Source organism: Bos mutus, chromosome 9, assembly GCF_027580195.1.
Source record: "Bos mutus isolate GX-2022 chromosome 9, NWIPB_WYAK_1.1, whole genome shotgun sequence".
In the NCBI taxonomy this organism is placed as follows: domain Eukaryota; kingdom Metazoa; phylum Chordata; class Mammalia; order Artiodactyla; family Bovidae; genus Bos; species Bos mutus.
In genome coordinates, this window is record NC_091625.1 from 84,863,372 (window position 1) to 85,007,550 (window position 144,179).

The 144,179-nt window shown below is 39.0% G+C and overlaps 1 pseudogene; it reads right to left on the reverse strand.

Moving 5' to 3' along the window:
* Positions 1 to 9,033: 9,033 nt before the first annotated feature.
* On the reverse strand, positions 9,034 to 101,037 carry LOC102281803 (anaphase-promoting complex subunit 13 pseudogene; annotated as a pseudogene).
* Between the last annotated feature and the right edge of the window lie 43,142 nt (positions 101,038 to 144,179).

The window sequence follows — 144,179 nt, forward strand, 5'->3', positions numbered from 1 at the left end:
CTGTTCTTCTTTGGGGACGACTGGTAGAGCTCAGGTCACCTCCCTGAATCACATTAGCAGTCTTGTTGAGATAGCACATCAGTTAAATGAAATTGTCATCCCCACAGGGCACCCAGCATAAGACACCACATTTTGTCACCAATAAGTATGGCTATTGGCACTGAGAGAATAAGATGGGGATTGTGAGCAGTGATTTAGGAGAGGAAGATTGGAACACTTGTATATAAAAGATGTTAGGATTCTCCCCACTAGACTAGTAAGGTTAAGGCAAACCCTGTAAGACAGAGTAAGGAAACCCAAGTAGAAACTAGATTCCACTACTACCCGATGAAGTATGTTTTAATGTTCTGAATGTCCTCATTTTTCTTCTTCTGTATAAAATGCATTCCCTTTGAAGGTGAAAAAACATTTTATGTACTCTCCCCATTGAGGATACATAAATATCCATTGTGAATGCATATGGAACTAGCAGAGAAATCTCTAAAATGAACTGTATATGTTATAGTGTCAGATTTTTACCTCTCCAAGAATTACTATCAACTTCTTTCTTTGATATTACAAAAAAAGAATACTTTGCTAGAACTCTCTTGATGCATCTGTCCATTTCCATAGTCATCCTACTTTAGGCCAGCATATTATTTTTAGATTTTTGAGGTGAAGGCTTTTTAAATGCACAAAACCTAATACTTTGCTGTGTTTCTGAAAGATTGAAGAAAATTTTCATTAAGAAATAGTAAGAAAATTCAACTATGTCTTCTCATGTGTTACCAGCATTTTGCATGCCAAATAGAAAATATGCCAAGCTGCATTGTGTATTAATCAATCAAAATGCAAAAGTAACAGCACAATTCACCATAACAACCAAGAATATTCCTCAGGGGAGCTTTCATTGAATTGCCTGGGTTTTGACATAGAGTAACCCAGCTGTCCAGCTATTGATTTGAGCATAATTATCTGCTGCTTAGTAATTATTTACATATGCATTGGAATTGTGTCACTGTGCTTTTCAGTGGAATTAGAAGAAATAGTGACAGTCCATAACTGTTTCAGGGCATCACTATAGCTTCCAAAGATAAGAATCCATTGTTAGGCTTTTCAGTGGGGCTGAATTTTTCACTGGACATAGTCCCACCCAAGGAAACCGGGCTTCTGGACATCTGTTCTAGATTTTTTTTTTTTAGTCCTTAGTTGTATATCATATTCCTTTACACATTTGAGCTTGAAGCCATTTCTTAAGCTTGCTGCTGCTGCTGCTGCTGCTAAGTCGCTTCAGTTGTGTCCCACTCTGTGCGACCCAATGGACGGCAGCCCACCTGTGTGTGTGTAGCCACACTCTCTTGACAGATTTTTTATTATAAGAAATTTTACTATTTGGTAAAGATTGTCGCTTGGACCCAAGATGTTTACTTTTTGACAAAGTTTTATGAAAGAAAGGGGAAGAAACAGTATTCAAATTGATTTTTCCTAAATCTACAGGCTAACATCTGAGTATACAATGTAAATAACTCTTCAGGACGATGCTAAAAAGATGCTTTCCTCTGCTTCTTCATAGTCCTCTGGGCAACTCCATGGGTGAGACTGCTCTTTAGGGGTCAACACTATTTAGCCTTGATATTAAGATGTGTGATCAAGCACATTGTTTTTTTTTTTTTTTTTTTTTGTCCAAATTAATTTCCCACATGAAATGGACTACATTTCACTATTCATAAATTTCATTTAAAGCCTATTTCAGCCAGAAACTTGTGATCAAGTTGGTATCACCTGAAAATGTAAAATGTAAAATGTATAACCTGAAAAGTAAAATGAAGTTTACTCATTTGAGAGATGTTTCCACATATGTATGGAACTCAGTATGATTATTTTCTATTGTTTATATAATAGTAAAGATATTGCAGATTTTTTCTGACTTGCTTTTTAAAAATTATTTGTATATTTATTTTTGGCTGCACTGGATCTTTGTCGCTGTGCAGGCTTTTCTCTAGTTCCGGCGAGGCAAGGGGACAGTACTTTTCCTTGTAGAACACGAGCTTTAGGGTGGTTGGGTTCAGTGGTTGTGACTCCCAAGCTGGAAAGCACAGACTAAATAGTTGTGGGGCATGGGCTTAGGTGCTCTGCAGCATGTGGGATACTCTTAGATCAGGGATCGAACCTGCATCCCCTGCCTTGGCAGACGGATTCTTTACCACTGAGCCACCAGGGAAGCCCCTCTGACATGCTTTTAAGTGACGGAAAAACAGCAAGATGTCTCTTCAGCTACTTTTGATGTTTTACTATACTATCAAACTTTTGTAAGATTCGGTGTTAGATTTCATATTTATGACTTAAATAATTAAAATTTTTTGTGAATGCCATTTTGTTTAGAACCATGTTTATAATATCTGTAATGGTAACACATTGCTGAGGCGCTGAGCAAAATATGTAAAATGTAATGTGCTTCACAAAATAAATTGAGGAAACACTGAACTGTTCTCTTCGGAGGCTTCTGAAACCCTCCCTTAGTTGTGCTCAAATAACAGGAAGAGAAATGCAGATTTCCTTCAGACCAGCCTAATCTAAATATGAAACACCCTTCACTTCCTTTTGGTTCCACTTTATCTCTTTGCTCTTGTTTAGTGGAAATCCTTTCATTATCTAGTTAATAATAGACATTTATTCAGCTTTTACCATTTATCTTTTGAACTTGTTTGCACTGGTGTTGTCCGTCATTAGTTGAAAGATCCGAGATTGCAGGGTCAAGTTCTCTTTCATTCTGTTTCTAAGATGCTTATTACCATCCCATGCTAAGTAGATAATAAATGGAAGCTTTCAAAGTGCCTTTGTTTATACTACCCATTACCCCTGTCAGAAAAATATTTTCCTCTATTGCTCATCAGCTGATGCTCTTTCATACCTATGGTAAGCCTAGAGATGGGGGGGATAGGATAAGATATGGTGTAGGGTCTGAGTTGAAAAGAGTTTGAAAGTGTGAGTCGCTCAGTCATGTCTGACTCTTTGTGACCCCATGGACTGTAGCCTGCCAGGCTCCTCTGTCCATGGAATTCTCTAGCCAAGAATACTGGAGTGGGTTTCCATTTCTTTCTCCAGGGGATTTTCCCGACCCAGTGATTGAACCTGGATCTCCTGCATTGCAGGCAGATTCTTTATTATTTGACCCACCAAGGAAGCCCCACAAGGTATCAAATAAGAGCTTGCTTCTGGAATCAGTAAACCCAGAGGAATAGTCACTTCACATCTTACTCTCTTTCTGACCTTGGAACTTTCAAGGTCAAATTCTTCATCTGTAAAATGGGAATATAGTACTGATGTTCTGGACTGATTTGTGTCCCCCACAAAATTCGTATGTTGAAGTCCTAACCCTAGTACCTCTGAATGTGACTGTATTTGGGACAGGCTGTTTACAGAGATAACTTAAGTTAAATCTAGGCACACACACACAAAAAAAAAAAAAGAGAGAAAAGGGAAATAAAAATCTTTTTTTTTTTTGATGTGGACCATTTTTGAAGTCTTTATTGATTGTGTTACAAGACTGCTCCTGTTTTATGGTGTTTTTTTTTTTTTTTTTTTTTGCTGTGAAAGATGTAGGATCTTAGCTTCCAAACCAGGGATCAAACCCACACACTATGCATTGGAAGGTGAAGTCTTAACCACAGGGCTGCCAGGAAGAGGAAATTTGGACATAGACATGGACAGAGAGAGACATAGGGAGAAGACGCCCATTGACAAGTCAAGAAGAGAAGTCTGGAACAGATAGATCCTTCTCTCACAGCCTGCAGAAAGAACCAACCCTTGATGCCAGATGTCTGGCCTCCACAACTGCAAGGCAGCTAATGCTGTACAACACCAGTATAAAGAGGTTGAAAGATAAATGATAAGACAGTATCTGTTTTTCAAGCCATCTAGTCTGTACTGCTTTTTGTTATTGCAGCCCTAGCAGGCTAATGCAGCATCATTCATGATATTGTTGTAATTAGATAAGATCCTATTTATAAAGTGCTTGCCATAGTGAATGTTGTGTAGTATACGCTCAACAATGGTAGTTTCAGGAAATGATCAGAGATGAGAAAAGAGAACAAAACTGGAAACTTTTTTAGAAATGCATTTGTATCCTCAAGGCCTTTGTGGGCACGGAGGTAGATTTGGAAGAAAATACAGATGAATTTCTTTCTGTTTAAATTAGGTCACATGCAAACATGTGAGGTTTTATGGATCGACAGTATTCAATTGTGTTTTCCTTTGCAGTTGTCCCTTTGGGATGATAAATGAGCCCAAATACTAACAAATGAGCCTCACAGGAGGATTTATGATCTTAAACTATAGGCTTCAGATGATGTCAGCATGTTGAATGCTTGGTAAAAATATGGAAGTACTGGTGTCCCAATCTATCTGGTTTCATTGGATTGGTTTCACACTTCATTGCTTTCTGGCAAAGAAATATTGTGAACCCAAATAATTTAAAAAATGGCCAGTGTTAAAATGATGCTTCCTGCTATTCATTCATGCTCTTCTCTGAAGAACCAGCAGTTCCTGTATTTATGTGGGTCTACGGAACATTTTTAAGCATCCGTTAAACATTTTAAACATCCATTCTACATGCCAAACATCACTTTTGCAAGCCTTTCCCTTGCTAACTTTTTAAAAGTTCTTTTATTTAAAAGTTCTTCGAGATGAATAAGTATGATTCTTTTTTTCTTATTTTGTGCTTCCAAAGTGTAATTCCTTCTAATTTGAAGTTTAGTAAAATTGTAAGTTAGAGTAATTGCTTCTAAAATGCCTTAGTTTCTCATAAGACTTTCAGAGTCGGCACATTCCTTAAGCTATTAGAATTCTTCAACTACTTTGCCCTTCAGCTGCATTCATGTGTCATGTTTTATTAAACACTAATGGGTCTTCCCAAGTTATAGCAGCAGTAGTTAGGGAAGGTCATTTCAGTGGCGAGATTATATTTCATGAAACAGTCTTCCCCTCTATATATACATGTACAAACTTAACTATAGTCAAATAGATTCTCTAGAAAGCTAGTCAGGTTTTTTGTTTTGTTCTGTTTGGTTTGAAGGTAATTTTGTCAAGAAAGGTCTACTGGCACAGAAAGAAGACACTAGTCACCAGTGAGGAAGACGACGAAATCCACAGCGATCATCAAAGCAAGCTGGACTCTAGCTCTAGCTTACATACCATGGCTCACAGAGGACATATGCAAGTGAGAATAGCAAATACTTGTGCTTATAGTTAATACCCAGGTAGGTGGGGAAAATGGTAAAACTATTTGACTAAGTAGAAACTTCACAGAAGTTCCCAGGCTAATCCCAGGAAGAAGGGATAATTAAAAATCCTACCTACTCTGATTCTGCCTGTCCATCTCTTTCCGTGGAGAACGTCAACAACTTTGTAGCTGGCCCCACTGTCTTGACTAATTCCTACATCACCTGCTCTGTCTTTCTAAAGCATAAATTGTATTCTGCCCCTTCTCCACTTAAAACCATGCAGTAGTCCCTAATTGCCCTCTAGATAAAGTTTAAATTTCTCAACAAGGTCTATAAAGTACTTCAAAATCTGCCTTCTGCCTACTTCCAAGTTCATGTCCCACAATTACCCTGCCTCCTGCCAGATAGAACTACCTACAGGTCCAGGCTTTCTCTCACCTCTGGATTTTGCGTGTAATGTTCCTGCTGTGCACCAGCCCTCTGTCATTCATAACCTACTGCTTGCCATAAACTCAACCAGTCAATCCTAAAGGAAATCAACCCCAAATATATATGGAAAGTATTGATGCTGAAGCTGAAGCTCCAATACTTTGCCCACCTGATGCTGAAGAACCAACGTATTGGGAAAAGCCCCTGATGCTGGGAAAGACTGAAGGCATGAGGAGAAGAGGGCGAGAGAGGATGAGATGATAGGATGGCATCACTGACTTGATGGACATGAGTTTGAGCAAACTGTGGGAGATAGTGAAGGACAGGGAACTCTGGCGTGCTGCAGTCCTTGGGGTCGCAGAGTCAGACACAACTGAGTGACTGAACAACAACAAAGCTTTGTTGCTCTGGAACTGGATTACACGTTCCTTTCATGTGCTTGACCCACACACCAGCCATGTACTTATCCTTGTATTAATATTAAAAGTACTTACTACTGGGACTTCCCCGATAGTCCAGACGTTAAGACTCTATGCTTCTAGTGCAGAGGGTGAGGGTTCCACCTGTGGTTGTGGAACGAAGATCCAACATGCTGTGAGGCACAGCTAATAAATAAGAAAATAAAGATCCACAGAAATGGCATCATTGATCCCAGATGACATTTAAGATAAGGTAACTGTACTCATTACTTGTCTACCCTACTAGAAACTGTTTGAGCGCGTAAAGAGTGTCTTGTGCCTGTCATATATATGGTGTTCAGCTGGTCTCTAAAATGCACAAGAACAAGTGTGAAAAAAAGTAACTATAGAAGGAAGAGAGGCAGGAAGGCTGACTGCAGTGGAAAGTCCTAGAAGTGGGAATGGATCATGAGGAGAAAGGGGCTGGCATTAGTACTGAGCTTACTATTTATTGTACCAGTTTCTCTCATTAAATCTTCCTGACAGCATTTTTAAAGTGGGAATTGTTATCTGTCATTTCAGATGAGGAAGGTGGGCCTCATAGGGTTCAGCCCACTGTCAGAGTTCTCGAAGCTCGTGAGTTGTGGGCTGGGGATTTGAATGCACCTCTGCTTGATCCCCACACCTGGGCTTCTCCTCTGACCCTATGCTCCCTTCTGCATTTCCCAGAAGGAGCAAACAGGCTTTGTCACATGATCACTGTGCGTCTTCACCCCAGTCTTGATCAACTCGGGCAGGTCTTATTCTCAGCTGCTGCTCATTACCCAAGACTTCCTGTGTTTTATGCTGAAATAGAAGTAAGCTCAAAACAGACTCACTGGCCTATTTTTGTTCATCAGTATAAACTAACGGTTGTAGCAGAGCTGATTCATTTAATTGAAGGTGCAAGAAATATTGCAGAAAGTAAAAAAAAAAAAAAAAAAGGAATGCTGAATTAAATTTCTTTGGAAACAAGCAGTTCGGGTTCTTGGAAGGGGTCGTGGCCAAATTCATAATCAGACTGTGATGAATTCCAGCCCAATGATTAAGTCTATGTAATCCAACACGAGGAAATATGTTTGTGCTCTGAGTCTCTTGCATCACGGCATGTCATATGCACAAGTACACTTAATTAGCTGCTCTGATGACATCAGTTACAGTGTCATGTGTCATGAATGGCTAATTGCTTGTGAATCAAAAGCCCTATTTAAACAAACACCGGGGCTCACTCTGAGTTCTGTACCAACCGTAGTTTAAGCTGACATGACATATCTCTGGTACGTGGCAGCAAAGAAATAGGCATTTTCATACAGAAATGCAAGAGACATCAGTGGAGCAACGAGGACATTTTTTAGAAAAGTTCTCTTATCTAATCCGAAAGTGCAAATTGTAAGAATTTTTGAATACTGGTTATTAAAGGGCACAATCACATTTCATGGCCATTTTATCGAACTAAAGCACAATTCTATCTTCTCCATCTTGTGTCTTCTAAGTGTACTTTGATTCTGAATGAAAGATTTCCACCTAGCAGCTTAATTATATTTTGAAAACACTTCTGGGGGTTTAAATTTTACAGAGTCAACCACTCACTTGTGCTCTAACACCCAAATAGATTAGCATCAAGTAGATGAAGGAAAATGACTGATCAATTTTATCTGGACATATTACTTGTGTCTTAAGACTTTTTTTTTTTTTTTTAAAGCATACAACCAGAGAGACTTTTATTGACTATTCTTTTCTTTGCTAGATTAAAAAAAAATCATAATAGTTTTGTCTTTCAGAATATCACATGATAGTAACCATTAACAGTTCCTTTTATTACCTTTGTGTCCTTTATCATCTAGTCATTAAGTCCAGTGGTCATGCTTACATATGTTGTTGGCACACTTAAAGTCTGTCCTACTGTCTTGTGGCACAGACCAACAAGTAACTACTAAAAGCTTTTCTCCTCCTACTGTACACATCCCAGCTTTCCAATGAAGAGTTGATGCTTTCAAACTGTGGTGCTGGAGAAGACTCTTGAGAGTCCCTTGGACAGCAAGGAAATCAAACTAGTCAATCCTAAAGGACACCAACCCTGAATATTTATTGGAAGGACTGATGCTAAAGTTGAAGCTTCGATCCTTTGGCCACCTGATTCAAAAAGCTGACTTATTGGAAAAAGACACTGATTCTGGGAAAGATTGAGGGCAAGAGGAGAAGGGGGTGACAGAGGATGAGATGGTTGGATGGCATCACCGACTCAATGGACATGAGTTTGAGTAAACTCCGGGAGATAGTGAAGGACAGGGAAGCCTGGCATGCTGCAGTCCATTGTATCACAAAGAGCAGGACATGACTTAGTCACTGTACAACAGCAACAACAGCCTTCCTTACATTTACAGAAGCGACATTCTAACCAATGGAACGTAAGCAGAAGTGACCTGTGCCCCTCCAAATCTACCATTTACAGAATGACCATGAGTGGTCCTCTCTGTCTTTCTCCCAGTGCCTTGGCAACATTGGAATCTATGTGTGGAAGATTTCAAAGCTACCATCACTGTGGATCCAAAGGAGAGAAAATACGTTATGCTCATTTAATAACCCAGTGTCCTAGGCTTTTAAACACAGGGCATGAACGCGACTCACATCCAACTTTCCTCATTCTACACATGAGAAACTAAGCCCAGAGACTAAAAGTGATTGACCTGAGATCTCCAAGCTCACTGTTATTTCTACTCCACCCTTCCCAGAAGGGTAGAGTTGGAACAGTTTGTTGGTCCCTATAGATAATCATAACTCATTTTTATAAACTGTTTTTCAGACCATCAGGAATACTAAGCACCTTTCTAAAAAATCATAACTTGGTAACAGAAATGAAACCAGTGTTTAGACCTTCTGAATCACAATCCAGAGCTTGTAACACCCAGGATGTTGCCTTTAAGAAAGAAATCTGTTTGTGAACAAAGAGCCAAACATCAGTTTTACTATGGGGGAGCATTCTCATGGAGACTCTGTAAGGCTAAGTTGGTCCACTTCCTTTCTTGTCCTTTAACAAATTCTGTGGTGCCACTGTTCTGTTCAGGTTCAGGAAGCTCATTCAGTGGTATTGCACATTCTCAAAAGGCAGCTTGTCTTCTCACCAAGTATCGTCAGTCAAATCCAGGATCCTTCCATCTCTCTGTACCTCAGTGTCCTTTCTCCTGTAGTTTTAATCTTGCCAAATCAGTACTGGGTCCAGCATGCTGCCCACCTCCTCCAGGATGTTGCATTTTTATGGGTAACATATTTGTGTTCGATGATCTTTTAATTTTTTTCACAACACCTGTTCATTGACTGCATTTTTCAGACTCTGTGTTTGCTGTCCTTGATCTTTTGGAGACGTTGCAAGCTTTCTTAATATGAGAAAGCTTTAATGTTTAAAATTTTTTTCTTATGTGTTCAAAGAAAAATAATCAGTGAAGATTCATGCACAAGCCAACAGAAACAGGAAGAAGTTAACCAGTGGAAGAGATCACAGATTGTTTGTGATCCAAGGTTGTTTGAGTGTTAGGTGACTTGCTCAAGGTTCCATTGAGTGTTGGGTATTGGCTGAACAGAGTTGCCCCCAAAATTCGGGGCTAATTCTGTATCCTTCCTAGCTTAAGAAATAATTATGACAAAGGAATGAACCCTAAGGGTAAGCTAGGTAATAAAGGAGTTGATCTCTTTCTCTTTTTTCCTGTCCTTTCCTCTCCTCCTCACTCCTTCCCTCTTCTGAATTATTTTTTTAATGCCTATTTGCTCATTTAGCTGTGCAGATCTTTGATCTGTAGCTGTGGCATGTGACATCTCTAGTTTCAGCCTGTGGGATCTAGTTCCCTGACCAGGGATTGAACTCAGGGGTGTGGAGTCTTAGCCACTGGAGTGATTTCCACTACACTTCATGATTTCCTCTACACTTAGACTAAAATCCAAATTTATCATTTCAACTGGTAAGGTCCTTTTATGGCACAGCCCTGCTAAATGTCTTTATCTCATTCATCTCTGTAGTCTTATGGCCTAGTACAGTACCTATCACAAAATAAATGCTTGACAAATATTGGTGAATTATAAAATGAATGAATGAGGAATGATATTTCTCTTCCAGAGAACCTGAAGTGTACCCTTGATTGGATTTCCTTTCAAAAGCTACATCTGGTCTTTCCCATTGGTGCTGATGACACCCCAGGGAGCATATTCATTTCCCAGGTTTTATGCCTTCCTAGTTGGACAGTTACAATCTCTTATGGGTCCCTGAAGTCCAGCCAAGTTCTCCTCTGACACTGAGGTCAAGTGGCTGTGCTTATATGAGATGGAGCAGTGATGAGTGGATTCTGGCCAGGACTCAGATGATCTGCCTGTCTATTAGAACTGGCTTGATGGTTTCCCAGTGCTTGTTTGCTCAAGAATCACTGACAGAATGTCCATTCTCCTTCCCCTCCAGGCCATCCTGGTTTATACCTCAATAAACTCATTTTTCTCACAATGAATAGTAACCAGCAAAAGTCTTTTGATAGGCCACCAAGATATCAGCATCATTTCCTTTTCATTAACTACTTGATAATAGGAAATCATAACTGTCATCTTCTAAACAGTATCTGGAGTTAAAAAAAAAAATGTCCCAGGTTTAAGATTCCATTTGTAGCGTAGTCCATGAAAGAAAGCCCCAGCTTTTGAAAAGTGTCGGCTTTAATCATGTAACTGAATTACTCTCAAAAAGTAGATTGCTTACTGTATGAGGTAAATTCATTTTTATAGTGATGGAAGTTAACACATACAACCAGGGTATCATTTAGTATGTTGGAAGAGGTAATTTTTTCTGAAAAGTGGTTTGTTTATTGTCTACTTAGCTGAGCATTGAAAGGAAGACACCAATGACGGGTGCACACCTCCTTCTCCCCCACAGGCTGTGCGTGCTCGGTCGCTCAGTCATGTCCGACTCTCTGCGACCCCATGGTCCATGGCCCGGCAGGCTCCTCTGGCCATAGAATTCTTCAGGCAAGGATACTGGAGTGGGTAGCCATTTCCTTCTCCAGTGATAAAGTACGAAGTGAGAGCATAAAAGTGAAAGTGTTAGTTGCTCATTTGTGCCCGACTTTTTGTGACCCCATGGACTGTAACCCTCCAGGCTCCTCTGTCCAAGTGATTCTCCAGGCAAGAATTCTGGAGTGGGTAGCCATTCTCTTCTCCAGGGGATCTTGCCAAACAAGGGATTGAACCCAGGTTGCCTGCGTGTGCGTGAAAAAGTCTCTTAGTCCTGTCTTACTCTTTCCGACCCCATGGACTATCCTATCTCTGGAATACTCCGGGCCAGATTGCTGGAGTGGGTAGCAGTTCCCTTCTTCAGGGGATCTTCCCAACCCAGGGATTGAACCCAGGTCTCCCTCATTGCCAGCGGATTCTTTACCAGCTGAGCCACCAGGGAAGCCTGAGTATGTGTAGGGAAACCCTAAATCAAGCCTTGCATGTGAAGTCTGCGAATGTCTCTGAAGGCTGCTTTACAGTAAAAGCAATTCTTCCCATGGTTTTATAGCCTGCTGAACTAAGTGCAAGAAGGGTACAAAAAGAAATAGAAAGGCTGCTAATACATGTCCTTCACAGACACCTCTGAATGGTTGTCTTTAGCACCTCGTGAATTTTTGTTTCAAGGGCAAGGCATTCCCACAACATACAGATATTAGAGTTCTGTTAGACTGAACGAAGGCAGAGTGGCCTAGAGATATGGAGAGACTTCAAGGGCTCAGTGGTTGAACCAGGTGTAGAAGCAGCATTGTTGCTAGAAGGTGTGTTGTTTTTTAAGATGTGGACTATTTTTATAGTCTTTATGAAATTTCTTGGGGCTTCCCCAGTGGCTCAGTGGTAAAGAATCTGTCTGCTAATGCAGGAGATGTGGCTTCGATCCCTGGGTCAGGAAGATCCCCTGGAGGGAGGGCATGGCAACCCGCTCCAGTGTTCTTGCTCGGAGAATCCCATGGACTGAGGAGCCTGGCAGTCTCTAGACCATAGGGTTGCAAAGAGTTGCACATGACTGAAGCGATGGAACATATAGGCACATTGAATTTCTTATAGTATTGCTTCTGTTGTTTATGTTTGGGGCTTTTGGCCACGAGGAATCTTAGCTGCCAACCAGGGATTGAACCCACACCCCCTGCATTGGAAGGTGGAGTCTGAACCACTGGACTGCCCAAGAAGTCCCAAAAGGTGTGGCTTTCATGCAGAGTTCATAGAAGTGGCCCTTTCTCTTGTTTTAATTACAAGGAGGGCAGATCGTTAGCTTACCTGTATCGTAGAGAACCCGTCTGAGGTCTCTATATCTAGAGAGGAATCTGGTGGTGAGTGTGATTCCCCCCACCCCCTGCCCCTGCTTCGCACCTCTGTGTCTTCCTTTGTCTTTGGCACTCAAAGCTCAGAGGGCAAGTAGCTGTTACAAAGCAGGGCAACTTCCCTAAGAAGAACAGAAACAGTCATAGTAAAAGGGAGAGAGAGGCAGTTTATAGAGCCAGCAGTTGTTCCTCACACTGTAAATTCTCTTGGGGAAACTGCAAGCTGAAGTCCGGTGAACTGTATCTGGTCAGCAGATGTTCAGATGGCTCGTGTGCTGGGGAGAGCCAGCTCCATGTACTAGTTGTAGAGAGGGGTCGGTGCTGTCGAGGGGATGCTCTCAAAGCTATTCCTGAGAGTCAGAAAGCATATTGCCCGTGGAAAATCTGTATCATAGCCCAGGGAAGGACAGGGATCCGAATATCTGAGCCCCAAGGCCACTTAAATCTCAAGAATACATTTTTCTTGCTGTTGGGGCTGTTTTTATTGAGCTGTGACTTTTCCCCTAGAGTGCCCATCTTATAGCTGGTCGTGCTGAGCCTGGAACATTGAGAAAATGAGAGCTGGATTCATTCTGTTGAAGACCTGTGGCTCTTGGACTCAGGAGACACCATAGGCTCAGCAGAAATTCTAACGTCATGAACTCCTTTTTCGGGCAGTTCATGGTAGCTGTGTTTTTGTTTCATGCATTTTTTAACACTTGGGACCTCTTGAAGAGTTACATCATGACTCTCATTGAGCTGCCTCCTATTAGCTACTATGACCTCCTAGATTCCCATACTTCACATATTATTAATAATTCACCGTAGCAAACATCACCGTAGCAAATGCCAGAGTTTCTTTTTTTGGCTGCATGGCATGGCTTGCTGGGTGTTAGTTCCCCAACCAGGGATCAAACCTATACCGCCTGGAGTAGAAGCACCAGTGGAGTCCTAACCATTGGACCAGCATGGAATTCCCCACAGTTTCTTACAATATCTGCTATCATTTCAGTTCAGTTCAGTTCAGTTACTCAGTCATGTCCGACTCTGTGCGACCCCATGAATCACAGCATGCCAGGCCTCCCTGTCCATCGCCAACTCCCGAGTTCACTCAAACTCATGTCCATAGAGTTGGTGATGCCATCCAGAAATCTCATCCTCTGTCATTCCCTTCTCCTCCTGCCCCCAATCCCTCCCAGCATCAGAGTCTTTTCCAATGAGTCAACTCTTCGCATGAGGTGGCCAAAGTACTGGAGTTTCAGCTTTAGCATCAGTCCTTCCAAGGAACACCCAGGACTGATTGCCTTCAGAATGGACTGGTTGGATCTCCTTGCAGTCCAAGGGACTCTCAAGAGTCTTCTCCAACACCACAGTTCAAAACCATCAATTCTTTGGTGCTCAGCTTTCTGCACAGTCCAACTCTCACATCCATACATGACCACAGGAAAAACCATAGCCTTGACTAGAAGGACCTTTGTTGGCAAAGTAATGTCTCTGCTTTTGAATATGCTGTCTAGGTTGGTCATAACTTTCCTTCCAAGGAGTAAGCACCTTTTAATTTCATGGCTGCAATCATCATCTGCAGTGATTTTGGAGCCCCCCAAAATAAAGTCTGACACTGTTTCCACTGTTTCCCCATCTATTTCCCATGAAGTGATGGGACCAGATGCCATGATCTTCGTTTTCTGAATGTTGAGCTTTAAGCCAACTTTTTCACTCTCCTCTTTCACTTTCATCAAGAGGCTTTGTAGTTCCTCTTCACTTTCTGCCATAAAGGTGGTGTCATCTGCATATCTGAAGTTCTTGATATTTCTCCCAGCAATCTTGATTCCAGCTTGTGCTTTTTCCAGCCCAGTGTTTCTCATGATGTACTCTGCATAGAAGTTAAATAAGCAGGGTGACAATATACAGCCTTGACGGACTCCTTTTCCTATTTGGAACCAGTCTGTTGTTCTGTGTCCAGTTCTAACTGTTGCTTCCTGACCTGCATACAGGTTTCTCAAGAGGCAGATCAGGTGGTCTGGTATTCCCATCTCTTTCAGAATTTTCCACAGTTTATTGTGATCCACACAGTCAGCGGCTTTGGCATAGTCAATAAAGCAGAAATAAATGTTTTTCTGGAACTCTCTTGCTTTTTCCATGATCCAGCGGATGTTGGCAATTTGATCTCTGGTTCCTCTGCCTTTTCTAAAACCAGCTTGAACATCTGGAAGTTCACGGTTCATGTATTACTGAAGCCTGGCTTAGAGAATTTGGGGCATTATTTTACTACGTATGAGATGAGTGCAATTGTGTGGTAGTTTGAGCATTCTTTGGCATTGCCTTTCTTTGGGATTGGAATGAAAACAGACCTTTTCCAGTCCTGTGGCCACTGCTGAGTTTTCCAAATTTGCTGGCATATTGAGTGCAGCACTTTCATGGCATCATCTTCCAGGATTTGAAATAGCTCAACTGGAATTCCATTACCTGCACTAGCTTTGTTCATGGAGAAGGCAATGGCACCCACTCCAGTACCCTTGCCTGGAAAATCCTATGGACGGAGGAGCCTGGTAGACTGCCGTCCATGGGGTCGCTGAGAGTTGGACAGGACTGAGCAACTTCCCTTTCACTTTTCACTCTCATGCATTGGAGGAGGAAATGGCAATCCACTCCAGTGTTCTTGCCTGGAGAATCTCAGGGACAGGGGAGCCTGGTGGGCTGCCGTCAGAGTCAGACACGACTGAAGCGACTTAGCAGCAGCAGCTTTGTTCATAGTGATGCTGTCTAAGGCCCACTTGACTTCACATTCCAGGATGCCTGGCTCTAGGTCAGTGATCAAACCATCATGATTATCTGGGTCATGAAGATCTTTTTTGTACAGTTCTTCTGTGTATTCTTGCCACCTCTTCTTAATATCTTCTGCTTCTGTTAGGTCCATACCATTTCTGTCCTTTATCGAGCCCATCTTTGCATGAAATGTTCCCTTGGTATCTCTAATTTTCTTGAAGAGATCTCTAGTCTTTCCCATTCCACTATAGTACCTATCATAAGAGAAGAGCATGAACAGAAAAGCCTGGTGGATCTGGGGAAGTATCTTGGGGCAAGAATGAAAACAATTTTTTAATTTATTGGTTTTAGTTTAAGTATATTCTAATTCTACTGTGCATTCTAATTCATGACATAGTGGAATTTATTTATGAAAAAAGTAAAGTTTAATACAAAAATATTTGAGGGAAATGAATGTTCCAGGAAGATGCTTCACACCTGTCCTACTGTCTGAACTCTCAGTGCATTTTGCACATCCTGGGAATTCACCTGACTGAGAAGGAAGGGTATGTGGATACTCCTTGTTGCCCTGAGTTGCAATTCCATCTTGTCCTGCCCAGATTTAGATAAAGAAGTACAGGATTGCAATGAATGTTTAAATAAACGAGTGATAAGGGGTCAATACAGAATCTGGAGTGCCTAGTCCCTCCCCATCTAGATGAAAAAGAAGGAGAAAAAGATCAGTGATTCCAAAGGAGATTTAAATGTTCCATCGCACCCTGACCCATGGAGCCCGCACAGTCCATCCATACCTGTGTAGAGGCTGCACCAAGACTGGGAGAATCAATTTCTGCACAGAGAAAATGAGGAAGGAAGTGAAGATTAATGACAAAGCATTTGTGCAGCTTTCCAAACTACTCAGAGGCAGCCTATAAATAAACTGTACTAACTATATACGAGAGCTTAAATTTCATAATGAAATCAATTTAAACTAATTGTATTGAAAGTTCCGTGTAATTGCACCATTTCCTCTGTATACTTTATATTCAAAAGCTCTCATAGTTTATCTTTGTTTGGGTGATTTTCAAAAGGTTATAATTTTTATGTCTCACTAAGACACACATTTGAGTGTTTATGATGTTCAAATGCAGAAACTAATTACCATTAATGAGAAATGTTACAAGTTATACATTTCTCTTAATTCAACTTTTCAATAAGAAAGCGGAAAAATGTTTAGTATTATTTCCTGTGACTAGAGAAATGCAGGAAATTTATTCAAATTTATGGCAATATTCCTTTTTTAAAAAAACTATTCTTTGTGATGCTCAATAGGCACAGTGATTATATATGTTTTTATTTTCATTTGAGTATTTTTAAAATTAAATATCAGCTAGCACCAGTAGCAAGAAAGCCTAACCTTGTCAATAGCAGTTCAAGGTATTCAAGAATCTTTCTTCCAGAAGCCATGGTGTTAAGGAATCACTTCACTCCCAGCATATAGTCAATTTGTTTTTCTATTTTCAGAGAACAGTTAGCATTGTATACTCATGCACATTCATGGACACCATGAAAAAAGCACCAAACAATGAGAGAACTATTTTTCCCCAAGGCTCTATTGGCCTAACTGTGAACTTGCCAATATTTCATGTCCTCTTCATCCATCCATGCCTTTGCACAGCAATTTCCTCTCCTGAAATGCTTTGTTCTATTTCTCCTCATGGCAAACTCTCACTTAATGTCTCGTATTTGATTTCCCTGGCACCTCCCCTAGGCAGAAATAATTACCCATTTCCCTATATATGTAATACTACTAATACACTTTGAAATATTTCTAGTTTTATGTTATAATCCATTTTAGGTATTGGCTAATAGACCTCTCCCTCAAGCAGGAACTAAATAAAGACAAAGTCTTGTTTAGTCATCTCTTCTCTTGCTTTTTTATGTGCCTTGTTATTTTTGATTGAATTTCAGACATTGTGAGTTGAAGAACTGAAGTGCTTAGTCACTCAGTTGTATCTGACTCTCTGCAACTCCATGGACTGTAGCTCACCACTCTCCTCTGTCCAGGGCAATTATTCTCCATGCAGGAGTACTGGAGTGGTTGCCATGCCCTCTTCCAGGGGAACTTCCCAACCTAGGGATCGATCTGAGGTCTCTCGCATTGCAGGTGGATTCTTTACCATCTGGGCCACCAGGTATACCTGAAGAACAGAAGAGACTGAAGTAAATAGTGTTAAGATCCAGAAATGAACACACTTCTTGTTTTCTTCTGTCATTATTTTGAGTGGTTGCGGGCCAGCCTAATCTGAGGTTGGGTTGGATTTGGGCTTTGTGGTTGCTACAGTTATCACTGCAGATGGTGATTGCAGCTATGAAATTAAAAGACGCTTACTTCTTGGAAGGAAAGTTATGACCAACCTAGATAGCATATTCAAAAGCAGAGACATTACTTTGCCAAAGGTCTGTCTAGTCAGGGCTATGATTTTTCCAGTGGTCATGTATGGATGTGAGAGTTGGACTGTGAAGAAGGCTGAGCACCAAAGAATTGCTGCTTTTGAACTCTGGTGTTGGAGAAGACTCTTGAGAGTCCCTTGGACTGCAAGGAGATCAAACTCGTCCATTCTGAAGGAGATCGGTCCTGGGTGTTTGGAAGGAATGATGCTGAAGATGAAACTCCAGTACTTTGGCCACCTCATGTGAAGAGTTGACTCATTGGAAAAGACCCTGATGCTGGGAGGGATTGGGGGCAGGAGGAGAAGGGGACGACAGAGGATGAGATGGCTGGATGGCATCACCGACTCGATGGACATGAGTTTGAGTGAACTCCAGGAGTTGATGATGGACAGGGAAGCCTGGCATGCTGTAATTCATGGGGTCACAGAGTCAGACACGACTGAGAAACTGAACTGAACTGAACTGATAGTTATCCTTGAGTGCACCATGGACTTCAAATTCCATCAATGGTGGTCTACTCTTATCTTGTGCTTAGAATAGATCTTGTGGTGCTGAAGGCTTTTTCTTAATGTCCCTACTCCATCCTCAGATTGCAGCAACCCATGCACATCTAGGCCATTCTTATCCTTCCCCCAGCAATAGACTATGATTGAGTGAAGTAGCTCAGTCGTGTGCGACTCTTTGAGACCCCATGGACTGTAACCTACCAGGCCCCTCTGTCTATAGGATTTTCCAGGCAAGAGTAATGGGGTGGGTTGCCATGTGATTGCTTGTTACTAAATGTTAGGCTTGTGGTGAGGCCAGTAGAGCAGGGGGTGGGGGATGAGAGTTGGATGCATAGTGGGAGGATTCCTTAGTTCTCATGATTCAGCCCCGATTTTAGGGAGGTCTTGTGAGCCTGAGCCTTGGGTATAGAACTTTCTCAGCATTACTGTCCCTCCATCCCCTCCCTTCATCACAGCAACCAACTATGAGTAGGAGAGCTTTCTGCCCCATTTCTAGCAGTTACAGTTGTCTGCTTGGTATCAGTACAGGATTTGAGGCCCAAGTGAGTTCCTTATCTCTCCTGCCCTGGAAGCAGTGAGACTTTTGTTTCCATCTGTCCCATAAAGCATTGGATCTTTGATTCAACCATGGGACAAGAGGAGTTCCTGCTCCCATCCCCCACAGCTTTACCTAAGAGATGGTCTCTGGGGAAGTGGATGGACATTCTTGTTGTCCTGAGTGGCAGCCATTCACTTCCTGACACTTTTAACACTGCTTTCATTCTTCCCTGCCCTCGGTCTTGTTCATGAGCACACTACTGTGACTCATGAGATACTATGGATCCTTCTCATATCTTGGGTCTCCAGTTATTCTAAACCATCATGTTAATACACATGCTATCTTTAAAAATTTGCAAAATTAAAGCTTTCTCTTCTTACCATATAGATCATGCTGAAAATGGCAAGCTACAAGACTGCCCAAGACCAGGCATCAGGGCTTTGCCTGTGCTTCTGGCACCTTGTACTGATGGGGGAGGGAAGCAGCCTGTTTGCAGTGTTGAGAAAAATCAATTTTCATCTTCAAAAAGATGAAACTACCAAGCCAGATATTGACTTAGAAATAAAGTGTTTCTTAAAGACTTCCTATATCCTATAAATGTCAGACCCAAACCTAAGAGTTTGGTGATTTAAAGTTTATTGCTAATTTCAGACAAACATGCATATAGCTTTGCCTCAAGAAAAGAACTAGTTACAGCTAATTTTCTGGCAGAACATTTGGTACATGCATACAACTAATGTCAGAACTCTCAAAATCAATCACTTTTTTATTCATAGGTATCACTGGATCCCAGGTCTTTTTCCATTTATTTTCCATTCTAAGGTTTTATTCTTCTTTGGCCTATAAATTATTTCCACACATTTATGATGAATTATATATAACTTGGTTGGACAGGCCTTTAAATGCAGCTTCTGCAGTGTATAATATCCATAGTTATTTTCTAAAATTTAATAAAGTGAAGTGAAATTCGCTTAGTTGTGTCTGACTCTTTGTGACCCCATGGACTATACTGTCCATGGAATTCTCTAGGCAAAATACTGGAGTGGGTTGCCGTTTCCTTCTCCAAGGGATCATCCCAATCCAGGGATCAAACCCAGGTATCCCGCATTGCAGGCTGATTCTTTACCTGCTGAGCCACAAGGGAAGCCCAACTTTAATAAGGAACATGTTTAATCAGTTGGGGAGATCTTTAGTTCTCTTCTGACTTGAAGGCTAACCAATGTGATGGCTGATAAACCAACATACAAAGTAGACATGGATGAAGAAGATAGGGAAAAAAGAACAGCAGCTGCACAGGACCTGAGCAGACCTACTTTAGAAGGAATACTTTGGAAAGTCTGAAGAGTCTGTTGCCTCATCACCTGCTTCCTGATAGTTTTTGTTGAGTGGGTTTATCCTGATTTGAAGCATACACCTGGATGCTATTTTAGGGAGAGGAAGAAGAGAGGCAGGAGGAAAAAGGAAACCATGTGAAAGGCTGAGATTATTTTTTTTTAAAAAAGACTCAGCATTACCTCAAAGGATTAATTAAACTATTGGATCAGGCTAAGCTTTACACTCAGAGAAGGCAATGGCACCCCACTCCAGTACTCTTGTCTGGAAAATCCTATGGACAGAGGAGCCTGGTAGGCTGCAGTCCATGGGGTCGCAAAGAGTCAGACATGACTGAGCGACTTCACTTTCACTTTTCACTTTCATGCATTGGAGAAGGAAATGGCAACCCACGCCAGTGTTCTTGCCTGGAGAATCCCAGGGACGGGGGAGCCTGGTGGGCTGCTGTCTATGGGGTCGCACAGAGTCGGACACGACTGAAGAGACTTAGCAGCAGCAGCAGCAGCAGCAGCAAGCTTTACACAATAAGAATGTGCTTTCGACTCTTTACCTGTGTAGGGGATGCTTGTAAAGAAAACAGATCAGCTATAGATAAAATAAAGGAATTACTTCATTTCCCCTACACATTAGTATTGTATTATGAATTAAATTTATAATCCCACTACACATTCTTGAGAAACTACTATTTGCTAGAAATTGCCAGAAATAGAAGAAGTAAAATCTGGTTCCTACCTTGAAAATGCTTTTCCCAAATGAAAAATATCCTGAAATTATCAACTTCTGTCTCCTAAATATGGTCCACTCCCATTTCTCCCACCTGTCCACACATTTTTTTTTCTAGCTTAGTGAATATCACCTCTGTGGAGAATATAGAGAATATTATTGAATAGTCACATAATAACACAGTTTTACATGTGTGCTTTCTTTATGCTAGACATTGTGTATCCAGTTGACAGTTATTTGTGTTAATCTGCAAAAATCCAATTTTAAGATTTTTTGAGACTTTATAGTTTAAACCGAGACTCGGTAAGATTAAGTAACACTCTATTTTGGATGGGGTTTCAGAGCAAGCCTTCATATGAGACCTTTCTGCCTTCCAGTTCTAGACCTCTGAATCTTTTTTTTTTAATTACTTATTTTTGGCTGCATGGGGTCTTAGTTGTGGCACAGAAACTTCTCTCTAGTTGTGGCACATGGGCTTAGTTACCCCACAGCATGTGGGATCTTAGTTCCCCAGATCAGATCAGATCAGATCAGTTCAGTTGCTCAGTCGTGTCCGACTCTTTGCGACCCCATGAATCGCAGCACGCCAGGCCTCCCTGTCCATCACCAACTCCCAGAGTTCACTCAGACTCAACGTCCATCGAGTCAGTGATGCCATCCAGCCATCTCATCCTCTGTCGTCCCCTTCTCTTCCTGCCCCAAATCCCTCCCAGCATCAGAGTCTTTTCCAATGAGTCAACTCTTCGAATGAGGTGGCCAAAGTACTGGAGTTTCAGCTTTAGCATCATTCCTTCCAAAGAAATCCCAGGGCTGATCTCCTTCAGAATGGATTGGTTGGATCTCCTTGCAGTCCAAGGGACTCTCAAGAGTCTTCTCCAACACCACAGTTCAAAAGCATCAATTCTTTGGTGCTCAGCCTTCTTCACAGTCCAACTCTCACATCCATACATGACCACAGGAAAAACCATAGCCTTGACTAGATGTGTACCTTTGTTGGCAAAGTAATGTCTCTGCTTTTGAATATGCTATCTAGGTTGGTCATAACTTTCCTTCCAAGGAGTAAGCGTCTTTTAATTTCATGGCTGCAGTCACCATCTGTAGTGATTTTGGAGCCCAGAAAAATAAAGTCTGACACTGTTTCCACTGTTTCCCCATCTATTTCCCATGAAGTGATGGGACCGGATGCCATGATCTTCGTTTTCTGAATGTTGAGCTTTAAGCCAACTTATCAGGGATTAAACCTGTGTCCCCTGCATTGGAAGACAGTTTCTTAACCACAGGACCACCGGGAAAGTCCTATAGAGCTTCTCTTGACTCCATCCATTCAGAACAAGGTAGGCACTCAGTAAGTTATTAGTACATGAATGTGGAAAGTAAGTCTGATTTGCCAGTACATATTTATAATCTTACTTGGGAACACGTTCCTCCCAGGATAATTTTTCAACAGTAGGATAACAGACACATTAGCACTTGGACTTTTTTTTTTTTCCATATCTGTCTACTGAAGACTTATCAGAGCTCCAGTGTGAAATAAACATCCTGCATTTGCAACCTCAACTAAAAAAGGCAGTGCTTTGTATTTGCACCCCAAAGCATCAGACAAAAACAAAGAACTTGAAAAGATACCACCTTTTCATCTCAGCATAATCAATAAGGATATTTTTTCAAACATTAAATGATCACATTCAAAATATGATAGGGGACCATCTCATTATTTTGAAAACTGGTAGAGGGAAAGAATCTAGCATTTTACCTGCCTTTTCTCTGTGAACTGTACAAGTGGGTAATCAACCAATAAAGGAGGGGGATTGCCTTTTTATAAAAGCATTCCCATCAGCAAAGGAACATTCAATTAAAGAATTAGGGTATCACCATTCTGCATCCCTAATGAGTTAGTAGATCTGGGTTTTGAGTATCAAGAGTGCTAATGTCACTAAAAGAGAGACAAGCAGTTGTCATGTGCCTCCCGGTGGAAAATAAATAATAAATAAGGCACAACCTGTGTTCTACCTAAAGGGATTAAACCTGATTCTGATCAAGCCTTGGGATCACACTTCCCCTTTGCAGCAAATACAGAGGCACCTTGACTGGCACCACCCGTGTGCAAGCTGTGCCAAGCCTAGAGGACCAATGACCTAGCTTCTTCAGTAGAAATTGCAATGAAAAGAAGGATAAGGTGGATGGAGTGGGGCAGTGAGGTGAGGGGCTGTGGATTAAAGGAGACATGAACACATGAAGTCTTTAAAAATAGGCACGCCTAAACCAAAGTGTCTAAGAATTCTATTGCTTTGGTGATGAAAATGTAAAGAAACACAAGGAAGTGGTTTCTATGAAAGTCAAGATTGTGGTGGTTTTTTCAGGGGAGGGGATTGAGATATGGACAAGGTTGGGAAGGCTTTTGGAGTGGCTGACAGAGTTCCATTTCTTTCACTGGGTGGTGGTTATAGAATATTTGCTTCATAATAAATTTATTAAGTGATATATTTGTTTTAGGAGGTTTTCTGTATCTGTTTTATTTTACAATAAATATGAAAAAAGTGTTCTTAAATATGATTTTGCAAGGCCTATGTTTCCCTTAACTGTTTTTAATACTATCCACCGCTTCCCTTATAGCTCAGTTGGGAAAGAATCTGCCTGCAATGCAGGAGACCTGGGTTCGATTCCTGGATCGGGAAGATCCCCTAGAAAAGGAAATGGCAACCATTCCACTATTCTTGCCTGGAGAAGCTCATGGACAGAGGAGCCTGGCAGGCTAAAGTCCATGGGATCGCAAGAGTCAGACATGACTTAGCAACTAAATCACCACCACCACACATCTGACCTTGCAAAATGCTAAAAAGTGTGGACTTGGTGACTAAACCACCACCACAATATGTCTGACCTTGCAAAATATTAAAAAGTGCCCAAAGAATTCATTCATCTCACTCACTTATTTACTAATTGCTCACTATGTGCCAGGAACTGTTCTAGATATTGGAGAGTCAATGTTGAACAAAATGGACAAAATTTCTCTCTGTATAGATCTTGAAATCTAGTTAGGAAACAAGGAATAAACATTGGCATGCATTGGAGATACTATAGATTCAGTTCCAGACCATTGCAATGAAGTGAGGCACAGGAATTTTCTGGTTTTCCAGTGCATATAAAAGTTAACATTATGGCCTGGATGCATCACTCAGTCATGTTCTACTCTTTGTGACCCCATGGACTGTAGCCCACCAAGCTTCTCTGTCCATGGAATTCTCCAGGCAAGAATACTGAAGTGTGTATCTTCTCCAATGGATCTTCCCAATCTGAGGATTGAACCTGAGTCTCCTGCATTGCAGGCAGACTCTTTACTGACTGAGCCACCAGGGAAGCCCTGTTAACACTGTACTGTAGGCTATTAAGTGTGCAATAGCATCATGTCTAAAAAAACAAAAAGCAATGTACATGCTGACATTGAAAAAAATACTTTATTTCTAGAATATGTTAACCATCATCTGACAACACAGGGTTGCCACAAACCTTCAATTTGTAAAAAATGCAATATCTGCAAATTATAGTTAGGCAAATTGGCATAAAATGAGGAAGGCCTGTATGATAAAATATATTGTCTTTTGGGTAGTGGTAAGTACTAAGAAATAAAAACTAGGGGAAAAAAAACACTATCAGGAAGGGGTTACAATTTTAGACAGAAGGGCCAGGGGAGGACTTACAAAGAAGGTGAGCTGGAGTCAGGATCTAAAGGGAATGAAATTGTGAACCAAGTGGATGGCGGGGCAACAGCAGGGACAGAGTCTCTGAGAGCTCCTTTGTCTGGTGTGTTCCAGGAAATGCAAGGAAACTGGTGTGGCTGGAGCCAGTGAGTAAGAGGAGAGACATATAGGAAGTCAGCAAGGAGTCTTGTAGGAGATAGAAAGGACTGGGCTTTCACTTTACATGAGATGGTGAGATACTGGAGGAGTTTCAACAGAGGCAGGAAATTGTCAGACTGATTTTTTAAAGGATCTCTCTGGTTGAGGTGTGAAGAATAGACTAAAATGGGGGCAAGAATAGAAGTAGGAAGAACAGTAAGGGGATTCTTGCAATAACCTGAGCAAGAAATGGAGGAGCTGTGGTCCAGTGAAGTGGGGTGGGGGAGGCGGTGCTTGCATTCTGACTGTTTTCTGAAAGAAGAGTCAAATAGAAATAAAAGACACCCTAAGCTGTGGGGCCGGAACAACTGCAAGGGGAGAGGTGCCATTTCCTGAGGAGTATCAAGAGTTCAGTTTGGGACAGACTGCATTCGGGATGTCTGGCTCGTGGTTCAGGGGCGTGACTTGGGAGACATAAGCATATAAAGAATTTAAAGGCAGGAAGGAGATGGAACAGATGACCTAGGCTGAGTATGTATAGAAAGGAGACAAGGTCCGAGAATGAAGCCCTAAGACACTCCACTGTTAGACGGAACACAGCCCCAAAAAGGAGGTGGAGAAAGGAAAGAGCAGAGAAAACCAGGAATGTGGTGCCCTCGAAGCAAGCAGTGGAAGTGAGTTTTAAGGAGAGTGGTGATCATGGGGTCAGGTACATTGGTATGTAAATAAGATGAGCTCTCTGAATTATCCATTGACACCAACACTGTGCAGACCGTGGTGACTCTGATAAGAGCAGTTTAAGTGAAGCTAGTCAGGGAAGCCTGGGCAGAATGGGTTTGAGAGAACATGCAAGGAGCAAAACTGAAGACGATGGAAACACACAATGTTTTCAAGGAATTTCACTGCAAAGGGAAAGGAGAAAAATTGGGGGAGTTGATGTTTATGTAAAGCTGTTTGGGTATCCGTAGGGTTTGGTTCCAGGACCTGCCAAATCATGGTTGCCTTCTATAAAATGTCAGAGTACAGTCAGTTCAGTTCAGTTCAGTCACTCAGTCATGTCCGACTCTGCGACCCCAAGGACGGCTGCATATCAGGCCTCCCTCCCTGTCTATCGCCAACTCCTGGAGTTTACTCAAGCTCATGTCCATCAAGTCGGTGATGCCATCCAACCATCTCATCCTCTGTCATCCCTGTCTCCTCCTGCCTTCAATCTTTCCCAGCATCAGGGTCTTTTCCAATGAGTCAGATCTTCGCATCAGGTGGCCAAAATATTGGAGTTTCAGCTTCAGCGTCAGTCCTTCCAATGAATATTCAGTACAGTCAGTCCTTCTGTAATCTTGGATGTAGAACCTACAGATATGGAGGGTCAATGCTCTGCTGTCTTATGAATTCAGATTTTTTTTTATTAACTGTGTGCTGTCTTTCTAGAATTATAGTAAGAGTGAAAATACTAGGTAAATATTGAGCCCCAACCACGTGGCAGATATGGCACTTCTAAACACTTAGGTAACTCTTTATCCTCATAACTGCCTATATGAGGGCCAGGCTACTTTGTTCCCATGTTGTAGATGACAAATTGAAGCACAGAAAGAAGTAACTTGCCTGATACCACAAGCTGGCAAGTGGAGAAACCAGTTTGGAGCTCAGACATTTCAGTCCAGCACTCAAACTCTATTCAGCTCCCCATTTTAAGTCTTTTCTTAAACTAATGTTTGCACGAGGTCAGTGTTACTGGACAGTATACTATATCTAGAGCTGCCACTGTCAGTCAAGAACACATAGAAGTTCTCAGTAGGTTAACTGTAAAAGTATCACTGTGCTCATTATAAACTATTAACCCAGTGAGGTATGTTCATGTGTGCTGTGATGGGAAAAAAGGACTTCACTTTATTTTTAGTGGTTCTAGGTTCTTCTCTCCTAAGCATCTTTACTATAGATGACTTTGCCACAAACATTTTTGCCACATAACTAATTGACCATAAGGCAATTTTTCTGTAAAAGATGAAATGATTTGAAAAAGAGGGACATTAAAAAGGGGATGATGAGACATAAGAAATGAATGACAAGGCTTTAATGCAAAATACAAAATATTTGAATACATTTAAGATGTGTGTAGATTCATGACAGTACTGTGCGAACAATTGATTTTATTTTATGGGTTGTACATAAGTATTTGTCTTCCAAGTCTTTCATTCAGTGTTATACTCTATCCATCTATCTATTTATTTTTGTTTGTTGATTCCTCTCCTCATTCAGCACTGCACTTTTTTTCTTCTGTCTTAAAAAGTTTATTTTATTGAAGTATAGCTGATTTACAACGTTGTCTTAATTTCTGCTGTATAGCAAAGTGATTCAGTTATGCATATATCCATTCTTTTCCATAATGGTTTGTCCCAGGACACTGAATATCATTCCCTGTGCTATCCAGTAGGTTATTGTTTATCTACTCTTTGTATAATAGCTTGCATCTGCTAATCCCAAGCTCTCACTCCATCCCCGCTCCACTTCGCTTCTTAGCAACCACAAATCTGGTCTCTATGTCCGTGAGTCTGCTCCTGTTTTGTAGATAAGTTCATTAATGTCATATTTCAGATTCCAAACACAAGTGGTACCATCTGATATTTGTCTTCCTGAGTTATTTTACTTAGATTGCGAATCGCTAGGCCCATCTGTGTTGCTGCAAATGACATTATTCAATTCTTTTTTATGGCTAACTAATATTCCACTGCACCTATACACCACATCTTCTTTATGCATTCATCTTTTGATGGAAATTTATCTTGTTTCCATGTCTTGGCTACTGTGTATAGAGTGTTGAACATTTTCTGTTGACTAAAAGTGTTTCTTTCATTTAAGAGGGGTGTCAGTTTCTAAACAGCAGGATCCGTATTTGTAATTGAGCTTTCTACTGCATTATGAACGCCTCTTCGCTGTCGTTTGTGTTCTTGACATATTGTCACACATCCTTGGATAGATGTTCCAAAGTCCTGTGGGAAATGTGGGTTCAGCTCTGTGCCTTCCAAGCCCTCAACCTCTTTCTCCTCCAATGTAGTGTGCTTCAAAATAAGAGATCAAAATTTGGGACAAATTATCATCTGTCAACTCAATGAAGCCATCAGTAAGTTCTCTAACTAGAATAGAATAGTTGAAACCAAACTGTTAAACCAAAAAAAAAAAAAAAATCCTTACAGCCAATTAGTTATGCAGGGAAAGCATTTTTGGCAAAGATGTTTATGGCAAATAAGCTTAGGGCAAAAATATCAGACACAATTTTCAGTGACTTAGCAAAACATTGAAACATTGGCAGTCAAACTTTGAAAATCTGTTTCTTTTATTCTCTATTCTGTACTCTCTCTGCCTCCCTAACCTCTCTCTCCACTGGTTCGTTGCCCAGTGAATAATCCACGTTTAGAATTCCATTTTAGCACTCAACTCTCCCTTTGCTCTCCAGTCACTACAGAAAAGTGTCCTGAATGCACTGCTTTTCCATGAATCATTCATTCTTTCATTTTTTTTTTCTCTTGGCTCCAATAGCAAAGCAACCCATGGAATTTGGAGTGACTAGTTATCATTCATTTCACTTTCTGTATTTGTGGAGCAAAGGGCTGTCAAAGATAAAGAATTATGTCATTAGCATATTAAGAAGCAGGACCCACATGTCTTTACATTTGTTAAGTAAACAAGTGGCAGCAAGGGGAACAGGCTGATCACAGTATTTCTGAAATTTAGAAATTTTGAGGTTTGAAACTGGAAAACAAGACATTTGCTAATATGACGTCTTACCCAAGTCCAGTGCTTTGTGGACTAATGAGATTTTTTTCAATGAAAACGCAAAATCATAAATTGTTACTATTAAATGAAGAACTGATGAGACGCAATTATTGGAAGGCATTGTATTTTAAAAGTGGATTGGATTTCAGAAAAAGGACCATCAGCCAACATCCCTCATCTTGCTTTGTAATTGCAATTTACAGGCCATCTGAACAATTGTGTGTGACCCTTGAGAAAAGAATTAGTGATTGCAATCACAGCCTTCTAATCAGGAGTCTTAAAAGGAGCATTACTTGACAATCTTCCTCATACACAGGGCATGCCAACTGATTCTGCAGTTTCTTTCACATGTTGTTGTGTTTTAAGTTTGCTAATAATTGTCTAATCTAATTAAATCAAATACAGAACTTGAAATAGGGGAGCTCAGTAACGTCATCTATAGAAAAATGGAACCGAAGGCCTAATTGCTGTCACTTTATGAAGGCTGAATTCTTGCAGAAAGTCTATAGTAAACACAAAAATTGTGTTAAGGTAAGAGCTTCATCTCCTGAAACACTTGAAAATGATGAGGCAGGAATGTTGCATGTAACTCACTATGAAAAATGAATATATTACTCGATTGAGCTTCAGATTTACTTTTGGTGGAATGGGTATTGTTTTCCCCAGTGTAATAATCTTTTTTGCCAGGGTATTTGTTTTTGAAATCTTGTTAGAGGGTATCTGGCTCTGATGCCCAATCTTTCCCTTCTCCTCTGCTCTAATCAGTTGTTCTCCAGTAGAATCCAGAGAGTCATTTATATGGATAAGCACCTGTTGTAAGAAGCAGTTTTACATCAGATATAGAGAAAGAATTTAAGGGACAAATGAATTATTCACTCTAAAAGAAACACAGAGCTGGTTGTAATTTGTAATTTAGCAGGGTATTTTTCTTGAAACCTGCTAGGGATATGAACTCCTTCTTTAAGAAAGGCCTTAAGCATTCCTGGAAGCTTCTGTGTATTTCTTTAGTGGTCAGCTGATTCCATCTCAGTCATAGTCAGGTATATCATGCTGCCTACATTTTGATGTTTCTAGGTTTTATTTCTTTTATCATGGAAGCAAGTTCCATGGAAACTGCAAATATTTTTCACTCAAATAGTTGAGTGGATTTACCATTTTCCTGCATTAACATTTAGCAGCTCATATCAAAAGGACTAATGACACAATATAGAATTTGAAAGGATGTCAGTGATTAAATAGCCAAAGGCTTTTTTTAATGTATGTGTTTTATAACAAGATTTTGCTTGGGTTGTATATTTGTGTGAGTCATAGTTCATTAAAATTGGTTTGTGTCTTATACCCTTTTCTCTTTTCCTAGAAGTGTTGAGTTTTGTGTATATCTTTGCAGAGAATGCTCGTTTGCTCTGGTTTTGTGATTTGGAAATACAGCCCTGAAACAACTGGGCTGAGACCACAATTCTCATTTCACTTTGGGCCTTTCTCACATCAGTGGGCAAAATGATTTTTTAGTCACTCCAGTCGACTTGAATCCCAACTACAGTCTCAGGGGTGAAAAGTCAAAGGGTTATCCATTTAGCCATTGAATTCTCCAGGTAGACCTTTGATAACCATTACAATTATTTTATTCTCTCCTCCCTTCTCCAAGCGCTGCTATAGTTAATGTTATGTCAGAATTTCCATTATGATTCATGTTTTTCTGGGATTTAAAATGGAAATTCTTCAGGCAGAAAATGGGCACATATGGTTATTGCAGAAAAGCTGTTGTAAAGCCAATTTGAAGGTGAGCTGCTGAGATTTTGCAGAGTTAAAAACACTTGGCCTGTTCCCACAACTGGAAAAGGGCCATTCCTTTCCTTGGACAGTGTTAATTATCAGCTGCTTGAGTTAATTTCTAGTTCCTTGAAATTTGAGTTTATCCTTGTTCTCTTTCCTCCTTCCAAAATGGACAGGACCAAGAATTAGGTATTAATAAAAATAGGCGTTTCATCTTAACTCATGTTTACAACCAAAATTTTGTTTTTTCCCTATGATATAAATTTCTCCTCTGACATAAAAGTATTTGTATTGCAGAAACTGAGCAACGTTGACAGGCGTGGTGATAGCTTATTTGTGTCAGAGAGGGTTTGACTGTATATCCATGCTTTCCATGGTGCACTTCCTTGCAAAATTATTAGTCTTAGAAGAAAAGATGACTGAAGAAGGGGTAATAGGTAAAGGAATATGTTTCAAGACAGTGTTCCAGTGGAATCTGTTTTTTTCCTTTAGATTGTTAACTAACCTTCCATTGACTAAAGACTCTGAAGACAAAGCCAATAGTGGGTTTTGCCTCTTTTTGTGCAGCTGACTGCTTTTTGTGTCTTTGTGTTAAATATTAAGACTTAGAACATGAAAGTATATACCTGAATAATTAAATCCACATCTAGAGACCGCATGGTTGGCACTCAGTAAATGTTTTTTAAATAGTTGAAAAATAAACTTAACTAGCAGTCTTTTGAGGTACAAGCACCTAAGAACACTGACTGTATGACTTCTGCCTGGTATTGACTCCCTTAATTCCATCATGACTTGATATTGGCTGCCAACATGATATATGTGCCTAATATGTTCTCACTAAATCACATAATTTTTGTTTTAAAAAACCAGCACCATTGAGAGAGAGACAATTATATGAAAAGCACTTATTGATGAAGAGGGTAACATACAATAGAAGAGCTGGCTAAGCATTTCTGTGATGAAAGCCTATTGTTTACTGAAAGATCCTACTCTTCTTTTACTGGTTTCAATTATTTCCAAGTTGACAAATTGTGATCAATACTCTGTTATTGGTCTGATAATTAACAGATGATGGCCTGTCTCTATGAATAGTAAATGCTGGGTGCTAATTAACATTTGTTTTGATTGCTTGGTATTTAGTTGTCAAAGGCAGCTATTATAATGGCATAGAATGTTAGGAGAGGGTTGTTGGTTTTTTTTTTTTTTTAGCTTTTGATTGTTATCAGAAATAATTATTTTGTTTATGTGTGTGAAGGGATGGCTGATCTCTGTTACTGCTCACTGTAATGTAACTACAGTAGTCTAAGAACTCGTCTAAAAGCCAAAGTATTTCTAATTAATTTTATCTCAAGGGAGAAAGGATCTGTAATCAAAGTGGAGACCACGAGATTTCTGAACAAGAACTAAAAGAGCTAAATATGATTGGTTGGACTATCACTTATTTAATTAAAAATTAAGATAATATGGACTCTTAAAAGTTTGAGGGGTTATATGATCTTTTTTATAATTAAAAAATAAGTCTTCATATACTTTTCCATTTAACGGGGGTTTCACTGCAGTTTCAAGGTATGCAGTTATCTATGGAAATGTCTAATGGGTCACTGTCGTATAATAGAATTGGAGAATTTCCTAGAAAAACCAAGGAGTTGATGTTTTCTTTTGCCTGAAACCTTCTCATCGGTATTCTGATGTTCAGAGAGGTATCACAGTTATCTGAAAAGTGTATGGAGTCTGGGTTTAGACTTGGATTCAAATCCTGGCTGTGAAACCTGTTCCCTAGCAATATAACTTTGGACATCATTTTGGAATATCTATAAAAATGTGACTAATATTTCTCTAGCTGGGTAGATGTAAGGATAACCTATAAAAATGTGACTTATCTGTAAAAATGTGACTAATACTGAGTCAGTGATACTGTCCAACCATCTCATCCTCTATCTCCCTCTTCTCTACCTGCTCTGAATCTTTCCCAGCATTGGGATCTTTTCCAATGAGTCAGCTCTTCACATCAGGTGGCCAAAGTATTAGAGCTTCAACTTCGGCATCAGTCTTTCCAATAAATATTCAGGGTTGATTTCCTTTCAGATTGACTGGTTTGATCTTGCAGTCCAAGGGACTCTCAAGAGTCTTCTCCACAGTTCAGAAGCATCAATTCTCTGGCACACAGCCTTCTTTATGGTCCAACACTCACATCAGTACATGACTATTGGAAAAAGCATAGCTTTGACTAGATGGACCTTTGTTGGCAAAGTGATGTCTCTGCTTTTTAATATGCTGTCTAGATTTGTCATAGTGTTTCCTCCAAGGAGCAAGAGTCTTTTAATTTCATGGCTGCAGTCACCATCTGCAGTGATCTTGGAGCCCAAGAAAATAATATCTGCCACTGTTTCCACTTTTTCCCCATCTATTTGCCATGAAGTGATGGGACCGGATGCCATGATCTTAGTTTTTTGAATGCTGAGTTTCAAGCCAGCTTTTTCACCCTCATCATGAGGCTGTTTAGTTCCTCTTTGCTTTCTGCCATTAGAGTAGCATCATCTGCATATCTGAGGTTGTTGATATTTCTCCTGGCAATCTTGATTCCAGCTTGTGATTCTTCCAGCCCGGTATCTCACATGATGTTCGTTGCATAGAAGTTGAATAAATAGGGTGGACAATATGCAGCCTTGATGTACTCTCTGCAAAAAAAAAAAAGAATTCAGTTTTAATCAGTGTGGGGTTCTCTTCAGACCTTCAGCAGGTTGGATGAGGTCCCCCCATATTGGGGAAATCAATCTGCTTTACCATTACCAATTCAAATGTTAATCTCATCCAGAAAAACCCTCCCAAACTTGCCCAGAATGATGTTTAACCAAATATCTGGGTATCCTGTGATCCAGTCAAGTTGATACATGAAATTAACCATCACAAGATTTTATTATAACACCTGGCACGTAATTAAGAGAAGAGGCTATGGGGGCACGCTGTGTCCCTTCAAATCCTGATTTTGCCACCCTTTAGCAAGGTGACACCAGGCAAGTTATGTCACATCAAAGGTCTCAGTTTCCTCATCAGTAAAATGAGGATGGTATTATTACCAGCCTCATTCAGGGTTGTTGTACAGGCCAAAGTTAATACATGTTAGGTATGTAGAACAATGTTTTCACTTAGTCAGTGGTATGTGAGGTTTCCTGTTACTAGTATCATAAGTATAATAAGTGATGAATAAATCAGTCATTTTACATACTTTAATTTACTCATTCAAGATACTGACTGAAATTTTACCACAAAATTATCTCCTTGATCTGAAATGTTGAAAATGTCATAAGTGAGAAAGTCTTATTTTCTAGAATAACAGCTAATTTATACAATTTATATTCATTGAACAGCAATTATGCCCGGTGTAACTTAGGAGGGTTAACACACAGATGTACATAATCACAGGAAGGCAAAGGATTAGCATGGTTGTATCAATTGTTGGCATATCCTTTTTTGAAAGCACGTATTTGATGGGTTTGAGCATTGAGGATAACTCACAAGGCCGTTTCAGACAAAGACTACATTTTTCACATATCAACCAAGAGAAACTTAAAAATAATATATTTAAAAACTAATCTTTAAGCATGTGTCTTAGTATTTAGTCCAAAAATTGGGTTTCTCTCTTGTGTCTCATTTTTCTTTCTTAACACATCATATCCTGATTGAAGGTACAAATTTTAGTCTGTTGGTTGTTCTCAAACTCATTGATTTTTTAAATATCTCAAGACATTTATTTATTCATATTAACTAAAAAAGACACACCAGTCCTATTTGGGTTTTGAATTCCTCCCTATGAAATAGTAGTATTATGAAAACTAAAAAGATGAGTCAATATTTTAGTAAATATTAAAAAAAGAGAAGGTCGATCTCTGGTTAGATTAATTTTAAAATACATATGTATTTTATATAACATATAATGCAATATTATTTATTATCTAGTGTTATAGTATATATTATGTGTAGTAAATACACTTTTTTTTCGGTCAGGTTTTTCATATTTGACAGCTTGTCCTTCGCGTCCTTAGGCAGGCTGGACTTTCTGTTTTCCATCTTTGTTTTGCTTTTCCAGTAGGATTTCACTGGCCAACACTTGATTAAAGCTCATTTCCTCTTTTTACGCTCCAGGTATTATTGTGCCACTCCCTTCAAGAACTCATTTGCACGCTGTTTATTTGAGCTGTGAATGTAATCATCTCGATCCTACACTATTGCAGGATGACTGTAATAAGATGTATTGACTTTTCTCTGGAACATATTTTTGCCTCCATGGTGTGTTGTTTTGCTAGAATGCTAAAGGCAGTGTTTGTCTAATGGCACATCTTAGTAAAAGCAGTCCCTCCTTTTAAGATAGTGATGAATTTGCATTACTTGTGTCGGTAATGTCTGAAGTTTTAAAATAAAAGCAGTCCTCGAAAGGAGGCTTAAAGTATACATGATATATAGGTTTGGAAAAGAAAGAGAGTTGGGCTGGTGCTGGAGTTGGGCTTTCCTGCTCCTCAGTTGAAATAGAATGGGAGCGACTTCCCTGGAGGTCCAGCGGTTCAGACTCTGCACTTGCACTGCAGGGGGTGCGAGTTCAATTCCTGATAGGGAACTCAGATCCCACATGCTAAACGGCACACTCAAAATAAACAGGTGAATACAAATTTTAAAATTTTAGAAAAGAAATAGAGTGGGATGAATAAACAACCAGAATTCTCCCAACCAACCTTTCCCCATTATGTGTACACACGTACATATCTGAAATTTCACCTGTGTTATGTGAGTACATGTGAACATATGTGTTTATATTTATGCAAAAGCCAGGACACTGGCTGTTTTGTAGTCTCATTTCCAGAAGAGATTTTAAAAAATATAGAAAGTAATGATATAAGCTGAGGAGGATGGAGAAAGAGAGAATATGGTATATGATAATGATGTCAGCTGACACCTTTTGAGAGCTTGTTATGTGGTTATTATTCTCAAATGTTGTACATATATTAAGAGGGATATATTAAGAATTATGAACATTTCCGTAGCAGAGGGTGGAATAATGTCCATAATGGCCTGAAAAAAATGCATCTAAACATTCATCTGCAGATTTTACAAAGTCAGCATCTACAAAGGTTAAACAAGATTTTGCAGATGAGTGAAGCAATCCTGAGATTTAAAAAACCCACACTGAGCACAAGGGTCTGTCTGGCCACCCCTGATTGTAGCTTTGCCCAGAGGTGGTATAACCTTCAATTAAAAATTTTTTTAATTAAAAAAAGTTAATTGAAGTATAGTTGATATGGAGTCGTATAATTCATATGATTCCATACAGTGGAGGACAGAGGAGCTTGGCATGCTTCAGTGCATGGAATCGCAAAGAGTCGGACACAGCTTAGTGACTGAACAACAATACGGAATAATGTTAGTTTCAAGTGTACAGCACAGTGATTTGATATTTTCATCGATTATACCCCTTATAAAGTTATTATAAAATAGTGACTACATTTCCTGTGCTGTATGTTGTGTCTTATTTTTTTATACCTTGCGGTTTGTACCTCTTAATCCCCCTCACCCCTCTTGCTCCTCCCTCCAGCCTTCTCCCCACTGGCGGTGATCACTAGTTTGTTCTCCATATCTGTGAGTCTTTTTCTGTTTTGTTATATTTTTAAAGAGAAGCCATGAATTAGAATATTTATACATGGAATCTTGTGATTTGAAATTTCTGGAAATAATTTTTTTTTAAGTCTTGTGTTTCACATCCTGTGAAGGGTGGACCACGCAGCCACCTGTGGTCAGGACTCAGCCTGTGGGTCATCTGCTGCTTGAGCCTTCAGAGAATTACCAGGGCAGCATCAGGCTTATGAGAAAATACTGAATGACAAGCTAAGATCTTCAGTGATTTCTTTGGCTGATCATTTGACTGTTTTAAAAATCTGCCTGTCCACGATAAGTTGGGGGAAAAGCATCATGGAAATTATGCTTTGTACACAGCAGCACAGTTTCTACTTCCTTATGCCTAGTCAAACATGTGTAAATCCAAACCCTCAATGATACTGCTCTACCCAAACCTTAAGTCCTACTTCTAAGATGTGGCCAAAAATATTCAAACAATGGACTTAAAATATTATAAATAGTATATCAGTTCTTTAGGTCAATGGGCAGAAACTTTTAGAACTGTCATCCTCTTTCCTCGAAGTAGGAAGAAACAGGTGATTTACTAAGCAAATAGATAAGTCATTTTGAATCAACATTTATACTAGTTATTTACACTTTCTAGGTCCATTATTTTGAGTTATTTATCTTATTTTGAATGACTCGTATTATTCATCACTTTTATTAGGTAAAATTACTTGCATTTATTACATTATTGTTTGCTTTATTTTATGGTATGTATTCCTTTATCTTGTGCCTTGTTACCTCTTTAAAACAAGTAGGTTCCAGACCAGAGGTTTCTATCTAAGGTTGTACATCAAAAACACCTGGGTGATTTCCCTGCCCCCTGTAAATATCTAGAAGTGAGACCTCCACATGGGTATTTTGGGAAAAGATCTCAATTTGATATTAAAGTGTTTTTCTGAAACTAACACTAGACCAAATGAGATTTAGATTGTATTTGATTGATTTCCCACTACATTTCATTATTTTTCTTGGATCTGAATTCCGCTAGAACTTACCAACCCGTGGGATTCAAATGTAAGGAGATATTTCAATTCAAGTAAAGGAGATAATCTCCTTTTAATTAAAGTATACGCCTCCACTGCCCAGTTGTGGACGAATCGGCTTACATTTTGGATTCCAGCGCTTCAGATTCGCACAAGCCTAACCTTGACACACTGCAGCTTTCCCCCTCTAAAATGTAGACTTGTTTCTGAATGCTTTATCAGATGTACTGATAGAAGCAGGAAGAACTAGGTGATTTTTAATATGCTCATTTCTTTCTAAGCACTTAGCTGATCTTTTTAACAAAAGAAGCAGAGATTTATACATAACTAAAAAAGATCAAATGAATTGCCTAATGTGGCTGTGACCTGTCTTCTCACAGAAATTTTAGCCGTGATGGCTTTGTTTTTCAAAAAACACATTCAAGGCTTTCTCAACATTAAGCTAACCTTCTGTCTTAATGTTTCTCAATTACCTGTCAGAGCAGTTGGGATCACTCTGAGAAGCCTGCCATTACCTTAGATAAGGGCATGACCTGGGCTTTAAAATTGACTGTGTTAAGTGTGTTGTTTGGTTTGAAAAATAGGAGATTTGTTTTTTCAAGATACATTCAAGCATTCACCCTAAAGTGACAGCTCTGGTATTCTTTCTTGGCTTCTTCTTGAAGAAAGCAAGATAATCTTGATTTGGGTCAAAGTCCTGGTTTTATAGTAAGACAAATGGATATTAAGCCTCCAATAGGCAAAGAGGCTTCCCTGGTGGCTCAGTCAGTAAAGAATCAGCCTGTAATGCAGAAGACCTGGGTTCGATCCCTGGATCGGGAAGACCCCTGGAGAAGGAAATGGCAACCCACTCCAGTATTCTTGCCTGGGAAATCTCATGGTCAGGCGAGTGTGGTGGGCTACAGTCCATGGGGACTCAGGAATTGGACATGACTTAGTGACTGACCCACCACCACGAGGCAAAGAGAGGGAACCCTACTTTTTGAACCAGGGTTTTGATAAACCTAAGCACCGACACCTAGGGGAGACACCCCAGTGCTTGGGGGCTGCATGATGCTCAGACCCCCTGCGCTGACATGCCTATCTCCTTCCTGAAGCCAGTTACAGCAGCTCCTTTGGATCAGCCCCTTCCTCCCATGAGGTGTGAATTCTCTGTTGTGCTTCTTTTTTGTGTGTTCATGAAGCTCTCTGATTTTATTTTGCCGAATTATTGAGTGTTGGTATTTTAGATCATGATGCATTTTGAAATACTGTCTCCATTAGTCCTACATCACTTAATATTATTTATATCATCACTTTGTATCACCCTGGCCTGGAGTAGCAATATAGAGAAAGAAAGATACTGATCTGGATCACAGAGTCTTGCCAGGATTTGTTGATTCCATGATGGCTGCAATCAACATTGGCATAAAGCTACAGATAAATCCAGCCAAGTTCAAATGATATATCTCTGACCAAAATTTATTTTAGCTAAATACACACATTTCAACTTTTTTTAATTAAAATAGTTACATGCTTGTAAAAGAATCTTTATACCTTACTATTAGTTTTTAATAAACAAAGGACTATGTTAAATTCTTACATTTTCCATATATCATCTGTATTAAATTATTTCATACTTGAAAATATAGATATTAAATGTTTGCTTTAGCATATTGTTGTATCAGAAAATCTTCCATCAGGTTTAATAGAAGTAAATATGTTCTTAGAAAATTTATTATAGGTTCTTTCAAGATGAGTTCTGCCTCAAAAAGACTTGAAGTTTGCCTGATACGTATAGAGTAATCTTTCATGATAGCTGCTAATATAAGAATAAGACTATAAATAAGTTCAGCTCAGTTCAAGGAAACTTTATAATGTAGCTTCCAAGATTTCTTTCTTTACATCATTGAAGATTTCAGAGCAATAATTTTATACCATAGCAAGAACTTGAATAGCTCTATAGAAATATAATATTTAAGCTAATAAGATGTACAAGCATAAATAAACATAACAAATAAGACATATTATTCAGCGTAAGCGTAGGTTTAGTCTCCAGATTAATCTGTTGTCACAAACAGCAGGATTCCATTTTTAAGGCTGAATAATATTCCATTGCATGTGTATACCACATTTTCTTTATACATTCGTTGGTCAGTGGACATTTAGTTTGTTTCCAAATCTTCACTCGTGTGAATACTCTTCAAGATTCTGACATCAATTATTTTGGATATATACCCCAAAGTGGGATTGCTGGATCATATGGTAATTCTATTTTTAAAAAATTTTGAGGCAGTGCCATACTGTTTTCCATAGTGGGTGTGTCAGTTTACATACATACACTCTTACAAACAATTGTTGTGCTTCTTTGATAAAGAAGCTTCACAAGCCTTTGACTAGATAATTGTTCAGCATTTTCTTGAGTTTCACATTGGTTTGTAGTGGTCTAATAGTTTGACTGAATCCAACAATGACTTCAATGTGTAGCATATTGATTTTATTAGGACTAGTATATTCTGAATTGTTGAAATATATCTGCTTTCAAGATATGGTGGATAAGTGTTAACCTAGAAAGGCAAATAGAAATGGGTGGTTTGGAGGGTGGTTTTAAATGACTTGTGTTTTTGCTGTTAGTGATAAAGCTTACATGTATTATTGGCATGTTGCCATCCCAGGGATCTGGGCAGCATGCAGTGTTTGATTATAACTGCACAGAAGGGGAAATGGTTGAGTAAGAACCTTGAATACATGCAGAAACATGTATTTTGTATGTTCCTAACTTGAGGGCAATTAGTGCTTTACCGTAAAACACAACTCTTCGGTTGTGGATATGTGTGTGTCTTTGCTTCCTTCTTTCTTTTTCTTTGACATTTTCAAAGCTTCTCGTGTTGGCCTTTTTTTGAAAAGGTCTGAAAGTTTTTGTATTAGGTTCCTCAAAACTCGATCCTACACACGTCTATTTGAGGTGTGTGTATGTGTATTTGTTTATATAAAAAACAAAGGACTTCCCAGTCCTGGTTTACAAATATAAATTCTGACAACAATGTTTGAAATACATAAAATTTGAGTCCGGTTGGAGTGAGTGAGAGAAAGTGAGTGCAAGTTGCTCAGTCGTGTCTGATTCTTTGTGACCCCATGGACTATACAGTATATGGAATTCTCCAGGCCAGAATACTGGAGTGGGTAACCTTTTCCTTCTCCAGGGGATCTTCCCAACCCAGGGATCAAACCCAAGTCTCCTGCATTGCAGGCAGATTCTTTACCAGCTGAGCCACAAGGGAAGCCCAAGAATGCTAGAGTGGGTTGCCTATCCCTCCTCCAGTGGATCTTCCCCACCCAGGAATCAAACTGGCATCTCCTGCATTGCAGGCAGATTCTTTACCAACTGAGCTGTGAGGGAAGCCCTGAGTCTGTTTGGACTCTTTGTCTAATAGATGTCTTTTTAAAAAATAAGGGTGATTTTTATCTAGGCAAAAAAGACAAAAACAACAAAACTGTAGTAGTATTCTGAAGCAGCTGCAAGTTGGTTTCTTGTGGTCTGAGTTGAATTCTTCCTTGTTCACTCCTGAGCATATTCACTCTTGTGTGTATGTGTCTCTGTGTGTGTATTTTCTTTCATCTAAGTGCAGTAGTCTGCCATAGGGCCCTAAGCCCAAGGTGTTTATTTGTAATTGTTTAGTTGAAATGGTTCATAGTCATGAAAAGCCAACGGTAATTTTCACATGAGCTGCATGTGTTAAGGAAACTGTCTTGGGGTGTTTGCTGTCTGCTATACAAACCATGTAATTTCTATGATATAGAAACTTACTATCTGTTGAAAACAAACACAAATCATACCAGGAAAACATTTCATTCCTGATGTTAGAGCTGGAATGGGCTTTGATTTTTCTCCATACTAATTTATCTGAGAAAGCATTTAGATTGACTCTAAGAAAAGCTTTTGGCCACTCCTGTTTAAGAAGGGGGAAGGAAGAATGCTCTTTCCAGTGGGAGTTAATGAAGTTGGACATTTGGTCACTGGAATGTAACAAAGGCTTCCAAAAGATCAAGAAAATGAGGTTTCATTCTGAAGGCCTTTGCAGGTTTATTTTTAAAGAACAGATGAACAGCCAAGAACTATGTTGCCTCTTCAATGGAAGAGTTAAGTTCTAGTTTATCATTTTCCTTTTAAAAAGTAAAAAAAAACAACAAAAAAACATTGAGCTTGACTAATTTGACTTGTTTTAGGTAGAGGATATCACTTTGTGCTCTATCTGTGAAAGTGCATTTGAAATAAATTTTAAAATGTGGAGAGACAAGAAAACCATTACTCTCTAAATTGCTGTATTACTGTAAAAGTAAATTTAAAGGGAATTTTAAAGAGCATCAGATATCCCATTATTGTGACAGTCCATCAATTTACGAAAGTAATCTGAGCACACACTTCAATTTATAAACAATAATTGTTCTGGGAATGCTAACACCCAAGCTCGATAAGAACAATAATAAGTTGATGCTTGAATTTGGGCTTATGGTTTAAGTTTAATCCAGGCTCTTTAATTTACTCCTCAGTTATTCACATCCTATTGTTGTTTAGTTGCTAAGTCATGTCTGACATTTTTGCGACCTCGTGGACTGTAGCCCCCAGGCCCCTCTGTCCATGGGGTTTCACAGGCAAGAACACTTGAGTGGGTTGCCATTTCCTTCTCCAGGTGATCTTCCCAACCCAAGGATTGAATCCACATCTGCATTGCAGTCAGACTCTTCACTACTGAGCCACCAGGGAGGCCCATTCACATCCTATAGATTGTTCTTATTATATATATAAAATATAACATTTCATCTTCTAAAGTTCAATAATTTTATTTGCAGCAAATTCATAGAGTTATACATGATATTGATTGCTTTTTCATCTTTTGACTAGACATGATATTTTATGTATTTTTATCAGATGACAACTACAGTCTCTTTAATTAATTCATCCTGCAATTAGTTCATACTGAGCATTTTAGTTGTGACTCAGAGCCCCAACATGGTAAATATTTGTTCATTCATAAATGATATGAATGCCTAATTACTGGAGAAAAACTGCCCAAAGATTTGGGAATTTAAAGAGACTGTGTACTGCATTTCTCACGGGTATGGTTTATCATAAGGTGAAATTTTATAAAAGAGATTTTACAGTTAACTTTTAAAATGGATGTCTGGATAGGATTCACGTTTGTTTATTAAACGCTCTTTGTATATCAAGACATCACAGACGGGGCTTCCTTGGAGGCTCAGTGGTAAAGAATCTGCCTGCCCATGCAGGAGACACAGGTTTGCTCTCTGATCTTCAGTTTGGTCTCTGATCTTCATGCTCCGCAGCATGAAGATCCCACATGCTGCAGAGTAACTAAGCCTGTGAGCCACAACTATTGAGCCTGTGCTCTAGAGCCCACGGGCGGCAACTACGGAAGCCCACATGGCCTACAGCCGTGCTCCGCAACAAGGAAAGCCGCCGCAACCGGAAGCCTGCGCAGCGCATCTAAAGAGTAGCCCCACTCGCCTCGACTAGAGAAAGCCCATGCACAGCAAGAAAGACCCAGCACAGCCTAAAATGAATAAATAATTTTTTTAAAATTCACAGAGGGCAAGGACCTTGCTCAGAGGCACATAACTAATATGTAGAATAGAGTCAAAATCCATATCTAACACCTTTTCAGCTGTGTAACACTGATGATGAAAAATGGTTTGTTCAAGAGTTGATAAATAATTAAAACTGGCAGGTAGGCAAGATACATGAAAGTTTGTTATACTATCCTTTCTAATTTTGTACATGTTTGAAATTTATAATAAAAAATATCTTAAAACAGAAAAAGAAAGGAAAAAGTCTTTACTGGAAAAACTATTCTCAAGAGTTGTTACAGTGAATAATATTAATAGTATCTGACATTTGCAGAGTGCTATAGATGAATTATCTCATTTAATCTTTAAGACAGCTCTGTAAGGTAAGTCTGATTTTTGTAATCATTTAGAAGATAATAATGTGGACTCAGTCTTAACATCCTGAGGAGAGAGATGTCTAAATGAAACAGAAGCCTTCCAAGAACTGTTGTCCAGAGTGGCTGAGTCAGGTATATACTAGCCTCATCAATGGTATTCTAACACAGTGCTTGCTGTCTACCGGGACTTCATATTACTTACGTCCACTTTGAGTGTTACTAGTGCCTTAGAAGATTAGGTCAGGTTAATGGGAATACAAACCTGCATAGCTGCTATGAAGAACAGTATGGAGGTGCCTCAAGAAATTAAAAATAGAGCTGCCATGTTGTTGTTTAGTTGCCAAGTTGTGTCAGACTCTTTAGGGACCCCATGGACTGTGGCCTACCAGGCTCTTCTGTTTATGGGATTTTCCCAGACAAGAATACTGGAGTGAGTTGTCATTTCCTTTTCCAGGCAATCTCCCCGACCCAGGGACTGAACCAATGTCTCCTGCATTGGCAGACATATTCTTTACCACTGAGCCATCTAGGAAGCCCCAGAACTACCATATGATCCAGCAATGTCATTTCTGGGTATTTATCTGAAAAACACAAAAACACTAAATCAAAAAGATACATGCGCCCCTGTAAATTACAGCTTTTTATATGATATATAAGGAAATATCTAAAGTGTCCATTGATGGATGAATGGATAAAGAAATTTTGGTATATATATGATGGAATACTGGTAAGCCATAAAAAAAGAAATTCTGCTACTCTTGACACTGTGGATGAACCTTGAAGGAATTATGCTAAGTAAAATAAGTCAGATGGATAGACAAATACAGTTAGGATAAATTCTTAAAATACCTGCCTTTCTCACTTCTGCCTCCCTCCCTCCTTTTTCAAACTTGGTTAAAAATTAGAAGTGGTCTCCTGGGCCATCTGAACTCTCTCAGATCTCAGCTTTCTCAATTTAGAGGATGGCTGTGATGAAGTTAAACAGTGGAGGTAAAGTCACCTGGCTCTGTTGTGTGCTGATTCCACATACACATGCTGGATTATCTCTAAGGCCTGCAGTGGTTCAAGTGGTGGGGTTTTGTGTTCGCTTTCCATTTTGCTTTAGTGTATTTTGCCAAGTAGAGTAATCTGTAGTCTGCAAATACAGAAATGATCATGGTTGAAGGGGAAATCTGAGATGAGAATGCAGTAGGAAAGAAGGCACAAACTTAGCTGAATGAGGTAGAAAGATACAGAAGGAGCCAGTCAGATGTCTTTAGGAATGAACGATGGAAGATCTCAGAAGGTTTGACTCAAAAGTGGGGAAAGGTGGATTTTAGAAACGAGGGGTAGATACTTGATATTCACTGTCGTAACTGGGAATCAAGGTCTGGTACATTTTACCAAACATCCTGAACACAAAGCACAAATCACTAGGAGCTGGCGTGGACTCACCAAGAAAAAGGCATCCAAAATAAAGTGAATTTCCTCTATATTGGAATTATAAGACTAGGTCCTGGGGCTGCAGCAACCCTGACTATCAGAATTTCGGTGTTCATGTAACATACCCTCTCAATTGATCCACTAAGACAACATTTAATAATGTCCACAGCCTCTTGAGCACCATAATAAAAGAAAGATCTGCTCTGCTCTGGGTACCAATGTTTTAGAGAGACGCTGACCGTGAAGATGACGTAAAGTCTGGAAATCTTAACTCATCAAGTAGTTGAATGGGTCTGAGGTGTTTAACTTGAAGACACAATTCCCAGTAGGATACTTGAACACTATCCTACAATGTTGGGACATGGGGAGAAGAAGAAGAGAAGGTTTGGGAGAAATGCTACAACACGGATTCATGACCACAGTGAAGGGCAGGACAGGGAGTTCCATTTCACAGTGGTCCAGGTCAGAAGTGGCAAAGACCTGCCTTCAGGGGCTGACTTGCACGTGGTGTGGAGGACGCTGTGTAGGGGATAAAGGCAGTGGGCTTGCTGACCAGCAGTCATGAAAGCTGGGACTGAGGGGACGTTCTTTTGGACTTTACCCAATTGGATGTGGCCTTTCCTTCTAAATCTTGATTTATGCCACTCAAGGAGTAATTTTGGCTTGTATTTTGATGCTTTTTTAACCCATCTTACCATCTCTATTTATAAGCCATAGATAGGAGCTCTGCTTTATTCATCTTGTATTCCTAAGCTACTGGGTTGATTGTCAGTATCAATTTAGTTGAATCATTTGTAAAACAGCATTAATATAGGTTAATGCATTACATAAAAATGTCAACTCTGGTCACAGATTGTGTATCTTGTTTTTGTCTTAAACATTGTTACCTTCTTATATTTTCCTTCTAAGACCATTTTCAGCTGTTTTCAAACAGCCATTGAATTTTCAAAACTATATTTTGTTTGTGTTTTCATTTTTCTTCTGAAAAGACAAAGATCAAAGGGGAAATGGTTGGATTTTGAAAATATTTCTCTCCGTGGGCACAATTCTGGCCTCTTTTGACTTAATCACAACAGACAAGTTGCTCTTCATAACTAGAGGACGAAAATTCTTTATCGTTTTAATGCCCCAATCATCATGTTGCAGTTTCTCCCCAACTCAGTTAGGAGTAATATGTTCTCATTTTCCTGACAGTAAAGAATCCCCCTGAAATATAGGAGACCAGAGTTCAATCCCTGAATCAGGAAGATCCTCTGGAGAAGGGAATGACTCAGTTCAGTTCAGTCACTCAGTCGTGTCTAACTCTTTGTGATCCCATGGACTGAAGTGTGCCAGGCTTCCCTGTCCATCACCAACTCCCGGAGCTTACTCAAACTCATGTCCATTGAGTCGGTGATGCCATCCAACCATCTCGTCCTCTGTCTGCTTCTCCTCCCACCTTCAATCTTTCCCAAGCTCAGGGTCTTTTCCAATGAGTCAATTCTTAGCATCAGGTGGCCAAAGTATTGGAGTTTCAGCTTCAGCATCAGTCCTTCCAATGAATATTCAAGACTGATTTGCTTCAGGATTGACTGGTTGGATATCCTTGCAGTCCTAGGGACTCTCAAGAGTCTTCTCCAACATCACAGTTCAAAAGGTTCAGTTCTTCGGTGCTCAGCTTTCTTTATATTCCTACTCCCATATCCATAAATGACTACTGGAAAAACCATAGATTTGACTAGACAGACCTTTGTTGGCAAAGTAATGTCTCTGCTTTTGAATATGCTGTCTAGGCTGGTCATAACTTTTCTTCCAAAGCACAAGCGTCTTTTAATTTCATGGCTGCAGTCACCATCTGCAGTGATTCTGGAGCCCCCCTAAATAAAGTCTCTCACTGTTTCCACTGTTTCCCCATCTACTTGCCATGAAGTGATGGGACTGGATGCCATGATCTTAGTTTTCTGAATGTTGAGTTTTAAGTCAACTTTTTCACTCTCCTCTTTCACTTTCATCAAGAGGTGCTTTAGTTCTTCTTCACTTTCTTCCTTAAGGGTGGTGTCATCTGCATATCTGAAGTTATTGATGTTTCTCCTGGCAGTGTTGATTCCAGCTTGTACTTTATCCAGCCTGGCATTTCACATGATGTACTCTGCATATAAGTTAAATAAGCAGGGTGACAATATACAGCCTTGATGTACTCCTTTTCCTATTTGGAACCATGTCCAGAACAGTTCCATGTCCAGTTCTAACTGTTACTTCTTGACTTGCACACAGATTTCTCAAAAGGCAGGTCAGGTGGTCTGGTATTCCCGTCTCTTTAGAATTTTCCAGTTTGTTGTGTTCCACACAATCAAAGGCTTTGGCGTAGTCAATAAAGCAGAAGTAGATGTTTTTCTGGAACTCTCTTGCTTTTTCGATGATCTAACAGATGTTGGCAATTTGATCTCTGGTTATTCTGCCTTTTCTAAATCCAGCTTGAACATCTGGAAGTTCACAGTTCATGTACTGTTGAAGCTTGGCTTGGAGAGTTTTGAGCATTACTTTGCCAGCATGTGAGATGAGTGCAATTGTGCAATAGTTTGAGCATTCTTTGGCATTGCCTTTCTTTGGGATTGGAATGAAAACTGACCTTTTCTAGTCCTGTGGCCACTGCTGAGTTTTCCAGATTTGCTGGCATATATTGAGGGAATGACTACCCCCTCTAGTATTCTTTCCTGAAGAATTCCATGGAAAGAGGAGCCTGGTGGGCTGCAGTCCACTAGAGTCCCAAAGAGTTGGACATGACTGATCGACTAACACTTTCACTTCACCTTCAATGTATTCTCACCACAGTAGGTATTCACAGAAAAGCAGATTTATCCCAATCATCAAATCTGATTATGAGGAGTCTTTGAGCTGGAGTCTATCACATGATAGGGAGCAATGTGTTCGTGGCTCAAGATCAGCCTCCTTATGCATGTGTAGTTGTAGAGGTGAGATTATTCAAGAGCACAGTTTGGATTACAGCCAGATTCTATCACCCACCAACCTTGTGACTTTGGGCAACTTACTTAAACTCTTGGAGTCTCAGTTTCTTCACGTGGACAAGAGAAATAGTAATAGTACCTACCCCATATGGTTGTGATGATTTTTGAATGACTTATATATGAAATACATCAGTGCCTGGTAGTAAGTGCTACATTCAGTGTTTATTTTATCATTATTATCCTCAAAATGAGTGAAAGGACAGACGAAAAAGGGAAAGAAGCAATGAAAGAAAGGAGGGGAAATAGATAACTGACAATATTATTCAACTTTTCATCTCTACCAGGAGATGAAGTCCAGGGAGCATTGACAGATGATAATTCCCTGGAAAAATAAATCCCAGCATTTGTACAAACAGCCATTGATTCATTATTTAAATTTTACATCTGCTGCATTCAGCCAGGGACAGAACCAACTGGATGTCCCAGACAATCAGTGGTTTGCTCTGGCAGTACAATTAAGTCAGTGGATGGCTACTAAGCTACTCTCCATGTATTGACTGTTGTTGATTTAAAGTCTGAGGCCCTTCTATCTGTCTCCACTGCATTTTAGTTAATGTCATTTAATTATATCTTTATGCTAATAACCTCAACTTGCTGACATCTTGAGATGTATCTCTTTGGCTTCTATATCATAATTTTCTTTGATAACCAAGTTTTGGATAGCACATTGTGTGTGCTACTGAATAATTTGTATTAATAGAAACAAAATTATAACTGTGCAAAGGAATCTTGTTAGGGGTAAAAAACCTATATTGCATATTATAAGTTTGATAGAGATTGAATGAATATGAGTTTATTTTAGGCAGTTTATACCAAAGTGCCTAATTTAACAAGACAAATAAATGATGTATTATAGCCACGAATGACAAAGAAGCCAGAGACACCTTGAATTATATCCAAAGGAATATATTGACTGAAAATAAAAGGAAAAGATATGCAGATGACACAACCCTTATGGCAGAAAGTGAAGAGGAATTAAAGCACCTCTTGATGAAAGTGAAAGAGGAGAGTGAAAAAGCTGGCTTAAAGCTCAACATTCACAATGGAATATTACTCAGCCATTAAAAAGAATAATTTGAATCACTTTCTAATGAGGTGGATGAAACTGGAGCCTATTACACAGAGTGAAGTAAGCCAGATAGAAAAACACAAATACAGTATACTAATGCATATATATGGAATTTAGAAAGATAGTAATGACAACCCTATGTGCAAGACAGCAAAAGAGACACAGATGTATAGAATAGTCTTTTGGACTCTGTGGGAGAAGGTGAGGGTGGGATGATTTGAGAGAATAGCATTGAAACATGTATATTATCATATGTGAAACAGATCGCCAGTCCACGTTTGATGCATGAGACAGGGTGCTCAGGGCTGGTGCACTGGGATGATCCAGAGGGATGGGATGGGGAGGGAGGTGGGAGAGGGGTTAAGGATGGGGAACACATGTACACCCATGGCTGATTCATGTCGATGTATAGCAAAACCACTACAATATTGTAAAGTAATTAGCCTCCAACTGAAATAAATAAATTAAAAGAAAAACAGTCAAAAAACTAAGATCATGGCATCTGGTCCCATCACTTCATGGCAAACAGATGGGAAAACAATGGAAACAGTGAGAACTTTATTTTCTTGGGCTCCAAAATCACTGCAGATGGTAACTGCAACCATAAAATTAAAAGACGCTTGCTCCTTGGAAGAAAAGCTATGACCAACCTAGACTGCATATTAAAAAGCAGAGACATTACTTTACCAACAAAGGTCCATGTAGTCAAAGCTATAGTTTTTCCAGTAGTCATTTATGGATATGAGATTTGGACTATAAAGAAAGCTGAGCAGCGAAGAATTGAAGCTTTTGAACTGTGGTGTTGGAGAAGACTCTTGAGAGTCCCTAGGACTGCAAGGAGATCAAACCAGTCAATCCTAAAGGAAATCAGTCTTGAATATTCATTGGAAGGACTGATGCTGAAGCTGAAACTCCAATACTTTGGCCACCTAATGTGAAGAACTGATGCTTTGGTAAAGAACCTGATGCTGTGAAAGATTAAATGTGGGAAGAGAAGGGGGTGACAGAGGATGAGATGATTGGATGGCATCACCAACTTGATGGACATGAGTTTGAGCAAGCTCCGGGAGCTGGTGATGGACAGGGAAGACTAGCGTACTGCAGTCCATTGAGTTGTCAAAAGTCGGACACTACTGAATGACTGAACTGAAAAGGAAGAGTTACAAGAGCATCTTGGCGTGATGCTCATAACCATTTGCTATGATTAATGCAAGGAATATTGTAATCCCCAAAATAGAAAAGTGATTTTTCTTTTCTGTTCCTAAATATAACTGTCTGTTTCTGTGCATTTGTGTGTTTCTTGGTATATATATACAAAAAGCAATTACATCTGAATTTTCTCACATAAACCTCTTTGTTGTCTCATTGTACTAATTGTTGTCATTCAGGCTCTTGATAAATTTATTCTTTTCTTTCATCTTCTTATTCTTGATCTGCTGCTTGTGTTTCACATTTCTCACTAGACAGGAACTGTTTTGTTATGATATAAAATAAAATACATCAAGATGTTTGGTGCATATAGGTGCTTTCCTGTTGGAGGAGACATAGAATTTTGTATTTGTCTTGTTAATTTGATCTGCTAAAACAAAATATTATAGACTGGCTGGTTTATAAATAACAGACATTAATTTATCAGAGTTCTGGAGGCTAGGAATTCCAAGATCAAGACACTAGCAGATTCGGTGTCTGGTGAGGACCCACTTCTTAGTTCATAGATGGCATCTTTTCTCTGTGTCCTCACCAGTGGGTGGGGACAAGGGATCTTTCTGGAGTCTCTTTTATAAGAGCATATGTCTTATTCATGTAGGCTTTACCCTCATGACTTGATCACCTCCCAAAGATCCTCTCTTCTTTCCTTTTAGGGGTTAGGATTTCAACGTATGAGCTTGGGGCTAGGAGCACAAACATTCAGTCCATAGCAGTATTCAATAGAATTAACAGAAAACAGTCTCTACCTGCTTAGAAGTAGAGACCCATTGAATGTGTTGAGGAGTGGGTTTTTTCTTAAGCAAAATGATTGCTTGTTAGGATTCAAAATATAAATATGAGGTCATGGTAGATCTTCCATGCATAAGCATAGATTGTATATATATTCTTCTTTAAATAACAGAGCAATGCAGAATGAGCTTTTTTGTTAAATAAATGCAAATAAAAGATTACATTTCTTGAGAACAATATATACCATTTATTAGCTCCATATTCTAAGTATGGATCGTTATATTATTAATTTATCTTACCCACTTGTTTTCTTCCCCCCTCTTCTCCTCTTCCCTTTTATTCCTCCATCTCCCTCCCTCCCCACTTCTCTTCCAGTGATCTATGTCTCCTGGCTTCCTTTCTCCCTCAGAGTAGAATTGCAGTGATCCATAACTTCTCTGACTGAATCTGCTATTACCTTTCCTCTGCTCACTTTGCTTCAGGCTGTGTTCTTACACTTTGGTGTAATCCCAGTAACTGGGAAGGGGAGGGGAGTTGTCAATACACAGATGGCCATTTTACCCCAGCCTCAGTTTATGACCAAAAAGGTCTGAGAATTTGCATTTCTGTCGAAGTTTCATGCCTTGCTGCTGTTGGGCAGGGAGAGATATATCTCTGCTCCCACTCACTGACTTCCTTTCTCTCCCTCGAGCATAGCAGGCTTGTTCCCACCTTACGGCTTTTGCACTTGTGAATCCCTCTGCTTGGCAGGGCTTCCCTGGTGGCTCAGAGGGTCAAGAATCTGCAGGCAATGCGGGAGACCTGGGTTCGATTTCTGGATTGGGAAGATCCCCTGGAGGAGGGCATGGCAACCCATTCCAGTACTCTTGCCTGGAGAATCCCCATGGACAGAGTCTGGCGGGCTATAGTCCTTGGGGTCACAAAGAGTCAGATACAACTGAGTGACTAAACACACTGCTTGGAAAGCTCTTTCTCTGATATCCTTCAGGTGTGTTCTTAAATGTTCTTTTCTCATGAGAGTTTTTTAGGCCACTGGGCTTTAAGTTGCAACTCCCTCTCCCTACAATACGCCCTGACTTCCATTTATCCTTCACCCATTTAGCATGCTATATACTTTATAGTGGTTTTTCCTCCATCGTCTCCCTTCCTAGAACATAAGCACCCAAAATGTAGGGATTGTTTATGTTAGGTTGGTATGTTTCCTGTTGTATTCTTGGCACCAGGAATAGTTCCGGGTACTCATAACCTCAACAAAAACTTGCTGAAGGAACGAATGATCAAGATTAAGATTCTGTAACAGGGTTCCAAGAGAATTGTTGAAACCTCAAAAAAAAAGGCACGGTCAGTGATGACTATAATTAACGCATGCTGAAGGCTCAGCCCTCAAAGAATGTAGAGAAAATCTTTGATTTTCAGGAGCATATGTCCTGAGAGAGGTGAGATTATTAAACCCCATAAAGAAATTGATCAAACCAGATGACTGAAACCCAGCCCTATAATGGATGCAAAAGAATTAGGGTTTCTGCTAGACAGAGAAGCTCACTCTCCCCTTGCCAAGAACTTTCTTTTTTCTTTGTCCTTGGATTCGTGGGCAACATTTTATGAATGTTCATTTTTTCCATAAAATATCTGAGATTATTTACAATAAATAATTTAAAATTCATATAATAAATAAAAGAGGGTACATGAATAATTTTACAAAGTCTGGAAATATAATACAGAGATGATAATAAATGTCAATAGAAACTATCATTATATTATTAGATATCAATTGATTAGATTTTATTGTAGTCCTATGTCATAACTTTGAAACAAGCTACATCCATGGCTCTCTACTTTAATTTTTTGATATAATAGAAATAATAGTATAAGAACTTACCTTTGTGTCATTCCTTATATTTCTGTGGTAAAACTGAGGGTAAAAGCACCTAGTTCTTAAATCTAGATTTTAAATCTTCTCTATAGTGCCTTTCTAATAAGTGCGAAATTCAACTCATATCACCTTTGATTTAAAAATAAACTGGTGCCTTAATAAAAAACACAAGGAAGAGTGAGATACTAAGTCTCAACTAGTGCAATCATGTTTCATTGTGATATTAATTCTCAATCTTTTTTTAGTTACTTTTTTAACTCCTGAAATTTAACCCTAGTAATATGATTTTTTTGGTCTGTGATTTATATACTTATGAAAATTTCAATATATTGCTGTGATGGCAATTTTTGGAAAGCCAAAAGAAATATTCATTATTCCATCATCATTTGCAGTAATCTGTCTCAAATCCTTTTCTGGAATTGATAGAGATATTTTTCAAGGCTTGCAAGTAATAATTATAGTATTGAAAAAAAATGACAGCTTGTGTGTGCTAACTGTGAGCTGTGTACTTTTATTGGAAACATGCAAATCAGGACTCATAGAGGACTGCATAATAATAGCCTTTAATTATGTCATATTTCCCTGAAATTGATTTGTATTTACATATACTCACACTGAGGATGACACTATAGAGGGTCCTCTGGTAACTCACTGGTTGGATCTGACTTTCTGACAGGCTCAGTTAACATGGGAATGAATAGAGGCAGCTATGCTAGCTGGAAGAGACCTCAACACTTAGGCATTTCTCCAAAGAAATATGTTAAGAGGCAATTTGAAGCATGTTGGAATTTGTTTGGAATCCAGATTCTGCTTTTAGAGCTACTTACTATGTACTTAAGGAGTTCTCAGACAATTGGAAGCAATTTGTGGGTTACTGCATTTATTTTTGCCTTTCTGCCCTATAGCAGTAAACTGTCAGAATATAACAGGATTGGAATGTGATGCTTGTTTCATTTGATTTTACAGAGAATATGACCGATTTAACTTTGAAAAAGAAACGTAACAGTCATCGCATTTGCTTCAACGTTAACCCTGTTATCAGTGTTGATTCTGACATTCAGAAAGTCAGGGCCTCTTTCCTTTACTGCATACCTCTTAAAGATGCAAGCATACATTCACAGGGAAATGCAGTGTGCATGGGAGGCAGGTCCTGGGAGGTCAGAGAGGAATTTATCTGGACCTAGTTCAGTCCATGGGGTCACAAAGAGTCGGACAGGACTGAGCAACTTTCACACTCACAGTGCTTACCAGGCCATGTGCATACTGTGAACAAGTTATCAACACACACACACGCCTATCTATAGTTATAGCTGCTTTGCTCTCATTAGTACAATAGAGTCATCACTCAGTACACACGAGGAATTAGTTCCAGGACCCCCACCCCACCCTTGGCCCATGCTATAAAATGTGTGTGAGTGCTCAGTCATGTCCTACTCCTTGCAACTCCCTGGACTAGAGCCCTCCTCTGTCCATGGAATTTTCCAGGCGAAAATACTGAAGTGGGTTGCCATTCCCTTCTCCAGGGGATCTTCCCAACCCAGGGTATCAAACCCTAGTCTCCTACATTGGCAGGCAGATTCTTTAACACAGAGCCACCTGGGAAGCCCCTTAAACCACCTCTAGGTAAAATATACAGAATACAATGTAAATGCTATGTAAACAGTTGTCGACAAGAAGCAAGTTTTGCTTTTTGGCTCTTCAGGGAATATTTTTTGGGAATATTTTTAATCTGCTTTTGGTTGAATCCATGGGTGTGGAACCTGCTGATATGCAAGATGAACTGTACTCTCAGTGTTCAAGAGTGTGGTTGAGGAGTGCAAAAGTAATCTTCAGCATAAAATATAATATATGGTAACTACAGTCACTGGTACTCTAACTTTTGATGTCTTTTTTTTTTCCTAGAAAGTGGGAAAATGCAGAAAATTGCTCTCCAGGATGGAATGAGTTTTCTGTTAAAGATATAAAAGGCAAACTCTATCTTCTAACTGTGCAGTTCCATACCATCACCTCCTGTATCACGCCGGAGGCCTGCCTGAGTCAGTGGTGTTTATGCATACGCTTTCCCACTCCTAATATCAATCACATGAAATCCCAGACTTTGGGCATAAAACTTAACCTGGAGGAGTTAAAGATCATTGTGTCAGTAATCCTTCCTGAAAGCAGGCTGTGTATAGAACACTTCATTCTTATGGGGACCGTAGGGAATGCTAAAAGGAAACCCAGTGTTTCCGAATTCATAATTAAACTGTAGAAATGGGGCTAGTGTAAACAAAGATATTTAACCATAAAATATAAGTGCAATTACTGACTTAGTTCTAAAACTAGCATTCTTTTTCTTCTATATTGAATGCTTCCCATGTGAAACTAGTCTCCTTGAGCAAATAATAGAAATTTGTCTAATAATGGGATTATTTCTCAAAACAGTTTTGGAACATATATCACATTTTTGAGCATTTGGTTAGACTGAAAACCATGTTTTGAGCCAAAGAACTATTGTAATAAAATAATCTCTGGTCTTAACCAATGTGCTTGTGTCATATAGAATTCCTTAAGGGTTGAGATAGCTTTTAACATTTTGACATCTTAACACTGATTTGGGTTGTGTGGTATTGCATGCAGCATGTGCGGAAGGCAGGATTTTCTCCTTCAACAACCAGATACCAAGAAACAAAACTTGCTGTTCAGTTATTTTTTTTAAATTGGAAGTTGTTTTTGTTTTATTTCCTTATTTTTATGGGGCTATAGTTGCCTTACAATGTTATGTTAATTCCTGCTGTACAATGAAGTGATCAGCTGTATGTCACACATAAATCCCCCTCCCTCTTGGAGCTCCTTCCCACCCACTCCACCTTAAGGTTCCATTATATTAATAATTTTCATACATGTGTTTTTGGATCCTGAGGATATGGGAATTTTCCAGTAAAGGCTTTGAATATTTTATATCTAGATATACTTTTTAGATATTTAAAATTTTAAAAAGTGGATTTTAACCTACTCCTTTTTGAAAATGAAAGAAAATGATCTATTGTAATTTTTTTGTTATTCAAAAATCCGAGCATAATGTTTTCCAAAGTTTTTCTCATGACATAGTTCCTTTCAAAACAAGTAAAATTAGTTTTAACTCTACCATGTAGGAGTCATTTGATTTTCATCTTAGTTTTCTCATGTGTAAAAAGAGGAGGCCGGACTGAATGAACATGAATATCCTAAAATTGATCATTTTCAGCCCTAATATTTATCATTATTTCTTCTTTGCTTAAATTTAGTCCCTTCAGTTCAGCTCAGTTCAGTTCAGTTCAGTCACTCAGTTGTGTCCGACTCTTTGCGACCCCATGGATCACAGCACACCAGGCCTCCCTGTCCATCACCAACACCCGGAGTTCACCCAAACTCATGTCCATCGAGTCGGTGATGCCATCCAGCCATCTCAGCCTCCGTCATCCGCTTCTGCTCCTGCCCCCAATCCCTCCCAGCATCAGAGTCTTTTCCAATGAGTCAACTCTTCGCATGAGGTGGCCAAAGTACTGGAGTTTCAGCTTTAGCATCAGTCCTTCCAAAGAACACCCAGGACTGGTCTCCTTTAGAATGGACTGGTTGGATCTCCTTGCAGTCCAAGGGACTCTCAAGAGTCTTCTCCAACACCACAGTTCAAAAGCATCAATTCTTCAATGCTCAGCTTTCTTCACAGTCCAACTCTCACATACATACATGACCACTGGAAAAACCATGGCCTTGACTAGACGGACCTTTGTTGGCAAAGTAATGTCTCTGCTTTTCAGTATGCTATCTAGATTGGTCATAACTTTCCTTCCAAGGAGTAAGTGTCTTTTAATTTATGGCTGCAATCACTATCTGCAGTGATCCTGGAGCCCCCAAAAATAAAGTCTGACACTGTTTCCACTGTTTCCCCATCTATTTGCCATGAAGTGATGGGACCAGATGCCATGATCTTCGTTTTCTGAATGTTGAGCCAACCTTTTCACTCTCCTCTTTCACCTTCATCAAGAGGCTTTGTAGTTCCTCTTCACTTTCTGCCATAAGGGTGGTGTCATCTGCATATCTGAGATTCTTGATATTTCTCCCGGCAATCTTGATTCCAGCTTGTGCTTCTTCCAGCCCAGCATTTCTCATGATGTACTCTGCATAGAAGTTAAATAAGTAGGGTGGCAATATACAGCCTTGACATACTCCTTTTCCTATTTGGAACCGGTCTGTTGTTCCATGTCCAGTTTAGGCCCTTAGCCACCGTATGTGTCTTAATTAAATTAATGGGATCTTTGACATTTTTCACATTTTTATGAATAAATCTCAAAGGCTGACCAGATAATCATTTTGTGTAGCAACATGAACAGGTTCCATAACTTAAAAAAAAAAATTTCTTGGCACCAAAATTGTGACTCTCAACCTTCTTTCATTCCTAGAAGTTTATTTTATCATGTCAAGGGGATATGCTAAAGATTTATCGCACAGAACTCAGCATTAATTTTTCCCTTTTAGTGATCACCCGTTTTTGTTCTGACATGAAGCGCTATTCACCGCAGCTGTTAGTGTATGACAGTTGACTGGCTGAACTTGGAAATACTACTTGCTGCTCGTTGAAACATGTTGCCATATATTCTTGCTGCAATGTGATTGCTCTTCTGCTTTCACAAGCTATTCAGGAAGAAAATTAGTCTCATTTCTTTATCGAGACACTTTGCATAAACATTCAGTCATCATTTATCTACAAATCATATAAAGTTAAATGTAATCAATTACAGTTGTATGTCAGTATTCAGGGTGCTGCTATAGAGGTGTCCTTGCTGCCAATGGCTGAGATTTGATAGCATTGTATCAGGGACCCTCATTCATTTGCAGCTGGGATTCCTTGATGTAAGAATGTACTGACATGTTTTTATGGGTATAAATACTCACAGATGTCCCCATTCTCTCTGAGTGGTTTGGATGCCATTTTGAGACTAGTTAGAACCACCCCCTCCCCCGTCCCGACACACACACACTATTTGGTGTATGGACAGAATTATGTTACATATAAGCCAACACCACTGTAATCCAGAATTCACTTATACATTTGGCATCAATTCTGGTGGTTCAGTTTTCTACTGTTGTTTGTATCACAGCAAGAGATTCTATTTAAGAGTCACTGATGTTTGTAGATGTATCCGTCAAGGAAGTGGTGTGTGAATGGGTTGAGAAGAATTTCTTCTAGTTATGACGAGTTAGTGACCAGGGCTGACACTTTTTTAGCCCTCAGAAATCTTGACAAATTCTATTTCCCTATTTACTGATAAGGAAAGTTGAGAAACACTTTTTTTTTTTTTTTTGGTTGGTAAAATAAAATAAAAAATAGTCTCTCACTTTCCATCCCCAATATTTTTTCTATCTAGAGTGACTCCTGGAGAAGGCAACGGCAACCGACTCCAGTACTCTTGCCTAGAAAATCCCATGGACAGAGGAGCCTGGTAGGCTGCAGTCCATGGGGTCACACAGAATCGGACAACACTGAGTGACTTCACTTTCACTTTTCACTTTCATGCATTGGAGAAGGAAAAGCAACCCACTCCAGTGTGCTTGCCTGGAGAATCCCAGGGATGGCGGAGCCTGGTGGGCTGCCGTCTGTGGGGTCGCACAGAGTCGGGCATGACTGAAGTGACTTAGCAGCAGCAGCAGAAGAGTGACTTCTTGGTAAACACTAACCTTAAAAAAAAATTACCAAAACAAGCAGTACTGTCAGTAAGACCAGTGACTTTTTCATTTGATTGAATGAAATCCTAACAAAATTATTGGTTTAGACAGTGTTTGGCTCTATGATTTGTTGTTTAGTTGAGGAGAAGTTGTATGCACCACTGCACACCGACAGTCTGGATATACACACTTTCAGAAGCTTTGCTCGGTGACAGAATGGGGTAACATAGTCATAATTTATAGTCACTAATATGAAGATGTTATATCAATTACCTAAGAAAAATACCCTACTGGATTTATATCCTTTAGTTATTAAAAAGTGGCAGCTATCTTAAATTAGTTATAGAAAATAAAGAATTTAGCAACAGAAATTAATCACTGTCATGATCCATACACAGACTCTGAGTTATAGCGCTCTGCAAAACATTTGTTTGGAAAAAGGAAAATTGCTATTATGGTCACCTTAATAGAAACAGACAATCAAACAAATCTTAATTTAAAAAATTTCATGCAGTCATAAATCATAATGGCACCGAGATTTAAGGCTGAAAAACCAACTTCATAAAGAAATGAGGCATGCCAAGGAGAACCAGTCACCCAGCCTGGTGCCCTCCTGTCCCCACATCCTATTAGTTATGTTGCAAATGTTATGACACATTAGCCCCAAGCAAAACTGTTCATTTTGCGGTAAAATGCAACCATCTCCTTAATGTATTTTCCTACTGTTGGCTTCCCCAGTCTCCTCCCATCCATTCTCCATCCAGCCAATAGAAGGAAGGCCTTAAAATGTAAGTAAAGTCACGATATCCCCCCATTCAAAATGCAGTAGTGCCTTCCATTTGCAGTTAGGATTCTGTCCAACCCATCAAATAACTTGATCTCACCTCCTGCAACCTACCTCCTACATGTTGGCTGCCTTTTACTTCCTTGAATATTCCTTCCCTCCTCCTGGGGTACTCAGAGAGAGAAGCCAGAATGATATTTGATCTGTTGTTGTTCAGTCGCTAAGTCGTGTCCCAATCTTTGCAACCCCATGAACTGCAGCTCACTGGGTTTCCCTGTCCTTCACTGTCTCCTGGAGCTGGCTGAAACTCATGTCCATTGAGCAGGTGATGCCATCTAACTATCTCAGCCTCTGTCACCCCCTTCTCCTCCTGCCCTCAATCTTTCCCAGCATCAGGGTCTTTTCCAATGAGTCAGCTCTTCGCATCAGGTGGCCAAAGAATTAGAGCTTCAGCTTTAGCATCAGTCCTTCGAATGAATATTCAGGGTTGATTTCCTTTAGGATTGACTGGTTTGATCTCATTGCTGTCCAAGGGACTCTCAAGAGTCTTCTCCAGCACAATTCAAAATCATCAATTCTTCAATGCTCAGCTTTTTGATCCAACTGTCATATCCATACATGACTACTGGAAAAACCATAGTTTAACCATAGGGACCTTTGTCCACAAAGCAATATCTCTGCTTTTTAATACGCTGTCTAGGTTTGTCAGGGCTTCCCTTGTGGCTCAGCTGGTAAAGAATCTGCCTGCAATGCAGGAGACTTGGGTTTGATCCCTGGGTTGGGAAGATCCCCTGGAGAAGGGAAAGGCTACCCACTCCAGTATTCTGACCTGGAGAATTCCATGAACTGTATGGTCCATGGGATTGCAAAGAGTCAGACTCAAATGAATGACTCAGCTCACTCACTCGGGTTTGTCATAGCTTTCCTTCCACGCAGCAAGAGTCTTTTAATTTCCTGGCTGCAGTCACTGTCCGCAGTGATTTTGGAACCTAAGAAAATAAAATCTGTCACTGTTTCCACTTTTTTCCTATCTATTTGCCATGAAGTGGTGGAACTAGATGCCATGATCTTCATTTTTGAGTGTTTGATCTGCATTTGGCTTAATCCATTACTTCTGTCAATAGTAGTATCTTTAGGTCCACTGAAGCTAGGACACATAGCAAAAATAAAACAAAAGAAACAGCAAGAACAAAAACCTCTTCATGAGAAAAAAGAGATTGGGGCTAAATCAATGAAATTCTGATCAGTTACTTAATAACTGCTGTATGTAATTTGTATTCTAATTGTCATAGTTCCTGAATGTTGTGTTCTTTTTGTGTTTGATGAGATTTATGACCAGCTTAACTGATATTTTGAGCTTGAGCACAAATGTTTGCATGCTTGTGAGTGATAGATGTCCCATTATGGAGTGTTGTTTGGGACTTACAACATCCTCTTGGAAAGCAAAATAGGCATCGACATAAGCTAGGTTTTCTTCATTGTTGTATTGCTTTACCATCTGTCTGCCTAGGCTTCTCAGGCTTCTTTAAATAGGCTTCAGACTGGCCAGGGTCACCAAGCATCCAATTCTTACAGATGGGGCCTAGCATGGCCATCTGAATTGCAGCTGTGTCTCAGTGCAGGCCAGGACACATTCTTTTTGGAAACTAACTCTTGTTTGTTTTTGACAGTGGTCTGATAGCATTAATATATCAGAAGAAGAAACTCCTCTTTGTTGGCAAGGGTGTGTGTGTGTGTGTGTATTTGGTTTTTAATTTTTTTTAACCCAAGTTGCAAGTGCCAGCTCTCAGAATTAATAGTTCTTTCCAAAATCTAGGTTTCTAAGGTAGGAATAATGGGGAAATTGTCTAAGGCAAGTCAGCATTTGGCAGTATATTTTGAAAATGGAATAATCAGTGTATTCTATGTAGTCTGTTCCCAAGACCTCAGTATGATCTTTCTTTAGGATCAAAGCACAAACGGAGTTTGCCAAAAACCCTCAAATGCAATTTTATTTTTTTCCAAATACCATACTGAATATGTGGATTCTCAGGCATCATTCTTCTTTAGTGGAGTACAATCTCATGGAAAAATTCCATTTCTGTTCTTTCCCTGTGAATGCATTAGGTGAAATATAGCTCAAAATTAGAGAAAAATAAACAGGATTACATATAATCTTTCTAAATGGCTAAAGTGCAAATGACAGTTCAGTTTTTCAGGTAAACATACAGCATTAGAAAAAGGAATGAGATGTGTAGCTCCATAGATTAATAGATCATTTTTCACATCTGAGGCCAGAAAGTAATGACTCAGATGTAGCTTAGCTTTGCTTGGTAACCAATGAGCATATTGATTAAAATGGTGACTCATTTAAATGACAGGTCTCCTTTCCACAGCCATCTGTCTAGTAGCAGTAGACAGTTAAGGTGTAAATTTGGATGTCTCTTAATAATAGCTTTATATGACAGCACACCATAGCTAAAACTACCACAATAATTTAAAAGCTTATGGGATTTATTTGCTTTTTACTGTCTTTGATAAAGACATCATATTTGGTAATGTAGTAACTTTTAAAAAGATTGAAAGAAATTAACAAATTCAGTAACTCTACATGAGGTACAGACACTGCTTTTGGCTCTGTCAAGCATGGAACTAACTAGTTGCCATTTGCCATTTCAGTAGTTTGCAAGTTACTTAGTACAGCTTCTGGCTTTTAAGCGCTTTGTATTGCATTGTATAATAGGAAGGAACACACGCAAACATGGGGATTTGTTTTTTACAGTATTGGAAGCATTGATGTTGAATTTTAGTAAGTATTTCTCACCATTCGCAAAGTCACGTGAATGTAGATAAATGGCACAGTGTGACTGTGACAAGATCTAGAAGGATTAGAGAATGTTTGGCTTTAGCTAAACTGTATTTGTTTTGCCTAAATTTCATCATTCATCTATATCCTTCCTGATTTCTAGAGCCTTCTGTTGGCCTCTATTTAATCAGAATTAGTAGGAAAATTTTAATAAGCAGATACATTTATGTTTCTGTGTGGGGGAGGAAAGGAGATGATTTGCTAAGTTATTTTGAATTGAAATAAATTACAAAAATAATATTTATTGTACCCACAGAAAAAAATGTGGACTACATTGCAAATCCCTTTAGCAGTTTACATTAAACAATCCTAATTACAGATAAGTTCTTAACAATTCTCTAAATAAAATCCTTTAGAACTTTTATACTTTTGTGGGGAAGTTCATTTATTTAAAACATAATCTTTGACTCAAACTATTTATTAATTTCAACCTTAGTATCTCCTATTTCCACAAATTACTCAAGTCATAATATATACCCAAGGGTTTAAGGCATAGTATTATATGTTATGTTATGTTAAATACTGTATTTTATTAATTTCTTTAAATATAATAACTTGCTTTTTAGAAATGAATGATAAGAGATAGATTATCATTTATTTTGTGATATTGTGAAATCCAGAAATGAGGATTTTATGGCCCAAATATGACATTATTAGAAAAAATTAAGTAAGAGATCTGGGTATCTAAAACAAGATATGATTATGATTTTTGAACAGATAAGCACAATTATTGTAACATTTTATAATGCAATATAGAATTATCTTTCTAGTATATAATAGTACATAGAATCCTTTACATATTATAGAAATTCAATATTGAATATAGAAGATCACTTATATTTAACTATAATTATGGAATGATGGTTATATTATAAGGCTTATATGGTAGCTTTAGAATTTTAAATACTGTTTTCTAGAAAATAATTTCTACAAATATATTAGATTCTATAAGACTATATCAGGTCAATCCCAGGGTTAAAAGTAGACTTTTGTGGAATACTTAGTAATAAAATGAGTAATTTTTTGCATTTTTTAAATAGGAAATCCCATGTACAGTAAATATTTGGGATGCCAGGGATGTATCTGTTAATTTTAGCTATTAGAATTGGTGTTCTGATCTCTCAAGATGTCCAGTTTGTAGCCACAATACCACATTCAGCTTTTTGTCCACTTAAGAACTCATGGATTCTGTGATAATCTACACCCTTTAATTCTATTTTTGATGATATCAAATGATTAACAAGTGAGAAAGCCAATTCTTTTGTGTTGTAATATTTTGTTTAATATGACTTTCTTAATTGTTCATAAGTGGAAAAAATAAACTAAAAATAACAAATCTATAAACTTTTAGAGTCGTGGCTCTTCAGAGATAGTCCACCTCGATCAACTGAATAGGCCAGATCCTTGAGTCCCAATGAGATAAAGTGCTTTGCTGTAAACAGTGGCAGAACCAAACTAGAACCCAGGGCTCTTTACTTCTGGTTTATCCCCCACCCTCTCCAGTTCCATCAGTCCAAATATTCATTTAGTAGTTCAAGTAAAATATTGAAGGTTTAGGTAATATGATGGGTAGAATTAAATATATTTCCTTTGTTCAGGAAGTTTGGCCTGTACCTAAGGAGTTTACAGACTATTTAGATGAATGATATTACTCATTGGTACAATTTATTAACTTTTATGTTGTGCAGATGTTAATCATCTGACTATCTTTTTTTATTTTTGAACACACAACAAAACAAAAAAGCATTGATAAATAAATACACAAGTACACACCTGTACCATACTGAGGTACGCTGGAGTTTGATACAAAAATGAAATTCAGTGATATAGTTGTCTTTATTTAAAATTTTGACATTTCATTCACTGCATATTTTTTTATTAACCAAAGTCCATACTTTATTCACACTTATTTGATTTTTACCTAATGTCCTTCCAGGAGCCCATCTGGAACTCATTACCTTTAGTTGTACCATGTAGAGATTTCTGCCTTAATATTGATTTTTTAAATGTTATATAATAAGATTATTTATTAGAATTACTGAGATTTGGGGGCATCCATTTAGATTTTTACCTGTAATGAGTATTTCACTTGCCCTACCCTGGTCCTTGGTACATATACAACTTGGATACACATATTGACACAAACGCACACTTATGGATTTTATTTTTGAGAAATGTTTATTTGACCATCTTTAAGCTTCCCTGGTGGCTCAGATGGTAAAGAATCTGCCTGCAATATCAGAGACCTAGGTTCGATCTTTGGTTTGAGAAGATCCCCTGCAAGAGGGCATGGCAACCCACTCATATTCTTACCTAGAAAATCCCATGGACAGAGGTGGGCTACACTCCATGGGGTCTCAAAGAGTCAGACACGACTGAGTGACTAAGTACAGCACAGCACATCCAAAAGAAGGCCCTGAGTGGGCAGACAGCTTCATTGTGAGAAAATGTGTTATTGTGTACAATGCAAACTGGGAGCATATGTCATAAATAACTCAGGTATGTTAACTGGTATTTATGGATAAAGCTGCAAATTTCTGACTGTAAATATCCCAAGTTCCATAGTATACAGATTATCTGAGTTCTCAGATCAGGCTTCATACCAGTGTAATAACATGAAGACATAAACCTGACAAGTCAGAAGCCAGCCATGGGTCTGTCCTTAATCATAGCACATGGATTAGCATTCCACTTTTAAGATTATTCTTGAATTCCTATAATAAACAAATATGAAGTTTGTACTTAATCTTCTTCAAAATATGTCATCATTTTGCAACTTAAATGCAGGGTAATTATTTTCACCAGATGTTATTTACTGAAATAATTTCTGGACCAGACGATAACATTTAACATTCAGTGTAATGTTTGGATGTTCTCTCATGCCCCAATGCATTTGGACATATTACCAAATCATTACTACAAGACTGGAAGTTTCAATAATTTATAGAAGTCATTACGCCTGGCAGAGCAGTAACTCTACCAGAAATGACTAAAATGTCCCTCACACATCCCATATTCTCTAGTCCCTTCACCTGAATTTCTCTCTCACTCATTTTTCTCATCTACAAAATCACAGAAAAACTATTTTGAGCAGAATTTTAAAAGAAAGGCTACTTTATCACATGGCCTAATTTCTTCTTTTCTGTTTACACATCCTGTACATGATACAGTTTAATCATGTAACCATATCCGTTCAGTTATTTGCTGATTACCTTTGATGTTGAGATTGGATTTTTGCCTTCTCTTTGGATGTGTAATGGTTTGATATCATCATTCTGATTGCTGCCACTGTCTGCACAGAATGATATCATTCTTGGTTTAGAATCTCTGTCTCTGGAGAGGTTTGCATGATGGAAACAGTATATGTCAAGATTCCTTGTGTAAGCTTGACTGCTCTGTGCAGAATGAACAATGTGTATTTTTGCCTGCATATTCCACTATACATATGGCTTTGTAAAAAAAAAAAAAAAAAAGGTCTTTAAGAATACTTTTTAAAGGAAAATTGTATTGAGCTTTATAGTATAGCTATCACTCTTCCTTTGAACACCTGGGTTCCCCCCCACCACCTTTTTTTGTTGCTAAAGAGAAAACTCTTTAATGTTGGCTTTGCACCTTGAGGGAACTATTTTCTCAAAGTTTATGAAAGAAGACTTTCATCAAGAGGATAAATTCTTGTCTTAAAAACTACTCTTCATCATAGGACATGTGAAATCATAAATGCGTATTTGGAAATAAAACACAGGGCTTCTACTTAAAAATGACAGTATGCCCACACGTGCATTTTCTCCTCCCCACACTAGCTAAAATGCACCAAGAGAATGGGAAAAAGTGTTCATTTACAAGGGCAAAGAGAACCAGAGAGAAAGCAATGGTGGAAAAATATTTTAATAATCATTACTGAAGCAAGAAGACAGACAGTAATTGGCTTATCAGAGCAGAGGAAATTCCCTCTAACCTTAAGAGGAGAATATCACCGAGAAATTAATCACTGTGCTCTTTGGAAACCCATGTAGCAATTCCAGTCACTTCCAAAGGCTGAGGTGAGGTGTGGGGCTGAAAGAGCAGTCCTGGAGGAAAGGCTGTCATACATTAGGTATACATCAGCTCTTCTCCTCAGTTCATCCTCCTTGTAGGATACTGGGGTTCATTTCCCTGGAGAAACTCCTCAGGGACCCCAGTTGAAGGCTCAGGGGAGGCCCATGAACAAATAATGATAGGTTTCAATTGTAAACATTTTAAAAGTCGAGAATCGCCCCCAAATTATAGGGAAACCTCAAATGAGAGAACGTAGAAACCTGGAGGAAACAGAATTTTGTAAGAAATGGAAGAAGACTTCAGAACTTCCACCAATATTTGAGAACTATGCCCATAAAATGAGAACAGAAAGCTCTCTAAAAGAAATAGGGATCAAGAAGGTGTTTGAAAACTAAAAATACTGTAGCCAAAAGGAAATATAGCATAAAAGTGTGGGAACATAATGTAATGAATAAACTCTTCCAGAAAGTGGCAAAAAAGAGTGGTGAGAACTAGGAAATAAAATTATAAGGTTGATCTAAGAAGTCCATTAGTCCCCATTGAAAATAATTCCTGAGACTTGGGAGGAAACAATAAGGAGAAAATTATCAAATAAATAATAAAGGATTTTCTAGAACAAAGGGACAGAACAACCCAGATTGAACAAGTGCACAAAGCACCCAGCCCAAAGAAACCAAGAAGGCTAACCCAAAACATATTATCACAACATTTCAGAACACTGGGGAGAAAAAATATTTTCTTTAGCTTTGAGAGAAAATTATTCATACCCAATGGAGAGAGCATTGGAATGGCTTTTGATTTTTCAGTGTTAACCAAAATAGGGTAAAACTTCGAAATTCAAAGAAAAGGTGATTTTCAATCAAGAATTGTATGCCCAGACAAACTATCAATCACATGTGAGTGAAGAATAACAGATAGGTGCATGCATGCTAAGTTGCTTCAGTCATGTCCAGTTCTGTGCAGCCCCATGGACTGTAGTCTGCTAGGCTCCTCTGTTTATGAAATATTCCAGGAAAGAATACTGGAGTGGGTTGCCATGCTCTCCTCCAGGGGATCTTTGTGATCCAGGAATCTGATCCACATCTCTCATGTCTCTTGCATTGGCAGGCAGGTTCTTTACCATGATTGCTACCTGGGAAGCACCAATAGATGTGCATGTATTTCCACAATATACGTCTCACTCATGCTTTCTTAGAGAAAGCTACTGGAGAATAGACTCCAGCAAAACAAAAGAATAAATCAAGGCAGATAAATATGTGGATTTGTGAAATAGAAGTTCAGGCACAGAAAAACATTAAAAGGAATTTTAAGGATGACATCTATACCAGGAAATAAATACAAATTGGAGTAGGAAGGTACAGGGCTGCAGGAGAGAAGTATTTGAGAACCAAATAAAGCTGCTAGAGTATTGAATATGTATGAAGTTTGTGAAATTCCAGGTTGGATGAAGCACTCACTGGAATCAAGATTGCCAGGAGAATATCAATACCTCAGTTAGGCAGATGACACCACCCTTATGGAAGAAAGTGAAGAGGAACTAAAGAGCCTCTTGATGAAAGTGAAAGAGGTGAGTGAAAAAGCTGGCTTAAAACTCAACATTCAAAAAACTAAGATGATGGCATTCGATCCCATCACTTCTTGGCAAATAGATGGGAAACAACGGAAACAGTGAAAGACTTTATTTTCTTGGGCTCCAAAATCACTGCAGATTGTCATTGCAGACATGAAATTAAAAGACACTTGCTCCTTGGAAGAAAAGCTATGACCAACCTAGACAGCATATTAAAAAGCAGAGACACTACTTTACTGACAAAGGTCCATCTAGTCAAGGCTATGGTTTTTCCAGTAGTCATGTATGGATGTGAAAGTTCAACTATAAAGAAAGCTGAGCGCCGAAGAATTGATGCTTTTGAACTGTGGTGTTGGAGAAGGCTCTTGAGAGTCCCTTGGACTGCAAGGAGATCCAACCAGTCAATACTAAAGGAAATCAGTCCTGAATATTCAGTGGAAGGACTGATGCTGAAGCTGAAACTCCAGTACTTTGGCCACCTGATGCTAAGAACAGACACATTGGAAAAGACCCTGATTCTGGGAAAGGTTGAGGGCAGGAAGAGAAGGGGATAACAGAGGATGAGATGATTTGATGGTATCACCGACTCAATGGACATGGGGTTGAGCAAGCTCCAGGAGTTGGTGATGGATAGGGAAGCCTGGCGTGCTGCAGTCCATGCGATTGCAAAGAGTTGGACACAACTGAGCGACTGAACTGAACAAATGATTTGCAAAATGTATGGAGAAGTATTTGACAGATCCATTGACACTGGGAGAAAGTAAGTTCATAGAATCTCAGCAGAGGCACAAGCAATAGCTTTGCCAATTCCAAGACGGGCATATGAGAAAGGAATGGTAATCATGGGGTGCTGTCTGGCTCAGCAGTGAAGAGTATTTCATTGTTCTCGTGATATGAACAGTGGCTATTGATTTAACCAAAAGTCATGATATAACTGAGCTTCCATAGTGGCTCAGTGGTAAAGAATCCATCTGCCAGTTTAGAAGATGACAGTTGGATCCCTGAGTTGGGAATATATACCCTGAAGAAGCAAATAGCAACCCACTCCAGTATTCTTGTCTGGAGAATGCTATGGACAGAGGAACCTGGTGGGCTCTCCATAGGGTCGGACACAAAGAGTCAGATATGACTTAACAGCTAAACAACAACAGCATGATTTAACTATATAGAGAGGATTAGAGGAAAGGAAGTGTGTGCATGTGTTAGATCCACTACTATGACAGAGTCTACAGTGTTTTAGTCAGGTTCCCTGGGAAACGCATTCTGTGCTGGAAATTTACTGAGGCGTGTCCTTGGGATCAACTCTTGAGGAAAATGGAGGAAATAGGATTGGCCAGAGGGAGGAGTTGAGGAACTATAAACTTTCCCCCCCTTATTTTCCTCCATGGTACTCTGCTCATGTGTTAGAGATTAACAGTAGTAAAAAGAAAAAAATTCCTGTGTCACACATTTATAGAAATACTCCATTTTGAACCAAATGTATCAGCTGAGAAATGAGCATCGCTGGAAGTGGATGAGATGCTTTGGAGCCAGACTGGCTTCTAATCCTGGTTTCATAATTTCATAGCCGGGTCATTTGGGACAAGTCATTTAAATGTGCTGTGCTTCTGAGTTCACCTTTGTGAATGTGGTACAATAGTCCTAGCTGCTCACTGAATCCTTGGGAAAATGACACGCATTCAGACCCATTATGCACAAAGACTGTGTTTGGCTCACGAAGCATTAGCCATTATGTGTATTATATACAATGGCACCCCACTCCAGTACTGTTGCCCAGAAAATCCCATGGATGGAGAAGCCTGGTAGGCTGCAGTCCATGGGGTCGCTAAGAGTCAGACACAACTGAGTGACTTCACTTTCACTTTCCACTTTCATGCATTGGAGAAAGAAATGGCAACCCACTCCAGTGTTCTTCCTTGGAGAATCCCATGGACGGAGAAGCCTGGTAGGCTGCAGTCCATGGGGTCGCACAGAGTCGAACACGACTGAAGCGACTTAGCAGCAGCAGCAGCATATTATATGTATTAGCCTAAAAAAATTAGGGTCTCAATGGATCAAGTGCTCTCAGGACACCTCTAGAGTGAAACACCATCATTTTATTTAAATAACATTAGTTTCCTACATTTCAATTCCTCCTCATCATCTTTTTTTAATCTTCCTATTCCTTCTTCAATATAGACATGTTATATAAACCTGAAACTTTTATAAAGCATTTCATTCTTTTTGTTTGTTTGTTTTCCGTGTGTTTGGTTTCTCCCACTCTTCTTCTTTCCCGAATACAGATGAGAGCACTTTGTTATTCAATGATGGTAGAATTAGGAATAATATCACTGTGCTCTGCTGCCTTGGGATTCCCATGTAGTGCAGTGGTAAAGAATCTGCCTCACGTTGCAAGAGATGCAGGAGATGCAGGCTTGATCCATGGGTTAAGATCCCCAGGAGGAGGAAATGGCAACCCACTCCAGTGTTCTTGCCTAAAGAATCCCACGGACAGAGGAGCCTGGTGGGCTATAGTCCACGAGGTCACAAAGTTGGACATTATTGGGTGACTGAGTATGCTCACTGCTGCCTTACTTTCAAAAGGGGAAACAAGTTTAATACATTATAATAATTGGTACGTATTTCTTTTCCATTGGCAGAAGAAAGCCTCATTGTAACATTTTAAAGTTTATGCAAGTAATAAGTTCCCAAAGTCTAAAGGATAATATTTACACAGTTGGGTATATCGATAGGTTTTCACTTCCATTGCAGAATTTCTATTTGCCCATACATAGGAGGTTATGGAGTTAGAAGGGATTTGTCACGTTTGGCCAGAAACTAGGCTGCAGCTCTGCCATTAGCCCATAATGTGTCTGTTTTCTTGGTCTGTCTCACTATTTGGAAATGGAAATTGTACTTTCTTTGCCTTTAGTCTGCTTAAATGTCACAGAAGAATAAATTGTACTGAGAGTTTGAAACGGCATAGTGTGATGAATCTCGTGGCCCCCAGTGCTCAGAAATTCTTACAGTAACTAGTGCTTGGTGTCATTGATCAGCGCCCTTCATTTCAGCTGTAGAGTGATATGCTCCCTGGGAATAGGCTGAATGCTGACCGGCTTTATGTTAGTTTCTTAGTTGGAATCAAGGGATGATTTTAAGATTAAAAAAGAAATGCTGGGATATGTAGCTGGGGATTATGATCAGATCAGCTTCCAGTTTATCCATTTTAAATCTCCATTTAGTCAGAGCTTTTAAACACATTTTGGATTAACTGCTTTTTGAGGTTATCTTGGTCCCTGCTGCCTTCCATTAGTATTGACTGTACTTTAATTTTTTTTTTATAAGATCTAGTCTCGGTGTAGATGGAGCTCTGTGCAGTAACGGAGGATCATCTTTCTCACATAGAGAAAGAGATTAAGGATCTGAGTCACAGAGGTACTCAAAGGGACAATTTCTACTCTAAGTCCACATGAATTTATGAATATCAGCATGATTCAAGTGATGAGAGTGCTGACTCAGGAAACCTGAGTCTTTTCCCATGAATTGACTAATTGGGTTAGCCACAAAACTGAGATGATTTTATGCACCATTCTTCAGGCAATGTTAATCTTCAATCTGATATGAAATGGGGCTGCCATGAAGATTTTTAAAAAATTCAATTTATTGAGTACTTTGAGGGTTTTTTTCATTGTTTTTACTAATGAAGTAGACTCAAATGGACTAGATTGTAAGAGAAGTTGAGACTCAATGTCAATTCTAAGATGATTTGCTTAAAAAAAACATTATTGTATTCCTTTGGATATTTGTTTTGCAGTTCATCTTGAGAAATAGCATCTTTTAAAACATAAATTTCAGACCTCAGACAACTGAATGGGCTGGGAGGAGGTGTTCAAGGGTTAGGAGCTGAGAGAGCTTCCCAGGTGGCAAAATGGTAAAGAATCTGCCTGCAAGGCAGGAGATGCAGGAGATGCAGGTTCAACCCCGGCTCGGGAATATGCCTGGATAAGAATTTCCCCGGAAATTCTTGGGAATTTCCCCAGAGAAGAAACCCACTACTACACTACTGTAGCTCACTACAGTATTGTTTCCTGGAAAATTCCATGGACAACAGTGCCTGGTGGGCTACAGTCCATGGGGTCACAAAGAGTCAGACAGACTGAGCAACTGAGCACACATGCTTGCAAACGCAGCCTCTAAAAGGAAACATTGGAGACAGTCATTAGTGACCGCCTCTGAAGTCGTTTGTCCCCCAGAGATTATACAAACATCGGATTATACAGGCATCCAAGAGTCATCATAGACTCGCAGAACGGGGAGAATGGCCCTCCTAAAATTTCAAAATTATTTAAAAGGAACAGATTTTTCTTGGGCAGAAATGTTACTAAAAGGGGTGAAAAATGGTCAGTTGAGGGTGAAAGCCTGCTGTTTATGGCAACTCGGTGAAAAACTTTTCCCTAAAAGGTCATTGTTGACTCTCAAGGATGCTCCTGATGGTCCAGATGCTCTCTTTGCAATTTTCTGCCTTCAGGATAAGCAGTAGTATGCCCAGGGGGACCCAGAATACTACCTGATAAGCCCTATGACGTGACCGTGGTTCTTCTCTGTCCTTTCCCTCACAAACTTCCCTTTCCCCAGAGCGGCTGTACTCTTACCTGGCTGTAAAAAGTGATGAAGGTCCTGGTAATCATTGCTTGCAAAGTACCTTACTGTCTTCCTCTGTCTCATCCTTTTTCCTATTCTAATTTGAATGGATTTTGTCCCTATTAAATGAGTGGATTCATGTAGAGACAGAATTGTCCAAATTCTAAGTGTGTGTGTATATATATATTACTCATCAGTGTTACTCATCACTGTCTCTCCAGAGTAACATGAGGCCAGGCCTCAGTGGAGCATTCTTATTTGGTTTGTTTTAGTAGGGTTGAGTCAAAATGGAAAGCTATTCATCGCCAAACACTAAGTGGAAAAATTGAGTCTGATGTGAACCCCGTTTTGCACCACTTGGCAAACATTGGTCCCAAAGACAATGGCACCCCATCTCTGTGTTACTGGTATCCTCCTCCTCATCCTATGTTCATCAGCAAAGAAAGGTAGAGTTTTTACTGCAAATGTTACTTGATATTTAAAATAAAAAATGAAATATTTTATTTCTAATTGAAACATCTCCAATGCAAACTTGCCTGATCCAAATGCCTCCAATAACACAGCGTCTACATTAAATAATCATGTATTTGTTCCCAGCACAGATTGCATGCTTGATAAATGTTTTGAAAAGGAACTAATTTAGATAAATGCTTCAAAGTTTTTTTCTGAAAAGGTGAATTTACATACACTGTTCTCATTGTTTTAGTCGTGTCCGACTCTATGCAACCCCATGGACAGCAGCCCACCAGACTCCTCCGTCCACAGGACTCTCCAGGCAAGAACACTACAGTGGGTTGCCATTTCCTGCTCTGATATATATATATTTGGAGAGAGTTAATTTCAGTCTTATTTCATAGTGAATCTCAGATATCATTGGTCTCCTTCTCTTCTCCTTCTCAACAGTAATTGAGTTCCAGGATATGAGATCTACTACTAAATATTCACTTTCAATTTGCATTGAAATATCAAATACATTATTTGGGAATACTCCAGATAACTTAGAAAGGTATTTAATTTAAAAATCTTCCTGAGGGGAAAAGTGAGTCTGTATTAAATGAAACAGGAGGCACCCCTAGCAGTTTTAGAAATCAGATGGACAAATGGGATGTTCAGAATTTCATGAAAGGATGGGAAAGAATCTTCATCCTAGATAGTGACATATCACTTTAAGCGCTGGTCTGGCACTATCTGGGAGTCTTCAAACCCTGAAAATGCTTCGATTAAAATGTTCACTTAAAAACTAGGACTATCGTAACATTTGAAGTGCATTTTAACTCACTCTCTTTAAAAAAAAAAATCTATAGTTTGCTGTGGACAGTAGTATAAGCTCAGAAGGTCTTCAGGAGGTGGTCTTTGTAGTCCCTCCCCCTATTGTTATCTTAAAGACACCATTGCTTTCAAAAGTGTAGAACTGTTAGTATAGTTCAATAACCTTACACTAAGGGAATATTTAAAATATTGTTTTCAAATGTGGTGACAAGGAATGGAGAACAAATGATTCTTCAGAGGGATTTTCCTGGAAAAAAACAAACTGACTGAGGTTAATGTCCAGAGGTAATGGACTCTCCCAGTGGGTCATTAATTCCCGGGAATTGGCCTGTGCTTCAATTGCTATTGCTTAAGTAAACAATAAATAACATCACACAGATATGTAATGAACTATAAAACGGCCACTTCTCTACCTGCATTGTAGATACGCCTGCAGCACATACCAGACCGCTTTCTATTAATCACCTCCCAACTTGATTGATTAGTTTCAATCAGCACCCTGTCCCCTATTTTCTTTTAAAGTAGATTAATTTCATACTTTGGAAGTCAGGGAATAAAAGCATTAAAATTAGACCCAGTAGAAATGGGGCTGTGCTGGAATATTTTTGACTGCTTTTTCCTCCTCTTATATCTCTCTTGCACTTTCTGTTGCTGTGTAGCAGTTAGTTATAACTCTTACCATGCTTCAATAATGCCAAGATTTGTGCTAACACTGGCTAGTGGAAATTGAATGAAACTTCCAAGGACAAGGACTTTTTAAATTAGCTTAATAAGCTTTCATGAGCTGTCCACCCACTTCCACCATAGTTCCTCCGTCATTCTGCTTAGCTCCCCAGTAGCCTATTAACCCTTAGGATTATTTCCTTCTTTAAGCACTTTCTTTGCTTCTCTACTTTCTCTTCTCTTCCTATCTCAATAGCTATTCCTTCTCAGTCTCTTCTGTTGGCTGTATCTTTCTTTTTGGTTTTTCTATTGTGGTAAAATCTGTATAACATGGAGTTTACCATGTTAACAGTGTTTTAAGTGTACATTGGCATTAAGTACATTCGCAATGTTGTGTAACTATCACCGCTATTGACTGCCATACTATTTCATAACCCAAAATAGAAACTCTGTGACCATTAAGCCGTAATCCTCCATGCATCCTCCTCTAGCCCTTGGTAAACTCTATTCTGTTTTCCATCTCAATAAATTTGCTTATTCTAGATACTTCATATAATAATACAATATTTGTCCTTCTAATTGTGGGCTATTCACTTAGCATAATGTTTTCATTGTTCATCCACGTGGTAGCATTTGTCAGGATTTAATTCCTCTTTATACCTGAGTAATATTCGTCTCTATGTATGTAGCACATTTTGTTTATTTAATAGTGCTGCTGTAAATATGAGTGTACAAATATCTGTTTGATTTGCTGTTATCAAATATTATTTTGGTTACATACACCAAAGTCGAGTTGATGGATCATATAGTATTCTCCATCAACTTTTTGAGGAAACACCAAACTGTTTTCCACAGCATCTGCTGTACCATTTTTACACTTCTAGCACAGGGTTCTAATTTCTTCATATCCTAAGTCACATGTGTTATTTTACTTTAAAAAAAATAGCCAACCTAATGAATGTGAAGTGGTATCTCGTTGTTGGTTCTAGAGTCTTCTAAACTTGCCATCGTTGGAGCATTTGAGGACTTGATCTCTGTGTCTTGTCTTCCCACTTATGTCCACTCTTTTAGTGGACTCTCCTAAGTTCCATGGACATGCTGATGTATATTGCTAGCCCCAGCCTCTAGGCTTAAGTAAACCACTGCATGGTGGGTATTTTTACTTGGATGTTCAACAGGCATCCCAACAATAGAATGGCCAAAATGGAACTCATGTCCCAAGTTCCCCATCCCCTACCAACCATGAACTTACGCTTCCCACAAACTTCCGGTGTCTGTTAATGGCATCTCCAATCTACCAGTTTCTCAGGCTCCAAACTTTGGATTCATCCTCACTTTTCTCTTCTTTGCCCCATATATCCACCAGCATATTCTGTTGGCTCTGCTTTCAAAATACACCCAGAACTTTGGTCTGGTCTCTGTTCAAATACTATCTGCACAGGGAGGACTTCATGTAAAAGAGCCCCTGTCCTAACATTTACAATCCCCTTCTCCTGCTCTGTTCTTTGTAGCAGCTGATATCATATATATTTGTGTCCCCTGAACCCTGGAGTGAGTGCCAGAATTTGTCTGGTTGGTTTACTACTGACCCTACAGCGCCTGGAATAGTACTCATTCAATAAATACTTATTGAATGGATGGTTGGAGAATAAGTGGAAAACAGTGTATCTGCTCTTGGGGAAGCAACAAAATCAAGATTCTAGGTATCAAACAACTAAAAATGATAAGCTTCCATGGATTTTTTTTTTTTTCAGTAAAACAGAATTTTCCAGAAAAATCCTACCCTATCCTATGACCAGAATATGTGTTGGTGAGCTAAAATGTCTTTATCATGTTAGACATTTTCCTTGTAAAATTTGTTGTTTAGTGGTGTCTTATTCTTTGCGACCCCATGGACTGCAGCACGCTAGGCTTCCCTATCCTTCACCAACTCCTGGAGCTTGCTCAAACTCATGTCCATCGAGTCGGTGATGCCATCCAATTGTCTCATCCTCTGTCACCCCCCTTCTCCTTCTGCCTCAATGTTTCACAGCATCAGGGTCTTTTCCAGAGTTGGCTCTTCGCCTCAGGTGGCCACAGTATTGGAGCTTCAGCTTTAGGATTGACTAATTTCATCTCCTTGCTGTCCGAAGGACTCTAAAGAGTCTTTCCAGCACCACAGTTTGAAAGCACCCTTTCTTCGGCGATCAGCCTTCTTTATGGTCCAACTCTCACATCCGTACATGACTAGTGGGAAAACCATAGCTTTGACTATATGGACCTTTGTCAGCAAAGTGATGTCTCTGCTTTTTAATACAATGTCTAGGTTTTTCATAGCTCTTCTTCTAAGGGGCAAGAGTCTTTTAATTTCCTGGCTGAAGTCACTGTCCATAATGATTTTGGAGCCCAAGAAAATAAAATCTGCCACTGTTTCCATTTTTCCCTATCCATTTGCCATGAAGTGATGGGACTGGACACAATGATTTTAGTTTTTTAATCATCCTCTGTCTTTTCTAAAAGAGAGGATACTGAGTAACTGGATCAGTTATGTTGCTGTAACAAACAGGCATTGTTTGACTGTAGCTACTTCTAGTTTTGTAAAATCCTGCTTTGTTGAAGTTCTCCTCATACTCACTCATTTTTCTTCCACATCTGTTAGCTTGTTAAGAATTTTAAGTCAGAGAGAAAATGTTGCAATTATAATTAAAATGCACTAGAAAATTTAGAAAACTGATGGAATATGAATAATAAATTAATTATTATTATAACTTGGGTTATATTAGATTTTCAGCTTCTTGAAGGCAGAACAATGTCTTGGGCTCTGCATTCTTTTCAAGGCCTGAAGTCACTTTTTTTACTTAATAGATGTCTACTAAAGAGTTGCTGTATGACGGTACTGAGTATTTTCTGCAAAGGAGAATTGTAGTTTTTCTTGGTTCTTTGTGGAGGGAAAGCGTGAGGTAGTAGAAGGGATACTTGTAGGCCCAGGTTCTGATGTTTTCCTGCTCTGTGACTTTGGGAAAATCATTTTGAGGCATTAAATGGTACCTTCCTGTTAGTAACAAAAGGAATGTGAGAACCTCAAGTCTTCCTGTCTTCATGGAGGATTCTTATAACCATATGTGAGTAATGTGTAAATTGTAATATGGACATTGCTTAGGATGCTTATGACTTTTATTTCTACTGTGTTTATTGTCATAGGATAAAAGAATTAAAGAAAAGATAAAAACATACTTTAAGCCTTATTCAGGTCAAATGAACTAAGCTTTGGAGCCCTGCCGTTCCAGCCACAGGGCTGGACATCCAGTCAGGCATTTTTGCAGGCTTTGTCTCATTCAATTTTATTTTTGTTGGATCACTCATATCCTCTTGTATAGATTATCTCAGAATTCCCATTAACTTATAACTTAATTCTTAATTATTTTTTAAAGTTTAAAGCCCCTTAAAGAAATATCGTTAGTCAAACACAGATTAGTTTCTCAAAAACAAAGTATTTTGAATTAGTAAGTTTTGAAGGCTTATTGATTCTGTAAATTTTTTTAAATGGAATATCTCATGATATTGTAAATACATTATACTTCAATAAAAATTTTAATACAATTTTTAATTAAAAATGAGTCAATCAAAAATAGACAAATTTTTATACAGGTAAAGTTTATTTTTTTAATTAAATATTTTCTATTAAAAATTATTTCCTTCTTCATATAATAATAAGCTCCTTTAAAGGAGTAGAAAGTTATTCAAGGAAAAATATGACAATTTATTTTTGAAAGTTTAAAAGCTTATTGACCCATTTTAATGAGACGAGACCTTGCAGAGCCTGAGATGCTAATTCTTCATATGATATTTTTAGATTTTATTAAAAGTAACAAAGTAATTTAGCAATTCAATAATTTGAATAATTATTCAAATTCAATGAAATGAAAAAATATATAATTTAAGTGTTTCTGGGCAGCCAAAAGAAAAAAGACACTCAATATAGAGACTCAATGTGTTCACTGATTTTGTAATTGTCTTAATTTTAGACAATGAAAAGTAATTTTGTCATATGCCTTAAATTTGATGTGGCCTCTGAGACTGTGAAAGCAAGCCTCCTTATTTTATTTAAATTTGTGCACATCATGACAATTCGAATCCATCTGAATGCTTCTGGTATTTAGATTAATATAAATAGCCTTAAATAAACAGGATTAGTAATAGAAGCCCTGTCACAGAATTGTTGTTAGGATTTAATATGTGTGTATAATATTAACATATCTATATATTATTATAGTTTGTATATTATATATATATATGATTGTATATATACATATATATGCCCAAATTATATTTATCATCTATCATCCAGTTAGGGTTAGAGTTACATTTATAAAACTTTGATATGTGTGTGTTAGTCTCTCAGTCGTGTCCAACACTGTGACCCCATGGACTGTAGCCTGCCAGGCTCCTCTGTCTGTGGAATTCTCCAGGCAAGGATGCTGGATTGGGTTGCTATTCCCTTCTCCAGGGGATCTTCCCAACCCAGGGACTGAACACAGGTCTCCCACATTGCAGGCAAAGTCTTTACCATCTGAGCCATCAGGGAATATGTATGTGTGTATGTGTGTGTGTATATATATACACCTACATACGGCTTGGAACCAGTGCCTGCCCATTAATATATAAACTATAAGGATTAACTGTGACATTGATGGTGGTGATAATGATGATTGTGATGATGTTCAGTTTCCCAGGATATCAAAAAGGAACAAAAAAGACTGCTTTGTCATTGTTTTTATCTTACATGATGGATAAAGGGACAATATGAAATGGACGACAATAATGCCATGCAAGTAGCTTTTAATTTTATTGCTAAAGCATCTGTATATCTTTTTTTTAAAATGACTCTAAGAGCCGTTGATGAAGTGCATTCAAGTTTAATAATTCTGTTTTCTAAAATCCCACTCAGCTCTTAGAGATAAGAAAAAGAATCAACTAAAAGGAATAAATGGCCAGAAGTCACACATTGGGGGAGGTCAAAGAAAATAAATATGTTCAGCACTAGGCCTAAAGGTTGAAAGAGATTAATTTAAATGGCTCCACTTAGAGAATGTGACAAAGTTCCAACACTTTATGGCAGATACAGTATTTCATGCTTAAGAGTTGTGTCCGGCTACATTCTCTCTTCCCTCTCCTATAAATGGACGACAGCCAGCTGCACACGGCTACAGCTTGAGAGAAGAATATGAATACATGAACATGCCATCCAAGTTAATGATGCCATGGATTATAATGCAATAAAATAATAATCCATTTCTGCTCCTAGCACAGCACTTTTTAATTCAGCCATGACATCCTATATGGAGATGTTTATCCTGCACTTCTCCCTGGCCATGGAAATGATTCTCCCACAACCAGCAGGGGACTATCTGATGTTACACCACTAGGGTATATCAGCCCTGGCGATTAAAAGGATTACTTATTTGCTTACTCAGAGAGGATTAATGGCAGAGAGCAAAGGCTTTGTTTAAAAATCATGTGCCACGACTTCCTGGAGCTTAGGAAAGAGACCAAAAGGTATTTGACCATTTTTGAAGAAGCATTTTATTCAAAAATTAAAATCTTGATCCAGCAAATGGTCTCTTGCTGATGAATTCTGAACTAACATCAAATAAACAGTCATTTTCTGGTAATAGAATGCCATTGTGCTCTCTGGCGTTGCTTTAACCCAGTGTGCGCTAGAACTGTTTTACTCTAGCTCATTATTACGGGAGAAGATTTTTGGGTGTATAATTGAAGTCTAAAGTATGGAGTCCTTTATACTCAGTTGTTTACTAAAGCAACATGATTAAAGAGGATTTATTTAATAATTCTTGCAATATCTGGGGACTTTCCTTTTTACAGTGTACCTATGATATTCCAGTTTATGTATAATACAAATCTTCATACTATTTTTTATTTTTTTGGGGGGTCAATAAAGGTAATAATAATTATAAATGTTTTCTTTTACTCAAACATTGCTTGATAACAGTTATTAAGTTTTATATCTAGACATGTCATTCCAAAAGTAGAAAATTTTTAGGATATGCCTGGGATATCTTCTGTCATTATTAAAAATATCAACTTTAATAATGTACTAGAACATTAACAGAAAAATAGCTGCATTGAACATTGAAATACACTAAACATTATGTAATCTATTTCTTTCCGAAATTTTCAATTTTGAAAATAATCATAATTTTCCATTATTTCACTTTCCAGTTAGTTTATAATGAGATTTAGTTATGGTGAATTGACTTTTTAATAAGATATATTTTTACTGAGGCTTTTCCAAAAAAAAGTTAGAAATTAAGAATTGCCAAATTTCTTGTTGTTCTTGTTCGGTCACCAAGTCATGTCCAACATTTTGAAATCCCATGGACTGCAGCAAGCCTGGCTTCCATGTCCATCACCACCTCTTGGAATTTGCCCAGGTTCATGGCCTTTGAATCAGTGATGCCATCCAACTACTTCATCCTCAGTTCAGTTCAGTCACTCAGTCTTGTCCAACTCTTTGCCTCGTAGACTGCAGCACACCAGGCTTCCCTGTCCATCACCAACTCCTGGAGCTTGCTCAAATACATATCCATTGAGTTCTCCTCCTGCCTTCAATCTTTCCCAGCATCACAGTCTTTTCCAAGGAGTCAGTTCTTCCCATCAGGTGGCCAAAGTATTGGAGTTTCACCTTCAGCATCAATCCTTCCAATGAATATTCAGGACTGATTTCATTTAGGATGGACTGGTTGGATCTCCTTGCAGCCCAAGGGACTATCAAGACTCTTCTCCAACACCACAGTTCAAACGCATCAATTCTTCAGCACTCAGCTTTCTTTATAGTCCAACTCTCACATCCATACATGACTACTGGAAAAACCATAGCTTTGACTAGACAGACCTTTGTTGGTAAAGTAATGTCTCTGCTTTTTAATATGCTGTCTAGGTTGGTCATAGCTTTTCTTCCAAGGAGCAAGCATCTTTTAATTTCATGGCTGCAATCACCATCTGCAGTGATTTTGGAGCCCCACAAAATAAAGTCTCTCACTGTTTCCATTGTTTCCCCGTCTATTTGCCATGAAGTGATGGGACCAGATGCTATGATCTTTGTTTTCTGAATGTTGAGTTTTAAGCCAACTTTTTCACTCTCCACTTTCACCTTCATCAAGAGGCTTTTTAGTTCCTCTTCACTTTCTGCCATAAGGGTGGTGTCATCTGCATATCTGAGGTTATTGATATTTCTCCCGGCAGCCTTGATTCCAGCTTCTGCTTCATCCAGGCCGTCATTTCTCATGACGTATTCTGCATATAAGTTAAATAAGCACTGTGACAATATGCAACCTTGATGTACTCCTTTCCTAATTTGGAACCAGTCTGTTGTTCCGTGTCCCGTTCTAACTGATGCTTCTTGACCTGCATACAGATTTCTCAGGAGGCAGGTAAGGTGGTCCGGTATTCCCATCTGTTGAAGAATGTTCCACAGTTTTTTGTGATCCACACAGTCAAAGGCTTTGGTATAGTCAATAAAGCAGAAATAGATGTTTTTCTGGAACTCTCTTGCTTTTTCGATGATCCAGCGGATGTTGGCGATTTGATCTCTGTTTACTCTATCTTTTCTAAAACCAGCTTGAACATCTGGAAGTTCACAGTTTGTGTACAGTTGAAGCCTGGCTTGGAGAATTTTGAGCATGACGTTGCTAGCATGTGAGATGAGTGCAATTGTATCATAGTTTGAATATTCTTTGGCATTGCCTTTCTTTGGGATTGGAATGAAAATTGACCTTTTCCAGTCCTGTGGCTACCTACACCTGAGTTTTCCAAGTTTGCTGGCATATTGAGTGCAGCACTTGCACAGCATCATCTTTTAGGATTTGAAATAGCTCAACTGGAATTCTATCACCTCCACTACCTTTGTTCGTAGTGATGCTTCCTAAGGCCCACTTGCCTTTGCATTCCAGGATGTCTGGTTTCAGGTGAGTGATCACACCATCGTGATTATCTGGGTCGTGAAGATCTTTTTTGTATAGTTCTTCTGTGTATTTTTCTCACCTCTTCTTAATATCTTCTGCTTCTGTTAGGTCCATGCCATTTCTGTCCTTTTTTGAGCCCATTTTTGCATGAAATATTTCCTTGGTATCTCTAATTTTCTTGAAGAGATCTCTAGTCTTTCCCATTCGATTGTTTTCCTCTATTTGCATTGATCACCAAGGAAGACTTTCTTATCTCTCCTTGCTATTCTTTGGAAATTTGCATTGAACTGGGTATATCTTTCCTTTTCACCTTTGCCTTTTGCTTCTTTTCTTTTCTCAGCTATTTTTAAGGCCTCCTCAGACAACGATTTGCCTTTTTGCATTTTGTCTTCTTAGGGATAGTCTTGCTCAGTGCCTCCTATAAGATGTCACAAACCTCCATCCATAGTTCTTCGGGCACTGTCTATCAGGTCTAATCCCTTGAATCTATTTGTCACTTCCACTGTATAATTGTAAGGGATTTGATTTAGGTCATACCTGAATGGTCTAGTGGTTTTCCCTATTTTCTCCAATTTAAGTCTGAATTTGGCAATAAGGAGTTCATGATTTGATCTACAGTCAGCACCCAATCTTTTTTTTTTTTTGCTGACTCTGTAGAGCTTCTGCATCTTTGGCTGCAAAGAATGTAATCAATCTGATTTCGGTGTTGACCATCTGGTGATGTCCATGTGTAGAGTCCTTTCTTGTGTTGTTGGAAGAGGGTGTTTGCTATGACCAGTGTGTTCTCTTGGCAAAACTCTCTTAGCCTTTGCCCTGCTTCATTTTGTACTCCAAGGCCAAATTTGCCTGTTACTCCAGGTGTTTCTTGACTTCCTACTTTTGTATTCCAATCCCCTATAATGAAAAGGACATCTTTTTTGGTTGTTAGTTCTAGAAGGTCTTATAGGTCTTCACAGAACCATTCAACTTCATCTTCTTCAGCATTTCTAGTTGGGGCATAGACTTGGATTACTGTGATATTTGAATGGTTTGCCTTGGAAATGAACAGAAATCATTCTGTCCTTTTTGAGACTGCACCCAAGAACTGCATTTCGGACTCTTTTGTTGACTATGAGAGCTACTCCATTTCTTCTAAGGGATTCTTGCCCACAGTGGTACATGTAATAGTCATCTGAGTTAAATCTACCAGTTCCAGTCCATTTAGTTCACTGATTCCTAAAATGTTGATGTTCACTCTTGCCATCTCCTGTTTGACCACTTCCAATTTACATTGATTCATGGACCTAAAACATTTCAGGTTCCTATGCAATATTGTTCTTGCAGCATCAGGCTTTACCTCCATCATTGGTCACGTCCACAACTGGGCATTGCTTTTGCTTTGGTTCCATCTCTTCATTCTTTCTGGAGTTATTTCTCCACTCTTCTCCAGTAGCATATTGGGTACCTACCAACTTGGGGAGTTCATCTTTCACTGTCATATCTTTTTGCCTTACTGTTCATTCTTTTCATACTGTTCTCATATTCGGTGAGCCACAAATAAATGCTGCTGACAGCGTATTAATAGATTAAGAGAGAGAATCTGAAATAAAATTCTGATTTGTACCTGCCTTGCCTGGGCCTAACTGGAGTGAACAGAGCAAGAAAATAGCCTCATGGAGGTCCACAGATCTCAGAGAAAAAATGGCATGGGCCCAGTGGCATAGATGTGAACAGGATTCATTTCTATTCTCCTGCTCCCATTTTTCTCGCATTGATCTTCTCTGAATACTTTCAGAGCCTTTACCCACTCTTGTAAATAGTGATACTAGAAAATTTATTTTAAAGGTATTAACATCTTAGGTAGAATTATCTTCCTTACCTTGTAGGGAGATTCTGTTTTGAAACTAAAGGTGTTTAATCTTTTTTTCTTCCTCATAGAAGGCACAGATGGCTAGTATCTTCTTATATAATAATTAACTGTTACTAGCAAAATGATATGAGGACAGTTTAGCATTTCTATAAATATTCTCTCTGTTTTTACAATCATTTTATACAATACATATGAAAAGTTCTTCTGACCCACTTGTAGCTTTGCTAGGTTATCTGCCCAAACAGCACAATCCTGTCGTCTGTTTTGTGTCCCATATTAACTGAAAATTTTCTTATTAACCCTAGTGACATCTAAATATATGTTTGTTTACTGCCAGACTGTACTAACTTTATTGATATATTTTGCATTAAGCTGCCTGGCAAATTTGCAAATGCAGCAATTATTGCAGTGAATTGAATTCCAGAGGTAATGCCCCAGATTTTTCCTTCAAGACAATACAAATGATGCTGTCTAATGCCAGTGATAACTAGCCACAAGCCAAGTTCTTTCCAATAAATACAAAGTTTATAATGAGATAGAGCAAAGGAAATTGGTAATGAAAATCAAGACCTGCCCCCCTCCAGCCCTGAATTTTATTAAATCAAACAAATGACAGTTTGATGTTTAAAATCAATAGCTCTGACTAAAACAAACTGTGTTGTATGTGATTATGTACCTCTTCTAAAATTAAGATAATAAAGATAGTGAGTTTCCTTTTTTAACTAGTTCATTGCTGTTGTTTAATTGCTAAGTCATGTCTGACTCTTTTGCAACCCCATGGACTGTGGCCCACCAGGCTCCTCTGTCTGTGGGATTTTCCAGGCAAGAATACTGGAATGGGTTGCCATTTCTTCTCCAGGGGATCTTTCCAACCCAGGGATCAAACCTGCATTTCCTGCATTAGTGAGTGGGTTCTTTACCACTGAGCCACCAAAGAAGCCCCTTTGAACTAGTTAAGTTCATTCAAATAACTCAAAGTTTTGAGTCAGTATTATGCTCTTTGCTGTTTTCAGGGAATTGCTAAAGTGATTACAGTTGTTGCCCCAGTTCTTTGCAAATTAAGCATTTCTTGTTGCATCCATATTAGGTTATTTCGGCCTAGTTTTTAAGAAGGAGCATGAGCATGTTGACTGTCATTCTTCTCACTAAGGTATCTAAAAATATTAATGCTCCCACCATGCTTGTCATTCTTCAGTTCTGGAAACATGCTGGCTTCCAGTTAGAGAACTGGAACTACCTGTCAAGCTACACTGTGCCAAAGTACCTGCCTTCTTTACTTGCTTCAGTTCCTTTGAGAACTGTAATCCTGTCCTAAACCTTCTTACTGTCACAGGCTCCATGTCCCAGCTCTTGGTGTCTCAGACACCGTGATTTACCCACCCTTGTTACTTCTCCAGCAGACCCCCTGGCATAGATCAGCTTTGGTTGGGCCCACCTCTCCTAGGTTATTCACAGGAACCTAATTTCCATCCTAGACCTTTAGAATTCTATCTAATCTTTATTAGGTCCTGGCCATCCTACATTGATTTTGACATTCCTCAGGCATGAACCTCTTGGTCAACACCCAATACTAGACTTCTTCTGATACTGAGAATTTAATTTTAGAAGTGTGCACATATGTCTTATATCAATATACATACTCTTACATAAAATTGAATATGTAAATAATGTGATGACATCTGCTGTTGTTGTTTAGTCGCTAGGTCGTGTCTGACTCTCTTGTAACCCCAGGGACTGTAGCCCACCAGGCTCCTCTGTCCATTGGATTTCCCAGAATATGGGAAGAATATTGGAGTGGGTTGCCATTTCCTTCTCTGGGGGATCTTCCTGACCCAGGGATCAAACCCATGTCTCCCACTTGGCAGGCAGATTCTTTACCACTGAGCCACCTGGGAAGCCCAATGACATCTGCTGCTGCTGCTGCTAAGTCTCTTCAGTCGTGTCCGACTCTGTGCGACCCCAGAGATGGCAGCCCACTAGGCTCCCCCATCCCTGGGATTCTCCAGGCAAGAACGCTGGAGTGGGTTGCCATTTCCTTCTGCAGTGCATGAAAGTGAAAAATGAAAGTGAGGTCGCTCAGTCGTGTCCGACTCTTTGTGACCCCATGGACTGCAGCCTACCAGGCTCCTCCATCCATGGGATTTTCCAGGCAAGAGTACTGGAGTGGGGTGCCATCGCCTTCTCCAAGTGACATCTGAGGGAATGCTTAATGAGTACACTGAATAAAAGGTATAAATGCTAGTGTTTAAAATACTTCTTAGGATACTAAAGCAAAATGATGAGGGAAAAAAAGGCACTGGTTATTAACAGTGTTATTACAGGATGGTCTCAAGAGATTGTTAACTGTTAGTCCTGTCAGATAATGACTTTTGATAAATTCCTAGTTTTTAAGTTGAGAATTTAAACATAAAAATTGCTTCTTGAATTAGCCACATAATTGCCTATACTACACAGACTTCTGGTGTTTCTTGAAGTGTTGGTGATGTGAACATGTGTTTTCTGGCTGATTTTCAACCCTGGTTTGTCCCTCTCAAGCTAACTAAATGGCCTGTGTAATTTCAGCAGAAAAGCATGCTCACTTTTTCACGTTTTCTGTTTACTTTGGTTTTAGCTTTAGGAATCTATGATATTTGAGTTCTGCAAAATGTCTCCGAAACCAACTGGTCTCTAACTCCCCTTATTTTAACACTTTCCCCAGTGTCTGCCTATTGTTTTAGCAGATTTTGGTAGCCTTATAACATTTATATCAGCTAAAGTTTGAAATACCTGGTTTTCATTTACTATTATTGCCTATGCCTTTGTTTATTTAATTGTAAACATGCCATCATAGTCTATCGTCCTTGAAAAACACTAAACACTTTTTAGAACTGGAAGCCTGTATTATGGTTATTTCCATATGGATGAATATTGTGATCTGCTGTCTAATTTATTCATCTGGAAAGTCAAAACTTCATTTTGCGAGGCAAGTATAAGCTCATGGACTCCCCTGTGATAAATCTAGATGAATATTCTCATTGCTTCAGAATATATCATGCATTCCTAGTTAAGAGACCTTGCAGCTAAATTGTCATTTCTGAATTTCATCAGGCAAAGTGTATGGATTTGCCTTGGCTTTAAACTTGCTGAAGGAGAGAAGCTGAGGTGGAAAATTTTCTCAGGTGCAGACTAGCAGACTATTAACATATGGATGACATGGTTTCATTTGCTTGTCCTAAATTACATGAATTGGATTCATTTGGATGCTACGCATTTTGCTGCCAATGTTTTTCTAATTTATTTTGAAGTCATTCAGTCTTTTTCAAGCTTCTTTCAAGCAGGAGGTGGGGGCGAAGGAATCTTGCCTTTAACATCACATAGGCTGAAATATTCCGCTGTGTTTGACTTGATGGTTTAAATACAACAAAAGGCAAACTATGCTCTGTAGTAATATTGGTTTCTTAAACTTTTAAGTTTCCAACATGTAAAATATTTGCAAGGATTTTTGCCTTTAGTCTTGGTCAAATACCTTGCATGTAGAATTAAGTGATTTCATTAAAGTGCATTGGAGGAGAAAAATAATATATGACAGGAAGTCTGCAAGTATAAGGAATTCAGCCAGAAGTTGTGATGTCATGTTAAGCAAATAACCTTCAAAAATTATCCTGATAGATTTATTTATACACCCATAGGAATACCTAAAATTTGTGATGAGGGCTCCAATCATAAAGAGTTTTGTTACAGAAAAGCCTCGATGAAGTGGCTAATTTATTCTTGCCAATTGCCCATGGAAACAGAATTAAGCCTCGTTAACTTGAAATGGAATAGATGTCCTCCATGATGGAGGAGGACAGTGCCTCTGAAATAGGCAGATGCAGAGTCCTCCAAGTATATTTCCCTCACCTGGTGTAGTCAAAAGGATTTCTAAAAATTACTTTAAATATCTGACTTTTTGATGATTTCTGAAATTGAATTCAGTTGAGCTGAAGCCTTTATTGCACTGAATTTTCATACAAGTCAAGGACCACTGGACATGAATAAGAATTAAAGAGATCCACAAATAGAGCCCTAAAAATTCCACTTACACTGCATCTGGATACTACCGTTGGACTGAGTCCTGAATTGTCATTGACGGGTTTCAAAGTCTTGTCAGTAATGATGGCATCCTAGGGTGCCAGCAAACAGAGAGCAATTTTCTGCAGGAGCTGTTGTGACCCGTTTGTGTTAAGATGAAATATTGTCATGAGACAAATATATGAAAGCCTTGTATTTGCTGCTGTCCAAGGCAGGACCTTTTTTTTTTTTTTTCTCTTGGCTTGGTCAAACACAGAGTATCGTCTCCAAAAAAGAGATTTGGAAAGAATACATTGGCATTTTGATTGCACAATATTCACTGTGTCCTTTTCTGAACACAGCCTTTTTATTGGAAAGGTGGAGTGAGTGAAGTGTATGTACAATCACTTGTTACGTAGTGTTAGGACTCATTTGACCATTTACAGGTTACCAAAAAGCAGATTTGGTTTACATTGAGGGTTACAAAAGGACTGGATGAATGGCTAATAAGGGTTTTCTTGTGATTTGGGACCATAATTTGAAAAAAGTCTGCTTGGATGTCAACCCAAACAGCTGAGCTTGCTATTTGATTAAGGAATCTGAGTTGCATGGGTGGGTTTATTGGAAATGGCAGACACCGCACTGACAGATGTCTGCCCTAAAGGTCTACAATTCTTAATCTTTTGTTTCCAAAATGTTTAGGGTGAAATGTGTACACAGAACCCTGTGTATCTTTAAGTCTTTTGTGCTCATAATTAAGGCTACCTAAAGGATTTTGAAAGCTGGGACAACTGCAGTTAGCTTAGAGCACCAATAAAATGTAAACAGAAATGCTATTAGAGGGTGTTACTGAAGGCTTTGGCATATTACTTTTGCAAATGAAACATCATATACATGCAGCTCAAATAGTAGGTTGAGAGACAAATGAAAGTTGGCTATATAATTAATCATGAAGTGTTTGGAACTTTTTTCCCTTGAGGACTGTAGATTTTTTAAAAAATGCGACTACAACGCAAAGACTATTAAAAATATATAGAAACATGTTGGGGGAAAGAAAAGGAGAGAAAAAGAAAAGAAACAAAAATACCAGTGCTTATACCTGCAGGAGTGTAGCCTTGGTGGGATGATCGACGGGATAAACAGTTGTGTAGATACTTGCATAGTCATATTTTCCCATTCAGTGAAGTCACTTTCAGGAGATGATGTAGCGTGGCTAAGAATGTGTATGAAGTTTTTCAGACAGTTGTAACAGCTATTAAGTACTACATAAATATTAGTCCTTGACTAATGGAGGTGTGATAATGCTGCTGTTGAATTGCAAGTGTAATTTCTTTGATAAATTTGAATTCAGGATCAATTGAAAAACAGAGGAGAGGTATACCTTTATACTCATTCTTCCTATTCCTGCTTTCCTTTCAGATATTGTATTTTTTTATTTTTGAGAGTCAATTTTTAGGAAGATTATTTTTCAAATAAACTTTTATTTTAGAATATTTTAGAATTGTTTCAGATTTACTCAAGAGAGCACCATTCCATAAGCCCTATACTCAGCTTTCCCTATTATTAACATCTTACATGTTTTGGAACAATTATAATTAATGAATAAATACTAATACTTCTGTACTTGATTTGCATTTCCTGGATTTTGACCTCGTGTCCTATTTCTACTTCAGGATTCCATTCCAGATACCACATTACACTTAGTCATCATGTCTCCTGAGGCTCCTCTGGGCTGTGATGGTTCTCAGACTTGCCTTGTTTTTTTTTTTTTTTTTTTCTCTTTCTTCTGCCATTTTTATTGAAGTGTTGTGGATTTATGACATTATATTTGTTTCAGGTGTACAACATAGTATTCACTATTTTTATAGATTATGTTCCCTTTAAAGTTATTACAAAGTAATGGTTATATTTCCTCATCCTATACAACCTTTCCTTGTTGCTCATTTACTTTATGTATAGTATTAATAGTTCATATCTCTAATCCTGTGCTGCTAGCTTGCCCCTCTCCTCTCTTCTCTCCCCACTGGGAAGCACTAGATTGTTCTCTATACCTGTGAGTCTGTTTCTGTTTTGTTATTTGCATTTATTTATTTTGTTGTTTAGGCTCCATATGTAAGCAATAACAGAGTTTTTGTCTTTGACTTATTTCATTAAGCATAATACTTTCTAGGCCCATCCATGTAGTTGCAAAGTGCAGACTTTCGTTCTTTTTCATGGTTGAGTAGTATTCCATTGCACATATATACGTGTGTGTATGTGTATAAACAGTGGGATGTGGACTTGCTTTGTTTTTGATGACCTTAGCAATTTTGAGGCATACAGGTCAAGAATTCCATAAAATGTCTTTCATTTGGGATTTGTCTTGTGTCTTTCTCCTGCATCAAGGAGTTATGGGGTTTGGGGAATAAGACCACAGACGTGAGAGTTCATTTTCATCAAATTCTGTCAAAAACACATGCTATCAACATGATTTACATTGTTGATGTTGACCTTAATCACCTGGTTGAGCTAGTGTTCATCAGATTTCTCCACTGTCAAGTTACTCTTTTCCCCCTTCTCATCTTGCACTCTTTGATTGGAATGCATAGCCCACACTTAAGGAGTGGGGAGCTGTGCTTCATTTCTTTGCGGATACATTATCTATATAAGTTATTGGAAGCTTTTGGCATGGGATATTTATCCATTCTTCCCCCATTTATTTATTCAATCATTTATTTTTTATCAGTATGAGTTAATAGATATTATTTTGAACTTTGAGTTATAATCCAATATTCATTCTTTTGTATTTTTTTTCCTTTTTAAAAAAAAAAAGATGAAGTATAGTTGGTTCACAGTGTTGTGTTAGTTTCAGGTGTACAGCAAAGGGATTCATGTATATTGTTTAGTTGCTAAGTCCTGTCTGACTCTTCTGCAACTCCATGGACTGTAGCCTGCCAGGCTTCTCTGTCCATAGGATTTCCCAGGCAAGAATTCTGAAATGGATTGCCATTTCCTTCTCCAGGGGATTGTCCCAACTCAGGGATTGAACCCACATCTCCTGCGTTGGCAGGCAAGTTCTTTACCACTGAGCCACCAGAGAAGCCCAACATACATATACATACATATATATATATACACACACACTTTGTATAAGTGTACTTATAAGTGTATATACTCATATACACTTATACTTATAAGTGTATATACACATAAGTGTATATATATATACACAATTTGTACACTTATGAGTATATATACATATGAGTATATATATATGAATATATATTTACTTTCACATTCTTTCTCTTATAGATTATTGTAAGGTATTGAGTATTGTTCCCTGTGTAATATACATTAGGTCCCTTTTGCTTATATATTTTATATATAGTAATGTGTATCTGTTAATCCCAAACTCCTAATTTATCCCTCCCCCACCGCCTTCCCCCTTTGGTAACCATGATTTTTTCTTTTATGTCTGTGGGTTTGTATGTGTTTTGTAAATAAGTTCATTTGTATCATTTTTTAGATCCACACATAAGCTATATCATATGATAGATAATTGTCTTTGTCTGGCTTCCTACTTTCTTTTCTCACTCACATTATTTCAGCTTTGGCCATGGGGAATGCTTTTAGTTGGTTTCTGTGTCCCTTTGATGTGACCCCATGGTTGTCCTTGTTTTCTAGCACTTCCTTACTTCCTGGCACTATAAGATGCTCTAGGCTCATCTTGTATATTTCCTATCCCAGACCTAGAATCTTCCGTTTCTCCAAGGAACTCTGGTTCTTGGTTCCAGAGATCTGGGCCAAGGTAAACTTGTTGGTATTGGGGTGTTGTTATTTCTAGGCTCTTTCAGTTTGATAAGAATCCATATATATACACATAGATATGTATGGGACCTATAAATACAATCTGTATCAACTCTACATGTACACATATGTATCACTATTTCTGTATATATTCATGTGTATCTATATGAGGCTAAGCATGGGTTCATAAGAGATGTCTGCAACTCTAACCTGTTACCATATATGTAGATCATTCTAGCCTTTTCTCCTTCCTTCTGATCCATTGTATTTACCCTGGGATCCTAGAACAGATAAAGGACGTTAGACTAAAAACAAGGAAATATAAATGAAATATGGACTTTAGTTAATTAAAATAAGTGTACATACAAATGATGTATATACATGTAAGACAATGTCCATATCAGTATTCATAGATCTCTTTTTTTTTCAGTAGCTGATTATTATTACATTTTGTAAATGAAAAATAGAAAATATGAGGCTACACATATTTAGGGGTGACTGAATTGTTTCTATTTTAATTTTTGCTCTTTTTAATGGTTTTTGAATACTTACATTTTATAACAAAAAAAATCCCACCAAGAACATTGAATATATTTCTTGTGGTCTATTTCTGGATGCTCCATTCTGTTGCATTATCTTTTATTTCACCAATATTGCACAGTCTTGGTTACTGTACCTTTATGGTAAATTGTGAAATTGGATATTGTGAATCCTCCTACCTTGTTCTTCTTTAGTGTTGTGTTGGTTGTTTTAGCTCCTTTTTCCTCCCATGTAAATTTTAGAGTCTGTCCATATTTACAAAATAGGCTACTGGTCATGATCCTCATGGGCTTCCCTAGTGACTCAGTGGTAAAGAATCTGCTTGCAATGCGGGAGATGCAGGAGATGGGAGTTTGATCCCTGGGTAGGGAAGATCCCTGGAGAAGGGCATGGCAACCCACACCAGTATTCTTGCCTGGAGAATCCCATGGACAGAGGAGCCTGGCGGGCTATAGTCCATGGGGTCAGAAACAGTCAAACACGACTGAGTGACTAAGACACACATATAGTATTGGAGTAGGAAATGGCAACCCACTTCAGTGTTCTTGTCTGGAGAATCCCATGGACAGAGGAGCCTGGCAGGCTACAGTCCATGGGATCACAAAGAGTTGGATACGACTGAACAAGATGATCCCTTTCCTTAATTATTCTTGGCTCTCAGTAATTTTTTACCATCTCACAAATTCAAATCTATTATTAAAAATTTGCCTGTACTGTGAAAATACTGACCCTCAAAATATTTTAACAATTGTAACACCTTTGGAAAAAATGTATTTGTCCTCTTCAGGTATTTTATTTAATGGATAACACTTAATAGAATGCATAAATTTGAATATTTAAATATTTTAATCCCCTATTTTTCTTTGATAAACCTCTCACTAGACAGTGATTATAATCTACCACCAGGATTGTTTGGAGAGTTAAATTAGAGGACTAGCAAGAATTAAATATGCTTAGAGATTTAAAAGTATTCAATAAATGTTACTTATTCTTGTACTAAACCCATTTTCTCATTTAAGGAAAAAAATCTATGCAAAGTTTAACCTCATGTAATAGTCTGGTACAAGATTTATCATTTAAGTATTTTTTAACACCATATATTTTTAAAGTACAATACTGCATTATACAAAAAGCCCTGCTGCCATATAAATGCATTTAACTTTACTCAAGGATACATTAAACATTTGTAATGTTAAAGTTAATGGTTTTTGAGTAAGTATCAAGTTTTTATTAAAAGCACAACTTTGCAACTATATAAATGCATAGTTTTAAATATGGTAAATTTATAAAATGAATATTGAGAATTTTTATAGACTTCTCAGATTGAATGTTTGACAATTTGAGTTTGTATGGTATGTTCATGCAGGGTAAAGTATGAGAAACATAAAAATTGAATGTCCATGAGCCACAGAATAACCTATAAAGAACAGATTTGTAAAATTTCTTTCAATGTCCTTGGGTGTTAGATCCTGCAATGATCCATCGTTTCAACAGATCATTCTTCAGCTCACTTGGCATTTGAATTTTTTTTTTTTTTTGTAATTGACTAGAGTCACAATGTTGTGTTAGTTTCAGATGTACAGCAAAGTGATTCAGTTATATATATATAATATATGTATTCAGTTTTATATATATATACATTATGTAGTATATACAGTTATATATATTTTCTTTTCTATTATAGGTTATTTTAAGATATTGAATATAATTCCTGTGCTCTACAGTAGGTCCTTGTTGTTTATCTATTTTATCTAACTTAGTATTTGGCTTTCATGCTGACGCTAACACCAAGAGCAGCCAGATGAGTGAAGCTGGAAAGATGAACTGTTGAGTTCTGTTCTAAAAAGTTAAGACCCTACTCAGGGTGATTCAGTTCAGTTCAGATCAGTCGCTCAGTCGTGTCCGACTCTTTGCGACCCCATGAATCGCAGCACGCCAGGCCTCCCTGTCCATCACCAATTCCCAGAGTTCACTCAGACTCACGTCCATCGAGTCGGTGATGCCATCTAGCCATCTCATCCTCTGTTATCCCCTTCTCCTCCTGCCCCCAATCCCTCCCAGCATCAGAGTCTTTTCCAATGAGTCAACTCTTCGCATGAGGTGGCCAAAGTACTGGAGTTTCAGCTTGAGCATCATTCCTTCCAAAGAAATCCCAGGGCTGATCTCCTTCAGAATGGGCTGGTTGGATCTCCTTGCAGTCCAAGGGACTCTCAAGAGTCTTCTCCAACACCACAGTTCAAAAGCATCAATTCTTCGGCACTCAGCCTTCTTCACAGCCCAACTCTCACATCCATACATGACCACTGGACCTGGGTAATTAATATAGTCTATGTAATAAAAAAATATATATATATGCCAGAAACCTGTTGTAACATGACTCATTATAAAGCAAATCAATACATACTATATCACATTCTTTCAGTTTTAAAAAACTAATGTTATTTATATTTGAGTAATTATTTGAAATAATATTATTAATGGTTTAATGTTCAACTTTAAAAGCCTAATAAGCTGTTAGCATGTTAATAATAGCATTAATAATGACAGTCCTCACAATGTATCAAATGCATAAATAATGTTTGCAACCTATTAATGAGGGATTGTAATTTATAAGTAAAATATATGCACTTTTATAATAATTACCATAATTATTAGAAAGAGGCTTGTTTTCCCAGTTATGATACTTCTTTAGATAATGTAGAAAACTGAAGCTTGATATAGTACAAGTGTTTATATCCCACCATCATGAAAAATTTTGACAAACTAAACAGTGCAAGTCAAAGAAATATCTTTATTTTATGAAATTCTAATTTTATTACTATTAAATCATTTCAGTGACTTTAGTCATTCACTTAACAGCTGTATTTTGAATTCCTTCTACCTGAGCCCAGGAGTCAGCAAAGTACTGAGCACATAAGGATAAATATTTCTCGGAGTTCATGTTTGGTGTTGGAGACAAAAGTAAAAGCAGAAGTTGTTGAAACATTTACATTAGGATCAGTGACAGAGGTGAGAACGGGAATTAACTAAGAACCATTGAACAGAAGCTCCAACCCTGATGGGGTCTGTTTTGGGCAGTGCTGGTATGGACAGAGGGAAAGTAAAGGAAAGCTTTCCAGAGTGGTGAGCCTGATCTTTGGGAGGAGTCTTGACCTGGTGTGGTCAGTGCTGGGCATTCCATATGAAGCAACTCTTTTCAGATGTTGGACAACAGGCAGCACAGGGCTGTAAACCTTGAGGAAAGGAAAACTCCACATTCACCCTCACTTTCTACTTGAACTTTCCAAACTGCATCACAGGAAGATGAGGCCAAAGGGAGAAGAACCCATGGCAATGACTTTAGAATAGATCTGAGGGTTGATAGAATAGACTAGAGAAACCAGAATTAGTGCTATATACATGTATGTGGTCAATTAATTTCCAGAAAGGGAACAAGTAAATTCAGTGAAGAAAGGAAAGTCTGTCTATTTTTATTTATTTAATTTATTAACTTTTTTTGGTTGTGCTGGGTCTTAGTTGCTGGGCATGGACTTTCTATAGTTGCAGAGAGTGGGGACTCCTCTCTAGTTGTCGTTCGTGAGCTGCTCTTTGTCCTGGCTTCTCTTATTATGGAGTGCAGGCTCTAGGCACAAGGGCTTCAGTAGTTCCAGCTCTCAGCCTCTAGAGTTCAGACTCAGTAGTTGTGGCATTTGGGCTTAGTTGCTCCAAGGCATGTGGAATCTTCCCAGACCAGGAGTCTAATCTGGGTTGCCTGCATCGGCAAGCAAATTCCTATCCATTGTACCACCAGGGAAGTCCAGGGAAGTCGTCTTAATCAGTGGTGCTGCCATAACTAGATATCCATATGGAAAAAATAAACCTTGACCCTTGTCTCATATTATACATGAAAATTGCTTGGAGATGAATCAAAAGCCTAAACATAATATCTTTAATTATAAAGCTTCTAGAAGGAGACAAAGGAGAATACATTCATGACCTGAGGAAATGTAGATTTCCTAGGACATAGAATTATTAATCATCACAGAAAAAATTAAGTTGGAGTTTATCAAATCAAACACTTCTGTTCGTTAGGAGACATAACTAAGAAATGAACAAGCAGGCTACAGAGAGAAAGTGTTTCCAGTGCATATAATTGCCAAAGACTTGTACCTAGAATATTGAAATAATTTATATAATCTAATTGTAAAAAGGCAAAATATATGATTTTTTACTTAAAAATTTAAAAGATAAAATGGGCAAAATACTTGAATGGAAACTTAATAAAAGGAAAATAGACAAATGGCCTGTAATCACACAGAAAAGTACTCAACATAATCATCAAAGAAATGCAAATAAATCTAAAAGGAATATCATTGTTAAATACCAGAATGGCTAAAAATCTAAAAGACTAATAGCACCAAATGTTGGCAAGCATATAGAGCAACTGAAACTTATAAATTACTCATGGAGTGTAAAATGCTACAGCCAATTTGGAAAACACTTTGGCAGTTGCCTGTAAAATTAAACATGCGTTTATCTATTCTATGACTCACCAATTCAACCATGAAGAGAAGAAAAGAAGGAGAACATTCGCCCACAAAAGATTTGTACAAGAGTCTTCATGGCAACATCATTCATAGTAGTCTAAAACTCGAAATAATTCAGATGTCCATCAAATAGAGAGTGGATAAACAAATTTTGATATGTTCATACAGTGAAATACTTTTAACCAGTATTTCCTTTAACTATTTATTCTTTTAACTAACGAAGAATTCAGTACTAACACACAAAATTTAGAAAAAAATCTAAGAAACCTGCTAAGTACAAGAAACCAGACACAAAAATGTACAGACTGCAGAATACCATTTATAAAATTTCTAGAACAGGCAAAAGACTCAATTTTTATAGATACCACAGCAATGATTGCCCTTTTGTTCAGAGGCATCATTCAACCAGGAAAGGACCTGAAGGAGTTTTCTGGGAGTGTCCATATCTTGACTGATGTAAACATTTGCTAAAACTCATCAAACTATACAAAATACAATATTTGTGCATTCACAATACATCAGTTATGTTTCAGTAGATACATTAGTAAATATTGACAAATGAATATACTCTAAATACTTCTTTCCTGTATACAATCTGAGACTTTTTATCCTCTTTTCTTTGTGTGTGCACGTATCTCATATATATGTTAGCTACTGTATAAATTGTGTAGGTTGTAGATATTTCTTAATTGATGTTTACACCTATCTTTGACTTTTTTCTATGAAAAAATTATCATTTAGAAGGGTGTGATCATTCCACTTGCAGAACATATCTCCAATTCACTCCTTCACATCTGTACTTAACTATGTACTGCCCTCATCATTTTTTAACCTGGATATAACACTAGTCTCCTACCCAATATCCCTATCTCTGGTCAGTTATTTCATCTATCTTTCTTCGTAGTAAAACCATAACTTTCTAATGTTCCAATCCATTTATATGGCTTACTTGATACAAGTCAAGTATAGTCATGTAAGTATGACTATATTTATATAGGTTCATCAGCTATACTGGCCACATGCCCATGTCTCAAGGCATAACATTTAAAATGAAACTAACCTTTAAATGTGCTAGACTGAATATTTTATGTTTATAATCCCTTGCAGTTGTCACAACCCCAAGAAGTGAGTGCAGTTATACTCACCCTCACTACACAGATGAAGCAGTTAGCAGATATGTTGAGCAGCTTGCCCCAAAACACATACATGGCCGGCAAGTAATGAAGTCTAGACTTAAACCTATGCTTTCTGACTCCAGAGCTCAAATGCATGTCCACTATCCACACTTCCTCTCTTTATAGTCTGCTTCTAGACTTTGCTGCCCAAACTAGTCTTCTACTTCAGCCCTGGGCTCCCAACTTCCATTCACACCTGGCTTCCTTGTATCCTTTTACACGTAGATCTTTTTGTTCCCGTGTCTGCTTCTGAAGGTCCAATTCCTTCTGACTTAAAGGCTGTTCATTGAAGTTTCCACCCAAGAGTCACTCCCATAGTAAAGCTGTTCCTGAGGTCCTCCAGGTGGAGTCTTACTCATAGCTCTGTTCTGCCATAGACGTGACGGTCATGGGACCTTTGTCCTATACATCATTGTTTATTTTGAGGACATGTTTCTATATTTGTGTCCCCTCATTGGAGCTCCCCCAGAACAGAGTGGCTTCCCCATCATTTTCTCATTCCTTAGCACACAGAGAAGCAGGTCCTTAATAATTATTTGTTGAATAAACAGACCTTTTGCTGCCAGACAACCTAGCATCACAGTTGCATTTGACTAATTTTGATGTCTCACTGTAAATTATTTGTTAGTAATAAAATGGTTTAAAGCTCATCTGAAAGATATAAAATTAAAAAGGAGAGAAAAAATGGAGATGAGGTATCCTGTGCCTGGGCTGAGCAGCATTATGAGGTTATTTTTTAAGAGCATGGTAGAATGTAGGATTTTTTAGAGCTTAAAATGATTGGCTGAGATATTAAGCTGCTTTGCCAGCTGTTCAAAAATGGATTGCTCCCAGCATATAAATAACTACTGTTATGTCTCTATAAAATTCTAGACCTTGAATGGCATATTTGATTAGAGTGAAATGAAAAAGAAAGAGTTGTTATAAACAAGAAGCTGAGATTAAAAGGATGTATTCAGTAACTGCCTGTAGTGATTTTCAAATAGCCTTTCCAAGTATGCTGCTGCTGCTAAGTCACTTCAGTCGTGTCCGACTCTGTGCGACTCCATAGATGGCAGCCCACCAGACTTCCCCGTCCCTGGGATTCTCCAGGCAAGAACACTGGAGTGGGTTGTCATTTCCTTCTCCAGTGCAGAAAAGTGAAAGTGAAGTCGCTCAGTTGTGTCCAACTCCTAGCGACCCCATGGACTGCGGCCTACCAGGCTCCTCTGTCCATGGGATTTTCCAGGTAAGAGTACTGGAGTGGGGTGCCATTGCCTTCTCCGCTTTCCAAGTATAGATATAGACAATTAAATAAAATACTCGCAATCTTAAAGAAACTAAAACATAGACCTTACTGGAGTTTAGTCATACTCTTAGCAGTCTCTTCATTTTATTCCTTTGGTGGGATTTATTGCAAAGGAGAGCCAGTAGTATGTCATTTTAGCAAGTTCTACCCCAATTATATCAATGTAGCATATAATATTTATTTGCATGATATTTATTAAGAGGGATTTTCTTTTATACTTGTGCTTCTGGGTGATATGAATTACTGGTTCAATGTGTTAAATATGAATGGTTGTTGTTGTTGTTTAGTCGCTAAGTTGTGTCCGACTCTTTTGTGAACCTGTGGCTGGTACCCAGCCAGGCTCCTCTGTCCATCAGATTTTTCATGCAAGAATATTGGAGTGGGTTGCCATTTCCTTTTCCAGGTGATCTTCCCAACCCAGGGATCCAACCTGTATCTCCTGCATTGCCGGCAGACTCTCAGACACTGAGCCACCAGAAAGGTAGCAGCTTGTAAATACCCAGGTGCAGGCATGGGAGTATGAGTATTTCCAGAATGAGTATTTCAGTGTCACTCATTGCCCTACTTGATTTTAGCTATGTTTACATACAATTGATGTTGCTAAGCTCCATTCATTATATGTTATAGGACTGGAAATACAACTGTCTTTATGGAGATGCTAACAATTAAGTGATTTGAATAGTCCTAATATAAGGAAAGCTGGCTGATAAAAATGTAAATGATAGGGAAAAAGTTTGAAATCAAACTATTTTTTCAAGCCAACAAGTGTTTATTGAACACTGAATCCGTATGCCCAGCTCTGTATTGGATCCTGAGAACACTCACAGATACTCAGCTGGAAATGCAAGAGCCTCCTTTCAATCCCTCAGCAAGACAGAGTAAAAGATACAACACAGTGGAAACTTGAGTATGGCCTGAGCTCTATAAACTTTTAGTAATTTCTTACCAGGTGAGTCTTCCCAGGTGGTGCTAGTGGTAAAGAATCCTCCTGCCAATGCAGGTGAGACATAAAAGACACATGTTTGATCCCTGGGTTGGGAAGACCCCCTGGGGTAGGAAATGGCACCCCACTCCAGCATTCTTGCCTGGAAAACATCATGGACAGAGGAGCCACAAAGAATCAGGCAGTCTATGGAGCCACAAAGAATCAGATACAACTGAGCACGTACATGTACATACTGCAAATAGATCAAAATAAAGAGAACTGCTGAAGGAGTACTCACCATCTACTGACCTAAGATGGAAAAGCATGATCATCGGAAGGAGGTAGATGATTTAGAGCAACAGATCCATCTAAAGTTCTGGAATTTGTGAGAATAGGAATAGGCTTGCTGTACTATTGGTGGCATACCACTTAGCCCTTGGACTGTAGCCCAGCAGACTCTTCTGTCCATGGACTTCTCCAGGCAAGAATACTGGAGTAGGTTGCCATTTCCTTCTCCAGGGGATCTTCCCAACCCAGGGATCAAACCCGGGTCTCCTGCATTGCAGGTGGATTCTTTGCACTTAGCCTCAGATTCATCCTTATGATCGGCTGCCTCAGAGTTCATGTAGGGACCACAGCAGAGAGCCATCTTTGGTAGGGGTATGATAGAAGCCAAGGGGGGGAACTAGGAAGAGCCAAAGGCAGTGCCTGGTGTGCACAAGGAAGGCAGTTGCATGAATGGGACCAAGACTTTGGTCCTTCGCAGACGCCTTAGTCTTCTGGTGGATGAATCTTGGGGCATGTTTATACCAATAGGACATCCTTGGGCAAGATTATAAATGCAATTAGCCTGTCGATTAAGGACACCAAGAGAAAGCCATTCTAATGTGAGGTAGACAGCAGAGATGGGTAGACTTCTTATTCATGAATGTGAAAACACTAAAATGAGCCCTCTACACATAGACATTCATGGTGATTCCTTTGTTACCACTCATAGTTCACCTCCGTCAACCCCCACCATTGGTACCTCTTAGGCCACAAACACATAGAGATAGGAGTTGGCCAAGTGCAGCCTCTTAACTGGTGGTGCCGTGTGTCTGTTTGACTTGTTGCCCTGGCTTTGGGAGTCCTCTTGCTGGGGTTCAGCCACTGCACTATGCTCTGACTTCTAGCACGTGCATGTTTCATCATTTCTAAATGTTTGTCTGACTTACACCTCTTAATTAGATCCTTCTAGTTGATAGCTGGCTTCTGACCCAAATTTTCTTTCTCTGTTTCTTTGTGTTCAGTAGTTTTTATGCTGCTGACCTGGCCCACTTTTTGAGATCCTTTCGTGCCAAGCACTGTGCATTCTACTTGGCAACTTTCATTGAGTCCCCTCCTCCAAACTCCTGTGTTGAAGCCTGACTCCTCATGTGATGGTGTTTCGTTTTCAATGAGGTCATAAGGGTGGAGTTCTCTGCCTCAGAAAGGACACAGAAGGTAACCTTCTGCAATCCAGGAAGAGCTTGCTCACCAAGAATGTCATCAGCTGACATCTTGACCTAGGGCTTTCCAGCCCCTGGGACTGTGAGAAACAAATTTCCATTGTTTAAGCCACTCAGTCCAGGATAATCTTTTAGAGCAACCAAAGCTGACTAATATTGACAGGGATATACAGATGGGGAAAACAAGACTCAGAGAGCAAAGCAGTTTGTTTCAAAAGTTAGCTAATTAATTCTATTCAAGTAAAAAAAATTTTTTTTATTCTTTTTAGCACACTGTACTGCATTAAAAATTGGATAATTCGTCCCACCCCCATAGTAAACACGCTGTTACTGAAATGGAGATAAGGTTTAACTTATCCATCTTGCTTGTGGGCAAGGTGTTGAGGATAACAACCTTAGATTTCCTTTAGATGCCTTTTTTTGTATTTTACTTGCATCTCTATCTAGGACTTATCTTTCCTTTCCATTGTACATGTATTTACATAAAAGCACTTGTATCCATGGAAAAGGAAATGGCAACTCACTCCAGTATTCTCGCCTGGAAAATCCCATGGACATAGGAGCCTGGTGGGCTATAAGTCCATAGGGTCACAGACAGTCAGACACAACTGAAGCGACTAAGCATGCACACACGTGTATCCAAGTGACTTCTAAATTATTAGGCTGTAGGACTTAGTCTGTTGGCTTTCTGTAACATAGCACTTAGCTGAACACCAAGAGGGCTTCTTTTAGATAATTCTTCATTGTGAGAATGTTTGGTCATATTTTGGTGAAATGGGAATATGTATCAGGAAAATAGAAATAAAAATTTGAGTCTGTTTTCCCTCAGCCTCTTTGAATGTATTTTGAAGTAAGAGGCATTTCTCTTAAGAAGCCAGAATGAGAGACCAGCCAAGAGGTTAGTATCATCCTTTAGAGAACCACGGGGGAGACTGGGGGGAGACCTCCCCCCCTCGAAAGCCTGAAGATCTCCATGTACTGGAGGCCAGCCATGCAGCAACTGTGGGCATGAGTATGGTCCTGTATTTTCTACGCCTTCTTGGTGAGTGAATCTTGGCTTGTCCTGTATTTTCTACGCCTTCTTGGTGAGTGAATCTTGGCTTGTCCTGTCACTAAAAGTACAAGGGTAAAAATAATTCCAAGGCATTATCAGAATTAATTTTACAACTCTAAGGTTAGGACCATTGGGGAAATGACTTGTTTAAAACTTAGTTTTAAACAAAACTATTTTATTTTCCCAGTTCAAAAAGAAAATGAAATGAATGTATAATATATTGAATCCTAGTAGTTCTTTAATGTTATTGCATCATCTGTATATAAAATCCAATTCATCTCTTGGTTTGGAGCAGCTCTGCTTAGGTCAGCAGTTTGAAGCCAGAGCCATGGATTTACAAGCAGGGGTGACAAAATGATCGGGTTCCTATGCATGTGGCTTAAAGCAAACCCCCACTGACTCATATTAAGCAGGACTTTTGAAAGAAGATGAGAATTCCATCCAATAATGTTTTCATATATTTATAAATGACAGAAGCAAAGTTTATGATGTTGGGATTTAATTTAATGGATCTTGTATTGCGTGTATAGTGAGTTATGGCCAAAAAAATAGAATTTAACGTTGTAGTAAAACAGGCATTTATTACCAGAGTCACTGATCTGTTCTGGAGACTTGTGCTTACCTGTTTTTTTTTTTTTTTTTTGCCATTTGTCCAAATGGATTTCTCTTTTTATTTCTTCTATTTATGTTATTTTCTTGTTTTTTAGTTCTCTATAGTAGATGCTGTGTGCAGAATCTAAAACTCTCAGTGCTTTCGCTTGCATGGGAAGTTAGATCTCATCCAGAAAGTCCAGTCTGGGAACAGATTACAGACCTTCAGCGGCTGTAGTCTGGGCGTGGTGACCCATCCCCTGTCCAGCTGACATGAGGAGACCTCATCGGAGGAGCCGCTTTGTGGAAAGCATGTCATACGGGTCTGCCCTTGAGTCATGGGAATCAGGAAACAGGGTTTCTGAAGCTGATGTCTCTTGCAGCAGGGTCTTAGGGAAAACAAAGTTTCTGGTCATCTTCTTTTTAAAAAACAAATGCAATTAATAAAGTATGAAGGCAATAGAGAATTTATCAACTGGGAGAAATAACAGAAAATTCACTGTGAAACAGTATCCTTCATTGCTATTGCATATGGCTGTGTAGATGTTAATTTCACTTCCAGTCTCAGATTCAGGTTATCAGGAGTAAAATTTTAGCACCCTGAGTCTGTCTCAGGATTTCTTAACCTTAACACCATTGACTTCTGGAGCCAGGTCGTTCTTTGCTGTGGAATTGTATAATGTTGAGCAGCATCTCGGCGGGTGTGTGCACACTAAGTTGCTTCAGTTGTATCTGACTCTTTGTGACCCCATGGACTATAGCTGCCAATCTCCACTGTCCATGGGATTTTCCAGGCAAGCATATTGGAGCGGGTTGCCATTTCCTTCTCCAGGGCATCTTTCTGACCCAGGGATCATACCCGTGTCTCTTATGTCTCCTGCATTGGCAGGTGGGTTCTTTACCACTAGCACCATATGGTGGAGAAAGCAATGGCACCCCACTCCAGTACTCTTGCCTGGAAAAATCCCATGGACGGAGGAGCCTGGTAGGCTGCAGTCCATGGGGTTGCTACAAGTCAGACATGACTGAAGGACTTCAATTTCACTTTTCACTTTCACGCATTGGAGAAGGAAATGGCAACCCGCTCCAGTGTTCTTGCCTGGAGAATCCCATGGATGGAGGAGCCTGGTAGGCTGCAGTCCATGGGGTCGTACAGAGTCAGACACGACTGAAGTGACTTAGCAGCAGCAGCAGCAGCAGCACCATATGGGAAGCTTCTAGCAGCATCTCTGGCCTTTACTAAATAGATTCCAGTAGCACTGACCACCCCACTCCATCAGTGTAGGACAGCTACAGATATCTCCAGACACTGTTGAATGTCCCCTGGAGGCATCTTTCCCCATTGACAACCACTGCATGTATTTCTCGAGCACAAAAACTTAATTACTCATCTTTGCATCCCTGGTCCCTAGCAGTGTCTAGCTCTAGCATTTACCCAGCAAATGTCAATTGAATGACTAAATGGAAAGTTGAAATTAGTGTCTTTATGTATGTAACCATTTTTTGTGTGTGTGCCTAGATAAATTAATACATATAAGTTTTCTTAAGAGAGGGATTTGATGTATTTTTAAGAAAGCTTTTATTATTACTAGGATAACAGTTTTCATGTAATTATTCATTCCTGTTCCTTCACTAGTTATAATTACTTCATAAATTTGTATTATATTGCTATAGTCCTATGAATCTCATAGACATTAACATCAATGTATTTATCGTTCTTTCTGAAGTTTGGTCTTATTGAAGGGATATCTTCCAGAAAGGCTGCTGAAAAGTTAACTGACCCTTTTGATCTTACCTGGCCCTCAGAAGTCAATGACTCAGGAGTACCCGGCATGTGGTGCTGACTTAGTCCTGCTCCGCTGGGCAGCATGACAGAGTGATGGTTCTGAGTACTTCCTGGAAAATGTGATGATTCTGAGTTACCTGCCAAAGAAACTGAGGCAATAAATAGAGATGAGAGAAAAGCTGAACCAGCCCAGCATAATGCTGAAGTCTTTCTTCTCTTAGGATTAGCGCTTTCATCTTGGTCGTTTACAGGGCACATATTGGCAGCAATCAGCATGGCGGCTCCTGGTATAACTAACATTCAGGTGGCCTACGCTCTGTGCCGCGCAGTGTTCTAAGCACTTGACTCGATTTACTCATTTAATCCTAACAGCAAGGGCACAAGGAAGGTACTTTTATTATCTCCATTCATAGGAAAGAAAACTGTGTCACAGAGATGTTAACATAACCTGTCAGTTCAATACATATCATTGAAGTGCATCCCATGCGCTAAGTGCTGTGGATATGGTACAGTGTATTTATATATGCCATTCTCCTTTACACCAAGAAGCTTATCCTGTCTGGTAGAGGTGATAATTCAAATATACAAAGTCCTAAGTCAAACATGTTAAATACCACAAAAGGGGATATAATCACGTGCTCTGTTGCTCGCCGTGCAACCTTGGGCAAGTTGTGTAACTTCTCCAAACCTGTTTTCTCATCTTTAAAACGGGTTCAATCACAATACCTTATGAGGTTGTTGTAAGTGTAATGTCTTTACTTTTATAAATTACTTAATAAATGTTATGTCGTAGGAGAGTAACAATAGAATGATGTTTCCACTTGGCGTACCAGAGGTTTCACAGAGGGACTGTAGCCCGCCAGGCTCCTCTGTCCATGGATTCTTCAGGCAAGAATACTGGAGTGGGTTGCCATGCCATCCTCCAGGGACTCTTCCCAACCCAGGAATTGAACCCACATCTCTTACATCTCCTGCACTGACAGGTGGATTCTTTACCACTTGTGCCTCCTGGGAAGCCTAATGATCTGGTAACAGAGGGGAAAAATCTGTTCTTAATGGAGAAAATAATACAAATAGAAGTATGGTGAAGGAAAGCTCAGAACATAGGGACAGCCTAGAGTTTAGTTTCTTTGTGGCATGAAAGAATATATGGGAAAAAAAGGTAAGAGAGTAGGTTGAGGTCATATCATTACGTTAGCCTGAGGTTAAGGAATTCAGAACTTTTCGTTAGGCAACGTGTAAATGTGGATAGCTTTTGAAGAGATGAATAACAGTGCTTTAGGGAGATTTGTCTGTTGTTGACATGTAGAATGGATTTGAGTGGAGGAAGTAGCATCCAGGGGCGTAATCAGAAGCCCATTACACTGAGGACCACAGAAGGGGCTGGTGTGGCCTCATCTCTGCTTGTGGCTTTGAGAGTGGCTGTGGGGGGAGACAGAAGGGTCCTTTGGATGACAGATCTGACTGGGTCTGGCAGAGGTGAAGGAGGGAGTTGTCACAAGTTTGAAAGGTCAGAGAGTAGACACCAGGAACAAGTAACTGGAAGGACTGTGCAATGATCATGAAGATCCAACATACGCTGCGGGGTTGCTCACGATCCTACTGTCTGACATGTTGAGTTTGAGATGCCATCTGTTTGGGGATGTACAGGAAATACATCTCCTTTCCAGGACTGAAACCTGAGCTGGAGATGGAAACGCAGAAGTTGTCTAGGTTGCTGTAGTCATAAGAACTGGCAAAGGATGAAAGCTATTGTTTTCACAGAGAGGGTGATGCAGAGCACTTCCTCAGGAACAGTGCCTGAGGAAAAGGAGGAAGACATGGAGAGATAGGCTGAGGTCCAAAGGAGAGACCCCAAGAAGCCCAGACGGAGGGAAATCCGGAAAGCAGGGTTGGTTAATGGCTTCAGATATTTCAGAGTCTGAGGAGGAAGAAGAAAGAAGGATCAAAAGGGCTGGTGATGGGATTTGATAATTAGGACTACATTTACTTTGAGATCAGTCTTCCCTGTTGGCTCAGACAGTAAAGAATTTGCCTGCAATGCAGGAGACCTCAGTTTGATCCCTGGGTTGGGAAGATCCCCTGGAGAAGGGAATGGCTACCCACTCCAGTATTCTTGCCTGGAGAATCCCATGGACAGAGGAGCCTAGTGGGCTACAGTCCATGGGGTCACAGAGAGTCTGACACAACTGAGTGACTTCACTTTACTTTGAGATCAAATTCTCTTTTCTGTAATGGAGGCAGAAATGCTGTGGCAAGGAAGGAAGGAATGTCTAGGGGGAAGGCTGAAGTGGCTACATGGAACAGGGTGGAATTCACACACCCACCATGGAACCTTCCAGTGTCAGGGGGTTGGTCAGTCTTTGAGAAGAGCATGTGCATGCGAGTGTGTGTGTGATTAGGGAAGCAAATGGGGAGTGGAAGCGCCCACGCCCCACTTCAGCCCCAGTTGATTATTTCCATATGGCTGTGTGAGCCCTGTGTTGCCAGTGGTTTTGATTTTTCAAAAGACACAGACAATCTAGGGGTTTCTTGATGTAAATTTGCAGATTTGCAAATGTTGGCTCAAAGTTTTAAAAACTCTGTCCAAACTAAACAGGGCAAACCTGCCCTTGAGGCTGCAGTTTGCTGCTCTGGTACAGACCAAGGCTGCCTGATGGTTCTTCCTGGATAGGAAAAGCGAGAGAGCCTGGCTTATCACAAGCACTGGACAAATATTTGTTGAATGAGAAACAAGGTGCGGGAAGATTATTTTTAGATAGGAGGAAATGGAGAGCTCTAATTTAATGTAGCTGTGACGGAGTGACTGTCATGGACATGTACAGCAGCTTAGAGAATGTTGGCAAATTAAACAGTGAGACGTCTCTATTCAAAAAATGTTTTATTCCCCTGTCAATATTGGCCTCTCGGTACCTATTAATATAATTGTCTTCACACCAGTGGTAATTGACAGTGGCAGTAGAACAAAGATAAATTGGCAATATTATCATCACTATATTAGCACCATTGATGATTAGTAATTATCAGAGCAAGAGTAAATTATTGGGTGAGCATGCCTTATCCATCCTTTGTCATATATGTAAAAGTAGTCAAATTTTTCTGCTGGAGGTAAACTCAGAGCCTGGACTTTTCTTGAAAAACAGATATACAGGGAGGGAAAAATGTGTCAGAGCAGATACATAGAAAGTGTTTCCATTCAGGGTCCTATTTTAAACCTTCTGCAAGCTGTTCGCTTATCAGTCTCAGTCTTCTCCGAAGTACATTTTTCCTGCTCAAACTCAAATTGAATTGAAATCACAAACAGTGTGCAATGCAGACATACAGACTGGTCAATTACTACAAGTAGTTGGTGACTGTCAATTTGGGAAATTGTAGAAATGCCTATGTATGGATTTACCTGTGGGTGTTTCCCCCTTTAGATGCAAGAACCCTATCAGGATATCTCACTTCAACATAAGTATTGTCCCCTTTTGACAGGTGAGAAAACTGAGTCTCAGAAAGGTCAGGTAACCTGCTTAAGGTCACACACTTAGTAAGTTATATAGCTGGGATTGAAAACAGGCTGACTCCAGTGCCTCTGTCTTGCAGGCAGCTTTAGCCAAATTAAGTTCTGAGTGACTTGTTCCATTGAGTTCCATGAATAGAACTCACATTTCTCTGTTTTTCTAGAAACAATAGTCCTTTTTTACTCTGGTCTTTGGGGACAGCTACATTTTTTCCATTTTTCTAAAAGAAATTGCAGAAGTAACACTCAGAACTCAAGACCAGTGATTTCCAAGGGGAAGCTTATGGTTGCAGAACCCTGCCTACATTTTAGTTGTGAAGGCTATGAGACTTTTAATTTCTTACCTCTCTTTCATTCTGAAAGCATTTCATGAAATTACCATTTCCTTGTTGGGCCTGGCCATGTGTGATATCCTTAAAGGAGAAGTCAAGCGTCTTTGCCCCATTCTTTTTTCCTTTATAGTCAAAGTTCTTACCCAGGTCATATTTTTCAGGATATAAGCAACTAGGGAGGGGATTTGTAAGACTATAAATAATTAACCTTTCCTTTTATGAAGCCTTCAAAAAGATGCCTATGGTTGTGACAGGCAAGAGGCCCAATGGAAAGCATTAGTATGCTTGACTCTTTTCTCCAAGCGCTCAAATGTATCTGTGCTCTTTGTCATACTTGAAAAGAAGCATCTAGGGTTTTGTCTTTTAACTAAATGTATGCATGTATTTGAATGCAAAGATATAAATATTTAAATATATAATCTATAAGGATATCCACATATATCCAAATGTAAACCTGTGTACGTAACTTCAGACAGATGTTAATGAGATAATAAATATTAATACACTTTACAGTTATACAACTTTGTATGACTCTATTTTTTGAGGCAAAAATATGCTTCTCTGTATCCGCACCACACAGACTAAACATCTGTTTTAAAGTGTGTTAAAATCAAGCAACTCAATGTCAACTGGATCTGGCTTTACGGTATTGCTTGCTTGATTATGGCTCTCACTGGGGGAGGAGAGCTTTCTGATATCCTCCAAACCTCCAGAGTACCATTCAAAACAGCTGGTATTCTATATATTACATAATTATGAAGCACACAGTGTAGTTTAGAATACTTAAGAGGCACTAGGGGCCCACTTCTCAAAATATTTACAGCCTTTTATTCTTCTAAAAACAATAATTTGCATGCCTAAAATGATATGTGTACCTTTGCCATGCAAATTTCCTTTGGCTTCTCTTCTGGTGAAACTTGCTCTGAAAATATCAGTGTTTATCAGTGAAAAGACCAGAGGGAGGCGTAGTGGGCAGGAAACGGGATCTTAAACTTTCTTTTTCCAGATTTTGAATATTCAGGGGGAAGTGGAGAAGCTCTGAGCGAAGGATCCCCTGCTGAGAGTCAGGCTGAGCATCTGAGGAGAGGCTGGAAGAATGCTGTCAGCCTTTGCATTGAAAGAGATGATCAGGGCTAAGTGCCTCCCCAATAGGCCAGCTCTGGAGACTCTAACTTCGAAGAACGTTGAGAAAGTGGTTTCTTTTGTGCAGATCCCAAAGTCAGGTACTAAGGCAAGGCTTCTGCCAAGGATTGGCCAAGTGCCCCTTGTCAGAGCTCAGTGAATCTGATCATGTAGCAGGCTCCCTGTGTCCACCTTTGTCTTTCCAACTATCCTCCACCCTAGGACCTCAGGCAGGCAGCCATTCACTCGGCAAACGTGAGCTACACTTCTGCATGACCAGAGCTCTTTGGGCAATGGGAATATAAAAGTGAACGTGGTGATATTGTCCCTCTGAGACTCATGTGTTGAAGAGTTGGGGGAAAGACATAGAATCAAATCTGTGTGTCCAGGTGTCGTGGCATGGTAGTAAAAGCAAAGATGGGAATAGTGACAGGGCCTAGGAGAGTAGGTTCAGCTCTAACTTAGGTGAGAGTGCACGTGTGTGCTCAGTCGTGTCCGACTCTTTGCAACCCTACGGGATGTAGCCCTCCAGGCTTCTCTGGGATTTTCAGGCTTCCATGGGATTTTCATGGGATTTCCATAGGATTTTCATGGGATTTCCATGGGATTTTCCAGGCAAGAATACTAGAGTGGGTTGTCATTTCCTCCTCCAGGGCATCTTCCTAAAGTGGGGACTGAACCTTGTCTCTCCTGTGTTGCAGGCAGATTCTTTACCACTGAGCCACTGAGGAAGCCCTAGATGACAAATGCCATCAGGAAGGGCTTTGCAGTGGAGACGATGCTTCAGGCAGACAGTGCAGGGAAGCAATTCTCTAAACAGGCTAGAAGCAGGAAAGGTATGGGAGGGTTTTGAGAGGTGGAGGGGCAAGGTCGGGCTTTAACATTGTGTTTGTTTGTTTAATAACTCTTTTTAACAAAGCACATTGGAGCATTCCTAAGCAACCATTTTTTTATCTGAGTGGTCTGTGTCTATAAGGGACCCAGGGCTTGGTCTTTGCTGTTTATTGAAAATGTTCTAGATGATGGTCTTGCCATCTTGGTTGAAGGTAACTCCTCCCAGGGGTTAAGTGAAGGCTTGAATATATTGGGTGAGTGTCATATGATTTATACCCAAAATAGAACTGATAGCAGAGTATTTAACGTGGCTTCAATTCCATTCTGAAAGAGATGATAAAAAAAGTTAAATATACTTTGATAGCAGACTAAGAGTGAGCAAGCTTCTTTTAGAGCTTAAGCTTAGTATGTCCCTTTTGTTTGTGGGAGTGTACTAATAAAAATATATTAGAAAGATGAATAAATCAACCAGATCAAAGCATTCATTAATTATACATATATATATTGAAATGGTACTAAAAATTAAATGTGTTAGGACATATATTGAATATATAATATTAAATATATGCAGAGTACTTAATATTACCACATAAAAGAGACAAGAAAATGGGTCATAATCTGAGTGAACAGAGTACAGAAGACAATTTTTAATGTTTTTTGGTGTGTATGCAAAACGATATATGATGAAGCTACATTTATTTTACAAACAGAAAAAATATTTTTTTCCTATTGGGAATACACTATGGAAGTAACAAATTAAACAAAGTTCTCCCTCAGAAAAGGACAGTAGGACACTTCTAAACCATTCCTGGAAATTTGCTACTGTCTGGCTAGCCTGCAAGTCATGTGCTAAAGATGATGCCATTTCTAATGTGTTCTGTTCATTCAGCAACACAAGAGCACTTACCATACGCTATCAGATCAGATCACTCGCTCAGTCGTGTCCGACTCTTTGCGACCCCATGAATCGCAGCACGCCAGGCCTCCCTGTCCATCACCAACTCCCGGAGTTCACTCTGACTCACGTCCATTGAGTCAGTGATGCCATCCAGCCATCTCATCCTCTGTCGTCCCCTTCTCCTCCTGCCCCCAATCCCTCCCAGCATCAGAGTCTTTTCCAGTGAGTCAACTCTTCGCATGAGGTGGCCAAAGTACTGGAGTTTCAGCTTTGGCATCATTCCTTCCAAAGAAATCCCAGGGCTGATCTACTTCAGAATGGACTGATTGGATCTCCTTGCAGACCAAGGGACTCTCAAGAGTCTTCTCCAACACCACAGTTCAAAAGCATCAATTCTTCGGCGCTCAGCCTTCTTCACAGTCCAACTGTCACATCCGTACATGACCACAGGAAAAACCATAGCCTTGACTAGACGGACCTTTGTTGGCAAGGTAATGTCTCTGCTTTTGAATATGCTATCTAGGTTGGTCATAACTTTCCTTCTAAGGAGTAAGCATCTTTTAATTTCATGGCTGCAGTCACCATCTGCAGTGATTTTGGAGCCCAGAAAAATAAAGTCTGACACTGTTTCCACTGTTTCCCCATCTATTTCCCATGAAGTGATGGGACCGGATGCCATGATCTTTGTTTTCTGAACGTTGAGCTTTAAGCCAACTTTTTCACTCTCCACCTTCACTTTCATCAAGAGGCTTTTGAGTTCCTCTTCACTTTCTGCCATAAAGGTGGTGTCATCTGCATATCTGAGGTGATTGATATTTCTCCCGGCAATCTTGACTCCAGCTTGTGCTCATTCCAGTCCAGTGTTTCTCATGATGTACTCTGCATATAAGTTAAATAAACAGGGTGACAATACACAGCCTTGACGAACTCTTTTTCCTATTTGGAACCAGTCTGTTGTTCCATGTCCAGTTCTAACTGTTGTTTCCTGACCTGCATACAAATTTCTCAAGAGGCAGATCAGGTGGTCTGGTATTCCCATCTCTTTCAGAATTTTCCGCAGTTTATTGTGATCCACACAGTCAAAGGCTTTGGCAAAGTCAATAAAGCAGAAATAGATGCTTTTCTGGAACTCTCTTGCTTTTTCCATGATCCAGTGGATGTTGGCAATTTGATCTCTGGTTCCTCTGCCTTTTCTAAAACCAGCTTGAACATCAGGAAGTTCACGGCTCACATATTGCTGAAGCTTGGCTTGGAGAATTTTGAGCATTACTTTACTAGCGTGTGAGATGAGTGCAATTGTGCGGTAGTTTGAGCATTCTTTGGCATTGCCTTTCTTTGGGATTGGAATGAAAACTGACCTTTTCCAATCCTGTGGCCACTGCTGAGTTTTCCAAATTTGCTGGCATATTGAGTGCAGCACTTTCACAGCATCATCTTTCAGGATTTGAAATAGCTCAACTGGAATTCCATCACCTCCACTAGCTTTGTTCGTAGTGATGCTTCCTAAGGCCCACTTGACTTCACATTCCAGGATGTCTGGCTCTAGGTCAGTGATCACACCATTGTGATTATCCGGGTCGTGAAGATCTTTTTTGTACAGTTCTTCTGTATTCTTGCCATCTCTTCTTAATATCTTCTGCTTCTCTTAGGTCCATACCATTTCTGTCCTTTATCGAGCCCATCTTTGCATGAAATGTTCCTTTGGTATCTCTGATTTTCTTGAAGAGATCCCTAGTCTTTCCCATTCTGTTGTTTTCCTCTATTTCTTTGCATTGATCACTGAAGAAGGCTTTCTTATCTCTTCTTGCTATTCTTTGGAACTCTGCATTCAGATGCTTATATCTTTCCTTTTCTCCTTTGCTTTTCACTTCTCTTCTTTTCACAACTATATGCTATACAAAGCTACAAAAGATAAGTTTGTTCATGGCCTCATATGGACTCTAGTCTAGTTCAGGAAAGCAACATGTAGGCAACAAAAGCAAAGACATAATGAAAGTCTGATCAAGTTAGAGAATGATTAATTAAATGGAAATCTTTCCTCGATCATCCTTAACTTCCTTAGATCTGAAAGCCTTTATTTACTTCAGACGTCCTGCCAGATTGCTCCTCTTCCATCACCTCCATAGTTAAATGTTCTCTTGAGAGCCGTGTGCATTTCCATGATGTAAAGTCCCTGAGAGCCATATTATGTCATATTCATATTTATATGCCCTCTAATGCCTCGAACATAGTAGAAATTGAATACATATTTATGCACCCAGTGACTGGTCCAATATTGTGTGCGGCTACACATACAGTAGTAATAGAAAGTGTTTCATTTTAGGCTCAAGCAAACTGTTTATTTCATAAATCTGACAACTGCAGTAGTGAAGGAAAGTGGCTCCATCTGATCTCGGCAAATATTGATTGATTGATGGATGCTCCTTCCAGTGGCCATGTGGCAAGGGAAGAGGTTTCTTCATAAAGCGAGTGGCCTTTGACATGCACTACAGTGTCTTTTTTCTTAATAAATGGTCTTCTCTATCAGCTAAGGTCATGCTCCCTGGTAAGTAGGAAAAAAATCTCTTAGAAACATGAAAAGACAGAAACTTCTCTTTACTAAACCATAGTTTTGTGGAAAGATGCTACCCAGAAAACAATGATTTGTGAAGGGATTGGTTGAATCATTTCAACCTCCGTGTTGTTGTTGCTCAGTCGCCAAGTTGTGTCTGACTTTTTTGTGACCCCACTTACTGTGGCACACCAGGCTTCCCTGTCCTTCACTATCTCCCTGATTTGCTCAAACTCATGTCCATTGAGTTGATAATGCCATCCAACTATCTCATCCTCTATCATCCCCTTCTCTTCTTGCCCTCAATCTTTCCCAGCATTGGGGTCTTTTCCAAAGAGTTGGCTCTTCGCATCAGCTGGCCAAAGGATTGGAGCTTCAGCTTCAGCATCAGTCCTTCCAGTGAATATTCAGAGTTGATGACTTTTAGAATTGACTGGCTTGATCTCCTTCTCTGGGAGCCTGGTTTTTGTGTGATGTCCAGGAACTGCCTGGGTAGTGGCATCCACACCACCAGTTCACAGAGCCTGACACCCCTGCCATGTGTCATCATTCAATTTTCACACAGCAAGAGTGACAAGAGCTAATTGTTTGGCCCCTGCTTGTGTCCTTCCGGGTCCATGGAGCCGACTGGTTTGCATAATAATCTGAATGACTAATTGAAGCTCGAATAATTGTGTTCCTAAATCTGTAACTAAGATGTGCCAGAAAGGTTGGTCCCATATGGTGAAAAGAAAAAACATTTCAGTGAGAAAAAAATCTTTCCAAAATTTTGCTTTAGTTAAAAAAAGGTAACTTAACAGAAATTTCTCCAAAGAAGACATACAGATGGCTAACAAACATATGAAAAGATGCTCAACATCACTTATTATCAGAGAAATGCACATCAAAACCACAATGAGGTACCATCTCATGCCAGTCAGAATGGCTGCTATCTAAAAGTCTACAAACAATAAATTTTGGAGAGGGTGTGGAGAAAAGGGAACACTTTTACACTGTTGGTGGGAATGCAAACTAGTACAGCCACTGTGGAGAATCTCCACAGTGTGGAGATTCCTTAAAAAACTGGAAATAGAACTGCCATATGGCCCAGCAATCCCACTGCTGGGCATACATACCAAGGAAACCAGAATTGAAAGAGACACATGTACCCCAATGTTCATTGCAGCACTGTTTACATAGCTAGGACATGGAAGCAACTTAAATGCTCATCAGCAGACAAATGCATAAGAAAGCTGTGGTACATATACACATGGAATATTACTCAGCCATTAAAAAGAATGCATTTGAATCAGTTCTAATGAGGTGGATGAAACTGGAGCCTATTATACAGAGTGAAGTAAGTCAGAAAGAAAAACACCAATACAGTATATTAATGCATATATATGGAATTTAGAAAGATGGTAACAATAACCCTATATGTGAGACAGCAAAAGAGACACAGATGTAAAGAACAGACTTTTGGACTCTGTGGGAGTATGGGATGATTTGAGAGAATAGCATTGAAACATGTATATTACCATATGTGAAATAGATCGCCAGTCTAGGTTCGATGCATGAGACAGGGCACTCAGAGCTGGTGCACTGGGATGACCCAGAGGGATGGGATGGGGAGGGAGGTAGGAGGGGTTCAGGATGGGGAACACATGTATACCCATGGCTGATACATGTCAATGTATGGCAAAAACCACCACAATAATGTAAAGTAATTAGCCTCCAATTAAAATAAATTAATTTTTTTTAAAAGGTAACTTATTTTTTGGGGAAAACCACTACTTCTAATTCAAAATTACATCAAAATTACATTATACTGTAAGGGTGTATGCATAGCTATGTGAACACCCACACACATGCACATGCCTGAACACACATCTCTTAATGGATAAGCCAAACCATTTTGAACCTTGGCCAGTCAGAAACATGAACTCTAGATACTTCAGTGGACGATAATGTCCTATAAAATTAAACTGATGCTGTGGTCCATTTTGGAGAATAAAGCTGATGGTTTCTTCCATGGAAATAATGCTCAAAATTTTAGCGTGCTGGGCAGAGGGATGTGAAGAAATGTTAGGGGTTGATGCATATGCTCACTATCTTGAATGGGGTGATGGTTTCATGGGTGCACACATATGTCAAAACTTAGCAAATTGTGGACTTTAAATAGGTGCAGTTATTGAACGTCAGTTGTACTTCTATAATTAAAAGTCAGTTTCAGTGTGCTGGATTGGAAAGCCCCCATTAAATGTCTCATGAAGAGTCATGAAAGACAGCTAAGAAAAATGCCAGTATGCTTCATCTTCCAGTATGCTTCCATGTATCATTCCTCCAACCACCCATCGCTCCTTCCAGGATCTAGGAAAATAAAAAATAGCGAGTGAGTTTTGTGATAAACATGTGGTACCCCATCAGCACCCAGGACCAATCACCACTTGCCTGGACCTGTCTCTGGCTTGGAGAGAGGAAGCAGGATGTCCAGTCACTGATGGACTTGGTTCTAAGCTTGGTTAAAATCCAGTATCTAGATTTAGGACAGTGACACCATCAAGTTACAATTACCCCTTGTGACCCTTCCATCCTAAGTGGTCAATCTGATGTCTTAATACATCGAAACGTCAGATTCACCTCATTTTTTCCCTGACTCCTCCATACATTCTTTCCTTTCTATTCACTGTAAGCAATGCAGACAAAACTGTAGGAATAGGGCAAAAAAGAAAGAGCTTACACATTCCAAGTGACTTTTATAAAAGGGCAACCACCTTTGTGTGAAGAAGCTTCTAACAGTGAAAGATAACCTTATGTTTATGAACCTCAGCCCCACTCTTCCAGCACAAGAAGCTGGATACATGTCCAACTTCTGTCTGGAGCTTGGAGGGAGAGGGGCTTCCCAGGTCCATGCCTGTGGGACCCAAAAGCTGAGGCTGGGATTAGAGTTTAAGAAGACTGGAATATAAGTGGCTGGAAAGATCCTGAGAAAGAGGCAGCTAAGACGAGGTAGGATGTCAACTGGGGGTCCTCCCCGCTAATCCTGAGAGTGATGGTGGAGACTTACTACCACGGATCCAGAGGCAGGTATACTCTCGTACATGGGTAAAGAGAGGGGAAACAAAAAAGTTGAGGACACTAGGAGCATGGGGCATGTATGGGAGAACAAAAGGGATGTGGAGGCAGTAGCATACACAGATCCTTGGGAGGTGGGGTGTAGGGGATTAGGGAGACCTCTGGACCCACTGAGAGTGGGTAAGAATTTCAGTGTTTTCAGGTGGAGAGATTAAGTCCACGATGCTTCTCAAGTGGCATAAGTGGTAAAGAACCCGCCTCCCCATGCAGGAGATGCAAGAGAAATGATTTCGATCCCTGAGTCAGAAAGATCCCCTGGAGGAGGGCATGGCAACCCACTTTACTATTCTTGCCTGGAGAATTCCATGGACAGAGGAACCTGGCAGGCTATGGTCCATAGTGTTGCAAGGAGTCGGACATGACTAAAGCGACTTAGCACAGCACATGGTTTTGCTATATCTCTTTCTTTCCCTCCATTATTTTTTATTCTCTTTCCTGAAAACTATTTGTTTCATTTAAAATTAGAATCAATGTTTCAAGTTCAGACTTCTTTTCCAGAAATGAACTTTTGACAAACTAGTATCCCAATGTCCAGATATTAAAATGAACTTTAAAATTAAACCAGGATCCCATCTACATTTCTGAATATCTGAAAACAAAGCACAATTGTTCTTGATAGGTTGAACTATCCTGTTATAATTAACGTTAATCCATACTAATGGGCTTTAAGAAAACAGGCTTTCCTTTCCTCGGTTCAATTTCATTTCTCCGCGTTAATGATTTGCAGTAGCTCCTGCTCATTTTTGTTAGCCATGCACAAATGTAAATGGTAATGAGGCTTTTGTGTATGTGTGTGAAATTCAAAATCCATCCCTAGTCTATTAACTCTGTAAAGAAAGTTACACTGTAGGAGGCTGTAGTCGTCTGAACAAAAAGGCTTCTATTGTACAAAACCAATTTCCATGTAATCAGGTTGGGCGATAGTGTTTTCTCTTGAATGATATTTGTGCAGCGGTAGAGGTGTCTGACCTACCCACTGGACAGAGGAGTTCTATCACTTAGTGGGTGTAAAGGTCAAATGAAAGAAATGTGTCCTGAATGACTTGGCTGAAATGATGGTGCTTTGAAATAGCGTTGTTTTCCTAGCCACCTTGATTACTACTTTTGTCAGAGTAAAACCTATTAAAGCTTGTGCGTGGTTTAATTTACTTAGGAAACAGCAAGTGATTTCTGTAAATAAAAAGTACCTCATTTTGGTTTTAGTATTTTCCTTTTTTAAAAAAAAATGTACTAATAGTAATGATCAGCTAATGCCATGTCATGTGGTGAACTACAGTGCCTGACACATAGTGGGAACTCAGGGAATATGTCTTGAATGAATGAATGAACCAAATTTCTTTTAAGCAACAGATGCCAAGGAGTAAGACTTAATCATAACATCCTACTCTGGAAAGCTTTTTTCCTTTTAGTCTAAAATGTTTGTTTCCTATCATTTGCTGCTAATGCAAACATTAATTCATGACCTTGTAGAATTATTTTTCATTTCAGTATATACCTTTGTAAGATTAGGAATAAAATTTTATAACATAGGCAGTTGTTCGGAGTTTTTTATATCCCTGACAGCATTTTAGCTCAGGATCCCACAAGTACCACCTCTTCACCACCACTCCTAAAATGGTTCTGTAGAAACCTCTGAAGGGTCCAAACAGCAACCGGATTGTAATAAAAGTGATGCTCAAAAGCTCACATAGGATTGTCCCAGGACCCCGCACAAGAGCCTGAGTGCTGCATTTATGAACTGGCACCACACTGATACGCCGCAGGGCCTTGCCTTATAAATCAATGCTGATACAATTCGACAAGTCTGTAATCAGTTTGAGATCATGCTCCAGTATGTTCTACAGCAGACAGATTGCAATTTTCACTTTAGTTTTCTAGTAAAACAGACGATGATTGGGCAAGTTACCCTGCAGTATTCTTGTTAATAGCTTGGGGGTGGTGGGGAGGTAATATATTTTGTTCGTTTAGTTGCTTCAAAATAGAAAACAGTAGATTTTCAGTCTCTCCCTTTTCTAGAGTCCGACTTTTTTTTCACACCACATCATATTTTATATGGATGTGTTTATATGTGTTTTCCCCTCCAATCGTAGATGACACGGGCCTCCAGAGAAGGGTCTCTCCAGATGTTTTGCATCTTTGTATCCCCGGAGCCTGATGCAGCATCTAGTATTAGTTCAGAATAAAGTAATAGAAGGGTGCTTTTAAAATTTTTTTTAAAAAGATGAGTCTATGTTGATTCAAAATCACGTGTTCTAATATCCTCTTTTTGTTCGCAGATCTACATCTGCAAATTTGAAATGAACTTGAACTCCTTTATACAATACTCTTGTACAGAAGAGCAAGTGAAATGTATATGGTATGTGTGTGCTCAGTTGTGTCCAACTCTTTGGGAACTCTTGGACTGTAGGCTGCCAGGCTCCTCTGTCCATGAGATTTTCCAGGCAAGAATACTGGAGTGGGTTGCTATTTCCTTCTTCAGGGGAATCTTCCCCACCCAGGGATTGAGCCTGTGTCTCTTGCATCTCCTGCATTGGCAGGCAGATTCTTCTACTGCTTCACCACCTATATATGGTAAATGCTGCCAGTGTATGTAATCAATCCAACTGGTCCTAACAACTTTAACATGACAAGTGATGTTGTTTTTCTAAAACGGGTTTCATGCTTCAGCATTTTTTTAAAAACCCTGTTTGAGCTTTTTTTGTTTTAGTTGCCAATTTGAGTTTTACAGTTTCAAGTATGATGGACCATTGTGTGAATTGTTATTGTTGTCTTGGTTCTTTTTCCTTTTAATGGTGAACATGAATTTAAATCACCATTTGTTTTGAAAAGTTGATTAATGCCATAGAGCACCTTAAAGGTCAACATTCATTTGTTTCTAAGTACTATGTGTGGAAATTCTTCAGTGCATATTTACTTCCATAGCCACTGTGGATGTCATGTTTGAAGTCGATGTATCCTGTCACTATGAATATGGTTCTTACAGGCACAGTCAGGTTTCTACACTCCTCATGGTTATACCTGTTTTGTGAGGTTTAATTCTCCCACTAGTTTTCTCTGGGAAAACTTTGAATAATTTTTTTATGTGTTGACTCCTGTTTATAAGGAGTCATCCAGATGAATCAGATTTTTAATATTTTCACAGGACTTGAAAAACCAGAAATCTTACTTTCCATCCTCCCTGTGCCAAGATTTAAGAAGCACTGCAGTAAATGTACTTTTTGTGGGTGAATGAATGAAAAACCAACAGTGTGGCCTAATTTAGAGGATTCCTTAAATAGCCGTTTACATATTTCCTTATATGTTTGATTTGCCTATGTTTTAGCTGTTTTGCCTCTAGTGTGGTAAAACTAACAAAGTTATTGGATTAAAAAAAAATCTCATGTTTCTGTGTCAAATTTCTGAAAAATAGTAAAATATTCACCTGTATTCAATTCTGGGAGACTTCTAAGCCTCCGTTTTCTCCAAGAGTATCATGCTGTCCCCAGTCCAAACTTTCCGAGGCATCAGGTATTACTGGAGTTTAACTCCATGACTTTAAAAAACAAAACAAAACTCCTTAAAATAAAATCCTAACACTTTAGGGTTTAAGTTCCTGTGATAGAACACACAGTCTCATTCCAGGATACCAACCTATTAGAAAATAATTAGGCACTAGCAAAATTGAGCTTGATGCTATAGAGAAATGCACGGATGCTGTTAAATGCTATTTAAAAAAAAAAAAAAAGCATGCACTCTGCGATTATTTCTTCAGTTTAGTTCAGTTCAGTCACTCAGTCGTGTCCGACTCTTTGTGACCCCATGGACTGCAGCACACCAGGTTTCCCTGTCCATCACCAACTCCCAGAGCTTACTCAAACTCATGTCCATTGAGTCAGTGATGCCATCCAGCCATCTCATCCTCTTTCATCCCCTTCTCCTCCTGCCTTCAATCTTTCCCAGCATCAGGGTCTTTTCCAGTGAGTCAGTTCTTCGCATCAGGTGGCCAAAGTATTAGAGTTTCAGCTTCAGCATCAGTCCTTCCAATGAATATTCAGGACTGATTTCCTTTAGGATGGACTGGTTGGATCTCCTTGCTGTTTATTCCTTAGTTTATTCAATATTTAGGGACTCAGAATAAAATAATAATAATGGCAACAAAACTTACATTTATATATGTAGAGGTAAGAAATAGAACTTCTTGGTGTGCTTTAACACACATCATCTCATTCAATGCTCACAAAACCCTCTGCCTTGAGAGTTACTTCTGTTTTAAATTATAAGGGAGTTTAGGCTGAGGACTGTGACTTCCCCAAGGGCTGTCAGCTGAGCAGGGACACTTGACTGGAGCTGCAGCTCATCCTCAAACCTGGATGGATTCCACAGGGCTCAGAGCCTGCCTGGCCTTCCACACTCTGGTACCTTGAGGTCCTCGGCACTTCGGAGATAGCTTCTAGCTTTTAGATTATCTTTAAACTGTTGCTGACATATTGCTTTGAAAAATTATGTACACTCATCTCTTTTAAGAATATAAGTCTAACACATGAAATTTTGGAAATGAATTTGATAATTGTGGTCATATTCTAAGAATGAATTTTTAGCATTTTTTCACAACTATGAGAAATTCTATGAAATGTGGTTTAAAAGATTTTAAAAAGATCAGAGTTCACTATATGTGTTAACAGATGGGCCACACTAAAAAAAAGAAAAATCTAATATAGAAAAAAAAAATCACTCCCAGAACAGATAAACCAAAAATTAGATAATTGCATTTTTTAAAAAAATGAATTCTTTATAAAAAGGTCCCCAGGGTTCCTTTCTGTGCTCAGCTTTCCTGGTGCATTTATATGTTTGATTGTAGATCATTAGCCACATGATGAAATGGCTGGGGAAAAAAGAGAAGGAAACATTGCTAAAGGTTTGGGAGATAAAGCTAATTGCAAAACAATTTAGAAATGACAATGCATTTCTAAATTTAAAATGTGAACTAATAGGGATATTTTACTTAAATCACCCAGATTTTATTTGTATAATTTTATGAAAGACACCATTGTAACCTCAGATTCTTTGTTACCCACGCTGATAGAGTGTTTTATTTATCCATGCAATACATATTTATTGAGTGTTTAATGTGTTCCAGGCACTGTGTGGATCAATGATGAGCAAAACCAAATACAGTTTCTAACATCATAGCATATTCACTGTCATGCTCACCAATTTTATTTTGAAGTTTTATGGGCGAGAAGACGTGAGATGATGACGAAGGATAAGTTCTCCTTTTAAAGTCATACTCGAGCATCTCCTTGTGATACCTTCTTATACCTTCTTTGCCTTCTGTAGTGTTATCTTTTTATACATTTTCTGAAATATATTATTATAATAAATGATTATTACTTTCAGGGTTATTTGTAAAAGATAAAGGAAAAAGTTTTTCTTAATTTGGTTCTTGGCATATTTATATGGATGTTTTGAGGCTCCAGAAATGGCAATTAGCATAAATATCCCAACTGGTGCATTTTGTTAGCTTGAGTTCACATAACATAGATGAATCACCCTGACTTTTTTTTCCCCTTAGCTGTTTGCTTACCATCGTAATTGGTTCTATTGCAGGTGGGTAGTGTGATCTTGGGCTTCCCAGGTGGCGCAGTGGTAAAGAGTCCATCTGCCAGTACAGGAGACTCAAGGGACATGGTTTCAATCCCTGGGAAGATCCCCTGGAGTAGGAAATGGCAACCCACTCCAGTATTCCTGCCAGGGGAATTCATGGACAGAGAAGCCTGGCGGGCTACAGTCCATGGGATCACAAAAGTCAGACACAACTCAGGGACTGAGCACACAGTGTGATCTTAATTTCCTTTGGTATATTTGAGTGATTTAATCTCATGAATGACTGATGAGTTGAAGATATATTTCAGATTTTAAAATTCCATCATTATTGTTAACATTTCTCTGCCTGATGGATTTAATGAAAGAAAGTCATCTATTAATACTTCACATGTACTCACTGATTCATAAGGAAGTAGTGTAACAACTCTGAAGTCTGTTTATATAAATGATCCATAGGAACTGGTTCTAATTCATTTATTTTTACCATGATTACAACTTTTAGTTGAGCAAATATTGAACTTTATTAATCCCACCTATGTATCCTGCTGGGTAATAATATGTATTGGCACATGTATTTAAGATTCTTCAGGCTTTGAACAAAAATGTTGCCATGGGAACTTGATTTCATAGCCCATAGTCCTTTGCGGAACTACACCTGCCTTATGGTAGAGGTTTCCATGGCAACAGTTTTGTTCAGGGAACATAGAACTTGAACCGAATATGCCACGAGTCTCTTTTAAATGTGTGCATTGATAGTCATTATATTACTATAGTTAATGGTGTATTAGAAATACCAGTGGCCCCTTGGTGGGCCACAGTGTTGTTCTTTATTTCAGTGAATAGATTCATATTGAGTTTAGTAGTCACGGGGCATAGGATTGGAAATTAAAGCCATTTCTAGTCTCTTTTCACTGTCTCTCTCCACCCTTCACTCATTTGACCCTCCTGCTAGAATGTAGTGAAGTAATCCTCCATGGCTGGCATGACCAGAATGATCATTTGTGATAATGCAGAGCTGTAAGGAAAAGATGTGTAACTCATGTCTGGCCAAGCTCAGCAGCCTCTATTTTAAAGGGCAGCATCCATCTTGGGAGCACTAATGCTCCAGAATATTCCACTAATGGTTCTTCACATATACTTTTCTCCCAAGAAGGTCATAGGCTCTAATAATAAAGCATCGTGAGGATGGGATAAGAATTAGTATTTGTATTTCTGATTCACTGTCTGGTCTCTTTATTTCTTATATTCACTCATGACATTAAAAATGTTGACAACTCCTAAATTAAAGTAGCCCGAGTTTGTTCTTTGCTCGTCATTCATTTGCTTCGTATAACATTTATAACTGAGGCCATGCGGGAAGAGTATGCGAGGGCCTTGCATCAGATAATCCAGGGTTGTCACTGTTGTGTTATTATGGTTCTATCAGCTGTTAGATGCATCCTCATCCTTCAGGACACTGCTCCTATTGCTGCTAGGTATGCTGGCATGTTGCTAGTTCTTGGCAGGTCTCAAAACATGCTGCAGAGAATTTTGCTGCAGCCTCAGCTGCTGCTCACAGTCTACAAAAGAACTGACTGAGGGCTATTATTAGTGCCAATCATCCACCACCCAAAAGGGTACCAAAGGGACGTTAAAAGACCATGGGGCTGCTTTCAGCAGAAACCCTAATCAGATCATCTTCCTTGATCAGGGAAAGGAATGTAGGAAAATGAGGTGGGTTAAAGGAATTAGAGCAAGTCAATGCATTCTGAATGCATTCAGGACAAATTAGCTTGGAGTGCAAACAGAGATTGATTTGTCTGATTGAGTGGAAGCATAACTTAAGAAGCCTGAGGTCAGGCTTCTGCCAATTTAAGGCCTTGGAAAGTTAAACAATTACAAGGGAGTATGAGAAACACATTTATTTATAAAGAAGGAAGGGAGGGAAGAAGGGATGGTGAAGGGAGGAAGAGAAAGGAGGGAAGGATAGAGGAAAAAACAGACATAGCAAATGGTAAACTTAGGAAGTCCATCTAGAGGAATGTCATTACAAAAACTGTAGGTGAGTTTTTGGTTTGGTTTTGTTTCTGGCTGGTGGGATCTTAGTTCTCCAAATAGGGATTGAACCTGGGCCCTTGGTGATGAAAGCATGGAGTCCTCACCACTGGACTGCCAGGGAATTCCCTAGGTGAGTTTCAGTAAAAGGAAAATACAAGGAAGAAAATACAATGTAAGTATGTACTAGATCAGGAATCAGATAATCTTGATCCTCTAACTCACCTGTAACCTTGGATTCATCATCTTAGTTGCCTTTCTGTAAATTAAATGATGAGACCAGATCCAACTCTGCATTCCATGGAGTAAATGAGTGAAAGTCACTCAGTGATGTCCAGCTCTTTGCAACCCCATGGACTATACAGTCCATGAAATTCTCCAGACCAGAATACTGGAGTGGGTAGCCTTTGCCTTCTCCAGGGCATCTTCCCAACCCAGGGATTGAACCCAGGTCTTCTGCATTGCAGGCGGATTCTTTACTAGCTGAGCCACAAGGGAAGCCCATATTCCATGGATGTGTCTGCAAATATGGTGGAAAAAGGCTTATGGGAAGCACTTTTGTCTCCTGAACAACTCCTTGGAATAGACCATCTCAGCTTTTATTTGCTAATGTCTATAATGAGCTTTCCTTTGAAGAATTTTCCTCCTGGATTATACAAAGTTGTAAAACTATTGGAATGGCTGATTTCCTAAATTCTGTCCGGCACCAATACTACATTATGACCTCAATCTCTTCCAAGCTTATAAAATGATGGCTTTTAGCTGTTGTTTAAAATAGCTATGAGAGTGTTGAGTTCACAAACATCACTCAGTCAGTATTTCTTAAGTTGAACTGAATTGAATTCCATCAGTCCTGAAAATGGACTGTACAGATTCTTTTTGTAAAATGCCAGAGAGATGATTTAAGTCAATGAGAAGGCTGGTAACCCCAAACAAATCATAGTCCTGCCCTTGCAAAAATGAAAACAAAGTTTGGCCACTTTGGGGAGATTTTGTGCAATTTGGGTCACTGGATATTAAATTCAAAGGAAGCTGAAGACCGTAACCTCCGGGGGAGCTGAAGAAAGAAAGATATTATAACCACAGCAAGAACAGGCAAAGGAAGAGGGGCCTGACAGGTATACCAGAGGAGGACAGATTAAAACACCAAGACTTTAGCCCTTTAAACATGAAAGTGGAGGTGCTATAATCAAAGTCTGAAACCTGTAAGGAATATGAATGTGATGAACACAGATTTGGTCATCCACTTTTGGATGATTATTACAAGGGAATCAACACTCCTTGCAACTTTAGAGAGATGTTTGTTGTTGCTGTTGTTGTTTAGTGGCTAAGTCATGTCCGACTCTTGCAACCCCATGGACTGTAGCCCGCCAGGGTCTTCTGTTCATGGGATTTAGAGAGACGAGTTTAAGTCAAAAGGAACTTCTGCTTCACATGTAAAGTCATTCACTAGCAGGATTTATTACTCTCAAAGTTTGAATAAACTGGACATGTAAAACTTAGATCCAGTGGGGGCGCATGCAGTAGGCTGATTATTTAAGCCCCTGCCACTACAGCAGTTTTCTATGTGTGACCTGGTTCCTGTGCCAGAGGTGGGAGGAGAAACATGTCACTCTAGATTTTGCTCTCCAGATGGGATGTGGAAGTCTACTAAGACAGGTGAGCTTCTCTTAGTTCACAAGGAGTTGACTTAATGTACAACATAGTCTTAGTTTCTATGCCTGATCTCACAATTATATCTAAGAAGAGAGAGGCAAGTTCTCCCATCCTTTTTCTCCTGAAATTTTTGCTTACTTTTGCTAAAATCTAGGAGGTGATGATATTCCTCCAAAGTATATGGGTGTATGCATACACACATATAGACATATAGACATATAAATTTCAGCAGAACTGTTCGAATCCCTAAAGGATGACGCCATCAAGATTTTGCATTCATTATGTCAGCAAATCTGGAAGACCCAGCAGTGGCCGCAGAACTGGAAAAAGTCAGTCCTTATCCCAGCTCCCAAGAAGGATACCACCAAAGAATGGGCTAACCATCAGACAATTGCACTCATCTCCCTTTCTAGTAAGGTCTTGCTTAAAATCTTGCATGCTAGGCTTATGTAGCTCAAACGGTAAAGAATCTGCCTGCCATGCAGGAGACCAGGGTTCGATTCCCGGGTTGGGAAGTTCCTCTGGAGAAGGGAATGGCAATCCACTCCAGTATTCTTGCCTGGAGAATTCCATGGACAGAGAAGCCTGGTGGGCTACAGTCTGTGGGGTCGCAAAGTGTTGGACATGATTGAGTGACTAACACACACACACACACACACACACACAGGCTTATGTGAACCTAGAACTTCCAGATGTCCAAGCAGGGTTTAGAAAAGGAAGAAGAACTAAATATCAAATTGGCAACATTTGCTGGATTATAGAGAAAGCTTCCCTGATAGCTCAGTTGGTAAAGAATCCACCTGCAATGCAGGAGACCCTGGTTCAATTCCTGGGTCAGGAAGATCTGCTGGAGAAGGGATAGGCTACCCACTCTAGTATTCTTGGGCTTCCCTTGTGGCTCAGCTGGTAAAAAATCTGCCTGCAATACAAGAGACCCAGGTTCAATCCCTGGGTTGGGAAGATCCCCTGGAGAAGGGAAAGACTACCCACTCTAGTATTCTGGTCTGGAGAATTCCATGAACTGTATAGTCCTTGGGGGTCACAAAGAGTCAGACATAACTGAGAGACTTTCACTTTCAGAGAAAGAAATGGAATTTCAGAAAAAAAAGACAAAAAACATCTATCTCTGTTTCACTGACTATGCTAAATCTTTTGACTGTGTGGATCATGACAAACTGTGGAGAACTCTTAGAGAGATGGGAGTACCAGACCATCTTACCTATCTCCTGAGAAACCTGTATGCCGGTCAAGAAGCAACGGTTAGAACCCTGTATGGAACAACTGATTGGTTCAAGATCGAGAAAGGAGTACAACAAGGCTATCTGCTGTTGCCCTGTTAACCCATATGCTGAACCCATCATGAGAAATGCTGGGCTGGATGAGTTATAAGCTGAAATCAAGATAAGCAGGAGAAATAGCAACAACCTCAGATATGCAGATAATACCACTCTAATGGCAGAAAGCGAAGAGGAACCCAAGAGCTTCTTGATTAGGGTGAAGGAGGAAAGTGAAAGAACCAACTTATGACTAAATATTAAGAAAACTGAGATCATGGCATCCAGCCATTACTTCATGGCAGATAGAACAGGAAAAGGTGGAAATAATGACAGCTTTCCTCTTCTTGGGCTCTAAAATCACTGCAGACAGTGACTGCAGCCATGACATCAGAAAACGATTGCTTCTTGGCAAGAAAGTGATGACAAACCTTGACAGTGTATTGAAAAGCAGAGACATTACTCTGCTGACAAAGGTCCATATAGTCAAGTCTATGGTCTTCCCAGCAGTCACATATGGTTGTGACAGCTGGACTGTAAAGAAGGCAGAATGCCGAAGAATTAATACCTTTGAACTGTGATGCTGGAGAAGACTCCTGAAAATCCCTTGGACAGCAAGATCAAACCAGTCAATCTTAAGGGAGATCAACACTTAATATTCACTGGAAGGACTGATGCTGAAGCTGAAGCTCCAGTATTTTGGTCATCTGACGTGAACAGACACCTCATTGGCAAAGTCCCTGATGCTGGGAAAGATTGAGAACAGAAGGAGAAGAGGGCATCAGAGGAAGAGATGGCTGGGTGGCCTCAGCGATGCAATGAACATGAACTTGGGCAAGCTTCGGGAGATGGTGAGGGGCAGAGAGGCCTGGAATGCTGCAGTTCATGGGGTCACAGAGTTGGACACGACTGGGTGACTGAACAACAAGAGCATGTGTTTATATAATCTTTGTGTGTACACATAGGTCACTAGCGTAACTTTCCCAGTGGTGCCTCAAGAGCCCCATGATTTATAATGTTTGCCTGGTGGATGAAGATGGAATGAGGACTGTTCATGTAAAAGCAGCCTTGTGTGGAAAGCCCAGATGTATAAGACTGCCTTAGAGGTTCTCATTCTAAGCAGTTGCAGATGGTTCTTCCTGGGCAGCTAGAACTTTGGGTGTGGTGAGCTGTGCCAGAAAGGAATGATGAAGCATAATAAGGTTGCCAATCTATATAGATGCCAGGTTGTGGGGGTCCCTGGTTGCTCTGTTATAAATGGGTTTATTATTTCATAAGTAATAGGACTCCAGTTAAGCATGATTTGAACAAAATGAAATTTGCGGTTGAGGAGGCTCGTTCTAGAAGTGGATGAAGAGTGGGTTGCTGGCAACGGTGAAGACAGAGAGATCTGGGTTTAAAGGTGATGTGTTAATACAGGAGAGAATAAAAGGGCCTGAATCTACAATAGTCACAATGGGCTTGGAGAGGAAGAATGGAAAGAAGTTTGTCTCTTTCTCCCTCCTGATAAGCTCTTTCCATTTGCACTTCTGTCTCATTAAGTGGAGGATGATGTCATGGAAGAGGGCAGCTTGGTGAACTTTGTGGATTTGTTCCCTACCACACACCCTGTGCTTTCATTTCCTTCTCCTTTTTTCACTACTTGTTAAATTTCATTCAGGTCTTCTGGATAAGAGAAAAGGAAAAAAAAAAAAAAAGGAAGTGGGATCATTCTAGTTCTTTAATAGCAAAATAGCTAATAGGTTATGAATGAGATGAGTTTATTATTTTTTCACTAAGCCAGGATTTTCTGTAATGAATTTTGTCATGGAGATCTAATTAAGCCCTAATAGCAGTCACTGAGAATAGTAACAGGAACCATGTTAAGTAGGTTCTTGGTAGGTTTTTTTTTTTCCCTCCTATTGTTACCTCTTCTAACCTTTACAATGCACTTTTTTGGAAGAAATCTATAGCCTCCCTACCAGGGAATTATTTAGGTACAAAGTTACATACATCTTCCAAACACAAAAGCTTTATCCTCTGGCAAAGGGTAGAGGTTCCTAAAGAAGTGTAGAAAACTTCCTTTTTTGTTTTCATGTGAGGATGAAGTTAAAATATCCAGATCTGACTAAATTACCTCATCTTTAAGTAACAAACATAAGTCACAAAAGAAGTTGAATATAAGCTCTTTCATCGCAAAAATAAAATAATATCGAATATGGAATAAATATATCAAAGGCTTTAAATTCTGTGAAAAAGCAGTCAAACAGTCAAACTCTGACTTCTCTCCCTATTTGAACAACTATCACACTTATTTTTATTTTATCTTTTTCTTTTCCATTATGGTTTATTACAGGTTATTGAATATAGTTTCCTGTGATACACACTAGAACCTTGTTGTTTATCCACTCTATATGTAGTATGCTAATTGCAAACTCTCTATCTGTCCCTTCCCCGCCCCAATCACACTTAGTAATTTGAATTTTTTTATAGTAAATTCAAGCATATGTCAATGGTTTGGCACAAAACAACAAAAAAGAGACTTTTCACCCCAAATCTGCTCAAGCTATTAGCATTCCCTTTGCTCTTGCTCTTTTTCTTTTCCTCCCAACATAACATCTCGAGGCCAAAGATGAAAAGACTTATTGGATTCTCTGTTGTCAATTGGACAAGCCCTCTCTGGGGTCCTTTCTGTCAAGATCCTCAGATTCCAGTTGAATTTAAAACAGATCTAGAGACTTAGGGAATGTGGCAGCCGTGTGTTCAGGGAAACAGAGAAAGTTATTTTTAAAATATCTTACAAGATCTTCATTCCCAAGACTGTTTGAGGGAAACTTGGCGGATGGTTCAGTGTTTGTAAGCAGCAAAGTACACAAGAGTGCTCTGGAAACGAATGGTGGTCACTTATGACAGCCATTAATGAATGCACACACTGAAATTTTCCAGCCAAAATTTTTTTACTTATTAAATGAAGACATGTAAGGAATCTGTAACATTTTCACTGTTTGAGCAAGACCCTGTTCCTTTGGTAGAACCTCAGGCTATGTTTTCCTTTACTTCAAAGAACCATGACTTTAATCTCTTATTAAAATCTAGAAGAAATGATCTTATATTGCATTTTCCAAAAAGTTGTATTCTATTTCTTTCTTATTTTAGTAGAATCTCAACTGTCTAATCAGTGTTCTAATACTGAAATATTTTCAGTTGAATTGTGTGATATGGCAGAAAAAACAAGGATAACAAAAAAATAACATAGTCATGTCAAGAAGAGCAGGGAAAGGTAGTGTATAAGATAAGAGATATTATTGCTGACAAATGCTTATATGACTTATAAAAATAGTTTAAATATAAAAATAAGTTTAAGTTTGCTGTAACATTTTTCTCTCTTTCTTAAGAGTGTTTTTTAAAGCACAGTGCTTACCAAATTCTCTTTTAAAATATTAGGGACAGGAATGAGTGTTCATACTTAATTTCTCTTGTATTATTATCCACACTGATATTTGTCTCCTTCATTGCTCAAGCCATAAAAAAATGTGAATTTCCCTGTCTTTTTATGTGTACTTAATTCCGATTGATTTTACTGACAAGAGTGCATTTAGGAGAATTCTCCAAATATTCCACAATGTAAAATTGTCCCTGTAATCTGTCTAGTCTCCTGATCACCAACCTCACTTATTTTTATTCTTTCTGTCCTGTCATGCAAATTTCCGTTTTGATTAAATGTCCCTGCTCCTCCTCCTTTTGAGCTAAATCACCACCCATCCCAGACCAAAATCACTCAGCCCTCTGGTCACCCTAATTATTAATCCTTTGGTATCTAGTCTGCTTCACAATGAGTACTTTTCACTACCTAATTGCTTTATCACATCAGTATACATGGCTTCTTTCTCTAGACTATAATCTTTTGTGCCCAGGATACTGTCAAGTATCACTTCTGTATTAAAGTATACATTTAGCCCTTAGAATTAACCAGAGGCTCTCAAATCCTAGTCTGTAAAAAGTTTCCCAAAATGAAAGAAAAAGTGATAGTAATATAGTGAGTTAGTCACTAAACTCAAGTTACTTGATAGTTTTTATTCTCAAATAATGTTCTCTAGGAAGTTTAGTAATAAAGGTCCTTTTTAGAAGTACAGTACTAGTAATTTTAAATAGCAGTTTAAATAAAAATTTTTATTTAAAAAAAAAACCAGAAACTTAATGCCAGTCCCTGAGATCCTTTGGGACTGAAATCCTAACGGGAGAACCACAGGTTGATGGTCTAGTCCCATCAAACCTTGGCAATTGTTTCTTCCTGGGAGCTCCTATCACTAATTGCATGACTCTTTGGCCAGTCAGCCTAGGCTCTGTGGCTCTTCATCTTTTTAAATATATTCCTATATCTGAGCTGATTTAAAGAAAAGCCTCACTTAATACTTATCTTTTCATATTCTTGACACCTATTAAGATTACTGACAGCAAATCTTGAAAATATACTTGTTGAATAATTGAGTACTCAGAATTAGTCAAAATTTGGAGAGCTAAAAGAAGCCACGGATTTTGGTAGATTAATTTTTATTAAGTGAATTAAGCTTACATATTTCATACACTAAAATATCAAAAGCTATGATAAATTAACTAATGTATTCTCTAGATGCCATTATTGGAAGGGTATTGAAAACTACGTTGATTTTACAAGTCCTATATAAAATTCTACTAAATGCTTAAGGAAAGAAAAAAGAGTAATTTAACAAGACTGCATTGTTTTGCTAGTCAGTTCAGTGACTATAAACTTTATTGTGGTTCCAATGGAGAGTTATTTCTTCTGCATTTAGGCATATAAAATAGAATCTATTTTTCTGTGTAGGTATGGATAGTTTTAACATTGTTTTTTTTTGAATCAAGAAATACTCTTCTAAGTTGTGTCTAGCTATCAGTTCCATTCTTACCAATACTCTTAGTCTGTGGAACATATTTTCTGCTGAGCACTGTGAAATTTAATTCAGAAGTACTGCTTTATTGATGCTTCGTTTTTGTGACCTTTCCAGTCCTGTGTTGGTGACATATTGGTCCTCTGTCTCCAGCGCTTTGAGAATCTAATAGATAGGATGGAATGGGTCAGATAATGAAAGTCCCTGGTACATTAACTTTCAATTTCATGAATGTCTGAATATTGCAGAGAAGATGAATAGCAGGACTTTCTTTGCTTTTGCATTTTAACATTTATAAGCTAGTTAAATTCCCCTTGTATTATCAGCAGCAGAGTCCAAGTCTACAGTATTAACACATACATTTATATTTTGGAACAGCAGTGTAAGAGTTTAAAATAATTTATAAACCACAGCTCAGGCAACTTATAAATGCCTGTTACTAAAAGAGATGAATAAATAGGAGTTTGATTTCTTGAGTTATGGCATATGAAGTACACATTGAGAAGGCTCCTTCATTTCTCTTCCTGTTACTGATGTGAGAAGAGAGTAGGAGTGTGTCATAAGTCATATGACTGATCTATTATCAGGTAGTTACAATTCTCCCCCAAATGAGTGTTATTGTTTTGAAGCATTCAAAGATGTTATAGCAAGCATAGTTGTTTGAAAGAATCTTTTGAAACAGACTAATTTTGGAGATAAGACTCAAAATCACCAGCCTGATAAGAAATAAAGAAAGGGCCTGAGTGATTAGGTGAAGACAAGGATGAGAAGGCACACAGCTGAGTGTTGGGGTTTGGACACTGATATGTGAACTCATTTGTATTCTCTTGGGTAATTTCATAGACACTGTAACATCTGCCATTGCCCTGTTTCATTCTCACCACTATATTGATGGTATCCATTTTTATGAAATATAGCCAGAATTACAAATACAGTTTGGTTTTTTGGATTATGCTTGGTCATCCAGCTATGCTTAAAAATTTGTGATGGATGCTACAGTGCCATTTAGCTTATCACTGCAATTTTTATTGTATTTACCCTTCTCTGTAAAAGTTCTAGATTTCTCAGTTGGGATGCACTGTGCAAAATAGCGAATGAAACATGATAAAGTGATGAAATTAACATCATTAGACTTTTTCTTATGTAGAGAAATACGTGTATACTGACTTTTGTTATGAAAAAAACTGGGATCCTAAGTTTTCAGAAATACACTCTTTACTGTCTTTGATTGTAACCATGAATGGATATGGAATATCAATTAATACAGCAGTTTTAGAAACATCAAAAAACAACAACAAAAACCTTGTGCTGACGTGCTGTGCTAGAAAAACTGTTTGGGGGTTCTGAGATCCTGCTCTGAGAAATGTCATCATTGGTTTGATCCAATGGGAAACTCTGATGGGGAAACTTCAGCTGACCTATCTCTCTAAATACATAATCAAATGTATGTAGTATATGCTTTTATATCTTGACAAAGAAATAAAAAGTCAGTCTACAATAAGGCAGGGTGTATATGGCAGTGTGTAATGATTGTGGTGTTTGGACCACTGTTTTATTATCTGATTTCTTTGAGAAGACATCAGGCTTCTGGTTCTGGTTCCATGCTCTCCCATAGTGCCATCATTCTCTCAGAAAAGTCATCTGTTTTCTCAGTTGCTAGTTCATTTAAATAACTACCCAGGAACATTTTTCTTCAGCTCATCTTAACTTCAACCCAGTTCACACATGTAGTGTCCACACATGATGAACCACCTCTGCCTTCATTTCAGCCTGTTTAGATCCACCAGGTGGCCTCACCTATTAGACAGGACATCATTGGCAGATACTTAATAGCACTCCTTGCATTTTCTAACTGTGCCATTCCTGGGCCTGTTTACTCTGATTTCCATTCCTCAACTTTATTCTGATCTGCTACATATCACAAGTGGCTGATCCCTGCATCACCCATATCTGCTGGATTCTGACAGGGTTGGTCCAGGGGGGAAATGAGCACTCACATGAGATGGGGAGGGAAAGGAAGAGGCTGAGATATTCCTCCCCTTTCCACTGCCTCGGGTCAGATCTCCAGAAGGATCTGCATCGTCTCCTTGGCTCCAGTTCCTTCTGAATAGGTCCTCTAAGACTACAGAAAGCGTGGGAGGTTGCAACCGGTCTTTGACTGTGTGGATCACAATAAACTGTGGAAAATTCTGAAAGAGATGGGGATACCAGACCACCTGACCTGCCTCTTGAGAAATCTGTATGCAGGTCAGGAAGCAACAGTTACAACTGGACATGGAACAACAGACTGGTTCCAAATAGGAAAAGGAGTTCGTCAAGGCTGTATATTGTCACCCTGCTTATTTAACTTATATGCTGAGTACATCATGAGAAATGCTGGACTGGAAGAAGCACAAGCTGGAATCAAGCCGGGAGAAATATCAAGAACCTCAGATATGCAGATGACATCACCCTTATGGCAGAAAGTGAAGAAGAACTCAAAAGCCTCTTGATGAAAGTGAAAATGGAGAGTGAAAAAGTTGGCTTAAGGCTCAACATTCAGAAAACGAAGATCATGGCATCCGGTCCCATCACTTCATGGGAAATAGATGGGGAAACAGTGGAAACAGTGTCAGACTTTATTTTTCTGGGCTCCAAAATCACTGCAGATGGTGACTGCAGCCATAAAATTAAAAGACGCTTAATCCTTGGAAGGAAAGTTATGAACAAACTAGATAGCACATTGAAAAGCAGAGACATTACTATGCCAACAAAGGTCCGTCTAGTCAAGGCTATGGTTTTTCCTGTGGTCACGTATGGATGTGAGAGTTGGACTGTGAAGAAGGCTGAGTGCCGAAGAATTGATGCTTTTGAACTGTGGTGTTGGAGAAGACTCTTGAGAGTCCCTTGGACTGCAAGGAGATCCAACCAGTCCATTCTGAAGGAGATCAGCCCTGGGATTTCTTTGGAAGGAATGATACTAAAGCTGAAACTCCAGTACTTTGGCCACCTCATGCGAAGAGCTGACTCACTGGAAAAGACTCTGATGCTGGGAGGGATTGGGGGCAGGAGAAGAAGGGGACGACAGAGGATGAGATGGCTGGATGGCATCACAGACTCAATGGATGTGAGTCTGAGTGAACTCCGGGAATTGGTGATGGACAGGGAGGCCTGGCGTGCTGCGATTCATGGGGTCGCAAAGAGTCAGACACGACTAAGCAACTGAACTGAACTGAACTGAACTGAACTGAAGGCTACAGATGTTGCTGAGTGGTGCAGGCCTCTGGTCTTGGTTACTTCACCTCCTCCTTCCACCTCTCTCTCTAAGTAGCAGTGGCTTCCTACTATGTTTATCTGCAGATTGTATTACTACCCGTGTTTGGCTTCTCAGCTCTTTAATTGCCTGTATTATAAACAAGTCTTTGCAACAAATATGCTCTTTATAAATGCAAAGATTTGCTTCTGTTTTCCTAGTTGGAGCCTAATATACACTGTAACTATTTCATATACATTCTCCTCTATAAGCTATTCTCAAAGAAGGGTAAATTCAAAATTTCTCATCCAGCTCATTTCTTCAACCATAACAGACTCATTTCCTGATGAGTGTTTTAATTGATTAGTGTGCAGATTCAAAAAGATTACCATTTCTAGGAAGTTTGGGATCAAATTGTACACACTGTTATATTTGAAATTGATAACCAATAAAGACCTACTAGAAAGTACAGAGAACTGCTCAATGCTACGTGGCAGCATAGGAGAGGAGAGGAGAGGAGATTGAGGGGAGAATGGATACAAGTATATGTTTGGCTGAGACCCTTTGCTGCCCACCTGAATTTATCACAACATTGTTAATCAGCTATACTCCATTGCAAAATTAAAATGTTAAAAAAAATCACCATCCCGAATTCTTCTTGCCTAGTGTACACAATTAGAAATCATCTGTCTACCTGTGGATGTTTTGGGTTCTTTGTACTTATTAAGCATGCACCAATCCTGCCTTAAATCCACTATTTAAAAGCATAGATTTCAAGTCCTTTAAACTCAGTCACTGCAGTTTTTCTGTGTATCCCTCATGGACCTAAAGCAATACGGTGTACATAGTAGGTTTTCAAAAATATTTTTTAAATGAGTTAATGACATTTGCTTTTAAACAAAAAAATGAAGTTTATATTAAAATACTCCTTTGAAAATAATGAGGTCAGTTGCCAATTGCTAGAAAAAACCCAAAAGAAAAACAGAGAACATGTTCTTCTGAAACACCTGAGACAATTGGACTACATATATGGAAAGGATGTGCTCTTATATTCTGATAGACAGGCTGAGAGTGTTAATATTCTCTTTTTAGAGATAGACTCACCCTTCAACTTTGCCAAGAGCAATCAATCCAGTAAGTATATTCTTACATTCTGATGGTTACATTATTTTCTTTTATATAAGTGGAGACTGTTGGTTGTTGGTCCACACAGTATTCGCTCCCTTTTTACTCCTTTCTGTGTATTTCCACCTCAAATCTCATGGCTTCTGGGGAAAATGGCACTTTGCTAAGTAGTGGAAGATATTAGTCTAAAGCAGGCAGGACAGTCTGATTCTCCTCACTATCATGATTGGTTCAGATAGCCTAGAATTAAGCCAGTCAGTTCATGGAATTCCTTTGGCCCATCTGGATATAGATTGGTTTAAGAAAGGATTTATGACCCAATTTAGGTCAGTGAGATATAGAAGAGAAACCTAGAAACTTCTGAGAAAGTTTCCGGAAGAAATGTTATGCCCCATTCTGGACTATGAAGTACATAAATATGATATTTAGAGTTGCTACAACCATCTTTGCTTTGTGATGGAAACGGGCATTAGGATGAAGCTGACCTTATAGGAAACAGAGTGGAGAGATATAAATAAATTGGGTCCTTGGTATAATAACATCATTGATTAATTGACTCAGAATTACTCCTATGTCTATACTCTCCTGTTTGACTAACCATTTGAGTAGAGTTTGCTTTTGAATGCAGTGGAAAATATCTCAAGTGGTAGACCATGCTGCAAACTAAAATATTAACTCTAAACACAGGGGGCTCTAAACACAGGGGGAAATTAAACTATCAGAAGAGGAACCAAAGGGGAAGAACTCCTGTGCCTCTTCCTTCCTTCGTTCTTGCTTTCTTTTCTTGTAGTCATCGCCTTCCAGATGCTCATGGTATAGTGATTCACTGTCAATATGGGGTATTTAATTATCAAAATGTGTGTCATGTTAAAGGAACATGTATAGGCAGTGCTTGCTTCACTCAACAGATTCAAAAAGAATTTAGGATTCTCAAGTACTGAGGAGCTTGAAAGAGAGATTTGCATGACTAGAGGCCTTCTACCAATACATTTTGACGAGTGTGGAAAATAGTTTCAAAACTACAGACCTGTTGAGAAAAACATATGAATTGGCCATTGAAATATTACGACAAATACTAGAAAATAAAAATGCAAAATGAAGAGTTGGAGGTTGAGTAAGAACCTAGTGTCAAAACATATCATGATTTAGATCTAAGCACAGGGATCTTGGAATAATCAGAGACTTCTGTGTTCAGTTCTTGGCCCTGTCTTTGAACCAAGTTTTCTTATCTGTAAAATGGGGGTTATAATGCTTGTTTCGTGGTGTTGTAAAAATTTAAACAACAGTGTGTATTTAAGTGCCCATAGAATATTACCTAAGACATAGTCGGCATAAGAATCATCTCCTCCTCCTTTTATTATTGTTTCTAGTATCATCATTAAGCAACAGCTGTCACCTCTCAACTTCCTGTCCCTTGATGCTATTTTCCTGACTTAGTTCAATCAGCCTGACTCTGGAGGAGTGAGACTTCCCCAGCCCTGGATTTGTGCTAAGATCTCTGAATTGGCATATCTCAGGGATCGATGACAGGTAGATGAGATTTGTCTAGGCTCAGGGTTAAAGAGTAAACTTTATTAAACTAGGACTTACTTGTAAGCCATATTCACTTGGTGTGAATAAGGAAAATGAGCAGCAGTCCTTTTTCAAGGTCAAAGGCAAAGACATGCTGGGGTCTAGAAAAAAATCACACTGATATTCATCTCCCACATTTTTAGCAAGTATAAAAAAGTTTAAATGAATTTCTGGAGTAGCTTGAATGTTATAACCTCTGAGATAGCATGTATAATTATCCCAGGCTCCATGGCTTCTTCCTACTTATGAACTCTGCCACTGTGCCCACACTTCTATATGACCACTTGTCTACTCAATTGTATCTCAGCGCTCATATGTGTGTCCCTCACCCCTTCAAACTGAATTCCTGATAAAAAGGACCACCGCATACTCTTGTTCATTGTCTCAAGAACCTCCCTTAGGATCTTGATGAAGGAACATACTTCACAAGATTCCAGTTGGGCAGAGTCCTGTTTCTGCCCATATCAGAGCTTGAGGCATCTGTGTCTCCTTCAAAATCTTTAAAATGACACGTTTCAAAGTCTCCATATTTATAATATGCTTATAAAGAATTTGATATCTGGATCAATCCAGTAGTTTATCAATTCTTGAAAAGTCACACTTGAATGTGACACTCATGGCTTAGGAGAAAAATGACAGAAGTGACATTTATAAGGTGACTGTTATGTGTCAAAAGGCACTATTCAAACATTATACCATCTGACCCTCATGATAATCATGTGAGGGAGATGTTATTAAGACTGTTTTAAAATGAAGAAACTGAAACTCTGGAGTAGTCCAGTAATTTGTCTAATAGAAGTGGCCGAGTTGAGAATAGGAGTCAAGCCTTTGTTCCAAAGCCCATGTTTTTTCACTGTATATTTAATTTTTCTAAATAGATGTTCCTTTTCATTATGAGGTGTAGCATTCATCAAAGGAAATGTCTGTATATGTAAATTCCCTGTACTGATAAACCAAGTGATTATTTATAGCCTTTTGACATTTGCTGAGTTTTCCGCTCACATTTACATTAGCCTGACACCCCCTAGAGAAGGCTTGGAAATGTTTCAATGGCATGTCAGAGAGTTCTAATGTATACTCACATATTCATTCTAAAAACCTTTATTGAATGTTTTCTATGTGCAAGGCACTGTGCTCAGGTCAAATATATAAAATTTTCAAGGTGTGGTTACATAGAACATCCATGGCAATCGTTCTTCAAAACTTATTCTGGGCAGGGGTTCAAAAATGCATGTATGGGGACTTTATCTGTGAGAAGCAGGTATATTCCTGGCAAATCAAACATAGACATTTAAACTTGGGAAGAAAAGCAGAGGATATAGACAGAAGAAGAAAACTCAGTGGGAAGGAGCAAGAGTTGAAACTTGGAAAACATTTGTAATCAGTGAAACTTGACTTGTAGTAGTGAAAGAGTGAGGATATGATATAGAAAACAAAAACCAAGTACATTCTCTTCTGTTTAGAAAATATGTCACCTTGGACACATAACTCAGTTCCTTGAAGCTAAGCTTCCTAACTGGTAAAATACAGCTGATACCGCTCTCAAATGAACCAGTAACAGTTTAGTAAAATATAGAGTAGAATACAAATGCCAACATGGTATCATTGTCAGTATTTATTATAAATTTTCTTTGATGCTCTGAAAATCTTGGAGATGAGCAGAAGCAAATGCAAGGTGAAGTGAAGAGAGTGCATGGTTGATGACTGACCTGGGGTTGGGGCATAGAGCTATGAAGAGGGAGAACTCATTTATACATATGTGTAAACATATGAGCTTCCCTTATAGTTCAATTGGTAAAGAATCTGCCTGCAATGCAGGAGATCCGGGTTTGATTCCTGGGTTGGGAAGATCCCCTGGAGAAGGAAATGGCAACCCACTCCAGTATTCTTGCCTGGAGAATCCCATGGACTGTAGCCTGCCAGGCTCCTCTGTCTATGGGGTTGCAAGAGTTAGACACAATTTAGTGACTAAACCAGCACCACCATAAACATATGATTCAAAAGAGGCAAAATAATAGATGGAAAAAATGGAAATGGAGTCTGGATTTTGAACTAGAAAAGTCAAAATGTTTATTCAAAATATATAGCACAATTAAAGAGGAATGGGAAGAGTTCTTTTTCTAGGATCTACATACAGCTCATGCTCTTCAAAATTTAAGAGACAACTAAAAGAGACAGAGATTTGTGATCCTGCAGATAGAGAAGCTTCAGTTCATGTGCTTTGTTTCTTTATCTGCTTTCTGTTATCATCCAAAGGAACATTTCTTGGTATGAAACAAAAACTATTTAATCTGAGTTTATTTAAGGTCAGATTATCCTGATTCAGTGCCCCGCTATTCAGAGTTACCTTTAGACTCACCTTTAATAAACTTGAAACATCAAAGATTTTCTATCTGAGCCAGTCAGAGAAAAATATAAATAAAGCCATGGAAGTTGTTTTATTTTGGTTTAAAGATCAAGTTCAAAGTGGTCTTCCACAATATTAAGTCAGACTAGATTTCCAGTTTGTATTTAATAGAAGGAGAACTCAGGTCTCTTTTCTCCTACTCGCATTAGTTTGGGCTCAGAGGCTATTTATTAAACAAAGGACAGCAGAACAAACTAATGTTAGGGGAGGAAATTGGTTTTCCTGCCATCCAACCTGTTTTTAAATTAGCAGAAGCAAGTGCTAATATAAAACCCTGTGACCAGTAATCACATTTTCCTTTCGCTTTGTTGGAAAATCACAGCCATCCGTATTAGCATTTCACACTAGTTAAGACAGTGCAGTAAAATGGTCCAAGGAGACTGTTCAGGGTGAGAACTGGAGAGGGAAAGGTGATTTGGGCAGTGAGATTTCCTGGGAAAAGCAGCTCAGTAGGCAGTTCCGTGTGGAGGCTAAAGCCTTTTTTTGGACAGCAATTCAAAAAGTAAATAAATAAATAAAGCTCAAAAGACAATGCTCATTGCTCCAGACCCACACGGGGTTATAGTTTACACAGGTGCTGACACAAAATCAATATTGCCACCACCTATTGATGATTTATTTCAGTAATTACTCTTGAACCCATAACTAAAATGCTGTCAAGATAGAACAGCCATGTCCTACTAAATGCTTGTGCTTTCTTCTTTCAGTAAATTAATTTACATGTAATAATCAAAACGGCACAGTGCCCTGATTGTGGCCAGTCAGCAATCTATTGAACGCTTTAGAAAACAGGGAGGGAAAATTAACAACCACTTTCAAACACCTTTGGCTGGGTGACTCAGGATTAGACCCCTCAGCAGTTATTTTCCCATTGATCTGGTTGAGGTTGCAAGTCTCAAGAATTCAATCTGTAAGTAGGAGGCACTGACAACCTTTCTCATCTGTCTCATGGGAGGATCTTAGCCAGGGTCCATAACAACCCTCCCATTGAGTTCCTAGTGAGTACTCGCCCAAGCTGTTGGGAAATTTTTCAGAAAGGAAATATATGTCTTTACTGGACAGTGGAGGAGCATTTATAAACAAATAATTGTTCTAGTGCTCCTTTATGATTTCAGCTGAAAGATACCTTTGTCATGGCTAACAATTGACCCTGGCTTTACCATCTCTAAATCCATTTCTTCTCCTAAGTCAGGAGTTCTTAATCTGGGATTCCTAAAGGTAGATGGGGGAAATGCATCATTATACTCAGTAACATTAGACAGAAACTTGGAATTTATTTTGATTATAATGTTGGCAATTAAGCACAATAGTTCTAGCAGTACCTATGGCTTTGAAGCCAGTAGAACTCACACACATTTTCTCGGAACTCTGAATCCTATGATAATTCAGAGCCCCACATCCTTCATCCTTGCATCTCGGCTCTCCCAAAGCTTTGAGTTGAGAAGACAGTGTTAGCTACTGGTCACTGTGCATTTGTCACATGCCAGACACTGTTTTAAGGACTTCACACACGTGAATCTATTTAACCCTTGAAGCAACCCAGTGAAGTACATCCTATTGTTTTTAATATCGTCATTTTAGACGTGGAGAAACTAAGGTTCAGAAGGTCAGTTCACCTAATTGATGATTAGTGGTGGAGGTGGAACTCGATCCATCTAGCTCTTGAGCCTAAATTCTTAATCACTCAGCCCTATTTCCCTATCAAGATACACAGGCTTTGCTAGGTGGTGTCAGGATAAAGCACCCACTGTCCACCGAAGCTGCTGAAGGTGCAATGTTCCAAACAGAAGCTCCTACACACTGTGATGACATGGTGCAGACCTCAACTGAACAATCTGGTCCCCCGTTAGATTAGCTATAGCACTCCAAGATGGCAGCACCACATTTTCTGGTTTTCAGTCATTCCATTTCTGTACAAAACAGACAAATCCCCTTGGGTATTCAGGTTTGAATCATTTTCTCAAACAAAGATCAGATATCTTGCCTAGTTCTGAATCCTTTAGGTCAGGGGTTGGCAAGCTTTTCCAGCAAAGGGCCTGACAGTAAATATTTAGGGTTCACAAGTCATAGAATCTCTGTCACAGCTATTCGACTCTGCTGTCATAGCTCAAAAAGTGGCCATAATTTGCTTATTTAGATGACTTGGAATTCTCTGTGATGGTTACTCTGATAATAAAAGGTATAATTGTTGAAGATAAATTTCTAGTTCTATTTGGTGTATACTTTTTTTTTTTCATAATTCTAGGTTTTAGTGATCTACCCAAGCAGGTGACTCCTTGATTCAGAAAACAAAACAAAACTTTCCACTTGTATCAAAAGATAATTTCTAAGTTATGAGAAAAAACATCCACAGCTGCAGCTTATATGTCATAGTCAGAAAGAGCAAAGTGTGTTATCTAATTTCCAGGGCATTGTCTTTAAAATGATGTCTTTTACTAACTTGGGATATTTCAAAATATTCATAAATATTCCAGATTTATGAAGGAGGTTCATTTTGTTCACTGATCATGCAGTGTTTTTGTTTCTTCTGCTTCTAAAAGAAATATACATTTTTTTTCCTCCTAAGGATGGCTCATATCCAAGGGTTTTAATTTGCTTAGAAGTGGTGCTCAAGGCCATATTTCAGTACTATTAGGATTGTGTTATGTTGGTGCTAAACCACTTAATGGACACTCAGTGTTATGTTTTGTGTCCTGATTTAGCACTAATGTTGGATAGTTGCTGATCTAAGCAGCTTGGCCCCAATTATTTCAAGACCAGCCTCAGTGTGTGAAAGAAAGATTCAAAACTCTTTATGTTACCACAATATGGAAATCATGCGCCCCCTCACAGCTTCCAGGGGTTTAGAAAAGGATACTCCGTGTCTCCTAAGGCATTTGTTCAGTCTGGGGCAGGGCTTGGACTGATGGTGGGAGGTGAACCTACACAAAGAGTTTTGCTTTATACTGCAGAGCATTTGAGGACAATGTTTACATGCAGCTGTATTCAATTTTTAGTTGGTTTCTGGCATTCAGTGACAAAGGCATTTGTTTGAAGATAAGAGTGACATACTTGTGGAAAATGAAGATGTGTTGTGATGAAAATGAGAGAAAACAAATACTGTGACTTAAAAGCAGTCCAATATATTTGGGGTTTTACTGTGCATTCTTTAACGTGTGTGTGTGTACTCCATCACTCAGTCTGTCCGACTTTGCAACCCTATGGACTGTTGCCTGCCAGGCTCCTCTGTCCATGGGCGTTTCCAGGCAAGAGTACTGGAGTCAGTTGCCATTGCTTTCTCCAGGGGATCTTCCCGACCCAGGGATAGAAGCTGTTATCTCCTGTGTCTCTTACACTAGCAGGTGGATTCTTCACCACTTGAGCTACTTGTAGTAAGTTTATTTAAACTTTGCATTCCTTTATTTTTTAATAAAAGCTCACAATAGCTAAAGGGATCATGAATGCTGTTTAAATGATTCTAGAGCCTTCAGAAAGCATAGGTATACAAATCCAGCAAGCTTTACGGTTTTCTGGCCTTTAAAAGACAGCGTGATACAGAGTATACTTATGAGTTAATTAAATGATAACATACCAAGGCAATTTAATATGGACATCAAATAAAGCCTAGTTAAAAAAATTGTATGATAAATTTAGAAAA